Source organism: Anabas testudineus, chromosome 17 (assembly GCF_900324465.2).
Source record: "Anabas testudineus chromosome 17, fAnaTes1.2, whole genome shotgun sequence".
Lineage (NCBI taxonomy): Eukaryota > Metazoa > Chordata > Actinopteri > Anabantiformes > Anabantidae > Anabas > Anabas testudineus.
Window position 1 is genome coordinate 9,430,240 of NC_046626.1, and position 141,219 is coordinate 9,571,458.

General features: G+C 41.3%; 11 protein-coding genes across 17 annotated transcripts in view; 3 read left to right on the forward strand and 8 right to left on the reverse strand.

Annotated features, from left to right (window-relative positions):
• Positions 1–1,286: 1,286 nt before the first annotated feature.
• On the reverse strand, positions 1,287–8,152 carry LOC113172360 (cyclic AMP-responsive element-binding protein 3-like protein 3-A). Its single transcript, XM_026375295.1, has 10 exons — positions 8,132–8,152; positions 7,722–7,820; positions 7,170–7,419; positions 6,431–6,561; positions 6,014–6,124; positions 5,704–5,810; positions 3,392–3,460; positions 2,177–2,261; positions 1,781–1,874; positions 1,287–1,643 (listed from the first exon to the last, which is right to left on the reverse strand). Exons 1-10 carry the CDS (start codon positions 8,150–8,152, stop codon positions 1,450–1,452), a joined length of 1,161 nt encoding a protein of 386 aa, XP_026231080.1. The 3' UTR covers positions 1,287–1,449.
• A 6,133-nt stretch (positions 8,153–14,285) lies between these two features.
• LOC113172175 (elongation factor 2) lies at positions 14,286–20,725 on the forward strand. Its single transcript, XM_026375028.1, has 14 exons — positions 14,286–14,424; positions 15,652–15,866; positions 16,100–16,281; positions 16,370–16,581; positions 16,681–16,859; positions 17,218–17,323; positions 17,448–17,700; positions 17,822–18,017; positions 18,150–18,273; positions 18,413–18,655; positions 18,884–19,237; positions 19,371–19,553; positions 19,638–19,770; positions 20,044–20,725. The coding sequence occupies exons 1-14, from the start codon at positions 14,422–14,424 to the stop codon at positions 20,235–20,237; spliced, it is 2,577 nt and encodes an 858-aa protein (XP_026230813.1). The 5' UTR covers positions 14,286–14,421; the 3' UTR covers positions 20,238–20,725.
• Positions 20,726–21,256: 531 nt separating this feature from the next.
• On the reverse strand, positions 21,257–25,097 carry LOC113172389 (BTB/POZ domain-containing protein 2). The gene is made up of 9 exons (XM_026375335.1): positions 24,541–25,097; positions 24,343–24,462; positions 23,895–24,051; positions 23,507–23,612; positions 23,205–23,402; positions 22,874–23,066; positions 22,697–22,784; positions 22,448–22,594; positions 21,257–22,315 (listed from the first exon to the last, which is right to left on the reverse strand). Exons 1-9 carry the CDS (start codon positions 25,095–25,097, stop codon positions 22,154–22,156), a joined length of 1,728 nt encoding a protein of 575 aa, XP_026231120.1. The 3' UTR covers positions 21,257–22,153.
• A 2,256-nt stretch (positions 25,098–27,353) lies between these two features.
• On the forward strand, positions 27,354–53,629 carry LOC113171334 (protein unc-13 homolog A-like). The gene is made up of 42 exons (XM_026373624.1): positions 27,354–27,606; positions 30,875–30,904; positions 31,153–31,252; positions 32,582–32,699; positions 32,872–32,995; positions 33,626–33,696; positions 33,863–33,917; positions 34,303–34,332; positions 35,963–36,176; positions 37,312–38,397; positions 38,512–38,614; positions 39,765–39,808; positions 40,404–40,482; positions 40,813–40,818; positions 40,908–40,982; positions 41,089–41,308; positions 41,959–42,186; positions 42,343–42,484; positions 42,947–43,116; positions 43,292–43,407; positions 43,715–43,878; positions 44,039–44,192; positions 44,463–44,531; positions 44,755–44,844; positions 45,438–45,572; positions 45,705–45,832; positions 46,168–46,253; positions 46,338–46,464; positions 46,565–46,661; positions 47,524–47,667; positions 47,792–47,869; positions 48,297–48,374; positions 48,455–48,543; positions 48,635–48,778; positions 48,910–49,033; positions 49,602–49,658; positions 49,782–49,862; positions 50,164–50,311; positions 50,723–50,779; positions 51,429–51,515; positions 51,631–51,787; positions 51,947–53,629. Exons 1-42 carry the CDS (start codon positions 27,585–27,587, stop codon positions 52,233–52,235), a joined length of 5,616 nt encoding a protein of 1,871 aa, XP_026229409.1. The 5' UTR covers positions 27,354–27,584; the 3' UTR covers positions 52,236–53,629.
• Positions 53,630–56,288: 2,659 nt separating this feature from the next.
• Positions 56,289–64,636, reverse strand: LOC113172157 (RNA-binding protein MEX3B). Of its 2 annotated transcripts, XM_026375002.1 has the most exons (5): positions 64,328–64,636; positions 64,032–64,161; positions 62,970–63,533; positions 61,161–61,402; positions 59,835–61,046 (listed from the first exon to the last, which is right to left on the reverse strand). In XM_026375002.1, the coding sequence occupies exons 3-5, from the start codon at positions 63,466–63,468 to the stop codon at positions 59,835–59,837; spliced, it is 1,953 nt and encodes a 650-aa protein (XP_026230787.1). In that variant the 5' UTR covers positions 63,469–63,533; positions 64,032–64,161; positions 64,328–64,636. The 2 variants fall into 2 exon arrangements, with proteins under 2 accessions (XP_026230788.1, XP_026230787.1); XM_026375003.2 differs by having other exon boundaries at positions 56,289–61,046; positions 64,032–64,634.
• Positions 64,637–65,341: 705 nt separating this feature from the next.
• Positions 65,342–69,763, reverse strand: mbd3a (methyl-CpG binding domain protein 3a). 2 transcript variants are annotated; one of them, XM_026375424.1, is made up of 7 exons: positions 69,611–69,763; positions 68,684–68,849; positions 67,469–67,606; positions 67,096–67,186; positions 66,827–67,004; positions 66,246–66,401; positions 65,342–66,112 (listed from the first exon to the last, which is right to left on the reverse strand). In XM_026375424.1, exons 1-6 carry the CDS (start codon positions 69,622–69,624, stop codon positions 66,251–66,253), a joined length of 738 nt encoding a protein of 245 aa, XP_026231209.1. In that variant the 5' UTR covers positions 69,625–69,763; the 3' UTR covers positions 65,342–66,112; positions 66,246–66,250. The 2 variants fall into 2 exon arrangements, with proteins under 2 accessions (XP_026231209.1, XP_026231207.1); XM_026375422.1 differs by having other exon boundaries at positions 65,342–66,401.
• An 893-nt stretch (positions 69,764–70,656) lies between these two features.
• LOC113172528 (cytochrome b-c1 complex subunit 10) lies at positions 70,657–73,196 on the reverse strand. Of its 2 annotated transcripts, none has more exons than XM_026375529.1 (3): positions 73,068–73,196; positions 72,335–72,465; positions 70,657–70,973 (listed from the first exon to the last, which is right to left on the reverse strand). In XM_026375529.1, exons 1-2 carry the CDS (start codon positions 73,115–73,117, stop codon positions 72,345–72,347), a joined length of 171 nt encoding a protein of 56 aa, XP_026231314.1. In that variant the 5' UTR covers positions 73,118–73,196; the 3' UTR covers positions 70,657–70,973; positions 72,335–72,344. The 2 variants fall into 2 exon arrangements, with proteins under 2 accessions (XP_026231314.1, XP_026231315.1); XM_026375530.1 differs by having other exon boundaries at positions 70,657–70,976.
• A 484-nt stretch (positions 73,197–73,680) lies between these two features.
• Positions 73,681–95,784, reverse strand: tcf3a (transcription factor 3a). Of its 3 annotated transcripts, none has more exons than XM_026374312.2 (20): positions 95,239–95,784; positions 92,130–92,226; positions 91,685–91,757; positions 86,629–86,702; positions 86,142–86,217; positions 85,486–85,526; positions 85,209–85,344; positions 84,777–84,826; positions 83,349–83,448; positions 82,880–83,016; positions 82,592–82,742; positions 82,406–82,464; positions 82,208–82,286; positions 80,276–80,352; positions 80,014–80,187; positions 79,752–79,863; positions 79,303–79,432; positions 77,077–77,318; positions 76,515–76,658; positions 73,681–76,211 (listed from the first exon to the last, which is right to left on the reverse strand). In XM_026374312.2, exons 2-19 carry the CDS (start codon positions 92,181–92,183, stop codon positions 76,522–76,524), a joined length of 1,902 nt encoding a protein of 633 aa, XP_026230097.1. In that variant the 5' UTR covers positions 92,184–92,226; positions 95,239–95,784; the 3' UTR covers positions 73,681–76,211; positions 76,515–76,521. The 3 variants fall into 3 exon arrangements, with proteins under 3 accessions (XP_026230097.1, XP_026230098.1, XP_026230099.1); XM_026374313.2 differs by lacking the exon at positions 77,077–77,318 and adding an exon at positions 78,743–78,981 and having other exon boundaries at positions 95,239–95,782; XM_026374314.2 differs by lacking the exon at positions 92,130–92,226.
• Positions 95,785–100,009: 4,225 nt separating this feature from the next.
• On the reverse strand, positions 100,010–105,915 carry map2k2b (mitogen-activated protein kinase kinase 2b). The gene is made up of 11 exons (XM_026375338.2): positions 104,993–105,915; positions 104,662–104,872; positions 104,380–104,526; positions 104,066–104,143; positions 102,999–103,050; positions 102,381–102,505; positions 101,814–102,027; positions 101,632–101,684; positions 101,441–101,502; positions 101,220–101,265; positions 100,010–101,043 (listed from the first exon to the last, which is right to left on the reverse strand). Exons 1-11 carry the CDS (start codon positions 105,085–105,087, stop codon positions 100,933–100,935), a joined length of 1,194 nt encoding a protein of 397 aa, XP_026231123.1. The 5' UTR covers positions 105,088–105,915; the 3' UTR covers positions 100,010–100,932.
• Positions 105,916–118,583: 12,668 nt separating this feature from the next.
• onecut3b (one cut homeobox 3b) lies at positions 118,584–127,722 on the forward strand. 2 transcript variants are annotated; one of them, XM_026375113.1, is made up of 3 exons: positions 118,584–119,664; positions 127,358–127,595; positions 127,665–127,722. In XM_026375113.1, the coding sequence occupies exons 1-3, from the start codon at positions 118,584–118,586 to the stop codon at positions 127,720–127,722; spliced, it is 1,377 nt and encodes a 458-aa protein (XP_026230898.1). The 2 variants fall into 2 exon arrangements, with proteins under 2 accessions (XP_026230898.1, XP_026230897.1); XM_026375112.1 differs by having other exon boundaries at positions 127,358–127,722.
• A 5,794-nt stretch (positions 127,723–133,516) lies between these two features.
• The window catches only part of LOC113172318 (leucine-rich repeat and immunoglobulin-like domain-containing nogo receptor-interacting protein 3), a 33,436-nt gene continuing 25,733 nt past the window's right edge, over positions 133,517–141,219 (reverse strand). The window contains exons 3-4 of the mRNA XM_026375239.1: positions 141,148–141,219; positions 133,517–140,988 (exon numbers count right to left, since the gene is read on the reverse strand). The exon at positions 141,148–141,219 is cut by the window's right edge and continues 672 nt beyond it. Coding sequence (XP_026231024.1) covers positions 140,419–140,988; positions 141,148–141,219 — 642 coding nt within the window. The 3' untranslated portion in view covers positions 133,517–140,418. The remainder of the gene's footprint in view (positions 140,989–141,147) is intronic.

The following is a 141,219-nucleotide window of genomic DNA, read 5'->3' on the forward strand; positions in this document are numbered from 1 at the left end:
TATTTTTGGTTCAGGTTTGCTGACTTCACTCTGTTTTCAAATTGTACTTTAGTCTATCTCCTCAGTTCTTTTTTACAGCAGTGCTCAGCAAAGTCTGTTGAATATGAATTATACCGGTATTCAAAACAATGCTGTAGCTGGATTTCTCCTCCTCTGGATGAATTATAACATTTACCTTCTAAATCTATCTGTGTTTATGTGTGTAGCTGTTTAGCGTTAGCTCTTCTACGTGTCATTGTACTGTTAAATTTTTGAAACAGCACTATCAAATGTTAAATTTCATCACCTCTTGTGGGACTAGTCTGTGCTGAGTTCACTTTATGACTCTCAGCAGAGACTGTTTGGCTGTTCAAAAATAAATATGACCTCAATGTTGCCCCCATTCTTTGGCTGTGAAGGCACCGTGCTAATAACATATGGTGAACTTCATATAGAGATTGTTGCCAGAGATTAACATTTCACCTCCTGTGAGGACAATCCTGTAAAACAGATATTTATTATATATACATTTGCTTATTTTTGGAAGAGACTATGGGACAGAGACAGTTACGTCAGTTGCTGCATCGGTGACAAGAAGTTACAGGGAAGTGTTATTGTTTAATGGATGTAGCAGATGTCAGCTTTTGTCTCTCTGAAGCATTTGATGGCAGTGATTGTCCCTCAAATGGTAGGCAACCATGAAAATGCACTTCACACACATTCATCAGCAGCTGATAATTATGTTTTTAAAACTGACGCCCAGTTTCCCAGATTGCCAGTTGGCATGAAAGTGAAGCTTATTAGGAGTGGGTTTTTGTTGTTGTGTGTTTTTTTTTTTTTTTTTGTGAGAAGTCATCCAACAACTTTCTTTTTTTTTTTTTTTTTTTTTTTTGTAGAGAAAATTATCTGGAGAGCAGCAAATCATTTCTGCTTTTTAAAATACTGCCTCATTATATTTTGGATGCCAATCGTTTCCAAACTGGACACATGGAAGAAACAAAACAATTCAAACGCTGCCAAAATTGAGAGTAAAGATTTTTAATGCTCTTGTGCTTTGTCGGCATTGACTGAGCAATTACAAAATAAAACAACAATTATTCTTGATTAGGCATATAAATTGAACTAAATAATAAATACACCAGTGAATACACAGTATATCTGTGTTGTTATGGATATGCAGGAGAGCATCAGGAATAAATTACAAAACCATCAGCTCCCTTAGGCTCTGTTCTTCCAAAGCAAAATAACAGACTTCATCTGCGTGGACGACCTCCTCACTGACCTCCATCCAAGTGAGTGAAAAAATCTTTAATGTAGCTGTTTGTATGTTGGAGTGGATAGCACACACAGCACCTCGCTCAGTCTCAGCAGTGATCAATAGATGCTGAAAAGCTGCTCATTTGGATGCTGCACCTGCGAGCGAGCCTACGCTCTTTTGGTATTCCTTTCTTTCTCAAAGTCCCAACGATATCAATGATCATCCTGATGCCTGTGATACTTGTGGTGAGAGGAAGGGTATTCTACCATGGAGGGAACTTTGCCGGGCCAGAGTTTCTCTGTCAGGCTGCGTAGAGCCTCATATCCCCTGGAGACAGTGAGGATAGGAAGGGAAGCAGGAGGAACATCTTGCCCTTCATCCATCGACTGCAGGGAGCGGGACGGCTCTAAAGGAGGAGGTAAAGTGGAGAGATGCAAATGTGTTTTTGTGTGTGTCAGAGAGAGGGAATGGGTAAGTGTGTGTGTGTGTGTGTGTGTGTGTGTGTGTGTGTGTGTGTGTGTGTGTGTGTGCATGGTTACAGACCTTTGGTTTTTGTATACCCTCTACGGCTGACTTGGCTGTAAGGGTCTGGCTGAAGATGTGAGGAAATCAGCAAGGAGAAGGAGAGGAGCAAAACCTGGACATTGATGCAGACAACAGGACAAAAACAGGCCAAGCGTGGAGGACAGAGACCAGAGGGAAGTGACAGAGAGCACGGGGAAAAGAAAGAAATGTAGGGATTATAGATAACCTACATTGAATTTTGCACAAAAGGGCGCAGGTGCTTTTATATATTTGACTCTAATAAAATCTTAAGTGTTAACACAGCAGTAGTCAACAGAGGAACACACGCAGCAATTTTCAAACATACTGTATGTACCTTTATCTATTGTGTAGTTGTTGTAGATTAAAGCAGTTGTGTTATAAAGAAAATCTCACCAGGATGCAGGTCCCTTTGTGTCTTGTTTTGCTGGAGCTTTTAGGAAGGAGAGCCTGCAGCCGGCTTAGCTGCTCCAACAGAGCGCTGCAATACAAATACAGACAGCGGGGTGAAAGGAAGTGGACTAAAATTCACGAGGGGCTACAGGTTTCTTAAAAAATAGGCATCATTGTTTTCAGTGTCTGTGATCATTGACGGATAAAACAACAAAAAGACGAGCAGCGCGAGGCAGGGAAGTGCACACGTGCAGCCAAATGAGACTGCATGGATGAAGAGGAAGAGGAGAGCAAAGTCACCACGTAAGGTATTAAAATTGGATGAGATTTGTATTCTACTAAATTTATATTGAACCTTGTCAGAGTGGCCTTATTTTAAACAAGTGGAAAGTTTTCTTAACTAGGCTGTGAGCATCTTTAGCAGCAGGGGCTGGACACAAACTCAATATAGATCAATGAAGCACTGACAGACAGTCGGATACACAACAAAGGCACAAAAGAGGAGTGAGACATGACTCAGAAAAAAATTAGTCACATGAAAAGATATCAGTAAATGTAGTCAGTGCAGGTTTTTTTCTTTATTTCCAATGTTTGACATGATGCCCACAAACAGAAGCTGCAAAGACTGAATAAACTGACACTGAGGGGAATTTGTGGTACAGTTTTGTCCAATTATAGATTAGCCACCATGACTAGGCATGACTGTAAAGCCTTGGTTTTCTCCATGTTAAAGAGACACATTCGGAGAAGATGCTTTAGCTACTTCCAAAATCAAAAAACACATCAGCTAAATCTACTTAACAGTTTGTTATTAAAATAAAAAAGCTTTCATGGCTAACTAGCCCTGTTGTTGTCATAATTATCATAAACCGAGTCTGTGCTGTGTGAGAATGAAATGCTGAATAAACATAGTGACAGTAGCCAAATAAAGGAGGTGATGATTAATGAATTAATCAATTATTATATCATAGTATTATTAATTCAAATCATTTATTATTAGATGCAATATGAACGTGATTCCAAAAATTTAAATTACTATAAATTATACTATAAATTATGTCTTTTTAGATGTTAGTTGGCAAAAGGAGCTATTTAAGGATGACTGCTTGGGGTTTAAGAAATTGTGATGTGAGCATTTTTCTCTTTTAAACCAATCACTAGAATTAATAGAGACTATATTATTTAGTTGCAGCCCTTGTCGTTTCGTAGAGGACTCACTTGTTGGTCTCCTCCAGCCGCTGGATCTTTCTCTGCAGCTCGAGGTTGTGAGCACTACATGCAGACATCCTGCAGAAGGAAACAGAGAACAAGAAAGAGAAAGAGAGAGCGAAGGCGAAATTACGTGTCAACTAATACCACGTTATGATGCTACATTGTCTTCCATTCATTCCTGCCAATATCCGTCTGCTGGGTGTTATCTCTCTGCTATTCTGTCATCCAGTGACTCCGTCCTCCAACCTCCCCTTTCTTCATCTACTGTTGGTCTTGTTTCCTTTAGTCACTGTGAGTCACCCTCTATTATGGCCCTCTGACTGATAATGATACCGGGCTGACACGCTCCACTTGCAGCTGGGTTCATTATCAACAAATGCTGACTCAGTTCAATGGAACTGACAATCTCACCCTCATCATGGAACTTTTGTCATCTAGAGGCAACAAGATGCGCTTGAATGAGACGTTGATACTCTAGCACACTTTTAGATATTTGAAGCTCTTATTAGATAATTAAGGATTTTGGTATACACGGCACAAATGCTGAGGCCCTGTTGTGAGCACTTAATCAATTTTCCATTAATTTTTGACGGAAGGTAGAAATGCACAGCTTGTTCTCAGATTTAAAGTGTAATTAAAATCCATGTTTATTCATTCAGGTGGAAAACACCTGAATGGTTTGGTTTATAGATCAACCACACAGCAGGTCCGTCTTTGGAGCCCAAACTCTCTACTCTCACTTTCATTTATCTATTCCCTCTGTATCCTTTGATTTCAGATTTAACAGTGGTCTCCTCCACATTGTCTCAAACGACTCCTCTACGCTGAGATCAATCGTTGGCACTATGTCGTAGTCCAGTGGTGTAAGGAGAAGCATTTAGAAGCTCAGCATCAGTAACACCAAGTAATCCTATACAAACACCCCATTGTGAGCTTATGAACAAATATATTGTCGCGATCTGACAAAACTGTCTTTCATCATGTGCATCAAACGGTAAGCTCTGCCTTGCCTCATTGTTTGTAGAGGTGCAATGTCAGGGAGGCAGGTAGGATTAGTACATTTGGTTACAAAGAGACTGGCGGGCTGTGTGGAAGAGCTCATTCTGTGCAGTCTAGAAGTAGAGAACAGGTGGAGGAGGAAAACTAAACCGAGCTCCCGTTTGGCAAACCGCCTCTCAGTGGTGAGATGCTACATATTTCATTGCATCGTCAGATCCTGCCTGATCCTCCCTCCAGCTGCAGCACAGTTTAGTTGCTCTTTTGCGCTGCTGGCAATCACACTATAGCATGTTTTCTGTCCAAGTGACCCCGGAGCAGACACAGACAGCTACATTGTTTATTTAAATTATTCACTGTACAGTAAATCCTTCACATTCGGAGACTCTTCATTTATTATATGATGCATTTTATGAAATGTATGTGTGTAAATATATATGTTAATCTACATGACTGGAACATTGCATTATGTTGAACCTTGTATTGGTCTAAATCTAATAGTTGCATGTACAGATATACACAATAAAAGGCCGTGTGTGTGATTGGTTATATACAGATTATGTTATCTAGACAAATCATCAGGTTACCATTTGTGGTCTCAGCAATTGTTACTAACCATACATGTGTGCATGTGTCTGCTCTGTGGAAACAGTCATGAGTACAAGCATTTTGCAGTATCCTTTATACGGATATAGTAATTTGATAAGGTGTCTGAAGTTGAGTATACTGTAGCTTTTAGTTGTTCACATCTTTCACACGTCATATGTGAAGTGTCTGTTGAACATATTAATTATCAGAGAATTTATATAATTTATATAAATCCAGTCATCTACAAAGCTTGTGTATTTTCAGTGGCAACTTTCTGTTATTTCTGTGCTGCTTTGGCACCGACTTCCTCAGAAGTCAATTTTTCTTTGTGTCTAGCTCTGTGAAGCTTTTTCCTCTGACAAAAGTTTCTAAAAGCATCTCATCTGTGTTTGTTTGCTCAGCCATAACGGCTACTGCTGCTCCACTCCAAACAAACCACTGTTACTGTGAATTTGTTCAGCTGGAGCTTTTTTTTTTTTCAAGGAAGGTCCAGATAAACAGCAGGTATGCTCAAATTAAAAAAAAAAAGTTTCATGATTTCTAGTCTGTCAACAATGATGAATGTCTAATTGGTTGTTTAGGTGTAGCCTTGTTTCCTCCACACTTTATTCAAGGTAATTAAATGTGCTTCAGAGTACAACAAATTACTGCAGATAAAAGTTTAATTTTCTAGGCAAAGGTTTGCAGCGATAATGATGCAGAGAGTGAGGAAGCTGAGTGCAGCTGGCGCTTACCTTCCCTCCAGGCTATCAACATATTCCCTCTTCTTCTTCCGACTTTCTTGAGCCGAGCGCTTGTTGCGGATTTTCCGCCGGATCTTCTTCAAAACCCTCTCTTCAAACTTGTCAGGGAGATGAAACACATGAGAGGATAGAGACAAGAAGGAATGAGGAAGAAAACGCTAAGTGAGGGGAAACTGGGTTGGAGTGAAAGGCAACAGACAGAGGTTGTGTAACTGGGGATACAGATTTAGATGCATCAGTGTGTAAGTGGGTGTGTGTAGTGTGTGTGTTTCTGCCCTACATACGTGTCTTGCTCATGTACCTTGGACAGGGGCAGTTTGCTGGGCAAGTTTACCCCTTCTTTAGTCAGGAGCTTCTTCTCATCTTCATTCAGTAACAGCTCCTGCAGGGCATCCTGGGGGAATTGTTGCGACTATGAACCAGATGGACAGAATATTTCAGTTAAAGTGACTCTCTGTGCAGCACAGCCAAATAGGGCAGTGGAGTGAACCAGCAGTTCATAAAACCCTGTGTACTTGGCACAAAGGATGCTTTCTTGCTCTCAGAGTGTGACGGGTTGATACAAAAAGGCTTTGGGTCTCAAATTGTACACAGTAGCACTGAACTGTGTAGTTAATTCAACTTAAAATACTGAATTATTTCATAAAATACGAACACTGGTTACAAAGTTGACTGCATTTCTTTGACTGAAATGTTCCTCTCACTCTCCATGTCTTACCTTCTGTCCCAGGTTTGACAACAGCAGGTCTTTCACTGTGAGTGTCTGACTGGAATATAATGGGTAGCTTTGGTTTGTGGTGACGTAGTAAGCAAACCCAAGCTGCTCCTGGATGTCATCAGAGTCCCAGCCTTTAAATTGAACCAGGAAAAGAGCGGATGATTCACAAACCTACCACCACGTGTCATTCCAACAAAGCACAAATGTGTCTTAAATAAAATTTCGGTGACTGCCACCCCCTGCTGTTCTTTACAAAACACAATTCAAAATGTGTGCCACATTTTTCTCTGAGTCCAATATTTTGTGTTGGTGCAGTTAGTTTTTATTCGGTCAATCTGAAGATATCTTTCAGTGCTAAAAGGTCAAGAATCAGCTTTGTGGAAAGAGACTATTCTTCAAAAGAGCTACCCCCTAAATGCTCAGAAATTGGGAAACCAAATTATTTACTATTTGAGAGCTGTCCTTATCTCTCAGAGGCTCCGGCTATAGCTCTCATTATTCTGAAACAGAAAGTGCAAATTCAAAAGACAAATCTCACATTCAGATCTGTATTTCATACCAGTCTGTTCAGTTCCCTGGTTCACCTTGTTCCTCAGTTTTTTGTGCCCCTTTACGTGACATTTATGCTCGTTATTAAGCAGTCTGCTCACACTGCAGCTCCCAGTCCCACATGTTTCTTTTCTTTCTAAAATGTCAGTGTTTTACATCATTTTCCTCTGAACTTTAAATGTAGTTTTACCTAGATCAATGGAAACATCAGGCTTTGGTGGCAGCTGATTGTCCAGAGGTGGACTCTGAAGGAAAGCCTGTGAAGCTGAGCAGGTGGGTGGGTAAAGGCTGCATGTGGGATCTGTCAGGTGGTTTTCAGTGATACTGCTGTCGATGGTGCAGGGTGACCACAGGGGAGATGCCGTAGCTGAGGATGTGTCGCTCGCAGTCAGCAGGGCGTCCAGGAAGTCCTCAGCAGCACTTTCCTCAGGGCTCCCGGTCTGAAGAGGAGGTTATGTAGTTATGACCATATGACACCATCACTGCTAATCTGGTGATCATATTCCCACACAGAAGCATGGACAAGAACCAAAACACAACTATCTTGAGCTCTTTTGGCTGTGACTTTTCACCTCATCACTGTCAGTAGCAGTGATGAGGTGAAACGGTAAATTGAGTCCTAAACATGATAAAATTCAGGTCAGTGACACATTATTGAGAAGACAGATCGCAGTTCAGTGATTTTGTGGTTTGTGATTATGTTGTCCCCTGAGTGACTGTGCAAACTGACCACCGTACTCACATCATGAACTCTGATTGTCCACGGCTGGTTGCTGTGGCAACCTGAGGTTTCATCTGTGTTGCTGAGCAGGAGGTCAATGAGATCCATCCCACTGTGCACCTGAAATGAATAACTACTCTGAGTGAGGGGTTGAAAGGCAAAATGTTCCTTAGTTCCTGAGAGGCAAAGCTGCAAGACCAGCCTGTGTGCTCGTACTGATTGATTTCAGAGAACGTGGCTTAAATCTTCAGTAAGGTTGTTTCAAACTGTAGGTGCTAAATCACACACTGGCCTTTGGAAAAGACTCATTGACTACACATCTGCTTTTATCATCTTTAAAACACTTTCTTCTTTAAGAATAGACGGTTAAAGGTGAATTATTCACTAATGTACAAATCAGCGGATGTAATCCAAATACAAATGTGTCTTACCTTGTCTGTAGTCAGTGCCATAGCTCCAACATAAATGCACCTGTTCTAAAATAAATACTCGATACACGACCAGATCAATAGGTTCCTATGTGAGGAATGGCTGAGTGTCTTTCAAGGGACAAAGTTGAAATACTATATCATGCATATGACGTAACTGTTTTGCAACCCAGCTGATGACTGTCCAATCCAGTGTGGAGAAGACAGCTGAGAGAGCCAACCTCTCCTGATTACAGATTAATTAGTCAAAGTTGCTCCTGGGTACTTTTTAGTGACCTTTAATGTGATCCTGGCATATCAGGTTTAAGCCACTGTGTGATTTCATATTCAGTTTTAGTTGGATACAAATTAATTTGCAGCTTATTTTTATTGCTTTCATAAACTTTATTACTGTTAGTAGATTCTTTCTATTTGAATAGATTTTTTACCCAAACAACATGATAAGTTACAGCTCAATTTCCACTGATTTCCGTGTTTAGGGTTGAAATTTAACTGATCATTGTGTTTAAGATTGAAATCAAACTCGATATAATTCATCATTCTAATGAATATAAATAAATAAACATATTTTTTCTATATTCCAGTCTATCCCTTAGCGCAATCATTTACAATTCACAGACTCCATTAAGGTGATGATGAGATGACTAATAAACTAGGACAAAAACATTATGCTCCACATAGTTCTGCTTATTTTTATGGGAATGTATCAGTCCAGATGTCAGTGCCAGTGTCTGTCATGAGTCCGCCACAGACTGAAATATGTCCACTGCGATAGGTGACCATAAAATTCAGCTACAGTAGTAGCAGTAGTTCCACTATGAGGACACACGTCTACCAGTCACATGTTTCAATACTTTTGTTCACTTAAAATTTGGGTCATCTTGTTCTATTGTTTTTTGTTCCTTGGTTTAAAAAACATCAAACAAGTGCTGAACTTTCATCTCTTTCAACTTTCATCATCTGTAACCCAAATATCTTCAGTGTGCACAAATGAAATAGGCTCCATGTTCTTATACTTTTGTCTTATCATTCATATTAGTCTAATAGTGACCTTCTTCTATTATTTCCTGTTTTACTGCTTAATAATTTGTAAATTCAACCTCTTCTGATCCAGAATATAGATCACAGTTTGGTCAGCTGGTCACAATTACTGATGAAAGGCCGCCAGTAGACTTCGCCATGTTTCAAAGGGACACAAACACAAAAAGCTGGGAACATCTATCACACTTGAAAGACTGTCAAACACATCCAAAGCACCTTCACTCTACATTAACTTCAGATTTTCTCGCAATTGCTCAAAGTGGACTTTTTGGAAAAACTTTTCCTTCGTGTTTCTCAAACACTTGTTTGGTTTCTAAGAAAACTGAACAATGAAAACGTTCACTTGCTTTTGTATAGCATAATGACCTCACCGCCCGCCATCACTCCTTATCTTTATTGCTGTAATTAGGAGCATCTGTTATGTTGTGTTATTTTCAAGCAACACAGACCATAAAGCAAAAAGGAATTATGTAATATGTTCCCTGAGCAGGAACATAAGAGGAACGTGCACACTTGCAAAAAACATTGTCACATTATCAGAAAAAGCAGAATCAACAGCAAGTTTCCAGAATGAAAATCGTCAACACAATCTCCTCATTCGCTGCCTCGACTTCAAAGCATAGTTACACCTCTGAGGAGAGCGAATCAGTTGTAAGTTCAAATAATGGAAAGCCATTTTCTTTCTCTTCTGAAGATTTCTTTTGACATTTTCATCTTTATCAGACAGTTCAAAGCTGACTGAATCATTTTTGAAGTAAGTCTCTTTCTCTGGAACATTGTTGACTTTAATAAAGTGTGGAAGGACATGAATAGAAAGACAGAAGGGATTAACTTGTGATACAGAGATCCCAAGTAAAACTCAGAACAAGGGTTTATGTGGCGCACAGTGGCGACCAGAGAGACTACTTTCCTGTATAAATAATAAAGTTGCACGTCCTTCACGTTTTTTATGGTTCTGTGTCGTGTCACATAATGAGAATAAATCAAACTCTCCAAAGCAGCTCTGGAGGGTTTGTTTTCAACCCTTTGTGGTGATGACATTAAATTTACAGTTTGTGTGGGCTGTCTTCACGAAATAAAAATACCAGCAGAATTTCTTTTCTAAAATGCTTCACTTACAACCATGAAATCAGTCAAGAAAAAGTTCACGATTATTTAAATGAATTTTTTCTTCTTTGGGCATTTGCCTCTTAAAGGTATTAGTTGTATTTAATTCAACTTATCTGTAGGGAGAGTACTATCAGTACTGTGTAATGCACCTAATTGCATGGCAGCGGATTCTGCTATCTTTATTGTTATTCTATCATCATCAGATTACACAGTTTCAAAGTACATGGAAGTGTTATCCAACCAGGACATGTCTAACCAGGGCATTTTAAGCACATCTCTGGATGCTAAGAGGAGGCACCTAAGTAAAGATAAAAGTAGGGACATTACACATGATACCACACTGTGAATCCACATGTCCACTTAAAAGGATGTTAATGAAAGATAGTGTTATAGAGTTATAACTACTCGACCACACACTATGCTTCAGATGAAAGAAAATAATACTGTGTTGCTGAAAGGAAGGCACCAAATAACATGTAATGTACCATGAAATCACAGACTATCAGCCGAATACCTTTCAATTACTTTATTACACATGCACATACTATATATGTATAAGTGCAACTCAAGTCCGACATAAATGATCTCAAAGTCCACACAGTCGAATTTTCCTGACAAGGAGGCATGAAATTGAAAATAAGGCCGGCTCAGAAAACTGAAAGGAGGCCTGGTGGGTAAAGAAAGCTACTGAGATGAGCTCAGATACGCTTTTTTCATCCGCAGAAGAGTCGAGAAGCAGAGAACATGCTCAAAGCTCACACTCCACCAGCCGTGAAATGCATGTTGGATGGCTCTAATCTGGACCTCAGCGGTAACTGATGTGCGCAAAATGATTCAATACCTGCAGCTTGCGGGAAATTCCCAGTGTGCCACAAATACGAGAAAAGAAAGCAATTCTGTGTGTAGTAGGTTGGTCATGTTTTGCTCGCACGTTAACCGGTAGAATCCTTGAATTCAGCTTTGGGGATGGAAGATAATACACATATCTGCAGGTGCTGGTATAACATGATCGCAGCTCTGCACCTGGTTTCATTTAGCATAATTCCCTAAGCTCATAAATAAGAGCCACAGCCTCTGAGTGAGATGAGAGCAGTTTATATATTGTTTATGTCTTATACAGTTGGGTCCATAAATAACGGAAGAATGCTTTTGGGCATTGTCCTCTATGCACCACCACATTAAAGTTGAAATGAAACACTGAAGATGTGAGTAAAGTCAAGACTTTCAGCTTTATTTCCGTGGGTTTGACAAATGTGTGGCATTACCCATTCAGGAATTACAGCCTCTTTCATACACATCCCCATTCTTTGGGATCATAAATATTGGGAAAACGGCTGACAAGCAGTTGCGTGGCCAGGTGTGAACTTGTCTTCCCATTACTCCATGAATAATCAAGCAGATTAAAGGCCTGGAGGTGTTTCTGAGTGTTACATTTGCATTTGGTAGCTGTTCTCTGGAACTGTCTACATGAGGTCCTGAGAGGTCTGTGAAAATGAAGGAGGCCATCATTAGGCTAAAAAAACACGGGAGAAAGCAAATACATTAGGGGTGAAAAGAAGGAATTAACTGTGAAACAGCAAAAGACCTGGAAGACCACAGAACACAACTAAAGTGGATGACTTAAGAGGCACAGAGACAGTCAAACCACCCTAACCAGCAATCAGCTATTCTTCAACAGCACAACATGGTAATTCAGTCAAATGCTGCGAAACTGATAGAATGCTGCCTAATATTGCAGAAGGATAATGACCCAAAACATTCAGTGAAATCTTAGAGTTTCTCAGTGCAAAGAAATGATCTGATTTCAGTCACTAAAGCTTTTGCTGAGCGGATGATCTGCAGTGACCCCATTGCTCTAGATCTAGTCTAGATTCAGGTCAGTCTCTGCAGGAGCAAAGGACACAATTTATATCACTTGGAAAAGAATAAATTGGAAATGAATAAACTGGAAATGTATCAATGGCATTACTACATGTTGTAGGGTAATAAATGATGAAACGTTTCACATTCAGAACCTATAGTTTAGATGATTTTAATGACTTTGTACTAATCTGATCTTCTCTCTGTTTGTTAATTTTAGGAGCCACTCTGTAAAGTATTTTAAATTCCTCTTCTTTTGATGTTTACCCAGGCTTGTTTATTCTTGCGGCAGCAGAATGATATCCAACATCCTCAGAGGGAAGTGTCAAAGAAACACCAGCTGTAAATGCAGAAAAAAAATGTGTTTATAAATTTTTTATATGATATATTTTAAACGTGCACTGATCTGTTATCATCTCACTGAGAGGCTGCAGACACCTGCAAACAGATTGAATCTCCTCCAAGCATCCCTGTAGTCCCTGTAGTAGGTCAGATCCACTGCTGGAAACGTGACAAACTGCATGATGGTATTGCAATAAAAAGAAAAACATCAAATCAGCAACAAATTTATTATTTCACTTCCGCCAGAAACTTTCTCATTTCTTTCTCCCCTTGTGTTCACATTGTAATTTTCTAAGTCTCATATGTGTTTGTTTATTCTAACTTAACTTTGTAGACTAAAATCAGACAATGATGACATTCTTGTTCTATATACAGGGTTCTAATGAATGTTTTTCATGGCGACAAAATTAGTTCATACTTGACAGGTCAGTTAGAAAAGCGTGTTATATCTGTACACAGACATTTTTCAAAGTGTATTGAGAGATAAGTCACTCACAGTTTGCAACATCGGCTTTTGTGACTTCCTCCCCTTGGTATAATTAAGTTTTGCCAATTGTTGTTAAAAAAATGAAAACAATGCTCTGTTACAATCCACCATCGTGTCAGGTGTACGTCCAGCCTCATGAGGGCCCATTATGTGCCTGTAATTGTACATCCGTGAAGAATAAATTTGCAGCACACAGCTGTATCTCTCCACTTGGGGACCTACTTAACTCTGCTTTTCCGCAGTCCATTCCCAGTTCTCAACCTCTCTGAGATGCTTAGTCCTGCTCTGCCCTCAGCTGGTAAACGACTGCCACAGCATCCTGATACAGAGGCTATTCATTTACAAAAAATAATTAATTTATAATGTGCTGCCTTCCCCTTGTAGAGGGTTGTCTTTAAATTTCACTTTGAAGTTTTACACAAAGCCAAATAAAAGAGTAGTTGGAAAGGAATGGATCCCTCCAGACATCTCTCTGATGTATAGGCCTACTTGATTAGTATCCTTCTGCCAAAGTCACTGTGCACTGTGTTTGATGACACACTGGTGTTGGAAGACTTTTGAATATCGTCGCTGTGTGACTTGTTACGTCTGATCAGTACTGAGCAGCTGTTTTCTGCAAGCAGAGCAAAATTGGTGTTAGTTTCCTTCCAAATCTAGAAAGAAAATACAAATCTACTTGCAACCGTAGAAGAAACACTTGACAACTTCAGACCAGATAGATTCAGGTGTAAACTGCTCTTAATATAATTTGGCTCCAAGGGCTAGACGCTTTATGTTGGTCACACTGCAAAGCTCCCTGAGGAAAATGTGTGATTTCTACTTAGTTAAATCTACTCAACTTGAAAATAACAATATTTTTTTTATCAAAACTGGTTCATAGTCAGCTGGGAAAGTGTGCACATCCAGTGCTGACTTAAAGTGATATCAACAATGTAACACAAAAATCAACCATAGGTGTTCAGCTGGACTGAGATTTAGTGACTGAGGCATATATAGTAGATAGAATATAGTAATAATATAGTATAATATTCACTAAAATAGATCTGAATGCAGACGTGACAGTCACTGTTTGCACTGAAACACCGTCCAGCTGAGCAGCGTGTGTCACTGATGCTGCTGCATTCATTACATCATGTCAACTCATGTATTCAGGTTTTATCCTTTAGATTTAGTCAGACCACCAAGAAAAGGGCAGCAGGTTCCCCAATTCCAAACAGGACACTAAAAACAGCTCAACTAATCCTGCTGAACAGGCAACCAGCCAGATTAGGGTCGTATGCGCAGCAGCAGCGCCCCCTGCCGCAGCAGCCTCTGTCCTACACCTCTACACGGCGGCAGCAGCAGCAGCAGCAGCAGCAGCGTCTCTCCTGTCACCACCGGGACTGCCCGTCCTCACAGGCAGTGTTTACAGCAATAACCCGTCACACACGAAGACCGACGACCTGCGGACAAAATGGTGAGTCAGTACTGGGGTTGTACGTCTTGATGTTTGTGACTTTAATGTATTTGTAAGAGGCGAGAAGCGGACTGTCCGCGCTCCGCCAAATAACCTTCATGTACTCTGTGGACATAACGGTGCAAAGGAGCCGCTCAGGTGTGTGTGTGTCTATGTGTGTGTGTGTGTGTGTGTGAAATGGATGCCGATGCTGGTGGGGTTGGGAAAATGCTCCATGTCTTATCTGCTGTAACATACGCAGCAGCCGGCTGATAAAACAGGGCTGTGGCCTGGAGTGCGCGGCCCGCTCAGCCTCAGCGTGACGCGCACCGCAAACGCTGCTGTAGCGCGTCTGCACAAATATCCTGTGTTAACGGGACACAGAGGGACGACCGATTCCTAGTGTTTGTGGAGATTTCCCCAGTTCCAGTAGATTGTAAGAGCTAGTTGCGTCACTGTCTCACGAGAGAGACGACACAAATATATTATTACATAGGCCGACAGTAATACGTCACCGACGGAGCGCTACGGTGGAGTTCATGGGAACACCTGCAGTACCGCACAGCACACTGTGTGTAGTACTTGGTCCACACTTGTTAGTTGGTAATTTCATAATAGAAGCACTGAAACCTGCATAGATCTATAATGATATTTAATATCTCCCCTAACTCTAACTACCTATTGATTTACTGCCACATCCTATTTATTATTTTACAGTTGTATCTGTTTTATCAGTTAATTTATTCCAGATTTTAAATAATGTGTTATTTTACATATATTTATATGAAATAATGCTATAAAAGATTCTGATGAAATCCTGTGAGCCTTAAGGAAAGAGCAGCTTGAGTAACCTATAGGATAGTTCTAATTTTGCATTTGTTACTGAGGAAATTAATATATTCTCATTTATTAAATAGTCATTTAAAGTAAATTAAAGTGTACATTTAAAACCCTCTGTTCCCTTGATATTGTGAAATGGTTCGTCTTGGCCCATTCAGCTCCAGCATGTGAATAATGACTCAGTAATTCCTGATTTCGTTGCTTCATTCGAAAGCAGAAGGTAAAGTCTTCATGCGGTGCCCACACTCCTCCTGGTCAAGCTGATGGTTTCAATTTCAAACATGTCTTTCTTTTTATAACTCTGTTTGCTATGGCTGCTGATCTGGTAGTGGACATAAATAAATAGACACATATCATGAATAAAATTAACCTCTGCCTCGATGAATACCCCCCCACCACCACCACCAGGTGAACTTCACTGTGGATCAGATCCGTGCCATCATGGACAAGAAGTCCAACATCAGGAACATGTCTGTGATTGCCCACGTGGATCATGGGAAGTCCACACTGACTGACTCGCTGGTCTCCAAGGCGGGGATCATTGCTTCATCCCGTGCTGGAGAGACCCGCTTCACAGACACGCGCAAAGACGAGCAGGAGCGCTGCATCACCATCAAATCGACGTATGTGCTTCAGAGGAGTGGGTTTAGAAACTGCTCTGTGTTTATGTGCAGCTTATTAAAGTCTTGTATCCATGAAGTATTTAATTACGAAAATAGGCAACAGTAAATAAGAAGTATTATTTATTAAAGATTTATAAAGAATCTCCTTCATCAGGACTGTGGGTATGGTTTAGGTTACAAGAGATTAGTGACTATGCCCCCGGGTTTTTTACTGTTCCCTGTCTGTTACCCAGGGCCATCTCCATGTACTATGAGCTTGGAGAAAATGACTTGGCATTTATCAAGCAGTGCAAAGATGGAAACGGCTTCCTCATCAACCTGATTGATTCTCCGGGTCACGTTGACTTCTCCTCTGAGGTCACAGCTGCCCTCAGGGTAACTGATGGAGCACTTGTGGTTGTGGACTGTGTCTCAGGTAATCCTATAACGTGTCAACGACACCCGCGCTTCCTTACCCCACACACGTCCTCTCTCACTTTTCACCTGTTGGCTTTCTGTGACAGGTGTGTGTGTGCAGACTGAGACTGTGCTCCGGCAGGCCATCGCTGAGCGCATCAAGCCAGTTCTGATGATGAACAAGATGGACCGGGCCCTGCTGGAGCTGCAGCTGGAGCCAGACGAGCTCTTCCAGACTTTCCAGCGTATTGTGGAAAATGTCAATGTCATTATCTCCACCTATGGAGAGGATGAAGGGGGACCCATGGGAAACATCATGGTACAGCATATGCACCACAAACACCCACTTATTAAGGAAATGTTGGCACACATATAATGTACCTCTTTTCATAATCAACACCGGACATCTCTTCCTCAGGTTGACCCTGTTGTCGGCACAGTCGGGTTTGGCTCTGGCCTCCACGGCTGGGCGTTCACCCTGAAGCAGTTTGCTGAGATGTATGTGGCCAAGTTTACTGCTAAAGGCGACGCTCAGCTGGGACCAGCAGAGAGGTGTAAGAAAGTGGAGGACATGATGAAGAAACTGTGGGGAGAGAGGTGAACATTAGTACTTAAAAATGTGCATGTACTTATACTTACCGCATGTACTTGACATAAAATACCAGGCTGGAATGCAGAGTTTCACTTGCTCTGGTTTCAAGTGTGTTGCAACAGCGGACAGGGACAGAAATATACTGTGTTGCACCTAATAACACAATGGTGATGTGACTGTGTACAGACCACACCCTGGAGCCAGATGTAAAACCACCAGAGGGCAGTAAAACCATTATTTTAAACTGGTGTTAACTTACAGTGTCAAATTTTATTGCACCTGTTAGAAAATGATTATACATTTATAAAACCAAACAGAACTAAAAAAAAATCATATTCAATACCAACAGCATTTTTCTTTCAGATATTTTGATCCAAGTGCTGGCAAATTCAGTAAGACTGCCACTGGTCCTGATGGTCAGAAGTTTCCTCGCACCTTTAGCCAGCTCGTTTTGGACCCCATCTTTAAGGTAACTAAAAAATAAATACACTATAAAAATACACTTTAAATCTCTCTTATTGAAAATGGATTGATTCAAATTCTGAACTCTGAATTTGAAACCCTCCCTCCCCCCCGCTTCACTGTCCTCTTAGGTGTTTGATGCCATCATGAATTTCAAAAAGGAGGAGACAGCCAAACTAATTGAGAAGCTGGACGTCAAACTGGACTCGGAGGATAAGGAGAAGGAGGGGAAGCCCCTGCTGAAGGCTGTAATGCGGCGCTGGCTGCCTGCTGGAGAGGCCCTGCTCCAGATGATCACCATCCACCTCCCTTCACCTGTTACTGCACAGAAATACCGCTGCGAGCTGCTCTATGAAGGGCCTGGAGATGACGAGGCTGCCATGGGTCAGCAAAACATTTTCACAGCACCACACACCCTCAGGATGTGATTCACGGCATTTTGATTATAATGATGGGGACATTTTGTCCTGACTGCCAGCGCTTACTGTTCAAACTCTCTTCTCAGGTATTAAGAACTGCGATCCCAAGGCTCCCCTCATGATGTACATTTCCAAAATGGTGCCAACCAGTGACAAGGGTCGCTTCTATGCTTTTGGTCGAGTGTTCTCTGGATGCGTGTCCACAGGCCTGAAGGTGCGCATCATGGGGCCGAACTTCACCCCTGGCAAGAAAGAGGACCTCTACATCAAACCCATCCAGAGGTGAGTGTGTTTATGTACAAACAGGGAGTAGGAGGAGAAAGAAAAGCAGCCCCCACTCATGCTTCTCTTTGCAGTTAGTTTTAATATGTTGTTGGCGATTTTTTTATCACCACCCTCTCTTCTTCCATCCAGGACCATTCTGATGATGGGCCGCTATGTGGAGCCTATTGAGGATGTCCCTTGTGGCAACATTGTGGGTCTTGTTGGAGTAGACCAGTTCCTGGTTAAGACAGGAACCATCACCACTTTTGAACAAGTATCGTATTTCTTTGTTTCTCCTCTATTGACGTGTAGTGTACAACAAATCTTTAGTCGTAGATATTGCTTGCTGTTGGCCCTTTATTCCTGTTACAGCAATAAAAACAGCTCTTTAAGCTCAGTTGCTCTGTCCACAGGCCCACAACATGAGGGTCATGAAGTTCAGTGTCAGCCCCGTGGTCAGAGTAGCTGTGGAGGCCAAGAACCCCGCTGATCTGCCCAAGCTGGTGGAGGGCCTGAAGCGTCTGGCCAAGTCTGACCCTATGGTTCAGTGCATCATTGAGGAGTCTGGGGAGCACATCATCGCTGGAGCGGGAGAGCTTCACCTGGAGATCTGCCTGAAAGACCTGGAGGAGGACCACGCCTGCATTCCACTGAAGGTCAGGCAGCCACAACAGAGCAACAGAGATTTTTCTATTTGATGCTGAAATTACAAACTGAGCCTCTGCAGATCTGCTAGTTATTATAAATATTTGTAGGAAGACACGATACAGCTGATATGAATAAAAATAATGATGAGAAGTGATTCACAAAATAAGAACATGAATTCCCAACACACTGAAGCATTAGTATTATACCATTCACATACACATACTTCTTCCTTACAGAAATCAGACCCAGTCGTGTCTTACAGAGAGACAGTGACAGAAGAGTCCGATCAAATGTGTTTGTCCAAGTCCCCCAACAAGCACAACCGTCTCTTCATGAAGTCCCGTCCTTTCCCCGATGGTCTGGCTGAAGATATCGAGAAGGGCGAAGTCACTGCTCGGCAGGAGCTCAAGGCTCGTGCACGTTACCTCGCCGACAAGTATGAATGGGAGGTGACAGAAGCCAGGAAGATCTGGTGCTTCGGTCCAGATGGAACCGGGCCCAACTTGCTGATAGACATGACAAAGGGAGTCCAGTACCTCAACGAGATCAAGGACAGTGTTGTGGCTGGGTTCCAGTGGGCAACCAAAGAGGTGTGATTCATTTTGACTCCAGTTATATTATAAATTAATGAATAATGAATTTGTGATGTTGCACACAGTGTAGCTAATTAAACAGGCTTGTTTCTCATGCGCCGCTGAGACTAATGTTGCAGTCGTCCTGCAGGGTGCTCTGTGTGAGGAGAACATGCGTTCAATTCGCTTTGACATTCACGACGTGACACTGCACGCAGACGCCATCCACCGTGGCGGAGGACAGATTATTCCCACAGCTCGTAGGGTCCTGTATGCCTGCCAGCTCACTGCTCAGCCACGCCTCATGGAGCCCGTCTACCTGGTGGAGATACAGGTATGTATGGAGGCGTATTATGTCCAAAACATTTATTCTACAAAGTTTACAAGTCTCCAATGATTGTAACTGTTCACTGTGCAGTGCCCGGAGCAGGTGGTCGGTGGGATCTATGGTGTGTTGAACAGGAAACGAGGTCACGTGTTTGAGGAATCCCAAGTAATGGGCACTCCCATGTTTGTGGTGAAAGCTTATCTGCCTGTCAATGAGTCCTTCGGTGAGTGCGGGTTTCAGTCTATGCTACACACACCTCTGTCTGTTGTGGTGTTCGAACTCCTTCTCCTGTAGTTTGGTGATAAACACTGTATGAATCTATCAGAGGCTGAGTCATTCAAAAAGCTTTGACAGAAGGTGTGAACTATAATAGCGTTATATTGCATCTTTGAAGAAGTATTTTATACATGCTGAGATTCATGAATTCCTTTGTGACTTTTCAGCAAATAGATATTTGCAAGTAACCACAAGTATTTGAAATGTTTACTGCCCCCAGGGTTCACCGCCGACCTGCGCAGTAACACTGGAGGCCAGGCCTTTCCTCAGTGTGTGTTTGACCACTGGCAGATCCTCCAGGGAGACCCCAGCGACGCTGCCAGCAGACCCTTCCAAGTTGTTGCTGAAATTAGGAAACGCAAAGGTCTGAAAGAGGGCATCCCCGCCCTCGACAACTACTTGGACAAACTGTAAACACTGAGTCCGGATTATAAAAATACCAAATCAGTCTTTAAACCCTACCCCGTGGGCACTTTAAAATCTTTGCACAGGCTTAAAGATACATCGCACAAATTGTTTTGACTTTGAGTCTGGAGCAGAAACAAAGCTTAAGCTTCTGTTGTAGGCTAGTGGAAGCAGTGATGCTTTTTTCATTTCACAGCTACAGTACACCAAGTGCCTAGGGCGAGGGTTTTGGGGAACAATTGGATAAAAGCAGTCGCATTATCAATTCCTTGTTTCTTCTATTCCTCCACATTATCCCCTTTTCACCCCTCTCATCTGCCAGGATGGGCCTGTACAGTGCACTGTGATACTGCTGCAATAATGCATATTTAAATGGATCATGGCCAGATAAAACCATGGAAATCACAATAAAGTATTACAGAAGTCAAACTCCATGGATTGGACATTTGTTCAGTGGATGTAATGAATAAAACATTAAACTCCCGATGAAAATGTGACTCCTGGAACTCTGTTATTGCGCTATTTCGATTGTAGAGATAGAAGGAATACATTTTTTAGCTATATGCCTTTTGATGTTATGACATTCAGAAAACAAACAGTACACTAGAAAATTATTACAAGAAAATCTATTAGCAACAATTAATAATTTAAATTATTTTTGAACCAAATGAGCAAAAATTCACTGGTTCCGGCTTCTTATTTGTGATTATTTGCTGGTATCCCAGTAGAGAAAAATAAGCCCTTCATCATACTTTATTTCTTGCAAAAAAAAAAAAAAAAAAAACAGCTAAAAAGTTTCCGATTTGATTCACATATCTTTGAGCTTTCCAGCCATCATAATCAGCCAAGCTGCTCAGTCTTAATTATTGCTAAACTAAGCTAACCATCCACTAGGTTCAGCCCAGGCTTTTATTCAGAGGACATGCCTCAGAGCATTGCATTCTTCTCATTTAACACAAATTCTCAAGCGTGTTTACCAAAATGTGTTACCTCTGAATATGGATTTATTAAAAAAAAGTAAACTCCTAGACTCTTTAATCACTCTTTAATGAATAATTATTTCAAGTTACATATATAATGTTAATAAATGCCACTTTAATATACAACCGTTTACTCTGCACCATGAGGGAAAAAGCTCTTCCGGTCACACTTCTTAAAACAAAGCTAAAAGAAACATATCTGAAGAGTTAGTGTGCATCCATAGAATAATCCAATGAACATATGCAACGCAGAGAAGTGCAAAGTATTTTGGGTATAGGAAACTACCAAGCAAGGACACAAGATATCACAGATTGTACTGTATGTAGAAACTGAAAAATTGCTTATCATTATCATATTGTTAAGATTAATATGAAGTTTGCTTCAAATTTGTCAAGAGTTCATTAAGCCTATGAGGCCTGTGAGTTCATGGAAGTTAGAACGGATGTGGCATTAAGTGAAATGCTGGTCTCTACTGAACAATAATGAGGCAGAACTGTACATTCATACAGTTACGATTCTCCTTTGCACCAACAATGTGGAGTGCAGGAAGGGGAACCGTACAGCTTAAGTAAAATTCAGTGTCAAACCTTATGCCGTCAATCCAAAGCAGTGACATGGATACTTTCTGAGAGGCTTTTCCTTCTCTTCTTCCCTTGTTGAGTCAGTTACAGTCATGTCCATTTCAGAGGTTGGCATTACTACAACATGAAAAGAAGTTGCCGGAAAGCGAGAGACAGCATCTTAAATGACAAGCTATGCCCCATGTAGTGACCTACATCGCCTCACAGCTATGCGTCTTCTCATGCGGCCAACAGTAGTGCACTATATGGAGGGAACAGTATGATGTCTGACAGATCAGTCCCCAGTACGGCTGCGGAGGTGTGGCCCCGTGCTGGTGTCAGGTTGTCACATTTGATGGAAGATTGTTATGATGTCAGGGGTGACTATGTGTAGAAGATGACCTCAGGAATCTGTCCGTCCTCTACAGAAGTGCCATTGTTGTTGCCCGCCGCATAGCAGAAGGTGAAACAGGTCTTTGTGCCAGTGGATGATGACTCATGCGTCACTTTCCGCATTCCTTTAGTCCCGTAATGAGAATCTGGACCCTGCAAGAAAGATAGCCGGTTCAATTCACACTGAATAGGTGCAACTAAGATGATTAAACATTAACATTATGTAGAAAAACACACAGTTGTAGTAAGTTTTGTGTTTTGCATTACTTCCACCTCTCGACAGACCTTAAGTGTAGCACAGGCAGTGTAGTTGACGTTTGGTAGTATCTCCACTGGTTCTTTGAACATTACTCTGAAGGTGTTGGCCGACCCATCGCAGCTGAAGCCTGTGTCGTTCTGACCCAGCACAGTATTACTGTCTGTGTGAATTATCTGTACGAAGAGGGAACAGACACAAACAACAAAACTCAATAAACAGCATGGCTACAACCAGTGAAAGCACACGCATGACTTCTGCAGTGTTAGGGTTTATACCTGTATGTTAACTTGGTAGTCAGTGGGTCCATGTATGGAGCCATAGAGGCCAAACCCAACCACAAATATCCTTCTGTTTACAGAGAACCTGAGAGAGGAAAAATATGGAGCGTGACTAAGCGAGACTAAGACACGGGTACAACAGCTACATTGTTAAATGTTCTGCTCTCCACTCACCTTATGCGGTCACTTGTCCCGCTGTAGCCCCAGCGGCTCTCCACCTGTCCAAAACGTGTGATGCTGCACTCCTTCCCGCGGAGACAACAGCGAGGCCGGTCAATGAAATCTACACGAGGCTTTGGGTTCACTGTGAAATGGAGGAAGAGGCTCACCACCTCTCTGTCAGTGAGGATACTGGACTGGGCTGGACCTGAAGGAAACACGACATGACCAAAAGGCAAAGATCAGATGGTGGTCGCATGGTCTGCGCCTGTATCCTGGGAGGGAGAGGAGGAGCAGAGCACGAGAAGCATGAAAGTAAAGAAACTGTCACTGTTTTCTTAGTTACCTGCAGCAAACTCCTCAATGGTCATGAGAGGGAAGCGGATGAGCGTGAGAGCTTTTCCCAGGACTTTGCGTTTGTTCTCAGGTGTCGGTTGTAACTGCTGCCTGTGAGCCTCAGCCTCAGCCCAACGCACTGCAGCTCCAAACAAGCGCACCTCCCTCACCCCAAGAGTGTCCCTTTCCAGGACTGCTACCAATGTGTCTGAAGAAGTAAGAGACAAAAGTTAGTGGGGAGTAAATCTGAATTAAAATAAATGACAAATACAAGTCTTTAAATTAATGTCAAATTCACAGAACACCAATTACCCAAGTCGATGTCTGTAAAGCCTTCTGCAGCAAGAGCATCTCCAGTGTTCTTATCGATGTTCTCTAAACAGAGACTGGCTAGCTGGGGCTCATCAAACAACCGTGCCTGACATAAAATAAAGAGTTAAAATCATATTTGGAAGACAGTCGTGTATACACAGCAAAACGAAACGTTCAAGTGCTGTTTTTGTTTCAGCAACCACATTCAGGGTTAGAGAACAACAAGCTTCCATGTGTTTGTGTCTGTGTTGATGAAACCAGGCTGTTGCACTAACATCAGTTTAGCTGCGTTGTCATTAAACTGAGGCAAACCCAGGACCTTCTTCAACAATCTACTGCAGTAACACACAGCAAATCTGGCTGACAACAAGAACGCAGGGAGGCTGACCTGCGTTAACAGCATGAAGGCATTGTCTGCTCTCAGGTTCTTCTTGAGGAACTCCACACAGTGAGCCTCCAGGGCCGGCACTGCATACTTCTTAGCTGTATAGAGTGTGGTCATCACCGTCTCGGGCCCGATTTGAACTTCATCAGAGTACAGAAACCTGGAGGAGATCCAGAAATCACGCAGAGCATTTTAATTTCATTGATGTAGATCTGTCTTAACCTGCCAGACAGTACCCACAATGACCTCAACAATAACATACAGGGGAATCATCACCTTTCTGACAGTTTCAACACACACACAGAAATTATAACCTTGTTAAAGTAGAAATCAAAGCAGAGCTGCTGTAGTAGATTGGATTGAGTTGTACAGGTGTACCTAATAAAGTGGACAGTGTGCGTGCTCTTGTTTTTCCCCTCCTTCCAGTACATTTCTTTTTAAAGGTGCTTACTTTAGTAAGGCCAGAAAAGCAGCTGGCTCCACATCTGGAAGCTCAATTTCCGTTGAGGTCGTCGCCATCCCTCCGTTGAACATGGCATCAAACACCGCGCTCCCCACAGCCAAAACAAACCTGTCAGCGGGCAGCAATGATCAACACAGGGCTTTACGCACCGAGAGGCAGCTAATGCACAATAATAAATCCTCCTACCTGTGTGCAGGTATCCTCTGGACTCCCATGCCTTTGCCCACTAGAAAATGCACGTCACTGAGCACCTCGTTGTTGAAGAGGAAGGCAAACCTCTCCTTGACGGTGCTCTTCGTCGCCTGCCAGTTGTACACGGGCTCTCGGTACACCAGCACGGACGCGGCGGCCGGTGTGGCGGTCGGTGCAGCCGCCAGGGACGCGTTTGACGCTGCGGTGGATGCCATGTTGGACGCCGGAGTGGCCATGGCTCCGGCTGCCGCAGCACCTGCCGCAGCGGACTGCTGCAGGGAGTTCTGCGCAGTCGGCGGAGCTCCGGTCGAAACACCGTTGTTGTCTCCGGCGCCAGGCCCCAACTGCGGGTTGGGACGCCTCGCTGTTCCCGGCGCGCCCCCAGCTGCGCCGACGGCTCCGCCGTTGGATGCCGGCATGGAGAAGACGCTGTTGCTGGGCTGGCTGTTTCCCAAAGGACCCGGACCGGAGAAGTTAAGGCAAGGAGGCCTGCCGCTGTTGTCTCCAGCAGCCATCTTCAACCTAGCGTAGGCGTAAACAACGCACTTCATCGCTTTGTGTATTTCTAGTTGTCTCAACAGGCATGTCTGCCTTTTGCTGCCCCCTGGAGTCTGGCAATGGTACCTACTAGGACCATGTGTCAGAGTAGTTCAGTAAAAATCCGACTGACTGGAAATAAAATTCAAAGTAATAAGTGTTTTAAAACCAGTTTCTGTCCCCCAAATTTCAGTTTTCTGTCCTGCTGTATAAGGACAACTTGCTAACTTTAACATCTGACCCATCAATACATTATCCAGCATAACTTTCTCATTACTGATTGTAAATTATTTGTATATCAGAACTATTGTGGTGTTGTATCTGCATCTATTATTTATATTGATATTTGAGTTGATTACTTGAATAGGTGGAATAATAAATAAAATGAAGCAAGTCGACATAGAGGACAAATTATTATTATTATTATTTATTTATTTAACTGTACAAGCGTACATGACAGTTTTACATATGCAGCTGTTTTGTTTTTATTATGATATTTATCACACAAAAACTTAAATTGTAAAAAAGTAAACACATTATGCTTTGTATGGGTACCTTTGGTGATTATGAGAAAGAGGATAATGATAATATTATACAACAAACAGTTATGAGCTGCTGTTCGGATTCACAGCAATGTTTTGTCATGTTGTTAATATGCTTTGCAGCTTATATGCATAATCACCTTATGTTTTATCGTCACATTTTGCTTTGAAACTAATTTGTTGGAACTGAGTCTTTTCTGTTTTTGATTCTACATCATACTTGCACCATCTTTCTTGTCATCCTCTGACAGAGTCAGCACTTATAGGATTCATGTTTGACAGCCCCATTCCTCAGAAGAGCTTTTTTCCCCCTGCAGCTTGGATTTGGTGAAACTGACAGAAAGATATGTTCACATTGCCCACACACTGACTCAGAGTGGAGCTATTGTGGGATATTATCATCCCGAGTCTATGATACTGTGGGTTTACTCATGTCTTTGAGCCTGTATAATAAGTACTGTAAGCTGCTGATGAAATACATGATCTGAGCACAATGTACAACATGCCTTTCAGATCATCAGCTTCCCAAATGCAAACCAAACATTGGGAATCAGCAAGTAATGTATGTGCAGCAAAGAGCTGGAGAAGCCTCCTGATGATTTTATACTTGCCCAATGTTTGACCAGTAACTTTATCTGTTCTGTTTATCTCTACAAGACAATGTCAAAGTATTATATTAATGTAATAACGTGGGAGCCCATTTACGTTGTAGCCTGCTGCTTTAGTGGTGCATGCTCCATTGATCAAATGATTAAAGGCAATATACTCAACAACAGCTGCATTCAAACTTCAACTTAAAGTAATGGTCTGTTTCAGAGTGTTATATAAATGACAGCGTTTCCAGGTGCTCATATAAATCCCAGCATATATGTGTGGGTTAATAAATAAAAAATTTAATTGAATTTCAAATCATCATCTGAAAAGTAACTACTGAAAATAAATAAATGTAGTGCAGTGAGTAGTACCAGTTTACCAGTCTTTTCCATTCGACTGTTCTCTTTCAGGGAGAACCACAGCGAATCGTCTGCCTCCATTTAACCCTGTCCTCTGCATCCTCTTCTCTCACACCAGCTAACTTCACGTCCTCTCTCACTACATCCATAAATCTCCTCTTTGGTCCTTCCTCTCGACCTCCTGCCCGGCAGCTCCAACCTCAGCATCCGTTTACAGATATGTTCACAATCTCTCCTCTGATCATGTCTAAACCACCTCGATCTGACCTCTGATTTTATTTCCCAAACATCTAACATGGGCTGTCCCTCTGATGGATTCATTCCTGATCCTGTCCATCCTCCTCCCTCCCAAAGAAAACCTCAGCATCAAGCTCTGCTACCTGCAGCTCATAAAGCAGAATAAAAAGGAAGTGCTCGAGTAGCCTACAAGTACCTGAAACATGTACTAAGATACAGCTCTTGAGTAAAGAGTTACTTTCCATCCCTATAATAAAAGCCTGCAGCTTCTTCCCTTCCCCTCTGTGACTAACCAACCCTGGATATTTATATATAAATCAAATGACTTTCAGCGTTGAAAACAATGAATGAGATTCCTCGTCGTCATATTGTTCATTGAGTGCACTACACCGATCTGAATCCACCCACATAATGGACCCCCCTCCTCTCTCCACCTGCTACTCATCAACCGTGACGTCAGGGCGGCGCGGTGGAGCTGTCCACCGCGGAGGGTGCTGCTGAAACAAGATGGCTGTGCGCGCAGGAGGAGCAGCGGAGGTGAGCTGAGGCAATGCAGAGGAGGAAGAAGAGGGGGGCGAGGAATTCACTCCTGTGTGTCTTGTCCTGCCGACAGAGCAACAGCTCCGCAGAGGAGACGGACCAGGGCTGGTGAAGTGATGCGGGCTTGAGTTGTGTTATTGTTCAGTAACCAGGAGACAAACGGACGGACCAAACAAATCACGGAGCACTCAGCAGAGGACAGCCGGGGACGCTCACGCCGCTATCAGAGATGTCCCTGCTCTGTGTGGGAGGTAAGGGAGCACACCAAAGAGGGGATGTGTGGGATCACTTGCTCACGGTGTAGCTGCACCAGCTGTCGGACAGAGGCAGAGCCTGCGCTCCGTCGGCTCCGTAGAAAAGTGTGTGCAGCCGGAGGAGCGCAGGGTTTGTGCTGAATAGTCACGAAACGACACAGCTGCGCGTTATTCTCGGTGCGGGATGCCGCTGGGATACTTCCCACGGCACTGCTGCTGAATGACATGTGAGCTTAAATCACCGCCAGAGTAAGGATGCATTGTATGAATGATTTCTAAAAGAGGGAAACATGTCACAGACTGTAAGTGCAAGCTTTACACGGGCGGAGTTTCTGCAGGAGGTTTCTGCACGGAGGAGGTGAACCGCCGTGTCCTCCCCTGCCGGGTGCTGTTGCAGTTTCTCTGTGTTGTATGTGTCATTCACTCTGTTCATTCATGCGTGGGCAGTCAGAGGGAGGAGGAGGAGGAAGAGGAGGAAAAGCCCCTGCCGCTGCCGCTGCCGCTGCCGCTGCCGCACCGCCTGCCGCCTCCGCCTGTGCCGCGCTGCTGGAGTCGTGAGGGAATACTCGGTGGAGGTGCGCGTCATCTCTCAACGTTTTCCCCGAAGCGATGCGTCACCTCCTCCACCCAGACTCCCTGAAAGCACCTGATGCTGACACTGTTGCTGCTCATGAAGCAACATCACTTCCAGGATCACATCTACAGGGAGGAGTGATCAGGAGAGAGAGGACCACTGTGAAATGCATTAGGGTTGGACAGATCAGCAAAATGAATTCTTATTTATTATCTGTCATTTTGGTGTTAACTCAGGTCAACTTGGTTTGATAATAAGTAATGAGTAATTAATATTTTCAGCTCTAATTTGATTGACCACTGGTCAGTAATCAGTGTGTGGAGGTGTTTCTGAGCTGTAGACGGTTGTCATACATGGAGTAATTACAATATGGGAACTAAGACAAAGTTAAGGGGCTTTCAAAGTCACCTTTCATACGTCAGGCCCTTTTTGGATGCTACCCCACCTCATCCTGTCCCGTCAGGTCCACCCACTGACTGTGCCTGCTCTGAGTCAGTCCCAGATGTCATTAAGACCCTGAGCGTTACTCATTCATAAACACTGGCTGCGGCTGTCAGTGTCATTAGACTACGAGACTTGGCAGAGAGCTTCCTTTCTGTTCTTGTTACATCATTCATGCTTACCTGACTGGAGCTATTTTTGGACTCCACAGTACTTTACTTTCTTCTTCTTTGGAGAATATGCCAACAAAGCAGAATTCAAACACCGGTACAGATTAACTCTGAAAAACCTGTCTTCTTCCCTGTAGATAAATTACAGACTTTTAAGTCCAGTGATTTTGGACACAGCTGTGTTCATTTGAGCATAGAAACAGGTAGTGAAACATCTGTGTCCGCATCGCCAAGAACTACTGCAGATTTGCAGAAATACAGTATCTGTCAGAACAAGGCAATGTCTCCCTGAATCTCATCAGCCTCATTTTGTCATTGGATGACTGAACGCAGCCCATCCAACCCCTATTTTACATTCCCTGACAGTTCAAGTTGATAGCTTTGCCAGATTCCTGTTTTCTTGGCAATCTGCTTGGCTCCCTGAAGTCTGAGTCTGCTGTGTCAGGGGTACTTCCTGAATGAAGTCTCTGCTAAAAGGAGATGGGATTGCACAGAATGTACTGTGGGTTCTTACAGATTGTGTTGTGTATCCCCTGATTAAAGAATAAAAAGACAATCACACTTCACAGATTTGTAGATATCTATTAACAGAATTCTGTTTTTGTATATACAGAGAGAGAGAGAGAGATGTGATCTTGCGGACATTTGTTATTGTAACTCAACTTGTCAGAGAGATTTATGATTGTGTGCTATTATTAAGCTTCAGCTTTCCACAGTCGAAAATCCAATTCCTCTTCTATTGATCCTCATCATGTACTGATACATTTCCCGGGCTGTTTTTGTGATGACGTTAGCAAGAAACAGGCTCTGATGTGGTCAATGGAAAGGACTGTTGACAACGTGCAAACACAGAGCATGAGTGTTGTGGTGTGTGTCGTTACTGGAGTATGAATGGAAGCAGAGATTAATATTTTTATCATAGCTGCAGATGTATTTGAGTGAGTCACTGCAGTTGTGTGTGTGTGTCTGAGTGTGTGTGTGTGTGTATGAGTGTGTGCGCCTGCTGGTACAACAGCACAGCACTTAAGCTGCAGATTTAGCCAGGGTGTGTTGCATGAAAGAAATATATAAAGTAAAAAGAGTGAGGACTAGAAACAAAAAAGTCCCTTGCTGACTCAGGGCAATTTTGCATCAACTTTTCATTTTGTGGTGGTTCCTATGGTGACTCGTTCTGGTGCGGATGGTCTGTGAAGAGTATTGCGAGATAAGTCACGAATTAGTGTTCTTGACGCTTTCCATCAGGGGGTGATACCCGGGTGCAGGTTTGCTTGCATAACATGTTCGGCTTGCATTTGCAATTTATTAGTATTAAGCTGTGTGTGTGATGTGTGAGGGAGCTTATGGAGTGTGCCTGAGCGGGGGAGAGGTAGTAGAGCATTAAAAATGTATGTGTAGCTTAAGTCAAAGCTGGTAAAAAAAGTGCTGCAGAGAGAGCACCTGAGCTTTAACACTGAAAATCCACCGGACACACTGTGTGTGATAAAGGTCCCCATTGAATGATTGTATAATAAACATGTTACAAACATTAAAAGATGAGTCAGGTCCTTATATGTGGATGTGTTTAGTTATAAAATCTTTAATAATGAAATGTTTAACAATTGAATAATGTTAAAATATATCTACTCTTAATTATAGACTGTTGCAATTTTCTGTACAATTGCAATCGCATGTAGGTACTTTCTTTTTTTTTTTTGTTTCTGCACACCCACATGGGAGAAACACACAGGCACAGGTGGCCATGTTTTTGCAGCACACACTGCAACACACTGTGTTTCTGTTGTGCCGCTGCAGTCAGTGCCAACATGTGTCAACCTTATGGCAAATAAGGTAAAGCAAATCTGCATACATAGATTTAACACTTGCGTTGGTTTTGTGTGTATCACTCAGCAATGATATAATGAAATAAATGTCTCATATGTCAAGTTTATCATCCTTTTTTTCCATTTCCATACATTATATGCAAGATACATTTTAGTAAAATTCACATACTCTCTTTGTATAAAACGCAGAACAGGGGGCACAGAAGTGAAAACAGATGGTCTTTCTGTGTGTGACTTTGTCCCTCTCTGTGTTTCCACAGTAAAGAAAGCCAAGCTGGATGGACCCCAAGGTAAGACCTGGGATCCTGGAAATAGAAAGAGGCAGATCTCACAGAGGGAGAGACTTGCTCTAATGTGATATCGTTATTAAGCCAACTGAGGACTCGTTAAATGCTGCTGGAAATGAAGGGATGGGTAGTCTGATAATGCACAGAATACAGTGCCACAGTTTGTCAGTGTTGGCAGGGCTGACCAGGATTACATTAGCACGCTTGAACACAGATGTGTTTCATTTTAACATCATCCCTCTCCTTCACAGAGAAGTTCAACACTTATGTGACACTGAAGGTGCAAAATGTGAAGAGCACAACCATCGCTGTCAGAGGCAACTCGCCCAGCTGGGAGCAAGACTTCATGTTGTGAGTCTTTCATCATCTGCTCTCAGAACTCTCCTCTGGTACTGTACCCTGCTCTCCTTCACTCTTGCCTCGGCTCTCTCCTTTCATCCTCACCTCACTGTCTACTTCAGCTGCTTTAGTTCCCTCTCCTTTCCCTCCTCCATCAGAAGGAGCCCCTTATCCCTGTGCTGGTTCACAAAGCTCTTGTCTTGTCAACCATACCTCTGGCTCCAACAGCTGCCCCACCCTCGCTTTTATGTGCGTTCCTTCGGCACTTCTTCCCCTCTTGTCTTTATTCTCATCCTTGGCTCTGTCCCATTTCCTCTCCTCTGTCACTTTCCCCAAACCCAGCTCCTTGATCTTCATCTGCACCTCCTACTTCTCTCCTGAATGCAAATGTAATCCCCCCCCCCCACCCACCCACCCCCACACATGCTCTCATCCTGTTTCAGCTCTCTAGGCAGTAGCAGCAATTTGTTTAAGCCTGTGTGTGTATGCAGAGTGATCCAGTATGGTACTGAAGGTGTAGAAGCATATGGGTGATAAATGGTGTGGATCATTTAGTATGTGGGATGCAGCAGGGAGGCTGACTGCAGAGTCCTGTGCATTTGTATGATGTTAGGAGGCGTTAAGCATTGTGCTGGAGTTGCATCAATGAAATTGTGTTATGTAATGTTTGGGCTGCAAAGAGAGCCTCATCCCCTCCCTCAAACTGTCTATAAATGACTGTGCCCCCTCAGTCACTTCCATGAATCAAACAGGCACTTTTCTTAAAAGGAGTCATCAGTGAGTCGGGAAATCTAGTCCCCCTATTTCTTAATTAAAGTTCCCACATTCTCCCTCCAGGCATGCGATACAATCACCTCCTCCACTGCCTTCATCACACTCTTCTCCTCCCTCGCCTCATTCATCCTTCTCTCTCCCTGCCTCTTTCTTTCTGTCCTGCTTCCTGCTGTCTTGTAAATGCTTTATGTTAGATCCTCTCAGGCTTGTTCCCACCGAGACATGTCTCCTATTTGTCACAGTGCAACAGTCTGCAAGCAATTACTGTGCATCTTGTGTGTTTATGAGTTTGTTAGCATTTATCTTTAAAATGTAGTGAAAGAAGTAGTTATTTACTTCTTTATTTACTCAAGTACAGGTATCAGTCTAACAGTATAAAGACCACAATTAGCAGTGAAATATAGGGTACTAATGTCATAGTATTCATCATACAACATATATATATATATATGGATATATATGTACATTTCTGGAGGCGAAATGTACTTAGGATTAGTAATTTATGATCTACTTAGTAATACTTCCTCTCTTGATTTTTCACTTTTCTACCTTTGTTTCTCTTTGTAGTGAAATTAACCGGCTGGACCTGGGTCTGACAGTGGAGATGTGGAACAAAGGGTTAATCTGGGACACGATGGTTGGCACCGTGTGGATTCCACTCAGTAGCATACGACAGTCAAATGAGGTTTGCCACTCAGCAAAGGCTGTAGTTAAACACATCATGCTCAGTTGTGCTAAAGTAACTCACATTATTTTTATTTATACAGTATTTCTAGTTGGACCTGTGCCCGTCATGCTCATCTACCTTTACAGTGATTTGTTTCTGTGTCAGCTGCAAAATGTCTTTTTGTGTGCAGGAAGGTCCAGGGGAGTGGCTCACACTGGACTCTCAGGTCATCATGACTGATAATGAGATCTGTGGCACCAAAGATCCTACTCTCCACCTGGTACTTCTCGACACACGCTTTGAACTGCCTCTCGGTAAGAAATCAATACTCACTTCTAAATCCGAAATTTTGAAACTACAGGAAATAATCATCCCAAGAGGGAAGGGGGGAAAAGACATGAATAAATGAACAGTAATATATGGAAACCAATATTGTCTGACTGATTCATTTGCCTGACCTATTTTTCAGTTATATGTTATCAGGGCTGTGTGTGTGTGAGTGTCAGGGAGAAGAGTGTTTGTGTCCTTTCCTTCCCAGTGATCAAGCTGTGTCTCTCTTAGCATTGATTAGGTGTCATTTTCATACTGTTTCCCCTTCCTCTAATCAATATAGTACACCTGACTCCTCAGTTTGTGCATTTCACCTATTTATAGAGTTTGGCACTAGGACTGTAAGTGAACAGACCAATTCTTAGTGTCTCGATGTTCTGGCCAGACATAAGTATCTTCAGGTCTAGACATGTTGGTAAAAATGTACAGAACGGACAGATCTGGGTCAAATAATATTTATAAATAAGTTCTTTTCTCTTACTTTGTCATCATTTGGCTGAAGTTTGCAGAAGAACAAAACTCTTGTAGGCAGAAACTATTTTAAGAGCCCACGTAGGTGGAGCTCCATTGTGGCTGGTTTTGCTGCCTGAGTTTGTCTGGCTTGTTGTTTTCAGATATCCCAGAGGACGAGGCACGGTACTGGGCCAAAAAACTGGAGCAGCTCAACGCAATGAGGGACCAAGATGTGAGCCATCACCATGTTTGATTTAATACCCCACAATATGCTCACATTTTAGGAACATGTCCACATGATTCATTTAGGGAATAACCATGGCTTACATTACAAGATGACATCCATCCGGTATATAGGCAAAACTTTTAAGATCTTCCCTGTTCATCTCCTCCCCCAGTACTCATGCCAGGAGGAGCAGGAACGCCCTCTGCGTGTACCAGGAACCCAGTGTTGTAAGTGGCCAATCTCTATTTGTACAAACTCATTTGTATGTGCTTAACTAGATAATTATCTGTTAAACTGTAGATTGCTTTTGCTCAGCATGTGCATTAAGCGTGTAACCACACGATAGTTGCGTGTTAGCGATGAAGAGGGCCTGAATGTAAGGGATCGATAGTGGTATCAGATATCCGGAGACGAGCTCCTCCAAGGATACTGCTGTGTTTCACTTATTGGCCCAGTCTGCTGAGCCAGCTGTCTGAGGCAGGTGGAAAGACTCGGAGGCTCAGCACTCCCTCTGTGCTCTCTTTCCATTGCATTATTAGAATGAAAATATGTTTATGTTTAGACACCAGTGCTATTCATATTCAATACCGACATCCTCCTGTTTCATTGCAGGTAACTGGAGTCTGTGGGGAGACCAACAAAGTAAGTGTTCATACAGTGTCATTTTAATTGTTTCGGCTACGCGATCCATCACGTTAGATTTCGAATGTGACATAAAGTGTTAACTTTCAGCTTTGAGCATTGGTAAAATCAGAGTAATGATAAAGTAAATAAGTAAACAAGAGTCAAACTGTTTACCTCAAACACCTTTAGAGCTGACTATTAATTTAATATGGCCCTTTCACTTCCCCCTAGTGGTATCTAGTGTTCCAGATTCATTGGTATTTGCCAAGGTTGATCCCTTTATGTGATTGCTATCCAAACAATGAAGGCAAATTCAATGTGATGTTTCTTACAACATTTAATATATGATTTATAGAATTAAGCCACAACATGACCATCCAGAAATAGTATCCTATCCTCAGTGAAGGTCTCAGTAAAAGCAGCTTTAGTAGCTACAATGATGAAAAATAATTATTCTTTTATTCATTATTCTCCTGTACTGAGCCACAATAATGAAAAATGGTCGTGGACTGCTAAATGCATTCATATGTATGCAACATAAAAACTCAATGCATACATTATGCTAATGCACTCACATGCTGATAAACATGCTATACACTTACTAGCCTATTAGGTAGGTCAGAAAGGTACTGCAGTGAGACTCCACCACACTATGATGATGCTCATATAGTAGCACATGGTCACCTAACTATAGGCTATTTAGATACACCAGTTAACCCTGACATAACCTAACCCCAGCTGCATGTCTTTGGACTGTGGAAGGAAGCTGGAGTACCTGGAGGAAAGTGGATTTGATGCCAGGTTCTCTAGCTGTGAGGCAACAGTGCAAACGACCAGAGCCATCCTGCCATCTGTAGCTACATATATGTGAACGCTGTCTATGTCGGACTCACCCACACAACAGCAGTGATTTATCTCAGTTCACTCAGTGGAAAAAGTGTGTGTGTGTGTGTGTGTGTGTGTGTGTGTGTGTGTGTGTGTGTGTGCATGTGTGTTTATGTGTGGGCGGGGGGTAGACAGTGAGCCTATAAAGTGAGTGAGACAGAAAGGGAGACAAAGCGAGAGAGAGAGACGTGGGAGCGTGGATGAGGGTGGGTGAGAAACAAAGCGTAATGCTTTTAATTAGTGTTTACCCGCCCACACAAATTAAATTTAAGGTGTAAGTGCTGCCTGCTTCTTCAGAGTGTAAGACAATGATAGATAATGATGAATGATTAATAGATGGTGGTTTAACTTTTTACTGATTCAGCACTGTTAAAGTGTCTCATCACTTTCCTCCGGGATATTAATCTCTGATCTATGCACACCACAGAAAAATAAAGCATCTCCTCAGTGGAGATTTATGTTCAGTTTTGAGGATGAGAATCAGTGGAAAATGTGTTCACATATGGATGTGCACTGTATAACCTTTACGGGTGTGATAGGGTTTCACTCATCTGTAATTAGCATGGTACTACACGGTTGTTTCAGTGTTCATTACCACCTCTTATGTCTTTGCCACATGACAGTTCTCAATTGGGATCATCACTTTTATGATGCTCTTTTGTCATTTTCTAAAAATATTAAGTTAATATTAAGTTTCTCTGACATACAGTAAATATACAGATAATTCTTTTCTTCTGCCATTTCTTCATGTGTCTCTGTTTAGATGAGGATCCAGACAGCGCTGTGGACGACCGGGACAGTGATTATCGCAGTGAAACCAGTACCAGCATCCCCCCTCCCTACTATAGCACATCTCAGCCCAACGCTTCTGTGCACCAGTATCCCATCAGCCACCAGCACCGCAACTCCAGAAGCTTCTCTTACCCACGCTCGGGAAATAGCCATGAACTCGACTATCACCATCAGAGGACTGTCAGGTGTGTGTCAGAGTAATCAGTGCTCAAATAATGGTTTGTTTGAATTAATGTTCATTAGCAGTTCATCTAATCTTATCTCAAAACGGCAGATTCTTTCACATTTGTGCTAAAGCCTGTAAATGGTGAATGTAAGTGCACTACAGCTAAATTTAGTACACTCAGAAGTAGATAGATTGCACCACAGCTTGCTGTATATGGGTCTGCGTAGCTGCAGGCTGGTTTGACTGTCCTGTCCACCACAACATTAAAACCACCATGTGGTGGTGGTATTAATTTAATGAATGAATATAGTCAGTGAAACTCCTCCATGCAATGTGTACGTATGTAAGTCCCTTCTTGACCAAAAGCGATTTTTCTTTCAGAGTTGTTTACAATACTGTTACATTTCTCAGCATTTATTGACATATCTCTGACAGACTGAGAATGAAACCATGCATCCCTCCACCTCTTGCTTTATGAATTATTCAACTGGCAATCTGATGGTCAATACTGCACATAAGATTAGCTGCTTGTGTGAGTGTATTGGACAGAATAACTTGCTCACACCCCTGCCCATTCTTCTTCATCTCCTCGTCTCAGCTATCCGTGCTCCCTTCCTCCCTGCCCTCTCGCCTTATATTTTGACTCTCTACTCACCACTCCCTTTCTGTCTTCACTATCTCCCTCTCCCCTCATCCATTCCTCTCTGGGCCTCTATTCTGTTTTTAATAGCCCCATTCATCTAGGAGTATAAATAGTTTTTCCCTATTTGTTGCATTTCTGGATGCTTGTTCTTTTACTGTTGTCAGCTTTCTGAAGGTCTGTTCTGTTCTTTATTCTCACTGCTTGTCTGCTACTCTTGTATCTCCAGTGCTTTTCATCAATGAGCATTATTCCTAGCCACGCGAAGACATGCAGAAAAGGTTTTAGTAAAGCTATCTGATAGTAATGGCCATGAAGTGCTCTAGTAAAGTGCTCTGTAAGCAGTTTTGAGATTATAGTTCATAAAGGATAGGTTAAATCTTTAATATTACACATGTGTACGTGTTAATTAGCATGCATGTAATAACAACCTCGATGGAAGATGTGTTCATCTTTAGTACTTTAATAATTAGTCTCTCTTGGGCAAATTGTGTTCTTGCTCTTCTCCCTCCAGTCCCACGGGGAGCTACGCCTCGTCTGCAGAGCTAAGTCGGTGTAGCAGTCAGCTGAGCGAGGAGGACTACGGCGGTGAGTATGGAGAAAGGGACCCTTACGATGAGAACGACTCCTACCACTCCTGCCACTCCTCAGTTAGTTACAGTAAAGGCTCTCCAGATTGGGACCCTGATGAGACCCAGGGGGCATACAGCGATGAGGGTGGCTACAGCAAAGACGGAGGAGAGGAGAGAGCTCTGTATGAGGAGGATGACGGAGGACTGTATGAGGGAGAAGAGGAGGGCCTGTATGAGGATGAGGAGATGATGTATGATGATGAAGATTTGTACAATTTGGACGGGACCCTCAGTGAAGACATGGAGCCTCCGTTCACCCCCACCCCAACGTCAACTGCCCCCCCTAATCTTGATGTACCCATCTCCAGACCTCCTTTAGAGAAACAACCCTGCTTAAACCAACAGCAGCCTCCTACTCAACCCCCTAACCAGGCTCTTGCTCCTGGCATGACCCCAACAACACAGCCCCCATCTGGTCAAACAACAGCTCAACCACCTAAACAGCCCCATCCCCAAACACAGCCTCAGCCACAGCCAGCCCCATCTGCCACTTCCTTCTTCTCAATGGCAAAACCTCTAACAGCTGCTGTCACGGGCTTGGCCTCTACTTTCCTCTCTTCAGTTCCCACTGCCCAGCCTGCACAGTCTCATCCTCCAGCCTCAGCCGTATCTCAACAACAACATTCTGCTGCAGCCAACTCTGTCCCTCCATCCCATCCGGCCACCATGGCTAACTCAATCTCCCAGCCCCCCTCCACTTCTACACGTCCATCCTCCCAACAGACCCCGTCCTCTGCACAGCCCCAGTCCCAACTCAACGGCCCTACCACACAGTCAGCCGCCCCTGAGGAGCAGGCTTTCCAAGTGGAAGAAGATCCTTGGCTAGAGGAGGAAATGATGTTGGAGAACGAGGCCATTACACCTCCTGCAGAGCCAGAGGAAAAGCTCTCCACAGAGGAGAAGGAGGAGAATTTTGCCGAGGCCAGACTGCCAACGCCAACAGAGGAAAAGGAGATGCCTCCTGAGAGGTATGAATGAAGGGAATGAGATCAATGAAAACAAAAATAGACTGGAAAAGAAACAGTTTTAATACATAAATGTCCCCAATCTTAGAAAAGCATATATTTTGTTTTTTCTTTCAGTGCTCCAGTCATAGAGGAGCCTAAAGAGCCAGTAGATCCAGCTGTCAGAGCCAAAGAGAACTGGCTAAGGATCTACAACAAGGTCTTAGAGCAGGTTCGAGAGGTAAGTCACAAGTTTATCCCAGTATCAACCCTGGTTTGAACTCCAGTCTAGTCCCCCACAACAATCAAGTTCAAACCCAGAGCTATAGGCCTCATTCAGTTCCACCCTGTAGTCTAAAAGATATACCTGAGTTCAAGAGGCTCTAAAAGTGTCTACCAAGCCTTTGAAATATGTATGTGTAGTGCATTATTTATGTGCAAAGACAGGGTACATACGGTAAGTTCTCGAGTTCTATTTTGATCATGTTTTTTGCCGGACACCAGAAGCAGACTTGTGTTTTATATTCTATAATTTATGCCTTTTGGTTCTTAAAATAAAAATATTGCATAAAGAGCAAACCTTTTATTTCAGTTTGTGTGCAGCAGCACACCACTTCTTCACCAAGATTTCTTGATTTAGTTTAGTACACATTAAGTTTTGCTTGGTCAATTTGCACTTCTGTTCATATATTATGTTGCTATTCATTATGTTTGAATTTAGTTGTGCAGACAATTAATCACTTGCTTTGCTGTTTATGTTGATGTGTGTCGCGTTGCGTTTTTGTGCACTTGGCTTCCCTTTGTTTTTTGTCTTTTTTTTGTTTGTTTGTGCCAACCCACGTTTTCTTTCCAGTTTCATGTCATTGCCATAGCGACACTCACATGCACTATGCTCGGCCATCATTGGAGCATGCTGACAGGTAGGTGCAACCTCACTGGGTGCTTGTAAGACAGAAGGAAATGTTTGCAACAGACGTCTTGTTGAACTCATCACTGTGTATAAACAGGCACCTTCCCTCTGTTCATTCATTTTCACATCATGCTGTACTGTTGTGCTACAGTGTGGTTATATAGTGTGGCCCTGCTGTTTCTCATATTTGATGTCGACCTTTATCCAAAGCATTTTGCATATTTACATAACCGGTTTATATACTTTCTAACATAATAAATATGGATAACACATACAGAGTAACATCTTTCACTTTAGATCAGATTTATACATTGGTCTTTGCAAATTTCATCAGTTTCATTTCACAGTGATCCAGTTGAGTGATACAGTAACACACTAATGGGATGGGATTTTAGGTGTGAAGGGCCCGATAAAGTAGTTTCAAACTTACTGTAAGGTAGCCTGTTTCGTCATCTGATGTCCCCTCTTTCTCCTCTCTCAGGCTCGTGGAGAGACCTCCAGCTCGCTGTGGTTTGGTAAAGGAGGGTGAGTGACGGTTCCTCAAGTGGTGCACATTCTCTTGAAATCCTCAAACACACACGGTGTATAGGGGAAATTAATACAAGTACTCTAATTAACTCATTTAAAATTATCCTCAGATTATCTTCATCATGGAAACTTTGCTGCTTTAGGAAATGTCCTTAAGTCTGGGAATCCTCTGTTCGGTTTTATTCTAAGTTCTATGAGCTCATGGCATTTGGCCAGTCTGTATTGAACAGTGGTGGGCTGCCCTGACTTGGCTGGCAGGCCATTTGTAGATGAGGCAGACCTCAGAGTGGATCTGGGGATGCATACTGAATAAGTGCAAAGATAGCCAAATAGAAACCCAGCCATTATACCCAGATGCGTGGCGTGTCATTCCCACAGTTTGAGATGAGGCAGCCTGTGTAATTAAACTCTCTGGTGAAGTCCTCGAGAGGTCCTTGACTAGAGCAGCAGTAAACACACTCAAATCGCTCCCACAGCAACAAAACACATTTTCATAGTAAGAAATCTTGACAAATGGAGTCATTTTACCACCAGTAAATATTAATGAGCATACTGTACTTATATGAATGTATAATGTTCTTGTCTTATTCAGAATGGGAGGTGCCCTCTACAGTATTGACAGCATGCCTGACCTTCGCAAGAGGAAAGCCATTCCTCTTGTCAGAGATCTGGTGAGAAGCCAACACACACACACTGTACACAATATGCCAATCTAGTGGGGTACCCTGGAGTATTTTTGGTTGCAGACATTAAGCTTTTATGCTCACAGTCATTCCATAGCTGTGTCAAATGGTTGATTTGGTGGTAAATACAAAGCTTATCTGCAGTTTAAAAGTCATAAAATCTATTAATCAAGTTAGTGGCACCTCTTCCAGAGATAGCATACCTGTCAGATGCATAGGGGCACACGTGTAGCATCATGCAGATTTGTACAGCTCATTAAAACTTCTACATTTTTCTTCTACTCTTGCTTTCCGTTTGGCACTGCCTGGGCCCTTTAGGCAATGGTGAGTACATGTTTATCCCCTTCAAAAATAAAAATTAAATGTGAACCCACCACTTTCAAACCCTCTTCTCTTTTCTCACTCATTCACAGTCTCTAGTGCAGAACTCTCGTAAGGCTGGAATCACATCAGCCATGGCTTCCACCACTCTTGGCAATGAAGAGCTGGTGAGCCTCCTCCTCCTCTGCTCTTTCTCACAGTTCTCTTCAGGTTTTTCCAACATCTAACCACAGCTGGTATCACACTTTCGTGTCTTTTCTGTGTCGCCTACAGAAAAGTCATGTCTATAAAAAGACCCTGCAGGCTCTGATCTACCCCATCTCCTCCACCACGCCACACAATTTTGAGGTGTGGACAGCCACCACCCCCACCTACTGTTACGAATGTGAGGGGCTGCTGTGGGGTATTGCCCGACAAGGCATGCGCTGCTCTGAGTGCGGCGTGAAATGCCACGAAAAGTGCCAGGACCTGCTAAATGCCGACTGTCTGCAGAGTAAGGACACACACATGTTTTTGTCCACATGCATGCACATTTGATCATATTCTATTCTATTTTTACTCAAGTGTACACACCCACCTCTCCCCACAAACCTGAACTTATTTAGCTTCTCCCCTGTATCCTTCTGCCCGATTGACATCCCATTATTCTTGCCCTCTATCCACTCTCACATTCTCCTCCCCCTTCCTTTCCAATTTATCTCATGAGTAATGTGCTGTCATACTCCTGCCGTTCTCCTCTCTCTCTTCTACCCATAGCCTTTGCATCCATACTCCTTTGTCTAATTCAGCTCCACAAGGGGTGACTTATCCTATTCCCATACTGATTTTGGAGTCAATCTATGCAATGCATAATTCATTGCTCTCCTGAGTTTTGAACAGTCTTGTAAGATCATGGTGCCAAAACATCTTCTGGTCTTTTACCCTCTGACTATCTACTTTTTTCTGATTATAGTAGTGTTAAAGTGGATACAGTTTCAGCCTTGATATTGAGAGGTTTGGGGCGTGATCCCTAGCCAGGAAATGTTAAACACTTTCACTTTTGATCTGATGTTATCTTAAGCTGGAACTGTGGCCTTCATGGCAATTAAAATTTTACAATATCACCTACTCTTCCTGCATTTCTCCCTGCATTAATTTAATTAGGAGCTGCAGAGAAGAGCTCCAAGCATGGGGCGGAGGACCGAACTCAGAACATCATCATGGTCCTAAAGGACCGCATGAAGATCAGAGAGAGGAACAAACCTGAGATCTTTGAGCTGATACAGGAAGTGTTTGGGCTTGACAAAGCAACACATGCCACACACATGAAACAGATCAAGCAGAGTGTGCTTGACGGGACATCCAAATGGTCAGCAAAGATCAGCATCACTGGTTAGTTTTTTATTATCTGAATTGAGGATCTGATATAGAAATGACGTATGTTTACACTGTACAGGATATACAGACTGTATATAACACTACATAATTATTAAAAAGAGATTGGAGTTGAAAGATAGAGAATATCTTATGTATATGTCTTGTTTTCAGTTGTATGTGCTCAGGGCCTCCAGGCTAAAGATAAAACAGGCTCCAGTGACCCATATGTCACTGTTCAAGTTGGAAAGACCAAAAAAAGGACCAAGACCATCTATGGAAACCTCAACCCTGTCTGGGAGGAAAGTTTTCACTTGTAAGTAAACGGGCAGCTTATTGGTAACGGTTCCCAGTGGGATGAGAGTAACAGCGCTAATATGTAATATTTTGTGTTACTATAATAGATTATAGATAAATAGATTTTTACACAGGCCTACCAGGCACAGGTCATGGGCCCAAAAAAGGTCAGGGCGCCCATGGCCTAAAGCCTCTGAAGTAATAATTAATAAGTAAAAAAATACAAAATAATACATACAAAACAGACAAAAAGTCATCAACACAGAAACAATCTGTCTAAACGTAGACATTAAATTACTAAAACCAGATGTAGAGTACCAAAAAACACAATAAAATACCACAAGCAGGATAAAAACACAAAAAAGGGTGGGGCCTGCTTATATACAGCTTTTTATGTTATACTTGTAAATAAGTGTATTTTCCATTTCTCCACCATTTTGAGTCGTTGTTTGTTTCTATTTTCTACCTCTGCCTCACCCAGCGAATGCCACAACTCATCTGACCGCATCAAGGTTCGTGTGTGGGACGAGGACGACGACATCAAGTCTCGTGTAAAACAGAGGTTCAAGCGTGAGAGTGATGACTTCCTGGGTCAAACCATTATTGAAGTGCGCACTCTGAGCGGAGAGATGGACGTTTGGTACAACCTGGGTGAGCTTTTCGAGATAAGGGAGAAGGCGGATGAAAGTTAAAGATGGATGAAATGAGCAGAAAGCCACGCAGAGATAACAGAACAAGAAACACATAATTGAAGTGCTTCTCTCTTGTAGATAAAGCCTATTTCAGCCAACTAAGGAAGCATGTAAATCTTACTTTAATCTAACAGATAAGAGAACAGATAAGTCTGCTGTGTCTGGGGCCATCCGGATGCACATAAGTGTGGAGATCAAAGGAGAAGAGACGGTAGCTCCTTATCATGTCCAGTACACTTGTCTACATGAGGTGAGTCTGACTGAGCATCTGGTAGAAATTTGTCAAATGTTGTTGTGATTGTTTGAATTTGAAATAAATCATTAAATATACTACTACACTATACTACTATACTACTATACTATATTACTAAAGCACTGGGAAACAGCTCCGTCAGTCAGTTGTGTTCACAGCCTGAATTTGTGTAGCATTGTGTTATCGTAATCTCTCTGAGATCATGTAACTCCTGTGTAGCTTCTCCTTTGCAGTGTAACAAATGCCTTCAGCTGTCAAACGACTACTACTGACATATGTTTACCTGTCCTTTCTTCGTGTTAAGCATCTTTTCCAGTACACCACTGAAGAGCAGAATGGTGGCGTAGTGAAGATCCCTGATGCCAAAGGGGATGATGCCTGGAAGGTGTACTTTGACGAGACGGCCCAGGAGATAGTGGACGAGTTTGCCATGAGATACGGAGTAGAATCCATCTACCAGGCCATGACGTCAGTCTCTCTAACATTACACTGAATGTTGAATGTCTAGAGTTAGAGTTATTGATTTAAAATAGATAGATTGTGCTTATATGTACATTTAGATAATGACAAGATATAGCCAGGAGCCAGCAAATGTACTAAATGTTTGTCTTTCACCTCCAACCCACAGCCACTTTGCCTGTTTGTCGTCCAAGTACATGTGCCCAGGAGTGCCAGCAGTGATGAGCACCCTGTTGGCTAACATCAATGCTTACTACGCCCACACCACCCAGTCCTCCAACAATGTTTCTGCCTCTGACAGATTTGCCGCATCAAACTTTGGCGTAAGTCTCTGAGAAATTCCTATTTTTCCCCTCTCTAAATATGTTACTACTGTACTCTAATATTCAAACTGGAAAATGTTACTGTATACTTGGTATATATGACTCTATAGCTGTTGGTCCCTCTGGGCCTGTAGATGAGAGGCAGTTTAGTGGAGCCCTACCTACTTCCAAACGTCCAATCAGCCGTGCCTCATCAAATATGGCCTCGGGTTTGTGTAGTCAGTGTTGTGTTTCTGAGCGGTTTGTTCTTTTGTGTCTTTTCCTGTTTAGAAGGAGAGGTTTGTCAAACTGCTGGATCAGCTGCACAACTCCTTGAGGATTGACCTGTCTATGTACCGGGTACTGACTGCTTCTCTTTATTTTGTGTGTAAACGTCTTACTGCTGTTATTGCCTCGATTGCTGTTCTCATTTAGGCCACATCTGCTACTTTTGTGTGTGCATGTGTGGAAGTCTAGTCTCCGTGTTCGTACTGAGATTAAGCAGTAACATTACTCTTTACTACCAGTAGAACGAGTACACATTAGTGCTGTTTCAAATGATGACTGTGTTTGTGACTTTCAGAATAATTTCCCTGCCAGCAGTCCTGAAAGACTTCAAGACCTTAAGTCCACTGTTGATCTCCTGACTAGTATAACATTCTTCAGGATGAAGGTAATGAATCAAAGTCTTTTCTTTTCTTTTCTTTTCTTTTCTTTTCTTTTCTTTTCTTTTCTTTTCTTTTCTTTTCTTTTCTTTTCTTTTCTTTTCTTTTCACATCGGCACTTAACTAAAAAAGAAACACATAACACATTTCCAGCTCTTTCTGGAAGGTAGCCTGGGGCACAAACTGAGAATCAGCTTAACATTACCCTATTCAAACTGAAGCTATCATCATTAAACCCTGTGTGTGTGGGTGTGTGTGTGTGTGTGTGTGTGTGTGTGTGTGTGTGTGTGTGTGTGTGTCTATCATTGTGAGGACCAGCATGACTTTTGAGGTGGTTAGGTTTAGGGTAAGGCAGTACATGTGATACATTAAAAATTACAGTAGAGGGCTAGGTCATGAATTATGTCAATGAGTGTCCTCACACTGACTACAAAAATGTGTGTGTGTGTGTCAGGGTGGTAATGTATGTTAGTCTCATTTGTGCAGCTCAGTGACTTTATAGTTAAATTTGATAACCCCCTGCCGAGAATGTGTTCCCGTCTGCCAGACAATTTGAGATGTTTTTCGACTCAACCATATGTTGTGTAACATTTGTGTTCAGGTCCAAGAGCTGCAAAGTCCCCCCAGGGCGAGCCAGGTGGTGAAGGACTGTGTGAAAGCCTGTCTTAACTCCACCTATGAGTACATTTTCAATAACTGCCACGACCTCTACAACAGGGAATATCAGACAGACCCTGTAAGTCTGTGTGTGTATGTGGTCATTGCAGTATCCTAATTGTTTAACCCTGCTCTCGATGTGCTAATACAAAGTAATTATTTATTGATAAAGCTGATAACATAGAAACCTCTAAACTCCTTCTGTCTTCAGTCAAAGGCGGTCCCTCCAGATGAGCAGGGTCCCAGCATCAAAAACCTGGACTTCTGGTCCAAACTCATCACTCTCATTGTCTCCATCATAGAGGAGGATAAGAACTCCTACACTCCTTGCCTTAATCAGTGAGTCTCGAGTTCCCCTATAGAAGTCCCCTGTTCAGTATAATTCATGTTCAAGGCCGGATTCTAGGTGGACCTAAGGCTTTATGAGGGAACAGCTTTATGAGGATTTTATAAAACCATAGAATATGAGGAGGCATCAGATCAAATTTACTGAAACTATTTAAGAATGTTGGGGATAGTTCAGTTTTTTGTATCCCACTCCATTTTTTTAAATTACTAATTTAATACTTACTTACTTATTTAAATTAACGAATTGTCTGAGTGTTGGGAGATTGCATATTTTCTCTTGTACTGTCTGTAGAGCTGTATTTAAGCCTGAGTGCTGCCTCTTGTAGGTTTCCCCAGGAACTGAATGTGGGCAAGATCAGCGCAGAGGTCATGTGGAATATGTTTGCACAAGATATGAAGTATGCCATGGAGGGTACGTCCTTTTTTTCTTGTCATCATCAGTTTGTGTTGTGAGTGTTTTTTCTGTGTAACTACAAACCTCCTCTTTGATACACAGAGCACGAGAAGCACCGCTTGTGTAAAAGTGCAGACTATATGAACTTGCACTTCAAGGTGAAGTGGCTTTATAATGAGTATTGCAAGGAGCTTCCCACTTTCCAGAAGCATGTACCTGATTACCCAGCGTAAGTAAAGATACAGATATGCTGTTTTTTTTTTTTTTTATATACATTTCCTGCTGTTGCACTAAGACTTGTGTTGCCTCTTCTCATCTTTGCTCTGCAGCTGGTTTGAACCATTTGTCATTATGTGGTTGGATGAAAATGAAGAAGTGTCCAGAGACTTTCTCCATGGAGCCCTGGAGAGGGACAAAAAGGATGGGGTAACTGTTTTTACCTGTGTGAACTATACCTATAACAAACAATGCCGGCTTTCTACAACAAAGTCTGCAGAAAGAATGTGGAGCAAAGAAACAGAGCACAATTACAAGATAGTAAAGTTTTACTAAAATTCAATAATCAAATCCTGCTGAGATAGCAATAAAACATAGCTTGAACACTTGCATTTGCCCCTCCCCCTCCCACACACACACACATACAATAAAAAATCATCAGACACTTCTCATGCTAATTCAAAGGGTTCACATTGTCTCTCCTGACTCAGCACATTCCAGGCTAAGAAGAGCATTTTGAAGGCCTCAAGGCAATCAATAATGACTCAATACCAAAGGCAAATGGAAAAAAACTTGCAGAAAAGAGCAGATGCTACAGCACAAGTCAATGTACACACACACACACACACACCACTCAGCGACTCACACTCTTAGTCTTGCTCACGCCTACATATCCACATAGCAATAAGGTCGATACAGAGCAGCTGAAGACTCTCCCAACTCATATGTCAGAGATCCTTTGGGTCCAATTACTGTCACCTGGGGCTGCTTCTGCTTTCCCGTATCAGCGAAACAGCATTCCCCAGGTCCAGTCTCATGTCATAACACCACTCACTTCTGGACTAATGGCCGAACTGTTAATGAGGGACCAGCTTCTCATCATAACCCTGTGATCACCTCTGTCACTCTCATACAAACACTTGCATCACAGGAATTGCTTCACAGATATTTTGACTGAGTCTCATGCTCAGTTCCACTTTCAGAGATCTGATCGCTGTGCTGCAGAATCAGCATCACGTAACAGCTTCTCATACTTTTCCCTGTGGTCCTGTTCTTTCTTCTCATTTTCCAGTTCCAGGTCACATCGGAGCACGCTTTGTTCTCCTGCTCAGTGGTGGATGTGTTCTCTCAACTCAATCAGAGCTTTGAGATCATCCGCAAACTGGAGTGTCCCGACCCTCAGATCGTTGGCAATTACATGAAGAGATTTGCCAAGGTGACTTTTACCTACTCATGCTCACACTGAGCTTCTTTGCCTCAACAGTCACTTAACTGCAATATATATATTTAAGTGTAATTTCTCTGGTGCACTTATTCCTTTCTTTTGTTTTTTCTCTTAGACTATCGGCAATGTCCTGTTGTCTTATGCTGACATCATAGCAAAGGACTTTCCAAATCATGTCAAGAAGGAGAAAGTGGTAGGTGTTTGAGATGTTTGACTAGAATACAGATTTAATTATTTCATTTGAGCTCCATCAAGACGTTTTAAGTTGTACTCAGTTTGGTGTACGAGGTCTGGTTGATTCATTTCAGCATGATAAACCACTCTTCAATGTAATAGCCCTGCATCAAGACGGTGTAATTAGCTGTATGTGGTGCAGGCATGAGGAAATGTGGGCTCACTCCCAGAGAGACCAGGAACCCCCAGAAGAGCAGTAATAATGGGAAGAACCCCTGCTTCTCCTACCCTGCTTAACCAAGAGTGTTTTCGCCAATGAAGCAATAAAAAAACGAGGCAGACTATCGTTGATAGATTACAATAAAAAGTTGGGGAACAGATGGAGGAAAGAGAGAAAAGTGCATGTGTATGTGTGCGCGTAATGATTTCTCTCTTTTTCCCCTCAGCCATGTATCATCATCAATAACATCCAGCAGCTCAGAGTTCAGTTGGAGAAGATGTTTGAGGCCATGGGAGGCAAAGATGTAAGTCTCCCTAGATGCTGTTAATGTTGTGATAATAATATGAAAGGATGCTTGTATGAATCTCATTAATCCTCTTCCAGCTCAATGTGGAGGCCAGCGACTTCCTCAAGGAGCTGCAGAATAAGCTCAACAGCGTCATGGACGACCTCAGCCACATCTTTGCAGTCAGGTGGGTGTGTTGATTGAATTTTAACGTGGGGCTAATGGTCGTGGCAACCAGTTCCTCTGTTTGTTCATGTTGTTTGTGTTTGTTGTTGTAGCTTCCAGCCTCAGATCGAGGACAACGTGAGGCAAATGGGAGACATTTTAGCTCAAGTCAAAGGACAGACTGTCCCAGCAAACGGCAGCGTGGTTCAAGAGGCTGACAACGTCCTGCAGCCCATCATGGATTTCCTGGACAGCAAGTGAGTCCAGCTTAATTTTAAACATCAGCACAGAATGAGCTGAAATGTCAATGGGTCCGATTTTTAGTCTTAGTTACTGTTTCTTAGATATTTAGGTTAATAATCTGAAAAACTGTCTGTGTGTGTTTCAGCCTGTCACTTTTTGCTAAGATCTGCGAGAAGACTGTTCTGAAGAGAGTGCTGAAGGAGCTGTGGAAACTGGTGATGAACACGATGGAAAAAACTATTGTGCTTCCAACACTTACTGACCAGACGGTGTGTAAGAAAAAATGACATTCACCATCTAATTCAGCTCTTTCTTCTTGTCTGCTTCTGAGTTCTGGTGCTTTTCATTGCGGTGTTTCATTGTGACTGTACATTAACATGTCTATCCTGCCATTATCCCATTTTCTCTGCTGACCTTCTTTCCTTAGGTTATTGTAAGTATGTGTGTGTGTTTGTGTGCAGCCTTTCTAAGCATGAAGAAACACTATTCTTACCAGGCGCATTAACACGATCCTCTGCAGCCTTTGTCACAGTTTTTTACAATTCTTCCTCCTCCCTGTGAATCAAATGGCAACACGGTGTTCAAGAGATGACACCTGCCTATGAGTCCTTGCAGTACCGACTGACTGTACACGCAGATCACTTAAACCTTCTCTCTGTCCTGAGATGTATGATTTTTTTTTATGTAAAAGAGAATTTCACAAAGTTTCCCCACTGGTCTACATTATGACAATACGAAAACCAAAACTCACCTCTCACTTTACGAATCACCTGCTGGTGTCTTAAAGACCATAGTTTGTCCACTGCATTTACTGTTGTGTCTGTCTCTTTGTACCAGGGCACCCAGATGATCTTCAATGCTGCTAAGGAGTTGGGTCAGCTTTCTAAACTCAAGGTGATGAAAATAAAGGGCTGTAACAGTGCAGAATACCTAACAATTGCATGTCGCTTAAATATAAGCTGTGTGTTATCTGCAGCTGTGGTGTCGACTGACGCCTCAGTTTCATCTGTCTTGTAGGAGCACATGGGTCGAGAGGAGGCCAAAGCTCTGACTCCTAAACAGTGTGCAGTGATAGAGCTGGCACTGGACACTATTAAGGTATTGTACTGTGTGCTGTACACAAACAGAACTCCTGTCAGGGAAAGTGTTTCCTCTTCACTTCACTTTCAGTGTCTTCTCTCCGACTTTAGCTTTTTTTTTTTTTTTTTTGCTTGAATATAATTGCTGCACTGCACATTACACTACAGCAGCTGCCTATTTTGCAGGGCAGGTTTAGAGGCAGAGGTTGTTTCAGACTAAAAAGCAGTTTTATCACATTTGTACAATTTCCCCCTCAGAGCTCCTTGTGTCCTACCCTTTGTCTTCCTGCTACAAATTGTGTGTCATGTCTCTTACACAGCAATACTTCCACGCTGGTGGCGTCGGCCTGAAGAAAACCTTCTTGGAAAAGAGTCCGGACCTGCAATCTCTGCGCTACGCCTTGTCTCTGTACACGCAGGCCACAGACAAACTCATCAGGAAGTTTGTTCTCTCCCAGAACGCTCAGAGTACGACTTCAAAAAACACACACACACACACACATTGTGTCACTCAGCATGTTCAAACAATTTCACACAAACATGTATTAATTCAAAGAGCTCCACCGGTTATTACTGTTACTTCAGTTTATGGGATTAAATAGAATAACTTGCATACAGTGACTTACGGAGGTAATACAAGCAGAGCTCTGGTGTTAGTTATATCAAGTGTGTAACTTCAAATGCTCACAGATGGACTTCAGATCAGCAGGAAGTGGAAAATAGGACACAGCTGTTGTCCAGATATTCAAACCAAGAAAGTAGCTGTGACCGTGTCTTTAACAAGCAGTAATAAAAAGGTTGCATTCATGCTTTCTACATTCTGTGCTAATAAATCTATTTCCTACCTTTTGATACTGATTTTCATTTGTCTCCTCTCAGTCCACGGGGGGAAAGGGATCAGATGCACTGCAAATGAAGACACACCACCAGAGAAAGGTTTGTCTCAGCAGTTATAAAACAGTGAGCAGTGTCAGCCCTAAACTCTGCCTTTGGTTCTTCCTGCTTCTTTTTATTTCCCTGTTTGCACTCCTTTGAATCAACTAAGAGATATAACTTAACACTATTTGTTGTAGATGAAGCTTGTGATGTATGGATGTATGTAAAGCTACCTGCAGGTACTGGACATCAAGGTGGTAGGATGTGCAATAGGAAAAACTGATTGTGTCAGCTAATGGAAGCTCTTCAGAAACTTGTGCTGCAGTTCAGACTCCTCCAGTTTCATCTACTTTTCCTTTTTCCTCCAGTGTCAATAGACAGTCAAGAATGAATTACCAGCTATTACTGCATTACAGTTTGTTATTTGCTCAGCATTAGAACTGGCACAAAAGCTGCTTTACCCAGCCAAGTCCGACCCATTGGATTATAGCAGAAAACCTGTTTGCATGTGTGTGTGTGTGTGTGTGTGTGTGTGTGTGTAGTTTTTACCTGCTGATGTATCCCAATTGTAAGTCATATATCTCAGTTGTGCTACGTCTTGGTTTTTCTCTGCAAAAAACATCAGTGATGGCTACAGACAAAAATACACTCGCACACTCTCTCTCTCTCTAATGCATCAGTCCACCACTAACTGAGTGTGTCTTTACAGCATCTGGAGTGGATGCAGTTGGTGAGGTGGTCATGAATGTGGATATCTTACCCCAGCCTAACGGAGAACACAAGATCAGTGTCAAAGGTAGAGCGAGCACACAGCTTCACTGTCCGAAGTCTCTATAGTTTACCTGTGTTATCTTCTTCTTGTTTTTCTTACCTTCCTTCTTTGCTTAACATAACCTTCTTTCTAAATCCAGTGGTTGCTGCGAATGACCTGAAATGGAAGGCGCAGGGCTTCAGACCTTTCGTTGAAGTCTACATCATCGGCCCTCACCTCAGCGACAAGAAGAGGAAGTTTGCCACCAAGTCCAAGAACAACGCCTGGTCACCCAAGTTCAATGAGAGCTTCCAGTAGTGAGTATCTGCTTTACCTGCATCATTTCATTGTCTTGTATCTCACACAACTTTGTACCAGGTGAGCCATTCCTGCAATAATCGTATACTGATGTTGATATATCCTCTGATAAAAAAGGGATTCATTATAAAGAATCCTCCTGTTTTTCCCCTGTTCAGCTCCCTGGGCACTGAGGTGGGTCCAGAGAGCTACGAGCTGCAGGTGTGTGTGAAGGACTACTGCTTTGCCAGAGAGGATCGTACTGTGGGCATGGCCGTGCTGCAGGTGAAGGACATAGCCAACAAGAGCAGTGTCACCTGCTGGCTGCCACTGGGGAGGCGTGTCCACATGGATGAGACGGGCCTGACGGTGCTGCGCATCCTCTCTCAGCGTAATAACGATGATGTGGCAAAAGAGTTCGTGAAGCTTAAGTCGGACCAGCGCTCAGCTGAAGAGGGGCACAGCTGAGGGAGGACGATTCCAGAGACACACCTGACAGACATAGTATTATGCACACATATATTACTCACACCTACACAGATAGACAACCATGTGCAATACACAAGCACACCTATAAAAACGCTCTATTTTACTTACATGTGCATACATTCTGCAATATTTCAATTGCAGTGTTACCAATGCAAACATGAAGGAATATGTTTATATACAATCCTACTTCATTTTGAATATTTCAAACAGTTTAGGTTTAGCCCGACATTAGCCGCCACTTCATCTCTATCAGTCACTCACTCTTTCTTATTAGACATTACACCTTTTATATGCTGTACATTTAGATGTGAAATAATGCAACGCAGAACAACACAACCATGTGAATAGTTTGAGAATGACCACTTTGCACTTTTTGCTTCTCTGTGTCTTCAGGAGAACAGTCCTTGCCTAGCTATGCTATGTCTGTCCATCTGTCTGTCCGCTTGCCTGCCTGACTGTGTGTCGTTCTTCCAGTCCGTCCGCCATTCTTTCGCTCCCTCCTGTCCCTCGTTTCTTTTGCATACTTTAGTCTTCCCTTTGCCGTGACGTGTTGTGTAAGTTGGAATTCAGGCACAGATCTAAGATCAGCTTCCTGATGCCCACAAATCTAAATAATAAAATAATAAAAAAAAAAACACCTTACACTGACCTTAGATCAGTGTCCAGGGGCAACATCTCTGCTACTCTGTCCTGTAATGTACTAACGTCCTGCATGTTGACCCCAGGAACACTGTGATTCACTTGCTATAACCAACCATTCCCCTCATAGATAAAAGATGGGTGCCTCCAATATGTTACTTGTGTGAGCATGGTACATATAACACTGATACAATAAGGTTTTATAAATATATGACCCAGCTAATCGTCATTATCATGGAGAAAACCCACCCAGTGTGGCACAATCCTGAGAGTGATATGTGTTGTTTTAGTAGAGACAACATTGTGCATTTTCAAACGGAGCAATACCCCACCGTCTAACACATCCACACCTCCATAGTGCACATTAATTCCAAAAAAGGGCTACAGGTTCAGTGGAGTGGGACGTCAGTTTACATACTGATCATGCTTCTGTGGGTAAATTGACAAAGTTTCCCCAACTGCTCTGCCATAGAAACACCACCACTCTGCACACACGTTATTCAGCAAGTCTTTTATGAGCGACACTGTGGAGGGACTTGAAAATAAATCCACATAAAGCATAAAAGGACCAGGTGATGCGCTTTCCCCCGTGATCGCTGGCACACATATCTTAATCCATCTCTTTAAGGCAATAGTGGTTTGTATGTTCACTGGACTTCATGGTTGTTATGAAAGAACAAACCCTCTGTGAACACTGCTGTGTCTTTTTGTTAATGCCTGTGTATGTGTGTGAAGGTGTGCATGAGTATGTGTGTGTGTGTGTGCTGTGAGGAGGGGGGGGGGGGGGGGGGGGTTGTGAGCAATATATTGCACCTACACACCGAAAACATATGCGCTGTCAGTATAACTGCAGGAGTACCAACTGCAATATCCAGATCCAAGGAATGGAAAACTTATGATTCTTGTTTTAATTTGTAAATCTCAAACATATTTTATTCATGGACTCATAAAATGCCCATTCCCGTTGGATATGCGTACACGTCACATATTCTGAATGAGAGAAATGGAAGTTGTTTTCTTAATTACTGCTTGCCTTTAGTGAGACCAAATTTGCACGAACCAGAGTTCATGTTTTCCTTTGTGCTCGTTTTTCGAAGAAAAAAGCCATCGGAGTCACCGCCAAGCATTTAGGGTGTTCAGATATTAGTTTAGTCATGTGCGTTGCTGAACACCTCGACCTGTGAGCGAACACTCACATATTCCAGCTCGTCTTATAGTCTCTTTGTGAAACTAGATGATGTCAGTGACGGCGGGTAAACGCTGTAGGGAGTTTTTCCTGTCGATGCTGTACATCACTGCTGGCATGTCACGTGTTGTCTTTTAATGAATACTGTTGAATGCTACCAAAAACAAATGTTCTGAATGTTAGTTATCCTCAGCAGAGCCTTCTTTCTACTGTCAAAGGGATTTTTAATCCAAAACACCAAGTAATGCCTTTCATTGAGGCCTGCATATTTCACTTAAATAATGGATCATGTGTTGAGTCATGCTTTATTTTAGGGTGAACGAGTCTTCACCCCCACTTTTGTGACATATAACACGCAGTGGAGTCACACTTTACATTTGACTTTGTGTCGCGTGTAAGTAATCCCAGGGCTCAAGCCAAAACTTGTGTGTCAGGTTGTAGTTGAAAAAGCAACAAAAAACAGTAACAGAAGTGATCGTCCAGCTTGGAGCTCTGCATCATCTGTGTTTGCATACAGACGCCACTGTACACATGCACACCCCCTCACACACACACACACACACACATCTACACACCGATCTCTGCTCAAGCACAAAAGGGCACAGGGCAGTAAGATGACACACATGCATGCATGCACGCCGACACAACTCTGTGGAGACCATCGATGCCCACCCTGTGAATAGAACCAACTTACAATTGCATGATGGGAAACTTTATTGTGCCAGCACGTGTCTCTTTGATGTTACTTGGCTTTTTATTTTCCTTGTTTTTAATTCACAGTTATGTAATGATAACTCATCAATGTCTTTTTGCTTTTCAAAAAGGTTTGTGAATAAGTCTTCTGTAACCAATAGGAATGTAGTGTGAACACAGAACTCGCATGAGAGAATTATTTTCTACTAAGGATGTTTCTAATTTGTTTCTTATCATTATTAATTGTTCTTTAATGAGGATTAAGTTGAACTGGAATGCAGCCTGATTGTGATCTGCTTCCTATTAAAAGGACATTTGTGTCACAATTTACCGTCTCCTTTATTCTTCTTCTTGAGCTACCTGAGCATCACATCACGGCACTTTGTGTGTGAGAGTCTGTTTTTATTCGCTATTTATATATAAAAGAATCACAATAACTAATATCAGTTTTTACTGCAACACGTTTTATAGGCCTACATATTAAAAAAAAGTCTCTCAGGTGAAGGCAGCAGGTTATATGTGTTGTATTAACACAACGTTTCAACTGAACCTACCAGCTTACACACCAGTGAGTGCTCAGTCTGTTCTTGATGTGACCTCTGACCTTTGTGTGGAGGTCACAGGTAACATGACTTCCACTTTTAAAAATTTGAACCAGATGTTTCTATCTCTCTCTTCTTACCAGTCCAGTGGAGTGGAGAGAAATACCACTAATTTGGATCAAAATTCTGTTTAACATTAGCGTGAAGATACAATTATCATGTTACCAACTGGTAGCTTATTATGTCTTATTGTTAAAACTTAAGTATCTTGGTGCTGAGTTGTGTACTTTCAAATACACTCCCTGTCCAATACAAAAAGTCACACTCTAATATTTAGTTAGACTGCCTTTAGCTGTGGCATTGTTTCAATAACCTTCTGAAATGTCATGACAGGGTAAATCTGGACTCATCAAACCACATGACCTTCTTCCATTGGACAGTTCTTAACCCAGTTTTAGTAGTTTCATCAATCTCCTTAGATGTTATTTGATGCATGTCAATAATTTGACCCTTCTGAAACAGATAAACATCTCTTCCACAACCACAGGATGTGTCTTCCAACAAGGTTGTTTGAGAAATGAGAAGCTGCTCACTGCATCAGTTAAATAACTTGTTGCCAGCTGAAACATAATCATCCATGCAGTAATTATCCAATGGGAGTCTCTTAACTATTTGTTTAGTTAAATCAAGGTGATGTCTTTTTTTGGATGGGCAGTGCATATATTGAACAGCACAAAAAGGAATTAATTTAGTCCTCTGCTCACATACTTTTAGGTGCAGACACATCACATCCCACTGCTGTTGGTGGTTATATCTGCAGCATGCGTGTCTCCAGTGCCACCATGTGGTAAAGATGCTGCTGCACATTTCCAATCTGCACGGTGCAGAAATAAAGACAACAGACACAAGATCTTATTTTACAGTAAAAAAATGAAACCAAAAAACAAGACTTTATTAAAGAAGCATAAAAAATAAAACTCTTGATACATTTCTCATAACCGTCAAGTCAGCTCAAATTATATGATTATACAATTTTCCCGGCTCACGGTTAAAAGGTCCATAAACTTTCAAATAAAATATATTTCAATTTTAAAATTTCTTCAATAATTTTCTCATTTTGTTATAAATTGCCTATATGTAGTACACAGGAAATAAGGAAAATAAAAAAATGGAAAATAAAAATAAATTTGAAGTAATAAAAAGGGTCACATTATTGTCTGGGATACATAGGTAAGCAAAGAAATTGTAAAAAATAAAATGTGTAAAAAGTTTTTTTTTTTTTCACCTTAAAAATTATTAGCTAATGCCAGGTGGCTTGAAGACATGCAGATGATTAACTTACAAATAATGATACATGTTCTTTAGAAACTACACTTATCTTCAATTATGTCGTTTTGCTTTTGAAAACAAGATCCCAATGATTGTATTCAGGGTATTTACACACAGGTCAGGCCTGAAACCTAGTTTGCCGACATTTTACATTTTGGTTCTGCATACAAAGACAATTAAAGCAAAAATAGGAGAGCGGAGGCATGAGGGGAGTCCGTCACCCCTTATTGGCGTCGCTCTCTTCGCACCCCCCCTTCTCTAATCACAAAAAAGGTCAGAGGTCACTGGCTAGCAAGCCTCAGGAAACCCTGTTTTCAAACCTTTAGGGAAGGACATGGGGGAGGGGGTCAGTCTGGCAAATTATAGAAAAATCAGCAGTCAATCCAAAAAAAAGTAGAAGAAAACAAATTGTACCTTTTTAACAATTAAACTACTGTACATTTAACCCTAACATTCTCTCATTGGCCAAAAACACCCCAGTTTAATGCCAGGATTTACATTACACCCATCTGGCAAATACAGCACATTTTATTTCTTTCACACATCAAGTTGGACAGTTTGAAGAAGGGCTTCAAGATTGGCCTCAACAGACTCGCACAACAGTCACGACTAATCTGTTCATTCAGACACTTCCACAACCCTGCATCTGTTCTGAGCGTGCACGGGGAAGGGACAAAATGTGACGCTTCGACATCAGAGCCCGACGAGGGGATGGGTTACCAGAGAATGAGAACAGGGTTGTCAGGTCTGCAGTGCACTGCAGAAGTTTAGTCAAAGAACCAAACAGCCTCCCACTACCAGCTGGGTTTGTTCATCACCGTGTTTCAGTAGGGAGTCACACCAAAGCACCATGAGATAATCGTCATTAAGACTACCAGTTCAGCTCGTGGGAAACACATTTCCTAAGCGTGTGGACCCACGAATCAGTGCACTGCTGCGCTCAACCAGGACAGCTTCTTATTAGATTCCTACTGTCATCATCTCCTAAGTAGCAAACGAACAGTCCGACAGCAAATAAGTTTAAAATTTTACTGGCTGGAGCACCAAAGCACAGCAGCAGCAACTGCACATTTTCGCCAATCAGAGCCACCTTTACCCTCCCCCCTCCCCCCTTAGTATTAAAATCTCACAACTCCTCGACCACTACACTCTCCTAACAGGATCCGAATGTGATGACTGTGTAGGGAGAATTACAAAATAATTAGAAACAACAAACAAAACATTCTGCAGCTGCTGGGATTTAAACACAAAAGCGTGTCTGGAAGCCCTGGATGACCTAGCTACTAGCTGCCGTAAAGGAGAAGTTGATTCTTTCATACTGTGTGAGCCTGAAAAATGTGATCATGTGTCTGTGAGTTCAGAGGAAGCCCTTGAGAATTAGGTGTGTGTCATTTTACTTCAGTTGTCATGGCTTGTCCCATTCTATGAGCTGATTCCATGTCATTTTCAAAACAGCAACTGTGTGCCATCACACCGCCATTGCCCAAATCACACGTACAGTATTAACACTATAGGAGGCAGTTACTGCAGACTCTTTAAAAAAAGAACAAACACAAAACAAGATGTAACCGCCTCATCCAGAATTCCTCAGTAATGCTATGAAACACAGGACAAATCTCAAACTACTAACCATATAGTGCACTACATTTGACTGGGCGTTCAGCGCTATATGGATACGACGGCGTGACATCTGAGAGAGTGCCATACAGCTTGGCTGTGAGAATGGGGTGGAAGACCAAAACATAAAAAAAAGTCAGTAAGAGCTGTTTGTTTTGTTTTGTTTTTTTGTTTGTTTTTTTGTTTTTTTACTTTTTAGAGGGGCTGGGGGTTACAGTGCATGAAAAAAATGGTTTGATCGAGCCCCTTGTTATCGTTCATGTGGCAGCTGTATCTCCTTATTGGACAAAACATTCACATGTGACACCAGAAAAGCCCTATCTTATCCTAGAGTTCAAAATATGTCTGTTTGCCACATACCTGACAGTCAAAAGTCAAAAACTAATAGAAAACACTAAATGGGTCAACCAAACTGTAACAGACAGAGGATGCGAGAGGGAAAAGTCCTGGAGTGGATGGGTCCGAGCACGGCCTTCCTATAAGACTGAGCGTGAAGTGAAGGAGAAGGGCACCAGAGCAGAAACCAGACCTTCTCGTGTTCATGATGCCAAAATGAAGAACAGCAACAGTGGGTAGTACTTTCTCTCACACAAACACACACAAACGCACATACAAAGATGTAAAGGGATTGTCAGGCAGCCCAAATGTACAGACTTCAGAAACATTCCTTCAGTATCACTAATGGTGTTTCTCACTTATTACATCAGTGGAGCAGCCAGTGTAAATGTGGACTCATCTAAACTCCTCCAACATGTTATTGAGTTTTGAAGAATTGCAAAAGGTCTATTAATAGCATTCATTTGGCATTACTGATGGCTAATTTTTGTGTGGCAACAAGAAACAGAAAATCATCCTTAAGGAGGTCTCTTGGGTGTATTGTTCTGCTAGGTGCCTGACTACATGCCGACCTTTAAAAAAGTTCCAAGCTTACAGAAAAATAGCAATCCCATCGCTTCGTGTCACAATCAACAGCATGTGTGAGAGCAGAAGAGAAAGCAAAGGGTTTGTTGGAACAGTTTGCGTCCTGTCAAGAACATTAAAATAAGGAGTAGAAAAGTGCAGGCCTCATAGACAGCTTCATCGAAAAATATTTGTTAAGTACAAAAGTGTCAAAAGGAAAGGCTGTGAAAGAGAAAGCAGGCAGAGATCTGAAGAAGCCACAATGAAGAAATGTTGAAACAGACCAGCGACCAGCAGCGCATGCTGCTCCGGGTCAAAATGAAGGCCTAAAGAGAGATAAGACACTAGTTTCCTTCCATATGTTCTCCACCGAGAGACACAGTCTTAGCCACAACCGTCTGCAGACTAGTTTCACTTAACTTCACTCTAAGCAAGTCATTGTCATTATTATTATTATTATTGTTATTATTAATAATCTTGACAGTTATCAGCAATAAATCAACATCCGTATAGTATCATCATCTCTATTAATGCATTTATTATGGTCCATTGTGTGTTTAGGTTTTTAGTGTGAATCCTTTCATCACCTCCGCCACAGCTGGTGCCCCACTCCAGTCTTCTTCCTGCCCTCTCCTTATGTGTACCCTCTGCCCCACCCCCTTGCCTGAGGCATTAGGAGAAGATGCGGATGCACTGTGTAGTGGGGGTGTGGCAGACGGGGCACTCTGGCTCAGCTGACTGGCAGATTTGCCCGGCGCACTCCATGCAGAACAGGTTGTGGCCACAAGGCACCAGGGCTGCTGTCACCTCACTCTCAAAACACACAAAGCAGTCCCTGTTGGCACCAGAGCCAACGCCGACCAGACCAGCCACTCCAGGGCCGGAGCTGCCTTTCAGCCGGCTCAGCATCCCAGAGTTGAGGCCCACGCCGCTGCTGCCTCCTTCTGAGTCAGTGGGAGAGCCGCCGGGCAGGGAGGAGGCAGAGCAGGAGGAGTAACCCGTTGATGAGCCGCCGGAACTGGAGCTAGACGCTCCAGAGAAAGAGCCGCTTCCTGCGCTGCTGGACTGTAGCCAGGAAAGAGTGCTGAGGGGGTCGCTCTGTGCACGACGGGCTAGTGGATGATCCAGGGGGCCTGTGTCCTGAGGCAGAGTTGGAGACAATCGTGGAGTGATGGCACCGCCACTGAGGCCGCTGCTGTTGCGACGGAGAGGCTGCTGCTGGGAGGAGCCGGTCGTCTTATTGCCTGTTCCACCGTTGATGAAAGGCGCCCAGATGTTGGAAGCACTGAACTCAAAGCCCAGTTCATCTGAGGATGCCAACCCTGGGGTGGAGTCGCCCCCGAAAGTGAATCCTGCTCCAGCACTGCTGGAGCCTGTGCTAAATGGGCTGGTGGGGCTGCCTCCCTCGTTGGCCTTGCGGGTGGTGCTGTAGCTGTCGGAACTCATCCCACCATTGTGCGTGTGATAGGCCACTGAAGAGGACATCTTGCGGCTGGAGGAGTGGTGCATTGACATGGGAATAGGAGGAGGAGGAGATGGTGGTGGAGGAGGAGGGGCAGAATGGTGGCTGGTAGCCCTGGACCACAGAGATGCCCCCAGCCCTCCGCTCAGGGAGCCCAGGCCTTCCAGACTAACGTCAGTGCCGTTGGTGTGGAAGTCGTTGTCTCCCTGCAGATCTACAAAAGTTCCAGTTCGCAGGGTGATGTGGGTCTCGATCTCCTCTCTTGCTCGATCCACGTTTTCTGGCATCCCGGTCACCTCGAACACCGGGTCTTTTTCTCGACTCGGTGTCACAATGTAGGTGTGAGTCTGCTGCTGGATGCGCTTGATAGTTGCTCCCTTTGGTCCAACAACTAAACCAACTACTCTATAGGGCACCCTCACCTGGATCAGTGATGACAGAAACATGTTTTGAAAACCACTGACATTCAACACAACACCTGGCTAAGAGCAAAACAAAAACACAGCACAACAAATAAACCACAGGAGTGTCTGTACCTGTATGGTGGTCTGTCCAGGTAGGTGTGGTGGTCCGGGGAGAGAGCCGCTTCCTCCAGGTCCTCCAGCTTTGCAGCGAGATGCCCGGATCATAGAGAAATGCTCGGCTGCAGAGACAATTTCACGTTTGGCCATCTCCACGTCCTCTCTTCGTCCCGTCACAATGAACACGGGATCCTCACCCCTCACTGGAGTCTTTATATAGGTGTTTGTTTTGGCACGCAAGGCCTTGATCTTACAACCTGGAAGAGACATGAACACACACGTCATTTGTTTTGCAACATAAAATTATGGAAAAAATAAATAAATAAAAACACATCAAATACACTTAGTTGGTAGTACTTTGTTAGATACAACTAATGCAGTCGAACTCAACAGTTCTGCTATACAGCCTCCTTCAGAAAGGTGATGATGTTCAGCTTTTGTTCAATACTTTTAGAAAGACGTTGATCCAAGTGTATGTTCATTTTCAACGTTGTGATTTGTGCTGATGTTATATCAGAAGCACCTCTCACTATAAAGCAACAGCACCGGCAACAGCAATAAAGCTGTACTGCCACGTGTCTAAACAACAAAAAGACTGTTGTGAAAACAATTTGTTAGAGGACTGTTGTATTACCCTGGTTGTTTAACTTTATGTGCATAAAAATATGTGTAATTATGTTACATAAATAAGTACAGAAAACAGGTCCAATTTATATGTAAATATACAGACAAATAATTAATCATACTTAACTGAATTGTGCAATAATTAAATAATTTATTATTAATATTTAGAAATGTTTGTCTTTCACTATATTAAAAATATATCTTTAATACAGACAAAGACAAACATTTCAGATGCATTCACATCTAGCCACCAGTGCAAGCAAAAGCAGCATGTGTGCAGGATATTCATGAAGACCCTGTCTGCCTAAATAAACCGTCGATGACTGCTGCACTGCTTGTGTAAACTCGTGTTGCTCCACCAGCATCAACTGTGCTCTGTTTCTTTAAATATGGACGGTTCAGTCCTGGCGACCAATAGGGCGCAAAGTGTGTGATGTCATTCTGGGAAGCAGAAAGCATGGCTTTTTCAAACAAAGAGAACAATGCCATAACGCTGCGACGGGCAGCCCAAACCCACGACATGCGTCTAGGTATAGTGCACGGCACAGGTGGGCAAAAACGAGAAAAAGATATAATAACTGGATCACATATAGAGGCCATGCGCTAGCAGCGGCTTCGGCAGACAGAGCTGGGTGCAGGGCGTAACACCGCCCAGTGCTGTGTTTGTGCGTCTGCTGCCCCGCTTCAGCCTCAAATCTGCTCCGCTGAGACAATAACAGTCTGGAAAAAAACCTACATGGGGGCTAGGCTCATGATCCAGTGGTAAAATCCGCCATATGGAATCAGTGATATATAAAATGAGCACATTTCGGTGTGTTCCTTTGTTTGGTGCAGGCTGCTAGACATGTCCAGACTCCCGACAATCTGCCGCTTTGTCTGACCCTCTCCCACCCCTCCCCCTCCCTCCTACTCATCAGCCACACTCTCTTGACAAGGCATTGTCTAAATACTGTTAAATCGGCCATGTAAACTCAAAAAGGTGTGGTGTTTTCATGGAGTGTCCGCACTATTACAGGCATTAAAAGATCAACACGGTGAGTGCAGGGCGCCCAGAGGAGAAGTTCAGGGACCCTCCTCTCCCCAGGCAGTCACCCAAACAAAGAACAACAAGGCTGCATGCTGCCTCCACAAACTCTCCGCAAACATCAACAACAAATAAATCCTCACTAAGCGCCGCAGCACACGCACTCCAGCTCCTACCTTGTCTCCCCACTATCTCGGCCACATGCTCGGAGCTGGGCACAGGCACACACTCGGTCATGTTGACACTTCTTTTCCTGTTGCAGAGGACGGAGCTTTGTTCCCCGTGGAGCATGGAGTGCGAACCGGCCATGTGGTACCCGCCCGAGCCGTAGTACTCCGGGGATGGAGAGCAGGATGACGGCGAGTCTCGAGACCCGCTGGGGTGCTCCAGCATCTGTAGGTCCACATAGCCCCCTCCACCCACGCCGTTGCAGCTCTCAGAGCCCGGACCCTGAGTCCCATCTAGAGTGTCGACCAGCCCGCCGCCGCCGCCGCCACAGTCCACCTTCTCCAGGGCCATGAGTGACAGCTGGTCCAGGGCGAAGCGGAGAGCCTCCTGGTGGTCCTCATCCCGGCTCTCCTGGTCTGTATCTCGGGGCAGACCGACCCCGTTGTGCTGGCTGCTGATCACCACGTCGTGGTCCATAATCTCGGGGTGGAATAAAGGGCTAGGCATAGTCTCTCCGTGAATCTCACATCAGATCACGGATGCCTGTTTGTTGGGAGTGATCTCACCCGCTTCTGAAATAAAAAATGAAAAAAGAAGCTGTTTGTTATTAAAAACCAGGCTGGAGACGAGCGGCGGGGATCATCCCTGAACCATAATAGTGTTGCTTTGGGCGCCTTGCTTTGTCTGTTGTTGCTCCTTGTCTGACAACTGAAACCATCCAGGCTGCTTGTTTTGTGAGGATAAAGCATGTCTGCTGAAACACAAGTCAACTAAGTGTTTACCTGCACACATGACAAGAACCTCCACGGTCCTAACCTGAGCTACTCTTTTATAAACAAATCGCACATTAAATGTGGATAAAATAAGGAGTATTAGCTGTTGTTAGCTCCTACAGCCAAGCTAACAGGCTAGCTCCACATAGTCGGCACTCAGTCACGTTGTCGACCCCTTTGTTTGGGAGCACCGCAGCTAGCTGGTTAGCAGCTCTGACAGTCGAACTTGTGCTCAGTCTCTAAGGCAGCCGTGTTGATTTTTAAAATTAAACAAGTGTGGAAATTGCATGAACTTACTTTGTCTCCGCTTTGTCGACGAGCTCCTCTCTTCACTTGTCGCCCAGCTCTGGGAGGAAAGATGAGAAGCAGCCAGGAGGAGGAGGAGGAGGAGACCAGTCCTGTGCTAGCGCGTTAGCCTACTAGCACGCTAAATAGGGGGCGTAGGAGAAAAAAAAACGCTTAAAAACGTCTTCGGGAGCACTGTTGTTTCTTCTCTGTGTGGAGAGTCAAAGCATGATCCTGGGAGTGTCACTGGGTCCTCATTGTGCGTCTCGTCAGGGAGATGACACCTGAAAGCCAAGGTTAGCAGTCACCTTTTAGTTAAAAACAGTGATCCTCGGCTCTGTGCTGCTGCTGCCTGACCCCGGACGGTCCGCCGCCTTTGTCTCGCCAGGCGCACGCCGCTCCGTCTCCCGCACACGGCACTGACGTCACCCGCGACACAACAATGGGTTCAAAGGCCACATGCAGAAAGCAAGGGGGAGAGCACCAAGCGTCAATACAAAGCCACTGCTGCTGTCACTGCCATTGTCTGCCAGTCTACACGGCACTGTTTTATTTTTCTCTTCTATGCGTGTTGCACCCCGACTGTTATCGTATTCACGCATGTATTTTTTTTTATTTTTTTTTTAAGTGGTCATAGTTGGGTGTGTTCATCATGGCTACCAATGAGGTGCTTTGGGTTGGTCCAACAGCACTGGATAATGTTCATGCTTTTTTTGTTGTTGTTAATTTAAAAAATAACACCATAAAATTAACGGAGGGATAATAGGTCTATTTCAGAGCATGAGCTTTCTTCAGTTAACATATTAAAGGCATCATCTTTTAATACTGTAGGTTGAAAGAATTAAAAACAGCTTTCCATTCTTTTCAGTCTTAAATATCTTGTGAAAATACTCAAATGCACATATTATATGTACTTGGACATGTATGATTATTCCATCTATCCATACCAGCTGCATGAAGATCCCTTCCTAAAGTGGTTGTTTTTAAAACCAAATTCCCTCTTTGTGTTTCCCCGCTGAGCTGTGGTGGAGCCATACTGACAAAAGGAGGGAGTTGTGGAAGATGCCTCCCGAGTTAGCCTCCGTTTAGCTGTGACTGAATGACAATGACAAGAATTTGTCCCCAATCTCTTACAAATAAATTGCTTTTGGAAGGGATCATAACGTGAATATAGGCATGAGCATTGTTTCATTAAACACAAAGCTATCCTTTAAGGAAGAAAGCACAACAGCTTTTAATTTAAAAAAAATGTAAGAACATGTCTATCTGTCACAACATAAAGTATAAGAAACATAACGGAAGAAAAAGAAACTACACAATCATAAAAAAGCTGCATTTATTTGACAGTGACACAGTGTTACAGAGACAAATAATGAATCTTGTACAGTACATCAGGCTATGAGGTACATGAGCATCGCACCAGTTTTTGTATTTTTTAAGGGTACACACCTTTTCTTTTTTATTTTTCAACTCAAATGTAGCTGGAAAAAAATACTGAATTATTTTGTCAATAAAGATAATATGAGTTAAACTTTAAAGCCATGTAAACTCTGGTTGTTGTGAAACATAACACTACTTTGAAGTGTAAAACTTTTAATCACAAAAACCACACAAGTACTGTGTGCATGTAAACATACTGCAACCTTTCTATGCTCTAACAACTACATACAGTGCCAGGGTAAAATATAAAAAGAGCAATGTGTTCATGTAAAATAGTAAAAAGAAACACACTCACAGGTTCTCATCATAAACTTATACATTATAACACACACACGCACTTACACACCAGGTTTTTGTTTTTAACTTTGAGCTTTAACAGCTGTTAACTAAAAGTAACACAGCACTGTACAGAGCACCATACACAACTGCCATTCATTAGTAGAGGTAAAAATGAACAGAAAATTGAAACTCAAGAACACTGAGGATTACAGCGTCACATGTGAAACGTAACAAAGGTTAGCAAAATCTGCAGAATGTCTGCATTTAGGGTCTATTTCAGTTCAAAGAGTAAAAAAAAGTCTTAATGGAGCCAATTATTTGCAAATAAAAAAAAAGGAAATAACAGTTTACAGCAAACTCCATATCAAACAAACCTGTGGAAAAGATGAAGAAGGGTACATGTTAGGCACTCTACTGGAGTCCTTACATCATGATAGAATTAAAGTGTGGGAAAGGACGGAGCAATAAAAAAAGGAAGTCAGCAACACACCAATCATTACTGTGTACCTTGGCTATAATTCCTCCTTGTCCACCTTCTCAACCTTCTCTTCAACTTTGTTGGCTGCTGTGTCTGCAGCCCTGTCCTCTATATGAGCCAACATATCAGCCATAAGGGCTTCCTCAAGCCGCCTCCTCACATTCTGCACCAAGTCCTCCTGCTTCCTGGAGGACAAAAACAAGGACACAAGATAAAAGTAGCACTAATGACCAGAAGTCTGTCATGGCACAGCAGGTTAAAACAAACCTTTTTTCAATATCTTTACACAAAGAAATCTGTAGAACATGTGTACAGCTGTTTGAGATTTTTACAAATCATAGATCATCTGGTGGCCATTAATATATAAAGCACCAATAATTATGTTCTGTCCATTTACTGTAGTTATGTAACTTTGCAGGACTACACAAAACTAAACCAACAGGCCTAACATCTTACACCGTCTTGCCACAATAAAAAAAACTGTTTACTTGATTTAAATAACCTGATTAAAAAGAAGACACCAGCAAGGATCTGAACTCTTGTCGATCTCCAACCTATTCATTATAGCTGTGTAAAAAAGGTAAGACTGTGCTGTGTGTGATCATATCACCTGATGTCATCATCAGTCACTAAAAAGGCTTTGCAAAGAGGCTGTGATGTGTTGAGCCAGACTCCAGGATTTTTCTCCACAGCAGTGGTGAGCTGTCCAGTGACAGGTGAGGGGCTCGTGTGCAGGGCACTGGCAATCGCAGAAAGCAATGTTTTATCTGAACAGGAGGGCCCAACACCTAATGAGAGGAAAAAAAAGGCATCGTTTAAGCATACAGAAAAAGTTTAATTTATATGGTAGCTCTGTGTTTAGGTATAGGTTACTCTCACCCTGTAGGCCTTTGGGAAGTTCCATTGTTTTTACCAGCTCCTCTGCAATATCAAATGCATTTAACCCACTCAACTTCTTCTCCCAGAACAGCTGAAGCAAACAAAATACAACATATTATACACACATATTTAAGTTCTGAGCACATTTTTCCCCAAATTGAAAATATGCATAATTGCCAAAAGTCAAATAATACGTCAAGACAAACCACTAAGAAACCATGCTTTACACTGGTCAACTGTGTAGAATAACCTTACAAAACATTTCTTTAATTCTCTTGCCTTTTTACATAATTAATAGCTGAATGATTTAAATTTCTACTGACAAAGTTAGAAGAGGTTGCTAGTGACAAGACCACTCTGCTGTCTCACTCACTTGTTTTGGTTGGTCCACAGCCTTCTGCGGGTCCGTCTTCACCTTGTTGTTGGGATGATTTGTTACCTTGGTCACTGGCTGTTTGAAGATGGATGCCGTCTGTCGTACTGGTAGTGTTGTGTTTAAATCGGGCTTGGCCTTTAACACAGACAACAACACCATTGCCCAAAACTCTGGTAAAAGAGCTTTTAATCATCGCGACAAAATAAAACATGTTAGAATAAAGTTACTTAGTGTCAGTAGCACACAGGAGCAGTGTTGTATTAATTCTAGTGGGAAGGGACCATGGAAACACTGCAATGAACTTAATATGAAGTTCACTCATTAAGTCATAATGCAGGGGCTGCAATATTGAAATTTTAAGACGAATATTTAATTTGATGAAATCATCTAGTACTGGCTACCTATTACATTATACGTAATGTCACACTATAAAATTTGTATATTAGCAAATTAAGTCAAAATGTAGCTAAAATAAATGACTACATGTTTATTATGGCATATAGATTATGGTGAAGGATCACATACCATCATATTCCGTTAAATATTATTACACAATATTTATGTAGCGTGACAAGATGATAGTAAATGTTCTTGTATCCTGTAACTGTTTACACAACAACTGCTGCAAGGGTGATTTATCAGTTGCAGCTTTAGGGCAGAATGGAAAAAAACTAATAAAAAAGTCTCATGACATCTTAACTACAGTTTGTGAGAAGGCTTGCAGTAGAATATAAAGAGGAAGATGATTGTATGAATGGTCTGATGATTTTGTGGCTTTAATTCCAAAATAAACAACACTGGGTGTGAGCTGGAGTGGATAAGTCAGCGGAGAACTTAATTAATCCAGAATTTGTAGCAGCTCTGTGTGCAACTTAACAGAGTTTGAGCAGGTTTTCAGAAAAGACCAATTAGGAAATGCATTATCTAGGTATACAGAGCCGATTCAGTCTGTTGCACACAGAAACAAGGCTGACAGGACTGCTAGAGTGTTCACTTAGTTTCTCTTTTACATTAAAGACTTTTTCTCTGTTGGTTATTGTCAAAAGGCCTAATTAAAACTACTCTTATTCAATGACATAAAACTTTACTATGAAGAAGTCAGGAGGTCACAGTTTTAAGTTCATCATATACTAGTTTTATTGTGTCCAGATAATTCTATTTTTAGGATATATTTTCTCAACAGTCATTAGTGTCTCAACCAAACAGACTCACCTTCATGTGATAGTTGGTGTTGTACAGATGTTTGTTTCTGCTGTGATGCACTTTGGTCGGAAGTAATCGTCCAGCCCGGGAGTGGCTGGAATTCACATCTGTGTGGAGGTTGCTTCCTAAACCTCGTACTATTTGAGGCTTGTTGAGAATATGCTTGACAGGTACACTAGAGAAACAAAATCATCACCACATGATTGATTATTGAAAAGCCATTATAGCCCTAGTCACACATGCACACTCGCGGTGTTGATCTTGTAACAAGATGAAGTTAGACTTAGTTTTCTTGGCTCACCTACGTGTATTATATAAGATATATATGTTAAGAAGTAAATGTTTCTCCATGGCATGTGCAGTGACAAGGTCCCACCCACACGATGTTTAAAAGAGATGTAAGTATTCGCACTAAGTGAAAACACCTGTGCGAGTCGTGTTTACGCTGCAGATATTAACGGCTGCAGGTTTGTTGTTGTAATAACAGACTGGCTGCTTGTTCCTGTTGAGGGTGGGCATCTTCACGTAAGCTGCAAACAGATACATCGTTATCTTCATTTCAACGAGCCCCCTGTGCTGTCGCGGAAACTTTCCTAGCGTGTTTCAGTAGTGGCGGACTGAGCCACCGGGCCCAGCGCAAGTCATGCGTGTGTAAACAATGAAACTTAGCTAGCTAATCAAGCTAGCAGCACCGGGAACGTCAACGTACCAGCAACCAGCGTCTAAATTACTTATGTTCAAAGTTTAGCGTTTGCTAACGTAGTAGGCGCAAATTACTTTCTAGATAGAGTTTTAGAAACAGTTTAAATACATGTCAGACTTTTTCATTTGCTTCCGAGTGTTGCTCAAATGCACAACGCATGTATGCATGCGTGCGTTTCCTGCAGAGAAACTTTCATTTTAACAACTCCTTCTAATACAAATTTAAAGTCCCACCTATTTCTTTCCATTGTCCCGGTTGTCTCGATTCGCCTCCCTGTGGTGCCGGCTTATAAAAGACTAGAAGCCTGATGGCTGCCTATCTTTACAGTCATGAATTTGTGGAGTCTGGTTTGTTATCGATCCCCGCTGTCGCTCTCCCGTCAAGACCTTTACGACTGTAGATCACTCCGCTGACCTCGGAACGCAACATAATGAGCACTGTAAATCCATCCGCCGCACTTCTTTCTGCGAACTAGTCCGGGGAAAAAAAGTTCCCGCCGTGGAAAGTAACCAAAGTTTAACTGTGTATAAATCTGAGGAACTTAAATGAACCTCATTCGAGTATTTCAATGTGGTTTCATTTTATATTGTACTTTTGAGCAAAGTATTTTTTTTATTGTTGCATTAACTTTAGTACACACTGAACACATGATAATCTCAGACATTACATTTAAACAAACTTTTACTTAAAAATAAAGTAGCTTATAGACATAGAACCCGCAGGACTGGCTATATTACAAATAAAGCAATGTCTTTAAGGCCCATACTGAATAAGTATTTTTACTTACACATGCTTGTAGATGTTTCTCATATATTTTTAGTAGACTGATAATTCAACCATCTTCTACTGTTGGTTTTGAATGAGTCTTCCATAATTACACTATGCCCCTGTGTACCCACCACCTTTAGTTATATTTAAACAAACAAGAAACACTATATAATATAAAAAGTAACATGAACTTGAACATTGAACGGCAAAGTACAGAACTTGAAATTGGCATCACTCCCAAACTGGCTAGTCCTGTAGTGCGATATGCATTATGTGTCAACACATTACTAAAACAAATATTTTGAGACATAATGCTGATTTTAATCATTTAGTTAACTATTAACGTTGACGTGATCATTTAAAAGTTTTCACTAAAACATAGTTGATATCCATCCTGTATGAGCCAAAAAACTTAAAATCACAGGCACATTTCATGCATGTGTGCATTTCCTGCAGAGAAACACTCAAAAATCATTTGACATGTAAGTGTAATAATCACACAAACACAATGTAAGATAAATTTCCCATACTTTAATTCTCTTCAAAACAATTACAGCATGACATGAGGAGATGTTAAATCTAGGGTAGTAAGTCCATGTATCATCATATTTCTTCCATTTGCAGTTTGACTGGTGGAGGAATGTTGAAATGCCAAACCCTGGTGCATTTCAAAGGATGTTGATAGTGAACAGTTCAATGCTGACTGAGTTGCAGGATCATGATGACAGTGTCTAGTGGCCAGGCATGCAGGTGGACCAAAGTGCAAGGTACCAGCTGCAGTTCATGTTCATTATGAAAGTTTTTAGAGGGGTAAAAAACAGCACCGACCTGCTAGAAGAAAACAAAAAAGTCATTAGATTATACAAGTACAGTAAAACATGGTCTAGCTGTGAAAGACAAAGATTAAAACTGGATGGAAAGTCAACATCTGCCTCAGAGGAGAAAAATGTTCTAGTCACGTTTTAGAGTAAAGGCATTCACATAAAAACTTATTCAACATCCAACATTGTTTTAGCCTTTAAAAGTTAAACAAAGTCTAAGCACTAAACACTTCCAGCAGTTAAAGGCTTTCTAGGCATTCCTGTCTTTTTAGATGCTGCAATATACAGAGTAGTGTTAAAATAGGCCAGTGTCCTCGATTCTGGTCTCCTGACACTAAAACTGGCTTACTGTCCCTGAATTTCAATTTTCTTTAGTCCTTACAGTTTTCTAGTCCCTGCTGATGGGAGGTATCATACAAGTATCATACCACAACAAAGATGCTTATGTCATGCAGCTATTTTTTCCCCCAACTTGGCAGTCATGCAGAAGCTTTTTGAACTGCTGGTGCATAATGAGATCCTGGAAGATTTTTGCTGTAGTTCTGTATGCTTAGCCCAGTGTTTACATAAAAACAAGTAAAACAACCTGAATAAAGGCAAAACGACAACATACAGTTATGATTTTATTTGACTGTCAAGGCTACCAATGAATGTAGAAGTAACACATTTTTTCCTGAGCAATAAGTCATGACTTTAAGTCACTGAATTGCAGTTCTGGAGCTGCTCTAGAATAAACACCACTTACTACTGAAATAAAAAAATATGTCACCTAATGCAGCAATTTGGCTCTTTGATAAATAGTTCTCAAACAATGTAGTTCTATTAGATGGTGGACTATGGTTTTGGGTTTTGCTATACAGACAATGTTTGTTAACAGGACGCAAATGTCCAACCAGTTCTTCCTCTTGCCTCTGGATAGATGTCTTCCCTTCTAAGAGTGCAACCATCATATAAAGAGGGAAATAAATCTATTTCCTAAAACCCTGTAATATGTGAACAGACTGAACACAGAACTTCTCTGCAAGGAGGAACAAACTCAATAGTAAAACAAACATTACAGTATTTACAGGCAGGTTGGTGTGTGCCAAATTTAAACATTTATTCTGTAATAATCATGTCTTGTGTGTGGTGATACAACCAGAAAGTAACAATACAAAAACACTATAGTGTAAATAAAAGGTTTTTAACTCAGTCTGAAGCCAACAGGCTGACTTACTGTAGTTTTAGAAATAATGATGCTGTGATAATGATGATGTCTAAAGATAATATTATATTTCTTCAACTGTGAAGTCTCCTTTTCCCGCACGTGCAATCACATTTCCTCTACTTTAATTCTACTCTTATGTCTTTCTCATTCATTAAACTGACCTGACGGCCATTACTCATTCTTCTTGAATTTGCCATTGATGTAAGGAACATAATCCAAGATCAGTCGCCAGTCTGTGAAGTGGACCAGAGCAACCCCTCCGGCTGTGCCCCATACAGCCATAGTTGGGATCCTGTCAAGGGCAAGACATATTTAAGATTTGGAAATAAAAAAAAGAGATGCAAGTAATTTAAGGAAACAAAACACAAATTCTAAAACTATTAGGTTAAGCTAAAGAGTCTACAATAAATGTGACTACCCAAGCAACAAAAGCCAGGTCTGTAAGTAGAGTTGCGTGTTCTTTCTTCTTTCTCACATCAACTAGCTTGTCCTGTCAAACTTCACATTTAATGGGGCCATTCTCTTGATACTACACCTGACCTTGGGCCTGATCAATGCACTCATTTTCTGATGAACTGACTAAAATTACAACGTATCTAGGCTTCTGGTGAGTCAGTCGGTCACCTAGCTGGTTATTTAAAGTCAACAAAGTCAACAGACATTCATATTTTTTTCAGCTCAGTTCAGAAAAAGGTAACGTTAGACTGACGTTTTTTTAACACAACAACAACAGATTTGTCCTGAGTTTAGCTGACTGCTCGGTAAAACTAGCACGTCTCCACAGCAATGACCTCGGCTAGGCTAGGCTAGCAGCTAAGGACATATAGACACTTCTAGCCGTAGGTACGACTTCTTCCGGTTATAACGACAAGTTCGGCATTTAAAAAATCTTACCATGATTTGGCAATAGACACATATTTCTGACCAACGACTTTCGTGAGCATTTTGGCTGAAACAAACCCCAACCCTAACGTGCTGCTTGAAAAGCTGAGAACTTCCGATTGCGACTGGCTTACTATACCTAACGCGCATGTGCGTAGAGTACTTCCGGTAACTCTAAAAATAAAAGCCCATTAAAACCAGTAACAGCTGGAGAAAACTGAGAAGCTGCTCGTGTCGAAATTTACATTAATTCGTTATTATGCTGAATGAATTAAGGTACATGGTTCATATTTAAATGTCTAATTATCCAAATTAACTAAGGCACAGGAGTAGCCTACATGTTTCCGTTTATTGGGCTTTGTACAAAGTCTAACATGCATGCAACATAGTACAGTGTACTTTATTTTGTGAAGTAAGCGCCTCAGTTCTGCACCCTAGTGGAAAAATCCAGGTATGGTAACTACTACTGCATCAGTGCCTGCTGGTGTGAAGTCAACTTCAAAAATAAAATATTAAGTATCTTAGCGAGATTCTATTTCACTTCATCATTTATTGCAGAAAGGAAAATAAAAATGAGTGCTTTTCAATGTATCTGTTAAAAAAAAGACATTGGAAAAAAGTGGGGTATGTTATTAAAAATGGCACATTTATTGCTACATTACTGTTATATACACAACAGTTCTCAATAACTACTTTATATATAAAAAATAGGAAACTGGAGGCACTTTGAGGACATAGCCTACATAGATGTTGTCCCCAAACATGAATGAAGACAGAAATCTGTAGCAGGTCATGTGTTGTGGAGGACAGAAATGGTTTGTTCACAAAGAATATCAGGTACATGTTTTGATACTTGGATACTTTAGACATACCTTTCACGTAAAGAAAAAAAAAAGTCTTCAGATGCAATTTTCCATATACAAACAAGACTGTGGTTTTCTGCAGGAAGGCTAGATGAACTGACAAAGAAAGTAATGCTTGGGTCTAGTCCATTGGGCAATTGTGACAAAACGACAGGCAGAGATAAATCAAATACTGTTAAGTATGCCAATCAACTTACAATGATAAAGCTGATATGGACATATTATACAGCTGTTCATACATATAGATGCACATGCCAGTCAGGGACAAAATTATATTTAACAGAATCCGTACACAGAAGGTGAGACATTTTAAGTCATTGTCAGTGTCAAAGTTGTAGACTAGGTATTAGTCAACTTGTATCTAATGACAGACACTGTAGCAGTCGATGTTTTGAAACACTGTCAGATGCTACTGAAGTATATATGTTTTTATATATCTGTATATAAAAAAATGTTACAACCTACAACCTAGCAGAGAAGTTTTCAGGCACTGGTGAGTAACCATTATCAAAACTCCCAAAGTCAGGGAAATGACTAAAGCCACCCTTTTTGATTCTTTTTATGCTTAATATTATGACAATTTTGTTGCAGATTGTGCAGACCACCCCTACTGCCCCTTGTTCAAATTATTCAATCAAGACAGCTAAGGAAAAATCATTATCATTAAAAAAAAGAAGAAAAAACCTGTTGCAAACACTAGAAAGATTCAATTAATTACAACTGGCCTGACAGGTTGGTGCTTAAAGAGGGATTTTTAAAAAAAGAGTAATATCACAACATGTGATGTTACAGCCAAATAATTTTGTCACTTCTAACATTTCTTAGCCCCTGGCCCAAAGAAAACATCTCACCTTCCTGGAATCTAAATTGACTCAACTTACATTTCAACAATGTAAACAAAAAAGAGACCCTTCCAAATCATAAAACACGTACAACTATCTTACAAAGTAAAAAATAAAATAGAAAACAAAACAAAACAAACCTACAAACAAAAACATGAAAAATCAATTCTACAAAAGGAAGATCCTTACAACAGGCTTTGCAATTGTTCAAAAAGGGAAAAAGTAAACAAACACACCAAATGCTAAATACATAGCAAGCAACAACCAAAACAAGTCAGTCAATGGTGAAGGTAGCAGTAACACTCATGATCCCTTTCAATACTCAATTATTTCTATGAAAACAAACGTTGTTTACCACAATACAAATTGCTCTGAGATTTGCATTAAGACAGTTCACCAAGCTGTAACAGTGTCTGTCTATGTATGATCTGATGTGGGCAGACCGATGTGGCATGGGCTTCATCCGAGTCAGAGGGTTTGTAACAACCACACGGCTGAGAGAGACTGACTTCCTGATGGTTAAAGATGTGTGGATGCCTATTCCCGGAGGGAACATTGGTATGTCAGTGTGATAATCTGATTCAATATCGCTGTGGAGCCTGCATTTGTAAAGCGTCTTTGCTTGCGTTTGTGTTGGTGGCTGGTCTTTCTCCGGCAGTCGTTCCGTTCCACTTGCATGGCAGTGACAATACCTTTTTCAGGAGTTCAAGAGATAAGACTCAGATCTGTGGTTAAAAAGAAATTAACTTTTCCCACAACATGTAAGTCAGCGAATGTGGCACCTTTTCACTAAACAAGAAATGAAAAAAAGAAAATACAGCCAGAATTACCAGCATACCAAAATGACTCAGCTCTCTGATTGCCATAGGCGGTGGCTGGATATCTCCAAGCCTATCTCAGTCATTACTTGAGAGATTAACAATAATGGCTATTTTTACCTAAACCTAAAACTATGCACTGGGCCTGTTTCAGGCTTGTTTTAACAGGTTTTGTTCAATCTTATAAAATCCCTCTGTTTGTGAAGAATCTAAGACGTCCTTTTCAGATGGGAATGCTAATAATCATCCAACGATGCAAATGCCAACTTTGCTCACATGAGCAATTGATCCAAAAGTTTTATTTGATCCAAACAAGGTTTGCTCCCCAACATGTAAGCAACTTTTTCAAAATGTCTTAGACAAACATGATCGTAACATTGTCCTTATGTCCGATTTCCACTGTCTCCAACCAGTGTCCTTGGTTCAAAGTCTTGTCATGTAAAGATTAATGAATCTTTTTCAGTATGAGTGTGCTTGTTACTTCTGTATTCATAGTCAGGAATGTGGCCACCTGCTTTGTCAGTAATGAGGTTTGTGCATGTGTGCTTTCCAAAAGTTGATGAACACACACTGAGATGCATGACAATAATAGATTAAGGCCACGTCTTGTAAGGGCTGTACAATCAACAGGAACTGAAAGAGAAAGAAGAAACATAAATTATTATTTCACCACAAAACATGTTCAGAATACGCAAAGAATACAAGGCTGCATTCTTGTTAGTTTGACTAGTCATCCAAGTAGCTTCTTTAGTCTGATTGAAAAAGTTACTTGGATGAGTAGTGAAATGTTTCGACCTAACAAGAAGAAAGTCAAGTTGCCATGACTCAACTTCCAGATAAATTCATCTCTGATGACCAACAAAGAAAACCAGGTATTGTTTGTTACCTTAAATGTCAAGCAATCCAATTCCCACAGCAGAAAAACTGAGGACTTACCTGAGAATTACATATGGCTCACAGGGTTGTGTCCATCACCTAGACCAGGATGACCTCCACCCAGTTGTATCTGGGGGTCCACGCCTGACACTTTCTCCTCCTCTCTCCTTTTAAGGCAGGCAGCCTTTGGGTTCAAATTACGCTCTTAAAAAAAAAAATTACACCAATTAAAACCCACTAACAAGCAAAATGCTTAATCCTTTTAAAACCGATCGATTATGTTATTGTAAAGGAGTTCTAATTTCAACATATATAAAATAGACAGAGGGAAAACATAAAGAGGAAAGGCAAGACAGGAAATCGAGAGGTAGGATGAGAATTGCAGATGTTTGGCAGAGCAGCAAGGGTGTACTTCCTCCAATATTCTCCCTTTCTCCTCTTGTCGTTTTGTCTATTCTAAAATGATGCTGGCAGATAGCAAAGAGAGAGCTAAAGTCGATGTTGCATATCTGGTGAGGAAATCTTAAGACGAGACTTTCCTAGAGGTGAACTAATGTTTTTTGTGGTAAGAGATGGTTGGTTGTCTTGGTGGATCAAGTCTTCTCTTCATTGGCTGACCTACCTCGCACCTGCTTCTCCAAGCCCAGGATGACCTGCACTGCTTGTTGCAGGATGACAAGCTTGGTCTGGGCCTTGTCGCTCTGCAGGTGGACCTGACACATCCTGCCCAGCTCTCTGAAGGCTTCGTTAATGTCACGAACACGCACCCTCTCCCTAGCGTTGTTAGCTAGGCGGCGCTCACGCTCCCTCTGCTCCTTCTCCTCGACAGTCAAGTTCTCATCAGTCACCGAGACAACACTGCAGCTGGACAAGGGAGGTGTTGGGGGTTGGTTAACAAACCCAAATCTCAACCCTCACTGAACCCTACATGCTAGACTCTATGCTAAATTGCAATTACTAGGTAAAATCCACAGTATAATATTAAATTTGTGTAGTCTGTGTTCTATAACTGAGATCATTATAGCTTTTCAGAATGTCTAAGAGTAAGCTAATTTCAAGCTCTTAGCTTGAGACGAGACAAACAAAACTGCTGAAGAAGACCCCAGTGGAGTTAAACTGTGTTGCGCGAGAGAAAATGGAGGGGTAGAAATCTTGTTTTGTTTTTAAAATACAATATGTAAAGGTTAATTAAGTGTAATAAATCTGTGAAAATGAATGACTGATTCTCAGTCAATCCAACTTTCAGTGTCGTGGGTTGAGCAAGCTTGACAATGGTTTCAAGCCAAGAACAAATATATTTGAGATCAATACAATGTTAGCCAGAAAGATCATGTCTGATAAATTTGTCTAACCAACCAACTTTAGTTTTTTGGTCATTGGGGTCCAGGATGGAAGTTGAGGGGATATAGTGACTGTCCAGCATAATGAGCAACATTATGAGAAGGTAAACGGAAAGGGAGAGAGAGAGGAAGCAACACCCTTTGCTGAGTGCAGCACAGACAGAGCCACAGAGAAAAAGCACAGGGGAGCAATTGGAGGCATCATGTTAAATACATCAGCAGTAGGAGATGTATTTATCTGAATGTGAGGAATAGGTGGTCACTGTTGCCATCTGTGAAAGGAAAATGGAAGGGGATGGGGAGGAGAATGGAAAAATAGAAAGGTTTGTATAGGGAAAAAAAGGTGGCAAAAGTGTTAATGCTTGAAAGACAAGGACGTGCAGCACAGACACTGCAACAAAGCTAAAGACATGTTAATACACAGAACATACAGCTCTATTTTCATGCTGAATAGTACACTATAAATAGAATACAAAACTAATGAATACAAGATGTTAAAGCGTGAGACAGAGAGACATGGAAGCATTTTCACAGTGGAAACAGACAGACAGCTGTAAGACAGTGCAAACATAGTGCATCAGAACAAACAGCAGTCCTATATGTGTTACCAGAGAACAAAAACCTTAGGAGATGAACTGGAGAATGGGCATGTGTTTAAAACAGTCACTCAGCTTCACTTCTTTTACCCCATGTCCTCACTTTCTGATCACTCGAAGAGTGGACAGCAATATGTATGATGCTTAAATTCACTTCTCTAAGCAGGGATTATTTGTCAAATAGTCTACAGATATAAGGAGAGAAAAATTAACTAGCACAAGTAATTTAAAAAAAAAGATAATATATAGCTAACAGGACATGATGGGGCTCCGGAAGTGAAGCCATTTGGAAGCTTTCTTTTGTGAAGAGGCAGTTCCCCTCCTCTTCCTTCTTGCCTGGACACCCACTGACCTCGGACTTGCTGCTCCAGGTTGAGTATAACGTTAACGGCCTGTTGCAGTATGATCAATTTGGTCTGCGGTTTCTCATTGCTCAGATGGAGCTGACACATGCGGCCCAGCTCCTTAAAAGCCTCGTTGATGTCCCGCACACGCAGCCGCTCGCGAGTGTTGTTTGCCATCCTCCGCACTTTCTCCCGCTCCACCTTAATCTCCACTGGCAGATCTTCATCGTCATCCTCATCATCCAAACTAATGAAGAGCCAATGGCAGATGAGGAGGGAAGGAAACAACAGTTTGCGTACAATTCACTAAATCATTACTGTTTTTCTAAGCAATAAGTTTCCTACAAATGTCAGCACCTATGAACAAACACTACTACAAAGAAAGTTACATTACATCCTCGCAGTCTGACCTTTTTGACTAAATTGTTCCAGGAACAATGAAATCCCAAAAACAAAACGAATAACTAAAAGAAAAAAAACACATACTACCACGACTGGATTATTTGCTATGAAATCTCTTGCACTGACAGATGAGTAATAATGTTATGGGAAAAGAATATTTAGGCACCTTGTCCGAAGATGAGTTTTCACGTCTTTTTTCTCATCCTCTGACTTGCTGGTAAGAGAGCAGTTCTCATCGTCGTCCTTCTCTCGTTTGATATCAGCACCAGTGGAACGATTTAGGCTACCAGATAGGCCTATACATGGAGTTGGGACACAAAGGTATTGAACACAGACATGTATAACACACAACATATTACTTGGCAGTCCAATTATGGCAAAGTAAGAATTATTTTATTTATACAGCACTTATCAAATAAGGTACAAAGTGCTGTGCAATAAAAACAGAACAGAAATTACATTGGTTAAAATCAAACATATATAAATAAATTAAAAAAACTATACCAAGGCAAATTTGTCATATAGAATGTGAAATGGCAAATAGAAAAAAAACGTGTCCTTGTTTATTCAGACGTGAAAAATATATAAAGAGTAGAGAACAACTGAAAATCTCACCAGTAAAACTTTCAGGCTGGGAGCCTGCCTGGACAGATGTAGTGCCATGGTGACTGTGCAGAAGTCCTCCACTAGAGGGCAGGCCAACAGTGTCCTCGTGGTTACTGGGCACCTTAAGGCAACAATTAAACAATTTCTCAATTACCTATTTCTGCTGTAGTAACAAAATAGTGATACAATTCTTACTTTGTGCCTACTTTCATTTTAATAATTCAAAGTCATTTGTGAATATATTTCCTTTACTACAATTCACTGATCTCACCAGTCCAGACATGCGACTGGCAAGTCCAAGTGCTGCACTGTTGAAACCTGGAGGTAGCCCTAAACCAGACGAGAGCAGACTGTGCATTTCAGAGAGTCCTGTCCCTCCTTGCCCACTGGCATGACGCTGGAGAACAATAATGGCTTCATCTAGACGATCCTCCAGTTTGCTTGGCTAAAACAAACAAACAAACAATGAGAAACCGGAAGATAACACATGACTGTAGCATCTTGTATTAATGTGAAAAGACACATTGACTCACCATGGACTGAATTCCACCCTCAAAGTTAGGTGAAGGTGTGGCCTGGCCAGAGGACCGAGTCCACTGGGATGCAGAGCCTGGGAAAAAATGAATAAATAAATAAATCAGAAATCAAGTTAATTCAGACGTTTATGCTCCAATTTTTGATTGATACCCATTTATTCAAATCAGGAGACTGGGATCACATTGATTTGTGTGGAATGTGTCAATGCATCACATTCTCTACAATCATCCTGAATTATGGCAGCTCAACTCCATGGCATACTCAAAATGCTAAAGGCCAAAGTGTATCATCAAAAGTGTGGGAAATCTAGAGTAAAAAAAAAATGGTGCTCTGTGATTTGTAAAACTGAAAAGACCACCGGAATACAACTATGGATGAGCATTTCACAAAAAACATCCTGGGGCTACCTGAGCTCAAAATGACGAGACAACAGCAACAGTTTTTATTCAAGCGAGTTCTGTCTGATTGTTTGTTGAAATCAGTGCCTGAGAGCACTCATTCCAGGCTTATCTGTTATATTTCAGACAAAACGTCAATGAAAGACTCCCTTGAGCAGATAATGACTTGCATGGCAACAGCGTCTGCTTTGGTTATGCATGTACAGGCCTATAAAACAAAACAATGTTGATTCCTATTAAAGCTGCGCCGTTCATAAATGTAAAGAACATTTTGCAGATAATCACCATTAGCAAATTTCTGACTAAAATAAGCACAAGCCACATTAACATTAGTGTTAGCAGCCTCTCATTGCCACATGTTTGGTGCAATCAGGCACAGTACAGCGTGTAGGTAATCTGAGTTTCAGAAACAGATTCCAAATTACATCTCCAATAGCAGAATACAATAAACAACACCTTTCCTTACTGGGCTTAGCATGCCTAAGTCTCAACTTTCATGCTGAATAGTAAGCTAGTAAGATTTACTATTCTGCATTTATAGACTTTAAAAAGTGATAAATTCCCAAGATTTTCTGACAGAGGTTACTAACCAAATTATTAATAAACTAATCAAAAAAAATGAATAACCAATAGATTCAAAGAAAAACTGTTAGATTAACTGAATGAAATTAAAAAAAGATTTAAAAAAAGCTACACTGAGCTGCATGGGTGTAGTTTCTTATGCTATATATAATGAATTATGTGAGCTTATTCTTTAATTCAATATAACATATTATGTTACATTACACGTTGAAGCATGAATCAAGTTGAATCCCAGTAAAGTATTTTATCATTTTATATATTTTTGGGTTAACCACTATACATTTTTTCCCTCCAATATTGAGCCAGTATATAATGTGTGATGTGTGTGATAAGACAAATAGGGAAGTGACCCCACCTCTTTTTATTTTTACTGCATTTTCCCTTCCTCTCTCATGTATTATTTTTGGGTGGTACGTGTATGTGTTTTTGAAAGATCAAATGAAGTCTAAACGGTAGATTTAGAAACTTGTTTCAAGAGATATATTTAAAAACTGAACAGAGAAGAATGCCCTAATGAATGCTATTTTCAAAATTGCTGAAAGGGTGGTAAGTAAAAGAAAGCTTTTGGGTTTCTGTGACATTGTAAAACTCACTCACTGTTGAAGAAGATGTGCTAAAGCTCATGTTTAATATTAATACAAGCATTTGCAGCAATATACTGTCATACATGTTGTTACGGTCTTCATCTATTATGCTTCACTGACAACACTGATAATGAAATTTGCACAAGGCCCCTACAAGAAGTTCTAGCATGTTATTTTTCCATTTTTACACCAATAGATGGAACTGCATTGTCACAATGGCGTAATTAAAATGAAAACAATCCATTTTTTAAAGATTTTATCATCTCCATTCAAAACAGGAAAGACTCTGTCTTGAACAAACAAAACAACCACAGCCACCTGACCTTGAGGCCTCAGGAAAAAATGACTGCAGCAACTCACTCACCTGACACAGCCTGAGGAGAGCCAGAGGGAGTGGACGGGGATGGAGGGAAGGCGTTACTGTTTGGGTCTGAAGGGTAGATCTGAACATAGAGGGTTATGTTTTTAATTTCATAAACATATTGTACTCTTTCACATTTATTAAACAGAATATAGAACATTTAAAATTTTAAGTGACAACCTTACATGCATTACTACTTACAGACGCCAGAGCCTTTCCAATTTCATCACCTGAACTCCCAGGAACTGCTCCCCGATTGGCTTGAGGGGTGGAAGCACACAAATCATTTTAATCAGAACCTTGAGTAGGCTCCTTAATGATTTATTTATGTCCCAATACAGCATGAAAACATTAAGAGCACATCTGACAAAGAAAACAGCAGTTTACCCATTATGGTCTCAGTGCCAGCAATAGGTGGCGTGTGGTTGTGTACCCCAAAGCTACTGGAGCTGGAGTGGAAACCTGCAGTATGAGCCCCATTGACTTCACTGCCATGTAGGGGATAGTTTTGCGGAGAGAGCGGAAGTGGTTGCCGTTTCTTGGAAGGAGAGAAATCCGGTGTTTTAAATGCACAACCAAATCAAAACTTTCAACGATACATAAGTCAAAACATGGCAAGGACCTCATTCTATCTTCATAGACAAATAAATGTGAGGATGTGAGAGCAGAGCTCACCAGTCTGTCTTGGGGGTTGATGGCAGTGAAGGGAGCATGTTGGCTCATATGGGGAGAGTTGCCCATCATGGGAGAATAACCAGGCTGAGCCATCGACCCGGCAGAACCCCATGGATCGGAGGGTGGGTGGAGGCCTTCTGTCATGGGGCAGCCAGTGGAGGAAGGGGGAGCAAGAAGGACGAGGGATAACCAGCCACGGGGGATAAAAACACAATGAAGGCCACATATGAGATCTGTCACATTACTGTAATGACTTAATTCAACCGTGATGCAGCATTCAGCACCCAGGCAGCACAAGGTGTTTACTGAGACATGACTATAGAAGGTGCAGTAGGTTCTTCAGGGCTTCCATAAGTATATCATGAGAAACTTATTTCACAACTATACTGACTTTAAAAAAGGTTATTTTTATGAATGCAGATGTTTACATACACAAACTAAGGCAATAAGCCAAAATATTTCAAGTAACCTTGCATGTAGAAAGGTGATGGGTAGATGTTTCCTGCCTTGGAGGCTGCGTAGCCAGCATTGTCCCTGTTAAAATCTTCTCCTGAGGCAGATGCATAAACCTGCAGTAGACATACAGAAAAACTGGAGTCAAGCTGTTCAGTCAAACTACTTTCTTTAAACAAGTTATTTTGTGTTTCTAACTTGTTGCATGAATGACATGCAGTACACATACGGACGAAGTTCCCCAAAAATAATTTGTCTGCAGAAATAGTATCTCAACCTCAGTAAAGTAAGATATGTGCACTGAATAACAGTTTTTGAAACTTAAGAGATCCTTTCTAAGCTGCAATATATTTTTACTACTTTCCACTGCATTCAACAGACAGGATTTTGCAATATAACATTTTTGCAGAATTGGAGACTTGAGCATTATGTGTTGAATGTGGAGTGACATGAATTTATTGTACTCTGTCTACCATTTTAGTAAGGCTTATCCATAGTATACTACTAAATAAAAGCATACTGAGAATGGTTTACAGATACATAATTTACCCCCTTTAATGAACTGTGATATTTGACCATGTAATGGAAGCTACAGGAAGATTTGGTTATAATGAGTATAAAGGCACCAACGTTCTGAACAATCATATGCTTCTCAATCAAGACTGTGCTAGCTGAAAATCAAGAAAAACTCAAATCCAAATCCACTGAAGTTTTCTTCTGTAATTTGATTAAACAGAGAGAAAAGGGGAAAAGAGGGGAGAGGAGAAGAGGAGAAGAGGGACTGGAGAGATGCACTCCTAATTACTGAACCATCTGCCGAATCCTGGACAGCAGCCAACATTACTGGCAGCTGGGATAGAGGCATGGGGGAGGGAGAGTGAAAGGGGAGGGCAATTGTTCGTGGTGGTGGATGGGGGGGTATGGGGTAGAGAGGAGCATAGTTGGAGGGGGTGTGGGTGTGTAGGGAGTGGGGGTAGAAAGGAAGAAACAGAGAAGAGGAGGAAATAGGGTGCCCAGAGAGAGAGAGAGTGTGGGAGGGAAAAAATGAGGTGGAGTAGGAACCACCAAACCCCAGAATGAATTCCCTCCAGTGATCTAACGAGTTTACTTGGCAGAGGGGAAGAAATGTGGCCATAAAGTAAAGGGCCTGCAAATACAACACACTATAAATACATGCTGCAAATGAGTGACTGGGTGAATGAGCAGCTTTTTTCTCCTGTTTTCTTTTATATGCTTCTGGAGCAGATAGACAGCTGTAATAGCTGTATGTCTCTGTATGTCTTGTATTACAGTTGCCCTTCTGCTCAACAAGCCATGGAGAGGTGTACAATGCCAAATAGAATGCAAAAGAGGTATAAAACATGAACCCATGGGCTCCCATAAACCCACTGCAAGGGGGATGATATAGTTAATGGCTACAGCATTTCTGAATGTTAGTACTCACTGAGGAGGGCAGGCCAGGGGGCACCTTCCTGATCTTTTTTGGCTGAGATTCTGAGGAAAGAGAGACAGAGTGGAATTCACATAAGTGTGCATGCCCAAAACAAAGATCTTAACTTTTTGCAGACGTGACACTACAACAACCAATGAAGGCATTCATTAATACAGCCCCCTTCGTCTAAAGTCATGCTGAAGCAATCTCCCCAACTGTCTTTGCGACTAGTCATTGCTGCTTCATCAAATGATATGTAGTTTTTTTTCTGACTTACCTCATTAAGAACTCAATGATTTCACTGTCTCTTTGTAAGAAGAATTAAGAGTTCTCAAATACTTTCTAAATCCTCAGTAAGAGAAGTGAAATTTAAATATAAATCAGAACAAAGAGAACTTTTTTCTGAAATGAAACCTATCATAAAAGATTTTTCTTTACTCCTACCGATGGGGTCCTGTGACTGTCTCCTGCGAGGATTGCTCCCTTCATAGGTGGAATAGAACTGTGAGTTGGACTTCAGGCCAGACGGAGAGAGGGCATCAGGGCTAGGCAGAGGTATCTCATTGGGCATGAAGCCAGGCTAAAGACATTGTAAAATGAAGCACAATCTTATGTAGTACAACAGGAAAGTTATGAATACAAAAGTACATAAATAAATTATTAGCAATATATAAACGGAAAAAAGAGAAGGGGTGAACAGGAAGAAAAACAGCTGATTTACCTGTGTTGTGAACAATGGGTACGGCCCTCGCTCAGCCTTTCCTGTTAGAAGAATATAAAACCAGGTCAACACTGGGAAAACTGGGCTTTTATGCCAATATTAAATCCCAATCTCCATTTGGATGCCTCCCATCTGCTGTGTGAGTGTATATGATGATATAAGGTATTTATGGCTGCGGACAGCAAAACAACAACAAATTAGCCCCATTATGAATGGTTGAGGGGCAATTTTGCTGAACCTCTGTCCCCTCTCCTGACAGTTAAACAGAGGAGAGCTATAGGGTGCTGTAGTCCCAAGAGAGACCCTTGTTTGTGCATGGGTGCCCTTTACACCTCCCAGACCCACTGTGTGCTGAACAAACCCCTCCTCCATATCCTCCCTGATTACCCAGCTCCCTTCATCCATTGTCACCGAACCATAAATATGGTTTGCCCTGAAGTAGTACATTACTGTCTAACCTGTGAATGGCTGCTCTTACAAACAAACAGCTCATTGTTTTAGTTCAGTCACACAGACCATTTATATAAATGTGTGTAAGTCCTATTATTAGAAACACTGGCCTCAAAGTCCCCAAATTGACCGAGGCTTTGAACAAGAAGACATGAAAGTTACAGTGTCTGTACTTCAACAGCTTAATTTAATTTAAACCTTCTTACCAACAATCCCTGATCCAAATAGTGGAGCAGATGCCATACCCTCTTGCTCACTGTAAAGGCCATCTTCTCCATAGCCCTAAAGGAAAGACCACAAAGGCATTATATATTATATAAATATATTTATACTGTATATGACTATATCTAATAATTAACACCCTAAATTAACAACCTTTCACACCACAATTACAACATAATACACCGAACTGTTATTTATTGGTCAATACAAATTATTCATGTTGGCTAGAGATCTTGTGATTCTTCAGGTTTATTATAGAAATCTATCAATCACATGTAATGATTCTTATTTCACATCACCAAATAAAAAATGTTTTGTGTGTAAAAGTATATGTATACATAAAAAGTGTACACAGACAAGTGTACACAGCGAAAAACGACATGATCAGTCTAATTGTCTAACTCAAGCAGAGAAGCATGACATGCAGTCTACTTGGCTACGTTAGGTGTAGTAAGTAGGGATAAACCATACCCTTCCCTGGTTGAACGATGGACTGTTCTGCTCTCCTGGCCCCCAGGGACTGGATCCACTCCTCTCATCTATACCTGGAAGACAAAGAATTGGGTTAGGCCTATAAACCACTAAAAGGCAGACACACTCTTTTCAGGGATTTATGCTTTAGAAAACTAAGTCTAACTTCAGAGAATGATGACCTGCTTTAAGACAAGTTTTCCAGGCTGTTTAAAGTAACCTCTGTTGAAGAGCTTCACTTCACAGCTCACACAGAGACAGAATAGTGACGGCGCTGTCACATAGTGTGGATGTGAGCTGTAGGAAGTTTGAATAATTAACACCCAGTATGAGACTCCCAGAATCATCCTTCATTCTCCAACTCTACTCCTTTACATTTTCCATGGCAACAGTCGTTTATTGCCCAACTATTCTCCCACATTTGATCTACACCTTCGCCTAAGCACAGACTCAAGGTCTCTGTCTTATATAGCTGACACACATTAGCCCTGGCCAGAGCACTACAGCTTGTAGAGTGGTGAATGTGTTTGAAAAAGGGAATGATTTTAAAGACTGGTGAAGCAGAAATTCCTGCCCATCCCCTTTCTCTCAATCTCATCTCATACTGCAATACAGCATCTCTGGGGGAGAGCTGAAGCTTAATTGCGTACTAATTTGCATAATTGTGCATATTAATGAAGCTCGCTCTATGAATATTCATATTTTTGTTTTGTTGTCTAATTAAAAAGCGAAGAAGGGAGAGGGAATGGGGGGTAGAGGCGGGTTAGAATCATGACAGGATCAGCAGCAGAACAGAGTGATGGGTCCACAGCGCTGAGAGCTGCTAGATTGCTGTGACAACTGTGATCTATACACACGACACCAGCAGAATAAGAGATGAAGGAGACAATGTTTTGTCCCCTCTCTATGACTGATTTGTCACTTTCCACGTCAATCAAAGATGACAAAGAAAATGCATAAACTATACGTTTCTGCTGTAAATCGTCAGTATCATAACTTCAGGCAAGAAAAGTCTATTTAGTGCATGTGTTACACATTTTTATACTATACATTTAAAAAGTCTAATTGACTTAAGCAATAATTACAATCTAAACTGAACTAACCCAGTTACACTGTCAGTATTCTCAAATAAAATGTACATGAAACAGCCAGTAGGCGTTGTAGTTTTTTGGACTACTGCAAAAAAGTGGATGTTTTACTTGGCCACACACCTGCATTATTACCATGTATTTAGAACCATGTAGCACTTCATAACTGTGCAGCTAATTAGTGAGACATGAACATTATTTTACCCCCCTCTCTGGGAACACTGATGATTGTAAATCACTAGAAAAACAAACGTGAACTGTCACCATTGATTCCTCAAATGCTTACTCACTAACTCCACAGCCTTCCTGTATAAGAATATGTTTCTCCAGGCAGGTGATGTAGCATTAACAGGTGTCATGCATGAAATGGGAAACATTAATGAATGACACTGTAGTGTAAATAGATAATAATAACAGAATAAATATAGAATAAGAATAAATACCAATTAACCCACGTGTCCTGCTGTACCTGCTGCTCCTGTACTGCTCTGATGATGACAACAAGTGAGAGGGAATTTCAGCACGTTTTAAGAAATGCCTTTTTGACCTTTTTCCATTAAGAGCACATAGGTTCTTTCAGAAATGGAACTGTTCCCTCTTACTCAATCAGTTCATCTACATGCACTTAAGTAACCAGAATACAGTTGGCTTTCCTGAGTGAACCAATTCCTTAACCATCAAGTAAACAGGAAATCTGGGAAGGCTGGTTAAAAGGGTAGACACAGGTTTTTGTTGCTTTTGACTAAATATGTTTTTGTTACTAGTTTTTCTTTGAGACTTTTTTAGGTAGTGTGTTGTTTTCTTTATCACAACATTGCTCCATTTTATTCACACTGGTTCTACTTTTTCACACCTTGGTATGGGAGTAAGTGACGAGATATAACCCAAAATTGTATTTAAATGGGAGTTCTACAGAGGTACCAAATTAAATCACATTTACACAAATGCTGTATTTTACAGATAAACTTCATAAGCAGTGGCTAGCTGCTGGATAGTGTAGCAGTAAGATCGCCGCCATGCAGGAGACTTCGTATCCCGGATGTGGCATACCTCCAGTAGGGGGGCCTTAGACAAGACCTCCTTACGCTTACCCTGTCTTTGCCTTGTACCTTGTATCTCACTTGCAAGTTGTATTTAATAAAAGTAAATGCAATGTAATGTAAGCACTCACAGTAAGGGAGAGAAAACAATGAGTGGTGAAGTACTCAGACAGACTACCAGGATTGGTAAGGGAAAAATAAAGAAAAGGGTGAGTAACATCCGACAAATTCTCTGGTGAACCCCAATGCACTTCTCCTCCCAGCACGCAACGCCCCTTTAAGCATGGCTAGTCTATAATTACACAGGAAGAAATGCTGGAAACAGACAGCCAGCCTGAGTCATCGGCTTCATGAGCAAATCTCCAGCACATACATTGACCAAACTTGCAGACATGTCTTTGCTTTTACAGGAACACTGCCCGAGGCACCTATAACTAAGTGTGCCGTTTTGTCTACATACCTTCTTCCTTCCCTTGACAAAGTGACTCACAGAGACACAAAGCATGATGTCAGATTAAATCTCAAGAGAGGGAACACTGTTAATGAAATACTGAACATTGTACAATAACACAGGTCTGGCTGTTTTGATCTGAGTCACTTTTCTAATACAACACTTTGCATCCTTACCCACTCATAAAGTATACTGCACATTTCAATGTCTGTGTTCTTACACTGGGAAATTATATAAATTTTAACAATTTGAACAACAAAAATTACTTTAACAGTCTTTTTATGTGATTTACTGACACATCTGCATTTGATAAATGGAACATTTCATGCAAATTTGAAAGTTCTCCCCTGCTGCATTTCAGGCCATACCAAAGTTTAAAAATACATTTTAGGATTCTCGGTTTCCAGTGACCAAAAAATGAAAGTGCACTGGAAATTACTTTAACTGACTAGTGAAAGGGACTGAACCAGCATATAAGCCCAGACCAGAGATATAACATCTCTGAAGGCTCTACCAGTGAGGTTCCCCAGAACCACATATCTTAAATCTCCACAAACCCAAAACTTTAATCATTCTGACTCTATACAGAAAACACATGGCAGCTGCTCCACAAAAAGCAGGAATTCAGTTCGACCAAGGAAGTCTTTGAAACCAATATATGGGAGCACAGTTTCAAGCAACCAGAAAAACATACAAATTTACATGGCATTTACACCCAGAATCTCTGCCTAAAGTATGTTTTTTACATCCTGTCAATGAGCACAGGTTTTAGTACACATCTCTGAACAGGGCTGATTGTATCAAACTAAGCAACATTTTTGTGAAGAAGAAATCACAAACTGATTACAGCTAATCAAAGAAAGTTACAGCATGTAACTATTCCTGAAAGTACAAATTGCCATTTCACATTTATGCTTGAACAGGTGCTGGAAGCCATATTTTGAACTAGGAAAATACTCTGAGCTGCCCTTGCTTTCAGTCTTGATGCTAAGCTAACACAATTGTCTCTATTTCTTTATAGTGATACTCCACCTAAAATAATTCAATACACAATACAATAAATTATCCTGGTGTTCCTAAACCCTAAAGAAACTTTTCATACCACTCCCACACCATAATCTGACCATACAGGGTCTGTACGTATTAAGCGCACTCAAAGTGTTAACACGAGTAGGGAAGTGAATCTTGAAACAGAAGTGATTGACAAGTTGCTGATGTCTAACACCTAACATTTTACATAAATGGGGTGAGTGGCTGATACTTAATGGGTATATTTTGGGTTTGAGTTTAATTTTAAGGCCGAGGACAATGCCATATGCAGCCATTGGATTGCAAACATTTATGTGTCTCTTTTGTAAGCACACACCTAGCCTTGACAAAAGCATATGCAAGTGGCCCTCAAGAGAATGGAAGAAATAGAGCCCCTACACTCCACCCTGCTGTTGCCTGCCTTACCTTTTATCTTGGCTTCAATATCCTGTTTCATTTCGATTGCCAGCCAAAAGACCTACTGCACTATAGATACAAGGGTGACAGAGAGAGGTTTGTGTAGGGCTAGCAGATTAGCTACCACATAAATACTGATGAAAAGTAGTAAGCATTTCTAAATGCTAACTAGGTTTTGCATATTAAAGCAAAAGTAAACGGCCCAGAAACCACAAAATGAAGGAAACAGTCTATGTATGTTTGTTTATAGCAAGCTGCACACTTGTTTTAAAACTGTCTGTAAGGGCTTGGCTGGTAAAGTTGCTGATAAGGATGGATAATAACTCTAGGTCAAAATGAGTTATGTGAAGAGAAAAAGTAGGGTGCCAGATTACAGGACAAGTACACTTTTTCACAAAGTAAGCAGAGGAGATTAATTGGGCTGTACCCATCACCCCCCACCCTATGTCTTTGTTCTTAAGTGATTGAATGGCAACAGCTGAGAAGGTGAGGGAAAAGACACCTGCAAGGCGAGTGTGAGGAAGCGTAGAGGAGATAGCACTTGATCTACATAACATAAAATAAGCTTGTCTGAGCTTCTTTCCATCAACTTGTGTAATGCAATTCGTGAGAAGAACAGTTTAAAAGAATTCCCTTTTCTATTACCATTGAAAATACAACTAGTGTGTAGTAGTGTAGGTAGAGTAGAGACTGGAAGAAGCCCATCACTGCCATAGTTTACAGTCAAGAGATGTACTATGGAGCATTACAAACCAATGAGGACACTATTTTAGTATAGGCGAGTTAAAAGAAACATAAATTTTATATTTTCTATATTTCTATTTTTATATTTGCTTAGGATATTAGATCCATATTATTCTATTGAAAAGTCAAAGAAATAAAATGTCAGAAACACAAAGAAAGACAGCAAGAAAAAAAATCTGAAAAAAGGAAGAACAAATTATGTCAATTATGTAATTGTTAAAAGACAGGTACTTTAACCATAGGGCTCATGGGGACATAATGTCTAAAAATGTTTGTTTTTGTCTTACCTGAACCTCCAAACTGACTGCTAGAGAGAGTAGTTGGCCGGTTCTTGCCATTTGAAACTGGAGGCTCAAACATCTGAAATGAGAGGAATGAAACTTTAAACAAACCAGTGCAAGTCCATGTAAATCTTTGCTGAGTCATATGCGCTTCACTTGTGCAAAGGTTGGTTATGTGGAATATTCAAACTATTCTTTATCCTATCCTATTTAGCCAAAAGCTACGGTTGTATAGCAGTCTACAACAACATAGTTGGCTGATGTTCGCAGAGCCATATTAGAAACCCTGAGCGACTGACCCATTGGTGGAAGCCATGATATGCATTGTCATTTCAACCTACTTGACAAGATTTATTGTAAAACCTAAAGTAATTTCTCATTCTGCAAGCATAGAACAAATTTTATAAGATACAAACTTGACAAAGTCAAGCAATCTTCATAAAGATCTTACCGCACTAAAATCCAGCAAGTCGCTGAGCTCCTTGTCTGTTTCCACTGCAGCCATTCTCTGCTGCTGTTCACTTGGCCCTTTCAGTCTCAGCAAGCAACTACAAGCAGAGGTAAGGAGAACATGAATATGTTTTGCCCATTTGTAAGATGGTAAACTAGTCTAATGAGCAATGGTGTAAAGCAGAAGAGCTAGATTTTTCCAAAATTAAGCATATACATGTTTAATTCCTTAACTCTGATAATGTAAAGATTTAAGGTATGACCACTGCTGCCTTCTAAGATATCTAATCAAAGTAAAGTATGGTAAAATGGTCTGAGAATGTAGAGGTAGATCCACTGTATAATCCACTCAACTGGACGATTGTAATCATGATACAGGAAATGTTGTCATTCCACTGAAGCAAATATAAAGTTTTTTTAATGTTATAAATCAGGTCTCATTGTCCTCTTTTTATCCAAAGCTCACATTGGTTAAGACAAAATTTATTCACCAGCAAATGGTCACAGCTATTTCTGAGATGTATGGATACAAAAGCACTGTCAGGCAGCTTCTGTCTAAATGTATTATCCACACAGGCAATCAGACTTAGGTTTACACAAGTCCAATCTATCATGTTATCTTTAGCAAAGTGTTATCATAACCAATACAAATAAAAACCAACACTATCAAAGGCAATACCACCTTCCACCTAATGTTATGATAAACACACAAAATATCTTACAATGCCTTACAATGCCAGTGTAGTATTGATCATTCACAGCCTTACACTCTAAATGATTTTTCAAGCAGATAAAGAATCAGAAATATTCAGTTTGTGCAATAAGACAAAGTAAAAAGTCAACTAAACAACATGTTAAGAAGGCCAACATACTGCACATAACCTACAACTTAATTCAGTCTGCTTTTCAGGGAGTATTATGCAAGCTCAGGACATCTATCTGACAATGACACAAATAAGAATTACTAATGCTTATATCGTAAGTTGGAACTCACTCATTCAAGTAACACGTCTTTGCCTGAGACCATCAGGTTATTGACCAAGTAATGAGTTTCCCTGGTAGCCCACATCTAACATGTGTGACCACAGTTCAGCCACAGGCCACACTAGAGTCATTAGTCAGTGCCTGGGCTCAGGCTGATTCCTCTACTTTAAAAACCAACCTGCTTCAAAAGATCTTTTTAAAAACTTACAGAATAAATATGTGACTCTCATTGGCACAACATAATGGAAGATCAGCATGTATAAAAAAAAAGGATGTTTTTTTTCCTCCTATAAAAGTACTATTGTTAGTGCAAGGTAAACAATTTACTATCCATACCAAAAATATTGTCATAGTTTCTGGTGAATCAAAAATAAATAAATAAAAAATGTAAATCTGTATTGTAAACAAAACAAAACTATAAACCAAATTTAACAATTGTAAGCTAATATTAGCGTAACCTATTGAGTTGTGACATTTTCTTAAATTGTACCCATTAGCAGTTTCACTAGTGAATAAAGAAACAAATGACCATAAAAACAAATGCTACAATAGTAATATATCTTTGACAACTTAAACAATTAGGTATGGGATGTAGATTTTTCTGAGTCATAACCATCATGAGAGGTCATGAGAAGTACATTTGTGAGATATCACTGAGATGAAATCACTCCTACCACTAGAATATCTCAGTATCATGTTCAGGGAATGACTGAAGATTCATTTTTACAATAAAACACAGTAAACACACAAAGGATAGATGCAGTTCTTTGAGACAATCACGGCAGTTACAAAAGCATCACCTTAAAATCTATTAAATTTTTAGCTTTTAATTAATAATACTCTTATAATCAAGTCATACCAGAACAAAGACAGCACCAAAGAAATCAACAAGCTGTCTTAACTGCTTACTCACAAAACAAAATAACAACGGTATTTGATTGTGATGGTGAGAGGATGCAACCATTAACCTAGATGAAGTCTAACGGTAAAGCCATGTAAATAGCAGTACAATGGCGAACAACAACACAATTAAACACTAAGGAGTAATAACAAATGTGCTATTATCTAAGAACAAATCCAAATATTTTGACACTACATGATCTAGTAATTTCTGTCCCCAAGTGAGCTGAGGTCAAAATGGGGGATGAGCGTTTAGCCCCTCCTAACAAATGGAAGTTGCATACGCTTGTCTTGAGCACCCCCACCTTCGGCCTGCCCATTTGGAGAAAAGTTTAAAGGCAGATATAGCTATACAACATCTCATACCTGCTGCCAGGTGGGAGACAGTGTTTAATAAACAGTGTGAGTCTTCATGTCTCTTTTAAAACGTTTAAAAGGACCAAAAGAACCTGTTGCCTGCCCCCACGTCGAGCAGGAGAATGAAACCCAGATGGACACAAAGAGCCGGGCCACCACCGTTTAAACACGACAAAATGAGAAGAAATGGCAGATTTATTTTAGAGCATTGATCAAAAATGCATTTTAAATCTTGCATGATGGAGAAAAATAAGGCTTTAGCTGCGGTTTCGTTGCTTGTTGCAGCGCTAGTTTGTTGTTGGTAGAAGTGGAGGGGGGTAAAAATAATACCCCCAAGTTATACTTTTCGCTGGGATGTCATTATCACTGCACAATTGTGCGGTTTATGTAGTTCACAGTGATCTAGCCTAGATAAGTGAACCTCTACAATCTCGATAGCAAGAGGAAAAGATTTCAGCCACAACCATGACTGTTATAAAACAACCCGTCTGCCCATGTTAGCTGCTAACTAACGTCGTGCACTCGTCTGTAGAGCTAACACTAGTTAGTAGTTACCACAGACAGCTAAATCCCGAGGGGAGCTAACTCTGTCTGGCAAAATGCTAATATGCTGTAACGTTTATAGTCCAACTCATATGAACAAATAAGTATTTTTAACCGTACACAAGCTACTAATACTCAGTAATAACACCGCAAGCTCGCTCAGGCCGAATGGTCGAAAATCCAAGACCCCGCTTTTCCCGGCTGAAGCACTCCCAACTTGAACGTTGCGCTTAAAACTTCATTATTACTCCGCTAACGACGTGACAGACAACTTCAATTTGACATGCATATGCTTATTATGAACATGTATTTATCTACACATTTACCTGGATTCAACAATGTGGCATCCAACGGGGAGAAATGAACGTCTGGAGTAGAGAGAAAAACAAAGTTAGGGATAGGATCCTTCAGCCGCGGTCCGGACTGTGGGCTTGATGAAGATGAGGAAAGACAATATGAACCACTCCTCCGCCGAGTCGTCACGTTGTAGTCTTCGTCACGAAACTGAAAACACCTCTCTAAAACGAACCATAACTCTTGTGCTAGTCCGTTTCCCCGGTGTTAGAGGTATTATAACCATTTCATTTTCCAAGTAGACATTTTAACAGCCTCCACATTGTCGGTTCCAACGGCGTATCCCTCCGCAGCAGAGCCCACTGGGAGGACATGGACGTTGAAACATCAGCGGTGTCCAATTTCAACTAAAACGAAGTAACAAAACGAAGCAGGTTTCGACAGTCTTTGTTTCGGGGCTCTGGCTGTGTTGAGTACTTCAAAATGTCACGATTTAGCGGCTGCGAACGAAACACGAAACGATCGGAGGACCAATTCGCGGGGATCTATGTCGACCGGCGGATGGTGACAGCGGAAAGCCCAACAGAGTCTAGCGGTAGAAGATGGAATGATAATATCGGAGGGAGGACCAATGGGATACGACGAAAATGTGATTGGCAGGTGGGACGTCAAATCACGTGTCGATATTAACCTTTAGGGCCGTGTCCATTCGCCTATGGGTTCGCTTGTATTTTAATATTGTCCTCGAACAGTGAAATGAAATGTCCATATGAGTGAGAATAGAGTTGATCATGAGTAGATAAGAGGTGTGTGTAAGACTAGGACTGTAAAAAAGAAAGAAAAAAGTTTCAAATGGAAATAATTGCTTTTGCGATTGAAGTTCATGTCCGAAGACAACAGATTAAGCAGATAAAAGGGTGACCTTGCTATGAATAAATCTCCGTAAAATCCCATGGCAATGATCTATATGTATAATAACACTTTAGAAAAATCATGCACAGATAAAATAGTGTCTGTTCTGTATTGTGTAGAGACATATTGTTTTTATTTCCTTTATTTATTATTTTTAGTTGTTGGGCTAATGGCTATCATGTTAATATACACACCGATCTACACAGTTTGTACATCCATGCTTATTAATATATGTGCTGCTTCTTTGCACACTTTTAGTTTCATTATGACTATGTATGTACGCAGTCCATCGCGGCTACACTGAATCTGCCACTGTCCTGTTCATGTCCACGTCAAGCCTTGGCCTATTATTATTATTATGTTCATTATTATTGTGGTTTGATGTTTCTGTTAGACTTTCTAGTAACACATCACCACACTGAATTATTGCCTTTGTTACCTGGCAAATGATACTGACCATGCAATATTAAATACCACAACATTCACAAGTGACTTTTTGCTCAATGGCTTTTAGTCTTGCATTACACCTATCCCATGGTAATACTATGAACACATCACTGAGAAACAGTGAAAGTAATTACAGTGCCCTAGATGGTGTGTGTAATCATTTTAAAACGTCTTATCATGTATTTGCAATACGCTCTTTATCCAGTAGTTTTTGTTAAGTCCTGTGTGAGGAGAATAAAGATCTTTCAATATATCATTAGGCCTTTGTTTTCACAATTTGTTTTCACATAGTGTTTGGGGAGGGGGAAAAACCATCTGCAACATGCTCTGGCATGTTGAGTGCAAAAGTGAGCTCACAGTGGAGCTACTTCCTTTACTTGAACTGGAATCAAAAGTGTGGGTTTACAACATGACCCAGCATCGAGCTCACAAAAAATGGCCCAGGTTGTGTTTTTCATGAGCTTTTCATTGGTGGTTATGTAAACAAGGCTGCAGTTAATGTCAGCGTTTGTTTTGAGACTTTGTAGAGAAAACCTCAACTGGTTTGAGGGGAAACAACCTCAATAACATCTGTGCTGGCCTTTACGAGAAAACTCAGCCATCCACTTTGTGGTTCACAAACATGCACACACGCATGCTCAGCATGCATTGCACACATGCAACCCACACCTGAATGCCATTAACAAGGGAACTAACAACTGGTTGTCGTGTTATTCTTGCAGAGGTAAATAAATGTGAAAACTTGCCCTACAGAATATTCAGCTACAGAAACATGATGCATGCTGAGAAAGACAGCTTTGAGTTTTCTTGAGTAAGAAAGTCTAAGAAGCTCTACACATTGCATTTGCAAAAGGATAAAGAACATTAAGTCAGTGGGAACACATCAGCCCCATTATGACAAAACTCATGCCCCATGTCACAGATTCACTCGTGAAGCTCCTATGATACACCTGGGGAAAGACGGCGCATGCATTTGTCATGGAAGTGATCATATCACTTCTCTGCACAAAACATCAAACAGTGTTTGGTTTGCTCCTTTTAAAAAGTAGGACAAACGGCATGGAGGCAAAAACAATATTGAGGTTTTAAGGTAAGTGCAAGACACACACTAAAAAGCTATATTTAGAGTGGAACTCCATTTTCCTAACCCCAAAAGTGTGTACCCTTCTCTCCACCCACGCTTTCCTGGGTTCTCTCTTCTTCTTCTAGACAAAAACTATAGCTTTGTAAATGGGTTACCCCCATGCAGCCACCCACGCATCAGGTACAGTATCAAAACCTGGGGCATCCTGTTATGACTTCTGGTTTCCTGTTTCCTGTGAAAAATACAGCCCCCCTCATCCCCCAGTCATACACTCATACACACATACACACAAATACACTCATGTACTCCACCGTTTGTCACACACCAAACAGAGCAGAGCTGGGGGGGTGTTAGCAGCTCTCGAAGTTCAGAGTGTTCATGCAAACAATCCTGGTGAAAGGTGCTGTGTTAAATATAATTATACTCCTACTTGGATTCGAGATTTGATCCAGTGTGTTTGTGTATTTTTGACTGTGTATCACAGTCAGTAACAGTGTTATTGTGTCCAGTGTTCAGCCCTGTGAAACATACAAAGCTGCAGCGGTGTGGGGAAGTCATTATGCTATAAGGTGACATGAGCAGCTGTTTTGCCCCATTCTTCACACCATTTAATTTGTTTTTATTTCATGTATGCGTCTTCTCATTTCACCTGCCAGAGGAGGAAGATGTAGAAGTATCAAGGGACCACTGAAACAGCAATAACAGCCGTGTGTGCTCGTGTGTGAACTGGAGACCCCTGTTTGCCAAAAATATCAGAACAACACTGTCTGTGACACGCAATATGCTGCCACTGCACACACCCTGCCAAGATACCTGAGCATCTCTCTCAACAGGGGTCGGCCACATCACTCTTAATGAGCAGAAACCTCTCTACCTTCCTGCAGAGGTTCTGGCCTGCCGTGCTGAATGCTCAGTGATCCTGTGCATGGGTTAATTGCCATGGCTGAATCTCATGTCCCCCTTCGCCCTTATTTATGTTGTGGTTTTTTGCTGGTGCTGAAAAACTATTTTAACACACTTGTGTGGAGCATTTTTCATATGGGATTTTTGTTTGGGCACTGTCACCTTGTTTATGTTTGATGTGAGTCTATATTCAGTATTTTTGTGAAAATCAAAGCATCAGTTCTTCTTTTCAATCAGGCCTTTACATCCTATCCAGGTTTAACTCCCTTCATTTTCATGTTTTAACAATAAAATTAGAAAAGACACAATAGCATCCTGTTCTTTTTCGAGTTTTCAGCTCATCATCCCTTCCCCCTTTCTTGCAGATTGGAATTCATTAGCAATCAAAGAGCCACTGACAAACGCCCAATTTTAATTACCCTTTCATTTGCATATTTGCATATTAATGACTGCCGATTTTGCTGTTTTTCTGCTGCACTAGTCCCCCTTCCATGAACGTTGCTCAAACTTAGCCCCACCACATAGTGCAACACTTGGTGGTGCACTGCTCTGAGCTGTCAGATTGAAGTTGACAGACATTCAAGGGAAAAGATTTCATTATGTCTTCCTATCCATCCAAACATTAGCCAAACAGACGACCACTGTATTTCAGCAGTGCTTTAGTTCACTGCCCTCAACTTGATTTATTGAACACACAATACTCCACTCAAACAGGACATATTTTTATATCTTTTGGCAGTAGTACTATAGTGTTAGTAATTGTACTATAAGCCCTGTGTTTTGAAATATATGGTGCCCCCTTGTGGTGGAATAAAGGTAGGACAGACAAAACATGTCCTGCCAAATGAAGACACCATGTTCACAATTTCTAACATAAACAATTTATCAACCATTATAACTCCATTAAGATGCTGTTTTTGATCATTTTTTCATTAAAGGGGCTTATTTTTATATTTTTAAACCATTACTGAAAGGAGAAAGCACAAAAATAAGCACAATATGGCAAAATATCAAAATCCTGGACAACACAGGATGCAAAAAATCAGTGTCCTGTTGTTTACATCATAGCACACACCAAGAAATTACAATTTGTTTAAGCCAAAATTGCTCAGTGTGTCATGATGCAGCTTGTTCAGAAAATAGTAAATAAAGTCTTACTATATTTGGTACTGTCCAGGGTTGAATCTGTAGTAGGCAAAGTCTAAAATGGTAGATGGTAATGACTGCAACACAGGGTGGCCAGCTGTGGCTCGGAAGGTGGTGCGATTCCTGGCTCCTCCTGTCACATACCGAAGTGTTCTTGGGACCCTGGTGACTCAGGTCAGCTGCATAGCAGCTCTGACATCGGTATGTGAGTGTGTATGCCAATGGGTGAATGAGACGCAGGGTAAAAGCGCTTTGGGTACCAGTTAGGTAGAAAAGTGCAGACCATTTACACGGATGGAGCCGAGAGTGCATTTAAAGTTGCAACTTTTTTATTTTTGGCTTTTACATGAGGATCATGCTAAAATGTTTTTCCAACATTGCGATCACCTCAAGACATCTTATAATTTATAGAAACCTGTCACGCACACGTGGAAGAAACTTACTAGATCTCTTGCTAACACAATACACATAACCAAACATAATCAATAAAATAATCATATTCTTACATTTCTCAATGTGTTTGCATATTAGATATAAAACAAATTCATATATGTATCTCTCTCTACACTCATGCTGCCAGCCTCAGAACATTTTTGATAATATCAGAAGAAGTAATAAAAACAAAGTTAAGCATAACTATTATATTTGTTTTCTTTTAAGAGGTATCTTTTCCAGCTTGGACACAGTATGAACAGTCTATGATTGCAGAGTGTGGGTGTAGTAACAAAAGCCTGATAGACAGCCACACATAAAGAAAAATAAAAATACTCATGTCGAGCTGAACAAGAGGCATGGTTGTTATAACAGTGACAAGGTTTAATGCAGAGCTAGAATTCAGAAATGAATTCCAATCTATGAGCTATAGGTCTGGACTTCAATAAGAGATTTAACAGACCAAATCCTGAAATAAACCTTTTGATTTGATTCTTGCCATACTTTATTGATCCCGATGAGGAAACTGTTAACATAGATTATAATGTTCTCCGTGCTGGTAAGCATTCAGAGGACTCATTTTGTAACTTCTTTTAAGAAGATGTTTGTTGAGAACAGAATCCTAGCATGTGATCAACTGCCTTAAATGTCAGCGTTGCTTTCAAAGCTGGAACCTTTAGCGGGTTCACCTGAGGGAGGATGTGGGAAACAAAATGTGCTTTGTATGTGTTTGTATGGTTTTAGGCAGTAGCTTCTCCATGTTTTTAGATACTGTGTTCTTGAGTGTTTGCAGATTGTGTGTTTAGTCTGCAGTGCGTGTGGGAGTGCTTGGCTGATTCAGCTCCATGGTTTTACAGAGCCAGCCAGCAAAATCTACCTCCTCTGCCTCGGACCGCTTGATAAACGTATGGTTCTGCAACAATATAATCACATATAAATAAGAGACTGAAGAGAACACTTAGAGACTTAAGATACTTTGTGACTGAAATGAGCAGAGTTTGTGCATGTGTTACCAGTACAACAGGCCAAAAGAGACAAGTGAAAACTGAATTTAAGTTCAAACTTGTGTCACAGTCTGAGGTCACTTACCATCAACATTTTCAAGTCTGCCCTGTCTGCTGGATTCTTGATGAGACTGAAAATAACAGAAGAGAGAGGAATCTTTTAGAGCTCTTCATCCATCAACTCTGTCATAACAAACTGAATCTCATTTTTTTGATTACTTTACACACTGACAGACAAAAATGTTGTATGTTTGGTGTATATAAGAAAGGAGTGAGCCATGTTATTTGGCTAAAATACTGTCTTACCACTTTGTCACAAAGTCCTGGAAATCAGAGGTGAACACACCATTTGGTAGTTTAGGAGGGGGCTGAAAGTTCAAAAAACATTTTGTCATTTCACTAATAGGAAAGAGTGACACCATTCTTATTTAGCAGTGAGTAGACATTACATGGAAGCTGAAGGCAAATTTTAGTGTCTAGACGACTATTTTTTTTACCTCATTTACTATGTAGTCCAGAAGTTCAAAGATGGCCATTGCAGGGCCATGACCTGGAAAAGGAGCCAAGATAAACTTTTTACCTTCAACATGTTAATAAAACTGTTTTCTTTCAACATAATTACACAGTGGAACCTTTTACTGTGATATTGTTTAACTGTGTATGTGTTTGATTTGCTCACCGCTGACAGGTCTACCCGGTGGTCTGGTTCTGGGTGAAGTGCTGTGCATTTCTCCCTGACTACTGTCCAAAATTGGGCGTCTGAATATGGCCTCCAGTTCTTTAGCATCTGGTGGAGGGATGGGGTAGCGTCCGATTGACAGCTCCACAAGGGACAACCCCATGCTCCACACATCTGATTGCACAGAGTAGTGGGTTCCCTGCAGTCTCTCAGGCTACATAACAAATATACAGTAACCATTCCACAATAAATTCAGTTAAATACAATAAAACAGCTGAAGCATTAAATATCTGAAATCAATTAGCAAAGTTATTTAAGTAAGTAAGTTCTGGTGTTACATCTGTTCAGAATTGCCATCAGTTTAGGCTATCACTTCAGGTTTACATTAAAAAATTTACTTGATATTTTTCATTTAAATTGAGGGTTATTAATGTTTTCATGGACGTTCGTGCTCTGTGTAGAAAGATGTAAGATGGGACTGTTTCAGAAACTATTTGGGCAATAGTGCAGTGTGGAGGAATGAAACTCAAGTTTGTCTTTTCATGGCATAATTCAGAGAGACCGTACCGACATATAGGATCTTGTTCCAACAAAGGAATTGGCCATAGAGTCTATAAGCTGCCCGCTCACACCAAAGTCGCACAACTTGATTTCTCCTCGCGAGTTAACCAGTATGTTTGAAGGCTTCACATCTGAGGGAAAAAAGGATGTTATAAAAATCTCACCTGCATCTATAATAATACACAGCTCAAAAAAATAAATTAATCAGGAAACACAATTAAACCAAAACCATCAACCAGGGCTGTATTCCAAATCACACTGAAAATCTAAGTGAAATTTTCAAATCGTAGGCTCTTTCAAGCAATGGAAATTTCATCACACCAACTCATAATGTAACACATGCTTGAAACACCGGTTATACTGAGATGCCTAATCCTAATTTTTAAGAGGTTTATTTTCAGTGTATATGGTCAAAATGACTATATTTACTAAAACAGTCCCATTAGTCACATAAAATTACATTAATTTTTTGTATTATTAAATGTAAAAAGGTAAAAACAGTGGTTTTACTAAAAGTTTCAAATTTTTGTACAGTGCATTATGGTCACAGATGAAATTCCATAATTTTCAATAAAAGCAAGAAATAATGAATAGTCAATAATCACTAGAATAAGAAACTGGTACCTCTATGCATGATTTGGTGTTTTTCTCTTAGGTAGGCAAGACCTCTCAAAACCTGTGTCAAAAAGTGAAAAAGATTACATGTCATTGATAGTAATAAACTTTTTGAACTCAATACAGTACATTGAAAGAGTGTTAGTAAAATAATAACAAATATTATGACTGCAGCCATCTTTTATTTTAGTTATCAAGAGTTCCATTGATTATTCCAGCGTTTAATTAAGTAATCAAGTTATAATTCTGCTTTATTAAAGAGCAGAAGTAAATATACAAAATTAACTAATTCTCTTAGAATGAAGTAACTGGTTTACTTTTTAAAAAAATCTATTTTTGTTACTTAAATTGAAGACAATACTGTCTGTCAAAATTTAACCCATTTAGGGCATTTAAGGATCAATTTACATTCCAGATAAAAAAACAAAACAAAACAAAAAACTAAAATGGAAATAATATACACAAATACGCACATGTAATGCATTTGAATTGTGCAAGTTTCAATCTAACTACAGCATGGCAGCAGGCATAATGTCAAAATGACAGAAATATCTTCCTGGTGGCTCTGTGGCTTTTATTGGAGGCAAAAATTAGTGTACAGGAAGGTCCAGTTGTTGTTTATGGAGGCAAAGTGACACAGAGGAAACAGATTCTGCACTAATCATCTGCTCACATATCCAAACTCCCAGCTGCTGTCAGTCAACTACATTCTCCATCATTATTATTATGTCATATAATTACGTTAGCTTAAAAAAAGATGTCTTTATTTTCATTGCTCTTTTCTGTTTTCATTCACATCTTTATCTGGTTCACTATTTGCCAGCATTTTGTTCATTCTTAACCATGCATATACACACACACAGGCAACCTGTCACATAGTTTTGCAGGTAACTTGCAGAATAACCGACCATGTGGAGAACTCACACAATTTCACTGTTTTTCTCCAAAGTGCTTTTTACAAGCATGACATGAAATGAAAGTTATTCATGAGAATGCACCTCCTTTACATAAAAAGCTGACCTTATTTTCTTATGTGTTGTTTCACCAATGTTACAGAAAATTTACCATACACTTACAGCAATGCTGACTTTGCCGAGAATCTCTTCAGGGATCCTCTTTGCTTCTTTCAGTACCTGATCCAGAGACCCACCATCCTGTACATCGATAGGAGACAACAAACATTACAGCAGGTCTTGATAGAAACTTCAAAAAGTACAGTATGGAAATAGGTAAAACGAGATCAGCCTGGCCTCGAGCTAAATAAATAAGCTAATACATTTTTAAAATAAAATCTTTCCTGCAGTGACGAATGGATAAATTTAACAAGACATTCATCTTAAAATCTTTTACAGCTAAACACACACACACACACCGCCTCCAACTCTCTCACCATGTGTTCCATGCAGATGCTGATCTCTCCATCGTTGTAAAAAGCTCCATAGAAGCCCACAATATAGGGAGAATTACACTCGTGCAGCACCTGAAGCTCTCTGATGATCTGGTTTCTGATTGCAGGTTTAATTTCAAGATGAATGAGCTGAACAGGAAAAATTATTGAGGGAGAAAAAGGTTTCTGGGACGAATGGTGGTTATATGATGAATGTTGTATTCAGAATGACTTTTCTAAACACTACATTCATTTCATTAGGGTAATAGTCTATGTGTAGCTGACCTTTCTGGCCATGATTATTCCTGATGGTTTGTGACACTCCCTATTGACGACTCCTCCATTGCCTGCACCCAACTCACAGATACGGTGGAAGTCGTCGTCTTTCAACTCGCCCACCTTGGCCTTCTGGGTGAGGAAAGCTTCTAAGCGTTTTTTCTGCTGTTCATCCAGATCCAGTTCCTCCAAGATTTTCTTAAGTGCTTCTAAATTGGCTCTGAGAAAATAGATGGAAAATACAAATTACTGTAAGCATCTTACAGACTGCACGAATTACATTTCCAGCTTCTACTGTCTACAATGTGAAAATATTCATTTGGTCAGTAAAATAACTTACTCAGATGCCACATCTGTGTTGGTAGAGGTGGATAATCCATCGCCCACAGGAGCAATGTTTAGGGGAACAGGTCTCTTTTTGGGTGCCATGCTCATATACTGATAATCTGTGAGCTTGGCTTCAGTGACACTGACTCCAGGCTCCAAATTATTCTTTACCAACTACACTCTCTCTACAGAAAAGTTTGTGACTGGGAAATTAACTGGTTTAAAGTACGTTTACTTGTGGTCTGTATAAAATTACGCCAGTTGTCTGAAAGTTAGTTATTATCTTGTCGATACCATCTGAACTAACAGGTCATTCATAAACTTGACCTATGTTGTCATTTATTAACTGCAACTTAAGACAATTAGTTATTTCTACGCAAATACCACCTAACTTGAGCATCGAGTTGACTTTACATGTGTTTGGACTAATTATTACAAGTATGTGTTACTATGATACTGTTAGCTAGCAGGCTAATGTCAGGTTAACGTTAGCTACGTTAGTTGTTTAAACTGATGAGACGCAACAGTACTGAAACTTGTTGACAGGGTAGCTAGCATTATGATCACCACACTAACGTGATACAAGTCATTTTTTAAATTATTCTAAGCTGAACTAGCTGCAACGTAACGGCAAACAGAATATTTTCCGATCCTGAGCCATCACTAGCTGCACCTCACGTTAGCTAGCTGGCTAACTTCATCTGCTAGCTGTGGCGCGATAGTACCACATTTAACAACAGCTGACAGCAAGCGACTGGTTCAACGTTACAGTACTTCCAGTGCCGTTTGCCCAATGACTTGTTTAAGGTAGAAAAAAAAAAACAATTTAACGAGGCTGTGGAGTCGGTTGGTTGATCCGTGCCCCTGCTTTCAGCCGGCATATGCGAGGCAGCTGCAGACAGACACCGGGTCCCAGGATGAGCAGCAGACACGGGGGCGCGGCGCCGTCAGGACACGCACCCAGCAGCACCGCACGCTGCGCTGCGACTGTCGCGATATTTCAGATGTTCGCTGTCAGCTGTGAACCGCATGCAATATATTATAACACCTTTATAAACTGCACTGCAACACTATTTGATTTAAAAGCACTTATTTTTAGTTTTTACAGAGGTGTTGATTCAGCTATAATTTTTGGGGCTGTCGTTTTGTGCTGCTGCTGAACTAATTTGCGTTTGTAGTGATGTTTTGGTAATTTAGTCCATCTTCATTGAATGTAAAAGTAAGAAGAGACCACAGGCACCTGTCAGCACAACACATTACAAAACAATACGACAAACAGCAGATCATACAGTTAAATCAAGACCTCTTCAAAAACTGAACATTCAAAATTTCATGAAGGTAGGATCAACTGTTTTACTGTATTAGTTTTAGAAAGCTTTATACAATAAACCATGTATGCATATTTGTGTACTTAGAGTAAAGCTTTGTTGCTGGCTTCTACTGACAGACCCCACTGGGGTCCCAGAAAAACCTGTTGTGTACATCTGATCCTCTGAGTGATACCACCTGCAGGAAGCAGAATTGAGGCATTCAGTTTTCATCACCTTAAAACATTAAAACTTCATAAAAGAGTATTGCTTCAAGTCCCTGGACTACCTGTATAAAACACCCTTTCTGGGTTTGAGTCTGCTTGGCTTGCTTTTCGTCCAGTAGTACGTACACAGAAAAATAATATTAAAATCACTTCAAATGACATTTTTGTTTCAAAAATAAATCAGACCACTGTGGAACCCTTTTAATTGTTATTTTAGACATTATCATGAAGTTGTGACATGTTTATAAAATTGTAAGGTAAGTTAAGTTTGTAAAGTTAAGAATATACACTTTTAGTTCCATTTTGTTTACACATCAGCATAACATGGAAAAAACAACACTGTTGAACATTCCTTTAAAAAGCCTGTGGAAAAAAAATCCTATATCCATACAAAACATATATGTTTTCCGTGGCCTATGGCCTCACTTTTAACCAAAACAAGTAAAAAAAAAGTCATATAAGCTATATCCTGCTAACAAAGAAAACAAATAAACAGGATCAAAAACATGGCACACAACCTTTTCACCTCCACTATATAAATGATATAAATGTAAATTATATTACAAATTCAGTTTAAAAAGGTGTGAGCACTGCATGTCAAAGCAAAGCAATACTGTGTATTTATTTTCAAAGGCTTTTGTCTGTAATCATTCAGTGCTTTCTGTGTGGTTTTCTTACAGTAGGGGGCACTTTTTCTCATTTCTTTGCAGCCCCTAGCTGTATCTGAGTGGCCTGTGGTGTTTCATTTTACAGCAGCAGTTTTGCAAAGGAGAAAGACATAGAAAAGCACATTATTTAAACTAACATTGTCACAAACATAGAACTAAAACTGTCCTTCTGTTTGCTCTTTTTGTTCCATTTTTGTTTCTTTATGTTCATAGACATGATGAATTTACATTTGTACAGATCTAGATCTGCGCTTGATGTAGTAACAGTTACGCAAAACCCTGCAAAATCTATCAATGTTGCACATTTTACTGTCTAAAAAGCTGCTAATAATAGACCAGAAATTTGATATAATTGTCAGCACCAGGGCATTAAAAAGAAAATCTGATTCATTGGCCTCTCTCACAGGTCTCTGATAATTTGTCTTTTTTTGTTACATCAGGAAAAGCATAACATTAACATGGCTCCACTGCAGTATTACAGTTAATATATGATGGATAACTCATTTTTCCCTGATTCTAATACGCCAAAGTAATGCATAATATCTTAGTTTACTAGAGTCAAGGAGGATTATTATTTAGGATGAAAACAAAAAGCTGTACACACGTCTCAGTAGCCTTAGAAAAATACACACATCAAAAACAACATAATAAATATAAATAAAATAAAACCAACCCAATAAATAGAAATAAAAATCTACCTAAAATATAAATAATAAATATAAAATATATAAGAATAAATATACATGAGCATAGACGTGAATATATGGGGGTACATGCTGAAGGAGTGCAGCAGTGCAATTATTTTAGAGAGAGCAGCTGGTGAGGAACAGTATTTATCATGTGAATAACACCCGGGTAGAAGCTGTTCTTCCGGCTCTTAGTCCTTGCCCGGATGCTGCGCAGTCTCCTGTCCAAAGGGAGAGGGATAAATAGTTTGTGTGCAGGGTGAGCGATGTCTCTCATGATGCAGAGAGACTTTGCATCATCTCTGCATCTGTTGGTGTAAATGTCTGAAAAGTATTGGTAATGTGCAGCCGACTATTTTACCTGCTGACTTCAACATGTGCTGCAGTGCTCGCTTTTCCTCCACTGTGCAGCTAGTGTACCACCAGTCAAAGAGGGCTGGTTTGGCAAAATATAACTAGAAGTTTTTATTCTTGTAAGTATCCCATATTTAAACAAAGTTTTAATATTCATTGAGTTTTATTCTAGTTATTGGCCCAAACAAACACCCAATCAACCAGGTTGAAATGAGGGTTGTGTGTGGATTTCCATTAAGGTACCAAGCTGCCTCCAGATGGTCTTACAGCCTTTAACATTTTTGTCTATCATTATTATTATTTTTTTCTAATCTTGTGAGACAACTAGTTTTCTGAGGTCAAAATGAGTTAGGTCTTGTTTATACTATACTGTATTTGTTCAATTATGATTAGTGATTCATTTTAAATATAATTTTGCTAAATATGCTAATTGATTTGAAGCAAATGTAATTCAACAGCAAGTTCTAAGAATAAGATCTGTTTTTTTTATGTTTTTATAACTGAGAATATTCTAAATACAACAAAATCCTTTTTTCTTAATTAAGTGATTCTGTATTCACCCACATTCTTGTGTTTCAGTCCCATGTGTTTCTGCATAATTCTCTAGTTTGTTTATTCTATGTTCAGCCACTAGATGCCCCTAGACTTTCTCTCTATTTCCATATATTAAATTCCAGTCTTACCTATTTAATTTCCTAAGCAGATCAAAGTATGTATAAAGACTCATTTCTGTATGCATCTTATCTTGTTATACAGTTCCTAATCTTCATTACATTTACATTTACATTGTTGCGCTGTTCATCATGCACTTTGCAAATAGTTAAACAGCGAGTTAAATATACGAGTTACCCAGTCTGTGAGAATAAATGAATAAATACTATTTTAGGATATAGCTATAGTTCTAACAATAAACTAAAACAGTTGTGTTCAAACATCAATAGATGGTGCAACATAACATGAGATCAGTTATGTGCTGGTACAAAAGGTAATTCTTCTGCCCAAATATACAATGACAGTGTATACACCTAACTAAGAAAATCACTGCAAAAAATCCTCCCTTCATGAGAGTAAGAATGTTCAGTTATTGTAGAAACTGTAGAGATGTTGAGTCGACTCTATGATGATTTTGAAGTCTGTAGTGCTGTGTTGGTTTTGCATTACATAGTGCTTTTTACATTATTTAGTGCACTCCATTTGTATCAATGAGACTAAGATAGCATAAATAACCTCTCTTTCTGTCTATAAATGTTTTTATAGTATCAACAGCAACCGGTCTGCAGAAAGAAAGCCTTCGTGACTAATATACTATCTGCTATACACTGGCAAGAAAAAGGTTGGAAACACCTACACACTTATGTATTCTTATAATCTTTTGTTGGTTTTATTCACTCAAATGGATTTAAAAGGATCACGAAACCTAAAAAAAAAAATTAATTAATCATATTTTATAAGTATGGTCAATTCAGTTTCTCCCAAACCAGCTCGCTGGGGTTCACAAAGGAGTATTTCAGCAGCTACGTTCTTCTCCAAATAATTCTTACAACCGGGAAGTACAGTATGCCTGGTTGTGTAATGTGTTGATGCAAAATGAAGTTATTGTCAATCAGTTGGTGCCCAAAGAGAACGGCTGCCTATCTCTTGAGACTTCAGCATGCACCTTTTAAGTACAGACTGACAAGTGGAAAGTTGTTTTTTTAGTTCTAATTTACACTAAAAATGACAGTTCACAAAGAATAACCTTTGATCATATTAAAAATTTAATTTCTCCTAATGAGAACACAATTTTAAGCTAGAATTTAGCTTCTTATTATTTAATTTAGCTTTATCTTTGCACAGTGAATTTCCTAAAAACCTTTAACTGTCCTGTATCATTAATGTGTTTTAGATTGTGGCCTTGGGAAGGTTTCTGATACTGGTAAGATCACTTTGAAGGGTATTTATCAGCTGCCACTGTGTGCAGCTTGAACAGGTCGAGTTAAATCACATCGCTGCTCAGTCCATCCGTGGTGGCCATTTTTTTTCCTGAATTCCACACCTTGCCAGTGGCGTTACTATAGCAATGCCCTCTGACCCCCACAGAGGAAACCTTTGGCCTGAGGGTCATCAAACAGGGTCAGAGGGTCACCTTTGGCTAGAAGACAGTAAAAGCACTTCACTGATTGGTTATAATTTGCCCTTTCCATACCTTCATCTATGTAATTGGCATATTGACCAACTGACCCCATTCCACACTGTTAGCAGCACCTCACTGAGTTTATATAGTGCAAAGTTTAACATCGAAGTTGCTGTTCATGACTCTTTCAAAGGTGCACTAAACCGGAGAGGGTTTCTCTATTTTTGCCTCCACTGGGGCACTTGTAAAATTCACAAAGGAGGAGACAAATACTTTTTAGATTTTTGAGGTTCCTTAAAAAGCCATTATAGCTGCTTGGTAATGACAGGGAAATCCCTCCATCTACAAGGAGCATTTGGCCTGGCCTCATCCCAGCCTGCTTCTCCTCTCCCTCCTGATGATCTACGCATCCCATCACTTGTCAATATCTCTATATTAATTTGAGAGACTGCATGGCAGCAGAGACACTCTGTGGGGGCAGGGCTCTCTGAGCAGAGCAGGTACTAAGGGAGGTGTGAGGGGGGAGCAGTGGCACACAGAAGACAAGGACATGAGAAGGAGAAATACAGGCGGAGGGGGAGAAATGAGAGGAAAATGAGGAAAAGGAGGCAGGATGAAGGATGGGAGAGTGAAGCGTGGGTGAGAATGAGAGACAAAGGGTGTGTTTTTCCCATAAACCATTCTTATATATGGTTTCTCTCAAATATCAAAAGCCCGCTCCATTTGTCCAAATGAGCCCTGAAGTCAGCAGGATCTGTAATGATAATGGCTGTTTGAGCGCTGAGTCCCAATGTGAGGAGAATCCATCATTCTCCATCATCAAACCTCCAAGCCTCTGCAAAGAGAAAGCAGAGGACAACTGTTCTTCATGACAGGAACTCAGCCGTGTTTTCATCTTGATGTGCACATATCACACACCTGATGGAAAAAAAAACTTCCAGGATATGGGACTGACAATAAAAATGATGGCTTGTTCAATAACCATCCTCGCTTCTATTAATCTGACATCCATCCTCTCGGCTCTGTGGTATTTTCCAAGACAAAGTGACCCTTCACCTCTCACCCCTCAACTCTGACCCCATCCTGCATAGTCCAAATGACACCAGGGAGCAATAAACCTTGTAAGATCATGACCTGTTTTCTGTCCCACAGAAATATAAGCACACATTGTCATCTTTCTGTGTCAACTGATTTCATTAGCTCGGCCCTAATTTTCTCTCCTTATTCATTTTTCAGACTCTAATTACCACTGGTGTTGGCCGTTAGGAGCTCCGGTGGGCTGTTTATCATCATCTCATTATTTTCACTTGTATAATTTTGCTAATAAAGTGCTCTAAAGAAAGAATTATCACTAATACCATAGGCAGAGATGCAACATATTTATCTTTTCTTGCTTAAATTGCTTAAAAAATTAAGCCACAATAGTCAACTTTGTTTCTCTTCTGCATTTGTTTGCGCTCAAATGTGTCACCTATTTCTAACAGATTTATTGCAGAACATTTTAAAAGGCTTCAGGGTGAGTATCGAGTGCGACTTGCTTCAGTGAATATTTCAACCTAGAGGAATTCTTTGAAGTAATGGTCTGCTAAGTAACTTCACTGCATTGAGCTCAATAGTTCCTCCACACTACTTGCAGAAATGATTTTCTTTTGCATGCAGCCATAGATCGTCCGTCTCTTGCAGACAAATCGTCTGTACCACGCTTATTTGAAATTGAGAAATATTTGCAACATTCAGCAAACGCACAGGGATTCCTGTAAGTGTGTGTGCAGCAGGAAGGATTTCCAGATTTTCCAGTTCTCCTGCAGTCTAATGGGTTATTTGTCATCTGCAGAGTAAAGGATTTTTAAAAGTCAAGCCAGGGCCGACTCCCTCCCCATCCTTTCTCTCACCCTCCCTCTCTTTCCCACTACCCCCCTGACACTTGCAATGGGAGATCGATAGGTTATTGATCAACTCTCTCTATCGCCAACCCACCAGACTAATCACCTTAACACCAGCCCAACTCTCGCTCTCGCTCTTCTTCTTCCCTGTTGCTCTCTGTTTCAGTCTCCTGCTCCGTTGCTCTGTGTCACCCTTACTCGCAGAGTAAACACTGCTTTTTCTACCTTACAAGCTCAAAAAAAACAACCCCACTCCGCTTGCCGTGTGTTTTCCTCCACTCAAGTCAACACACACACAACATTGAAATAATTCCAATATTAAATTCACACGCTGGTATTTAATTTTCTCGTTTCCAGATAGAAATTATGTAGATGTGCGTTAGGTAAAACAAGAAAATGTACCCGTGTGGCAAGTGTTCTTCATCTATCTCTCATTTGTCTCCTCCTTCCCTCCTTCCTTCTCCTCTGCCTCCATCTCTCTCCGTCTTTGTTCGGGGGCAAAATCGATGGAGTGTATGAAACCAGCATATTTCTCTGCCTGCTGCTCGAGGAGACCTGAGGGAAACAGACACGGAGAAGGTAGTTTGCTGTAAATCTGCATTTTTCTACTTATCTTTGCCTTTTTTGGGTTGAATTCATTTTTAAGCAATGGGAGCTGGAAGTAATGGCTGAAGCTCTCAGACTAAAGATCTCATATTTTCATGGGGAAATTACAGATCTGAGAGAGATGTGTTTTTACATAGAGGGACTTGTCTATAGACTTTGACGTCCACTTCACATTTTTCTCAGCGAACTGTTCCCTGACATAAACCAAAGACCAGGTCAAAGTTAATATTCTATGTTTAAATAGAGGACAAACAAGAGAGCCCTCCTCCTCTCTTATTATTTGTACAAAGCACAGACATTTCAGGCAATGCCAGGTGATCTATAAGATAAAATCCAGAGCAACTTTGTAGGACCCATTAAAGGACCTTTATTACATGCCATTTATCTATCAGGTGTCTTTCTGTTTTTTGTAAGCACGCACGGCCAGAATCTCTGGAAACACATGAATAATATCACACAATGTAAAATCCTTGTTTAAACCCAAAAGAATCCAAAAACACTCCCTTGTAGTAACCTGTTTTCTCTGTCCGTCCTCTGTCAGGGAACTTGAACAAACTCAGTGTCCATGTAACACAAAACATTATATGGCCACATGCCGTGAAAGGCTGGCAACAGGAGACTTCTCCATTCTTTTGATTCCTGAACATTTACATTCACATATGCAAGTTTTCAAGGTATATATTATATTATCAATATAATGTTCACTACATGGGAGTTTATGTAAATACACAAAAAGAGGAGTTGCATGTTGTTTTCTCTTTTACCTAAACAGCATTTGTACTGAGTGTATTGTTAACAACACGGATGCTATCAAGCAAATTTTCTTTTATCCTTTTATCATTGTTTTGTGTGGAAACACACAAAATAACCCTTTGTTCTATTGAATCAATTATCAAACACAGATTTTTAAATCTATATTTGATGATTTGTATTTTAAGAAACAACTGTATTACAATGATTATGTTGAATTTCACAGTTGACCCATTTAACAGTACCCTCACACAAAGCACAGCAAACTGTTCCACAGGCGCCGCGGTGTTTGGTGCTGTTGTTGATCTGGGTATGGGAATCAAGTCCAATGCATCCCTTTCGGGTACAGGCAGCACAAGGTTTTCCAGTGGCCCAGCTGTCTAATAATCTGTTGCTTTGCCCCTGTATAGTGAAGATAAGAGTTTCCCCCTATGAGCCTCTAACTGCACTGTGATGTGATAGAAAGCAGATAATCCCTGGAGGAGAATCCAAGTGACCTATGACCTTTGGTTTTAAAATAACAGAACGTGACGATGTTCTGAATATTAAGTGCATATTGAAATGACAGGTATGTGGAACTGGAATTTGTGAGGGATTTATATTATGTCCAACTTACATTCACTTTAAGTTCCTTCATTAACTTAAATACATATATTCTTCAAACCGGCCTGCACAGTGAACTCCACTGCAGAAACAATATGACCGTGTTAAACACCAAGCACAAACACACACAGGAGAATTGATTGACTATTGTGTCTCAATACATCTCTCCTTCTGTTACTTAGCAACCGCCGCCTGAGAGGACATGGATGCTGGAGAAGTTGCACTGTGCATTTTCAGCTGATAAAGATATGATTCATGAAAATGTCACCATTCCTACAGTGTGTTGTGAAGTGCAGAAAATGTTTAAACCATACCTTTCGATTCTTGATTTCAAGTCCATGATAACTGTGGGAGAGCTACAATCCATGATACAATGTCCTAATTTGCACCTGTTGGGTGGGTATGTTACATTTCTGTGATTTTAATTAATAGTTGTTGTTTTTTTTTTGGTTGTTTACCATGTGGTATGCATCAACATGCTGTTGTTAACCTAATTGTTGTTGCTAAAACTTACATAAAAGCCCAAATTTCATTTCAAATGTCTTTTAATTTAAAAAAACTATTTTAAATGTATTATTATTATACAAACACCATTGATATTATTAATATTCTCTCTGTAGTATAATGTGATTACAGCTGAATTACCTTTTTACTGTAATGCGAGCAATCTGTGTCCTTTGTTTGGTTTGAAAAAAGCAAATTATAAACTTTATTTATTTCCTTTATATTTATTATGATAATCCCCCCACACACTCAATTGTAAACATATATATATATATATATATATATATACACACACATATATATATATATATATGTGTGTGTGTGTGTGTGTGTGTGTGTGTGTGTGTGTGTTGTGTGTGTGTGTATACATATCATTGCATCAAGGTTCAACAACACTTAAAATAATATGATAATTGTGACGATACAATGTTGGAAAAGACATTTCGTAGTTTAAATGACCTCTAGTAAAATGTCCCCATATGCTGGACAGCTCATGACATAACCTCTGGGAGATACCTCCAATATGTGTTCACTGGCCACTTTATTAGGTACTGACTCCACCACCCACGATGTTAATAATAAACTTTTTGAATTCTGACAGATAATCATCATAGAAACTGAGAAATTTAATGACAGAGCTGTTGTATTGGATTATAGATAAGATTGTACAGGTGTACCTAATAAATTGGCCGGTGAGTGTACGCGCAAATACTCTCACGGTAACTATTCAATATTTAGGTGATGTTTTATACTTTTGGTGGGAAAAAGAAATATTAAAATATCACACAGCTGTTTGTAAATCTGTAGAAGTGAAACAGACCCGATCAAATGGAATAATAAACAACATAAGGCAGCAATGTGGAAAAACTCCTTTTCTTTTACTGCTTTACTGCTAAAGAGTTGATCTATTGAGCAGGGAAGGTCGTGGTACCTATTTCTAGGTACTATGATCAATTCTTTGGTGTTTCTCAAATGGTAAAACAGTTGTAATGACGTTAGTTATACCGCAGATTTTAATTTCTAACGGAGATATTGAAATTCTATGTTCTCCCTTTTCTATTTTGTCTTCCCTCCTCTCCCTGCATTAGGTGTGTCTATTCAAACATCTCACTGTCTGTCTCGGGCCTTTTTGTGAGCACATGACTTTATTTTTAGAACCATTCCAGAGAAACAGAACTCCAACCCAGTCCTGTCCCGTTTACATACAACTACAGCGCACGCTTTGAGAGCAGTAGGCCTATTATGAACACGCACACGCGGACGCGCCGTTAACAGACGCAATAAACCATGAATAGTTTTTAATACTTCACGTGTATAGACACTGATTTCATTCGGACTATCGGAAAACGATGACATGTGCAATTAAATATACTCATTTTAAGACAAAAACAGCAGGATAACAAGTTGGCGACTATGTTTGGTGAACAGATCTTAAGGAGATCTCTCTCCAGTTTATTCGATAAAATAAATAAATAAATGTTTTGTTTGGTTTCTCATAATCGAAATAGCTTCTTGCCTGTAAACCACATCAATGCAAGAAGCTAAATTACAGGCCATCCCGGATATCATTTTTAACCTTATTGAACAGCAGAGGAAGGGTACGTTTTAAATTGCTTTTTTTTGCTCAATGAATAATAAGTTGAACACGGCTGACATTTATTTTCTCAACATGTTTCTGGTGCCAGTCAAACATGTGCCACAGGTCAAAGCCACTGAACCACTGAAACGATCTCACACAAATGCCTCGCCGAATGAGACTGAACTGATCGATGATCAATATATCGAAAGTGGGGATCAATTGTTGATCCTGAGAGGGGGAAACTCTTTAAGCACAGGGCAGTATGATATCCGGAAATAACAGCTGGTCTAAACAGACTTTCACGTTTTCTTTTCATGGGCTCTGCATGTCTAAAATTAGTTTGACACGTAGTGCTTTTAAATTTTATTTCTGTTTGAATTTTGGCAAATAAAAGCAGAAAGTAAAAGAAAAAAAAAAAAAAAAAAGGAATGAAACAAATAATCTTTAGCTGTTGTTGTGTGGGTGTGTTTCGTGTAGGAGGAGACGAGGCCTGTAGCTCACAGCCAAATACATTTACTCCGAGAGGTGTGTGTGAGTGTTTCATTCCTATTAACCTACTAATTATGATTTCTGTTGTTTTATCTATTATTTAAAGTTTAGGGTTTTAAATATTAGAGCCTTTTGCAGCACAGTTCAACCCCCCTAACTATAAAATAAAACGTTTAATTAATTTGTTCACCCTATAATTATGTCGAGTTATTGGCTGCAAAACATCAATTTTAAAGCTCTATATTGCTTTATTTTCTTCTTTGAACTGAACCTGTGTTTCTCTCTTTAAGTAGCCTATTTTATGTTTAATGAACAAACTTAATAATAGTGTTGGAAATATCTATAAATACCCTTTTTTGTCGATTGATCATTTCTCATTTTTTCCCTGTACAGTGTAAATCCATTAGAATTAAAAAGACAGACTATTGACAAAACAAATTGATACAACTGTCTTAAAGCTTCTCAGATTGTCTCACTAAACAGCTCACGGTTTAGTTGCACACACACACACACACACACACACACACGAACAGTCAGATAAAACGGGAAGGATCTGAATATCGGCCGGACTTGAAGAAGCGGATGGTTCAAGCATCAATCACCGGCGCAGAGCCCGGTGCCGATCTGCTGCTGGAGCTGAGAGCAGACTGATGACAGGGAGGCAACACGGTGAAAAACATATGTAGTTTATGATATAAAATACTAAATGTGTTTATTATTAGTAGTATTATTGGCTGTAGTATATTTCTTTTGCATTACTATATTTATTTTGAATATATAGTCAGACGGGAGCCAACTGCCAAGTCAAAAACACTGTATGTGTATTATTTATGTATATTTTGTATTTAAGTTCAAATCGTTCTCCATGTTATGACTGTCCACAGTTCTGTGTCGAATGGATAAATACAACTAACTGGATATTATGTCATGTAAAAATACACAAAAATAAATAAATCTAATAAATTAAATCCTGAACTTTATGTCTGGACTCTGTGAACTTCGCACAAACCAAACCAAGGCCGTCCCCTTATTGGTCTGCAGCACTAGGATCCTAACTTACTTTGTGACCTCCTTCACCCCCTCCCAGCCCCCGAACCGGCCTGGACCACGTCATTAATCTCTGTCAATCAATACTTCGATCAGGTTTATCACTAAGCGCATAAATGCAAAACCATACAGTCCGTGGGAAAACAAAGTTTACCTATAAGGAACTCTTGTGTCCGGAAACTGACACTGATTCATTTTACACATATTGCACATCAGGCCGTCACCTGTCTGACTTTGGCACATACACAGGTAGGAGACACGTCTGACATAAGTTGCTCAGCTTGAATGTTTCCATCTTCTCAAACGCTGGTGATACCTGCGGGTCTAACATCTGCACCCCTGTTCCAGCTCCTCTTGTTTTCATCCCAGTGACGAAGGCTATTAAGAAATCTCTGCTCGTGCCCGCCCCACGTTTTAAATACACAGAGGCGCGCTCCCATCTATCTGACACGCGGCTCAGCCTGCACTTATTGGAAGCGCTGTTGGACCAGAGATGAGATATCGCCCTGGAGAGCTCCCATCCACATGAACGCGTAAAGCGCTGCGACTCCGCAGACTCGTTCGGTGTGTACCCGTCTCGGAACATCAGAACTTATCTAGACCACAGAGGATTGATCGGTGAATTTTAATCAATGGATTGGCGTTAAACAGGTTTGGTCATTTTATCGCTCCAGGAGGGCTACGGGGTAGGAGGGAGAACACGCGTCCCTGAGTGAGAGACAGGAGCGAGAGGGAGAGACGGGAGAGGGTGGGGAGGGTGGGACAGGTAAACATTTATGCTTTCAGCTATGGAGCTCACCATGGAGAACCTCCACAGCGTCTCATCGCACTCCCAGGCGGGGGACCTCATGAACTCTCCGCACGCACGGCCGTCCCCGTCCCCCAGCTCCACTCCCCGGAGTTTGGTGTCTCACACTCCCGGCGCGCGGTCAGCCATGGTGTCCGGCATGGCTTCACTCCTGGAGGGCTCCGGCGGGGACTACCGGACAGACCCGTCTGCGCTGTCCGGACACCTGCATCCGTCCATCACCATGTGCGAGACCGGGATGAGCCTTAGCAACACCTATACCACCCTGACCCCCCTGCAGCATCTACCTCCGATATCCACCGTCTCGGATAAGTTTCACCATCCTCACTCACACCACCATGCTGCCGCTCATCAGCGACTCTCCGCCGGGAATGTCAGCGGCAGCTTCACGCTAATGCGGGATGACCACCGGGGGCTCGCCTCCATGGGCAATCTGTACAGTCACTACCCCAAAGAGATGTCCGTGTCTGGTATGGGCCACGGCTCGCTATCCCCACTGTCCAGCGGGCTGGGCTCTTTGCACAACTCCCAGCAGCCGCTCTCAGCCTATGGTCCGAGTGCGCACCTCTCTACCGACGCTAAGATGCTCTCTCCGGTGTCAGGGTTTGAATCTCACGCCTCTATGCTGTCCCGAAGTGACCAAGAACACCTGGCAAGGAGTTTAGGGGGTCACGGCCACGGCATGATCTCTAACCTCAATGGCATGCACCACCACCCGCACAGTCACCTCCACTCCCAGGCGAACGGCGCGGTGATGCTGGGGGACCGGGAGAGACACGGCCACGCAGCCGGACAGGGAGTAGCAGGGTCAGGCATCCAGGCAGAGGAAATCAACACAAAGGAAGTGGCTCAGAGGATAACGGCCGAGTTGAAGCGGTACTCCATCCCGCAGGCCATTTTCGCCCAAAGGATCTTGAGCCGGTCGCAGGGAACCCTCTCGGACCTGCTACGGAATCCCAAACCCTGGAGTAAGCTCAAGTCAGGCCGGGAGACATTCAGGAGGATGTGGAAGTGGCTGCAGGAGCCCGAGTTTCAGCGGATGTCTGCACTTCGACTGGCCGGTAAGATACTGCCATTACAGTGGTAATATTTACCATGAGAAGTCTTTAGTAACAGGCCGGTCACCTTCCACTTTCTTATCGTCAAATCATAAACAGACATAACCTAAGGTGCCTTCAGGTGGCCTTCAGCACCACGGACAGTTCAACTAGAGCAAAACGGTGTCATCACCGAAATGAACTGCATCACGAACCTGAACCAAATACAAGACTGTTCATTGAAAGAGAGCACGTCTGGTTGTTGTTAATTTAGATGTCTCCAAACCAAAGGTATTAATAATTGCTTTGGGCGTGCACATTTGTGTTTACGCGGGCGGTTGTAGGCTAAATTTGTAGGTCTATATTTTTGATCGGCACATAGCAAATCGCCATTGATTCACAATAAACCTCGAAATAGTTGCCCTCCCCCGACGCGTTCTCCCTCTCTGTGTGTCCGACTATAAACACACAGCGGTGGTGGAGAGGCTACTGGGCCAACTATTTGCGCGGGAGAAGCGGGGTGACCCCAGGCTCCCTAATCAATACGCCAGTTCCCACTCTCCCTTTTAAATGTGGCACACGGATCAATACTCGTATCGGAGCTGAAAGATGCAATAACCGCACGGTCTCTCCGGCTTTTCATTTAGTACTCTGTAGTAAAAGCTCTAAATTTAGAGCCTAGACAGGTATGATCGCTCACACTCATCACTGGTGAGCGGAGTCAGGTGGGCAACATGCAAAACGTGAATGTAATCATGATTTCATTTGAATAAACACTATTCACCAAACACACGCACCATAGACATCCTATAATATCATGTTAACAAAGTTTAAAGATACAGGCTGTACTGTTGGGAGTCAGATCTATTTCAAACCAGCCCTGAGTTGGGAAATGGTGACAGACTGTTTCAACACTGAGGGATAAAACTACAAAAACATCACTTTTATGCATAATGTGCATATTGTTTCAATAACAACAGCTAGTGTGTAATTGTTCTATAGTAAAAAACATTACAGTCATACCTACCTCATACTCTTTCAACCACACAACAGTTGATTTTAGATAGATAGATAGATAGATGGATAGATGGATAGATAGACAGATAGATAGATAGATAGATAGATGGATAGGGATTAGTCGCTGAAGCTGTGAGTGTCATTAATAGTGTAGTTCTGTCCTTTCAGTGTTTGCCTGGCTTTGCACATAGGAGATCAATAAGGCCATTTCCCCTTCCCAACCCCCTCTTCTCCCACTCCCTGGTGCTCTCCATCTCTATTTTCTTTCTCTTTCTCTTCCCTCTCTGCAGCATATGTAAATAATATCACTAATCTTTCACTGGTTAACCTGGCAACGGGCAGGCAGGCTGTTTGGGTTCAGGAGATCGGCGCCACAGAAGAAAACAAAAAACAAAACAAGGCAAAAAAAAAAAAAAAATCATTGACAGGAAGATGAGGAGAGGCTGAATCAGAGCATGTCTCATAAAGTCAAACCATGCACACAGCCATTTTCCATCCTCCCTTACCAGACCCATCCTTTAATGCCCATCAAACGTGCTTGTGCCATGAAAGATTAATATCACTTTGATGTTTCTCATATTTTCTGAAGAATCCAAATGGACCAAATTGGGATGTACAAAACTTCAGTCGGTCCAGCTTAAGTGCAAAGGCGAGAAAAGCAAAACTGACATGTGGAAAAAGAGCTGGAAGAGGTAGGAGATGCCATTGATTGAGTGAGGGCAGGCTGGTTTGGGCTTTGTGAACAGCCAGATAGAGGCTGGGTAGTGAAAGGATCAATACCAACCTTAATAATTGATAAGTATAAGGGAGACGAAGGAGAGAAGGGAAGAAAGAGAGAGAGGCAGAATGTGGTGGTGTTAGAGCTTGTAACAGCATCTTCTAGGTAAGCAAAGTCAAATCTGTGGTTAACAGCTAAGGACCACACACTAGTCTCACTGCACAGGGCGTGTAAGTGGTTTTGAAGAACGCTGTTTACACCCCGAACATCCTGTGAAATATCAATAACACAGATCTGACACCAACCAGGATGGAGAAGACTTCCAGTCCCGAAACCTCAGCTTCAAACAAAAGGAGCCTCTCGGACATTTTGCAAAAGAGACTGCAAGTGAAATCAGGACAGAGCGTCCGATATTTTACACACAAACACGAAGCGATCGTAAGAGATGAGCATGTTACAGGAGACAAAAAGCATCAGAGCATCAGTTGCCCATCGAATTGTAGTAATGAGTCCTTTCTGCTCATGTCAGCAAATCCTCAAAGCAATCCAAGGTTGTGATGTCATTTGAATTTAAAGGTTGTATGCTTTATGGGGTTTGTAATGCATCCTTATGGAGGCATGCAAGCACGTTTCACCTAGTGTGTACGTATGTGTGCATGCACGAGTGCATCTGTGTAGTTCTTCCACATGCACATGAGTGTGTGTGTGACTGGCTTATAGAGTGTGTCTGCACTATACATTGTTCAGGCTTATCTGACTCACTCTGAATCGGTATTGATTTCCTCTCTTCTGCTCTCTTCGGCTCCCTCATTCTCTCTCTCCCTCTCTCCTTCCCTCCTCCTGCCTCCCCCACCCCTCCTTTCTCTGCTCTGGCCCTGTACCAGCATCAGCAAAGCAGATCCCTTTTCTTCCACCCTTATTTCATTTCTGCTCTCTGGTCATCTCCCCCTGTAACACACAGAACTCGTTTTGCATGGCCAATATACGGATGTTTCAACACTCAGTATGAATGAGAGTTAATGTGTGGTGACCTGTAAAAGCTATTAAAACATACTGTATGAGGACGAGATATGTGTGGCAGTGTTAGTAAGTATTAGTGAACTAATAACTGATAATTATTTCAACTTAACCAAACAAGCTGATAAGATTTGCGCCCATGATTTAGGACTTTAAAATTTGAGGTCAGTAATAAGATTAGATGCTACCAGCTCATTTCTATTTACCTGCTATTTTGCCTTAAGGTGTAATAAATAGAAATATAATAATGAAGATGAACGCGTACACAGCAGCAACAACAATGCTGTTGATTTAATGTCTCTCTATAAATCAAGCTCTTACATTCCCAGCACAGCTTTACTTTGTTTTGGTAAACCTTCAGTAATTGCTTCATGTCACTTTGGCAAAGGCCTCCTGGTGCTGAAGGGACAGTTCCCTCCCTGAGCAGTAATTTAGTGTTGAAACACAGTCGAATTCCCACTTTCTTTCAAATTAATGTCCGCATATATTCATTTATAACACGTAAGCTTGTTCCAGTATTATACTGGGTGTCGCTCTGCTTTGGCGTGTGAGAGAGTCGTGTGGGTTTGTGTTTGCCCATTTTAACAGAGCCTCATCTTAACGTCCTATATAATTTCCTATTTAGCCATTTGCATGTGTTAAAATGTCAGAACAGCCACAATAATAATAATGAATTGATTTTCAATTAAATTATTGTTTTCATCTAACCCAGATTTATTTTAAATAATTTTCCCTTCAGTTATTATTATTATTATTTGTACTTTTGCACATTAGGCACTCTTTAAAACCAGCATTGCTGCTACAGGCGGCACATTTCTTAATATTTCAGGCAAAAATTGGTCTTTGTTGTTGTTGCCAAAGCTTGAAATGATACATTTCCTGAAAATAAATTAAAGATATACGTGTACATAAGACATTACGCACACGATCTAAAAGCAAAAACCCCGAGCATTAAACATCTTTTCTATCTGTTTAGAACCAAATCGACCAGAAAAGAGACATCTGTCTGTTATGATAAGATTTTGATAAATACTTCTCAGCCTTTCAGGAAATATTTCTGAACGCTGTCTGTCTCTTCTTTCTTACACTCGATGGCTCATTTTCCCCGTTTGCATCGAAAACCTTGTTTTATTTTATTTTAGAAAAGCAGCGACATATGCTTGCGGGAAGGCTGTGCTCTCTCTCGGGCGGATTTTTCTTATATTTCGACTTGTTTTGGAGTAAATAAAGTACTCAGCTTGCTTATGATAAACGGAGAGGCATTAAAAGCGCGCTTAAGACTTAATAGACTGGAAGCTGATAGGTTATCTGATAGGCTGTAAAGCTGCCGATCACTCTCTCAACAGCGCAACACAGGCTTTACACTGACATAAACCGAAGCTTTCAAATAATCTAATGCTAATCAACTAAGAGTATTTTCAGGATGAAGGCAGAGCTGTTGTCACCGCCGCTGTGTGTTGTTACGCATGTGGGTGATGGTCAATGGGGCTGGGTGGAGTGTGGGAGGGGGCTCGGGCGTTTTATTTCCCAGCAATGAAAAGGCCTATAGTATGATCACTATAATCAATAACCGTACATCTGGGAGGTGTGACAGAAAGTGATTGACGCCAAACTGTTTCTCGCCTGCAGTAGTCCGTCCAGGGCGGGAGAGGGCCCGTCTCACCGCACACAAAGCCCGATCTCATCCGTCCGTCCAGGCGTCGACTAGCAGCAGCACGGTGCGGTTAGTTCACCGTCTGCCCCCACCACCCCCCTCTCTCCCCTTCTTCTCTCCCCCCATCCATCCACCCATCCATCCATCCACACACACACACACACACGCACACACACACACACACACACACACACACACACACACACACACACACACACACACACACACACTTAAAGTTAGTGTTAAGTGAAGAAACACACACACACCTTGCTTACCATTGCTTATTCATTGCTTTTTGTTTATGCTTGTGTTTCTTTGTATTTGGAGGATTTAAACTATAGTAAACCTCATCATATCACCACATTACAGAATAGACATAGACGGTGTGTGACTCCCATTCACTTATGAGCTTTTCAGAATGTCTCAAAACAAAAATCCTATTGTTGCTGACAGAGTTTGAAATCAGTCTGATTATCTGATTGAAGCAGGTGAAATCACACTCTTTTAAGTAAATGTTGCATCTAATTATTTTGTATTTAAACATGTCAGAAAGGGATTTGTTAGCCAGCGCACTTTTTAGTTGTAAATTCCCCTCAGACAATCAAAGTCAACCAACGTCCTCCTACTTCATATATAGAAACAACATCAAGCCACTTAAATGATGAAGCAGAGCAGCTCTTAAAGAAGACACAAGTGCAGCTTAATATGCTGCACAGCAAGAAGCTGAGATTAAGCAAAGTGACAGTGGCCGGATACCTTTAGCATCACTGACACCAGGACATATGAAAGAGATGACATGAGCAAGTGCCACTTGAGACTGCTGAGTGTCACTACTTGTCTCTTCAGAAAAACCCATTTAGTAATGAGGCAACCAAAGATAGCCTCTAATGGTTTGGTTCTCGTCTCAGGAGAGGGCACTTTAATGAGCAGCTCCTTCATTTCCTTGCCTGTGGTTGTCTTCATTGCTGTGGAGGGGGAATGTTCAGAAGTCCAGTGGAGTCTCATATCTGTAATATGCATTGATCATGCAGACCCTGGCTTTGTGCTAACTCTGTGGTTTTCACTCGGTTAGGATGGTAACTGTGCTGCTCTGCAAGCCTGCGAGCTGCATTTGAACTGATGGAGGGGAACCAGACTGGTGTTGGCATTGTGAAATGGCCGGTAGCACAAGTTGTTCGAAAACAGGCATTACATATTAAATTATCACTATATTAGCACTAACATTCAGTCATTACATTAGGGAGTATTGAGTTTGGTTTGAGACAGCACTTAGAGAGCCGCGAGGAGATTCTGGCATGGCTGGGCCTGAACCAATTGAATAAACGTTCCATGAAATGGTTCTGAAGTGCGGATCAATCAATATGGGGGCTATCAATCTGAGGGCAAATTAAAACAATTGAGAAAAACAACAAGAGGAAAACAGTTGAAGAAGTGGAGGAAAGATGGAGTGATGTATCTCCGGAGGTCTAATGAGGGGACAAACTCATGACACACATCCTGCGGAGGAAAAATACCTTATAATTATGCTTTGCTTGCAGTAACAGGCATGAACAATGGCCGTTCAAACGCATGCACGCTCACACACAGACATGCATACATGTGCACATTCATATTGATCCCCCACCCCACCACCACCTCCCAGTCAGATCTGTTTACTGCTGTTGTCTAAACCTGCTCTAAAGTCATCAATCATTTGCATACACTACCTCCACACTGCAGCCAGCTTTATCCCCTCTCTCCCTCCTCTCCCTTCTCCCTCATCCCCTCCTCTTTCACTCCCTTCCTCCCCCACACATGTGCACAGACACTTCAGGGTTGCAGATAAATATCATTCCACTTTGTTTCTTTCTTTCTTTCACTCAGCCCAGTAGACACCCCCCCCACCCACCACCACCACCACCACCTCCCCATCTCGTGCACGCGCGCGGGCGGGCACTTCTTTAAAAAGAAGAAAATCATCTTTGACACATGGGAGAGTCATTCCTCCAGACTGGATGACTGCCACGCTTTTTTTCTTTCCGCCACATCTCCTTTGTTCTCTCACAGATAAACAATTTCTTCTGCGTCTGTCTGTCACAAAGCGCGCTCCCGAGTCACACTCCCCAACGAGAACAGTGCACGAGCTCACACACACACACACTCACTCACACACACACACACCTCAGTCTCTCGGATCGATGGGGATCGATCGGGTGGGGAAGGGAGCCCTGATTACTGGACCACGTGTTCGGGAGAAAACCGCGGAAAATCGATCATTGCAGCTTTTTAGGGCAGCAGAACAGAACAGACTCCCTCCAGTCTCCACAGCCAGAGCCGAGCCTACTGACGGTGCATCCAGGCACGACAGGCCGCTTCTTTGTCAGCATTTCACATCACGCTCCTCCGGTTTCATCACAGACGCACAGAGCCACAATGAAAACAATTTGTCCACTACAAAGTGTTTCTCTAAAGAGGAGTTGACCATGAGACACGGAGACTGGAATTAAAGTCACTTAGTTAAAACAGAATAATCAGCAATTTCAAATAACCTCGCTGGACTATAATCCACAAGCTTTACATGACTGATCATCATTTTACAAGTATCTAAATGAACAATGAATCTGTCCGGTGTCTGTCTTTAATGTCACTGTCATGTCCTGCTGCAGCTGCAACTATAGGAAACACTACACAGAAACCATTCGAGGCCAGGTCCACATTTCATCCGCTGTGTGTCTGAAATGCACTTTCTGCATCCACCAGTTTATTATGATAAGAAAAAAAACATAAATGTTCGCGGTGGATTTTAAACATTTCAATTCTACATATGGTATAATATTAGAAATCCAACATTATATTATAATAAAGGCTTCACTGTACTGATCATTAAAGGCTGGTGTGACTCCCCGCTTGCTTTGAAATTGATTTAGGTTTAATGTGTGAATCATGCTCAGATATGTAAGTTCTGACCAGAATAGGAGAGATGCTTCAATCTGATTCATCAGCCCCACAGTCACCAGATCTCTCCTCTAACCATCAGGCCACCGCTCTCACACACCCCAGCATCGCCTTATGGCCTCCCCTTCTACCTTCCCTCCCCTCCCACTCGGTTTTGTTGTGTTCATATTCTGCTGATACTACATGTGCATGTTATAATTTTTTATTTATATACTGTCACTGTATAATTATTATTACTACTATATTTATCTTAGCCTGATTTCTTTGATTATTTGTTTCTGCCTATCTAGTTTTGTATTTTGCATGCTGTAAATCCTCATGATGTGCAGGTGGAAATAAAATCACATCTGTTCTGCCTCCCCTTTCTCTCTTTCCAGCATGTAAACGCAAGGAGGAGGATAGAGGAAGAGAGCGGAGCCAGCTGCCAAAGAAGCAGCGACTGGTCTTCACCGACCTGCAGCGTCGCACCTTGGTAGCCATCTTCAGAGAGAACCGCCGGCCCTCCAAGGAGATGCAGCTCACCATCTCTCAGCAGCTGGGCTTGGAGCTCTCCACCGTCTCCAACTTCTTCATGAACTCACGCCGCCGCTGTCCGGACCGCTGGGACACGGAGGAGCACACTCACGGGGTGCACGGCCACGGCCATGGCCATGTGCACACTCCACACGGAAGTAGCAACAACAGCAGCGCCTCACCTCACCAACCCGGTACCTCCTCTGCAACCACGTTCTCCAAGGCCTGACGGATCGTTGAACACACGCGTGGAGGAGGAGGAGGTGGTGGTGGTGGTGGTGGTGGTGGTGGTGGTCTCAGATCCATCAGATCCTGCAGAGCTACAGGGTGTGTAGCGTCAGATCACTCATCTAATTCATCTGCTCAAAGTGCTGAGGACTTGTGCAGATGAATCAGATCTTCTTAGTGCTCCACGCGTTTTCATTTAATCTGAACGTCACTCTTTGGGCCCAGCGTACATTTACAATCTGTGGCCCATCAAACCAAAGATCCAGTAGCTTTAAGAGAGCTGCGCTGCAACAACCACATGTGGCTTTTATCAAATCCACCTGAAAACCAAAGAAAATGCATCCGCCACACTGTGGGCGTGCGTCAAGGCGCTGAACAGGGAGGGCTTTGCTCTAGAAACCTCTGCTTTGCCTGTTGTCAGTTTGCAAACACACCAAACAGGGAACAGACAGCTGGACGCGTTGAGCAGACACATTCACACAGTAAACAGCAGATGACACTACCGAGGCGTCTGTGAAATATGTCCATTGACCCGCTACCTGCGTTAACCAGGCCTTCGTGTAGTGTGCACATGCTGGGTGCAATTCCTCTGCAGTGACTCGACCCGCTCAGAGTAACAGCGCCACCTGCTGTCCATGTAAAACACATCAGAACATGTTTATAGCATGTTGGTGCAGGTCTACTGGAACACTGAAGCTTGTAGTGTAGATTTTTTATTGGGATGCAGAAACCATTAGCTGCTCTGTATAAGCTTAAGTGTAGCCCTGCAAACACTGATCATACAGAGACACATTAATCATCCAAACACCCTTTGATACATATTTGAATGTTTGCTTCTTGAGACTTGGTTTATGACTACATGGCCGTAGACCGTGTAGCCACTTGAGAGGTTATTTTCAGGTTACAAAAGGAGAACAATCAAACAGGGACGATGGTAGGCAGTGTCATCCCTGAGAGTAGGGAGGGTGGGAGGGGTCTGCTCTGTTCTAGTGGCCAAATGCAGAGGTCAAATGTCACAATATAGGATCCCGAGTGCCAATGATGTTTGCCTCTTTATGATAATCAGAGAACAGGTGCAGCCTGCTCCGTCGCCATGTGCCCCACTATGTCTGGTCTGTGTCATTACAAACGTCCAACTGCGAGCACTAAACGGGCATGTTGCCTATTCCATACCTCAGAAAAACATTGATGTGATTGACATATAACACAATGAAAATGAAAATGTAAATATTCTTTAAGTTAATCTCTCTTCCTCTTTCTGTCTTATTTAGTCTCTATTTATCTCTCTTGCTACTCCCCCTGTTGTGTCTTTCCTTTCTTTTTCCCTCCTTACTATTGATGCGGGTAATAATAGTACCATAGACACATGGTTCCTCTCTCGTGACTATTGTGCTATGTTGTGCTGAACCTATATGTAAAGAAGCACCTTGTCAACAAAGTGTAAAAACTTAAAGATAGAAAAGAACAAGAATCAACATGTCAAAGACTGATCCTATGCACATACAAGGAAGGGATACCACAAGTGACAAACTGTGCATATTTGTTAATACCTGTGTGCTGGAATTGACAGACTGTCTGGACATAAAGGACTCTCTGAACTTTGACCCCTTTGAACTTGACTGTCGCTGCATTCCTCTGCTGATGGTGTATTTTGGTTACCATGAGAACCGCCTAATTTCTTTGTGTCTTTTATTTATTTATTTATTTTTTTGTGTGCAAAGCCACTTGTTGTGTAGCATCTTCTAGCGGGAGATAATCACATTAGAGAGGATACAGAGGCAGGAGGAAGCAGGGTGCTGCAGGGGCGGCAGGGGAGCATCGGAGGCCCATTATCAGACTGGTAGGAAACATGGAAGTGACATTCCTCCGCACTTTGGGTTCTGGTTGTTACATAGTGCACTAAAACAGATTCCTGGTTGGTGATGCCATTTAGGACTTCCTCTAAAGTTCAGAGGGAAAAAAAAAAAAAGATTTTGTAGGATTTTAGTGCCAATGCTTGAAGTTCAGACCCAAAGCAGACAGTGATGGAAACAGTTATGTGTGTGGCTACCTCACAGAATAAAGTGGACTGTGACATAGCCATCGATACCAAAGATACTTCAAGCCTGCCCTGTTCACACTAGACCTGGGACGCACACATACACATACACATACACATACACATACACATACACATACACATACACATACACATACACATACACATACACATACACATACACATACACATACACACATGCAGGTTCACTGATGGATGCACATATGCTTTTAAGTGAACATACAGAGCAGTCGTGCTGCATGACAAACACACGGTGGTGTTTGTCATGTGGGAAGAGTTGAGTGCCTTTTTCCTTCAACCTGGGGTTGGACTGCTCTCAACACACAGACACACACACACACACACACACACACACACACACACACACACACACACACACACACACACACACACACACACACACACACACACACACACACACACACACACACAGATGAACACAAAAAAGCTAAGGAGGGCACACACTGGGTGAAAGGGGGCAACACTGGAGGTATCCTCATGAAAATGCTAGCACAAAAGCTACAGATGTGACAAATTCAAAAAGCACTTTTTTTCATAGAATAAGAGGAAAAAAATATTAAGGCCACAATTCTTTCTTTGAGTTTTGCGTTTTTTAAAGTGCTGGTGAGACAATCTCACTGAGTCCTCTCTGTGATACACACATACATACACACACACTCCCATCAGAGATATTTTTGTGCTATTTGTAATCTGAGTGTTGGTGTGTGTGTGTGTGTCTATATGACTGTTTACAAATCCCTCTCTCATTGGCTCACATCTAAACTTGACAACCAATGACTGACTGACCAAACAGTACAGGAATTATTGGATCTTTCATATCCTTTAAGACATATGCTACTTGCCGGCGACCCCCGTCCACCCAAACCCTCTTTGCTGGTCCCTCTGTCCATGGTCACAGCGATGCAGGCATGTATAGACAATTCATCTTGATATACCTCAGATCTATATTGTAAAGGTTATGTAGTGAAACAATAATGACAATGTTTAGCAATGAGAGTGAAATTAAAATCACAGCAAAATGATTGTTCTGTTTTATATTTCTTTAAAGGAGCGTGTGAAGTATGAGCTATCTTATGGTTTGACATCTTTCGAAATATTGTTTGTAGGTTTGCACGTTGTCCTTGTTGCGCTTCAGAGAGACACTTAAAGGAAGAAGACAGCGTAGGGAACAAATGAGCAGGTCTACAAAGGCTGTGAGTAAGAAAACTGTTTAGTAAAGTCAATGATGACACAAAAGGACTCACCAAGTTCTGTTTTGCATCTCTTTTTGACTTATTTCGTGTCTGAAGATTGTCTCCTACATGTGTGTTAAAGTGATTCCCATATTAAAAAAGAGATCCAACCAAATCACCTCCATCCTTCATAAGGGGTGGGATGAGGGATTCTTTTATGCATGGATACTATATAAGTGTAAATAAACTGCAGGATGAACTGTACCTCTACAGGTGGAGGAGAGGGGGAGAAACAAGGAAAAAACAACTGGGTTTTGGTTTCCAAGTAAAATTTACATTCTTTTTGACTCTGTCTTTTATGTGCTGTTTGTATATTTGTATAAAATATGTGTATTTGTATGTGTATCAGCTTCATTACTGTGTCTTACCCCCATTGTTACACAGCTTTGTGAAGAAAACAGTCTCCACATTTCCATGTCTATATCTGTATGTGCTTTTTGTTTCATCACATAGGTATGAGTGTGTGTGTGAGTTTCTCTGTTTTGTTCCTGTATTTAAATTCAGTTGGCCTGAGTGTTTGTCTGCTTCAGAAGCCGACTGAAGCCTAAACCGACAGCCAGGAAGCTGAAATACGGTTTCTTCCAGTGCATCAAAATGGTGTAGTTTGCATTTTCCATCAGCTCAAGCTCTGGAAGCCCCAGTGTTGATGTTCTCTCCCTCTTCCCTTACCAACCAATCAATCAATCAATCAGAACCAAGTGTCTTTGTGATGGTAGAAGACAATCAATTTCAAATAGAGCTGAGACAAAAATAAGGAGGGAGGGAGAAGAAGAGCAATGGAGGAGGGCAGAGAAACTGACTGGACAGGAGAGATGGGAGGGAAGAGAGGAAGAATGGCTCTCACAGAGATCAATGTATGTGTGTGTGGTCACCTTTAACCTCTGCAGTGTGACCTTTATGGTGGAGGTCGAGGCACCAGGACCCTCTCTTGGTTACGAGGGAGGTGCTGGTGGGAGAATCTGACTTGTTAAGTGGACATCTAATCGAAGATGCTGATCAAATGCCTGCACCCATATGCAGGCACACACACACACACACACACACACACACACACACACACACACACACACACACACACACACACACACACACACACACACGCACACACACAGATCTGTCTTACAGAGAGTCTTTCTTCCGAGAGTCACCTCCCAGTTATACAGTGAGTCTGTCAGAGATGCTGGTCTGCCTTCAGCCTCTGCAACAAATAATACATCAAGTGAAAACCAGTATGGCAAAATAGTGTGTTTTGACTAAAACAAATAAAGAAACAAGACAATTGGCTGACTGTCTTTTCATTTTCTGTGTGATGGTTTCTTACTGTGGGAATATGTTGCCATCTGGTGGTACCAAATAAAACTACAAATATCTGCCTAAAGGTGCACAGAGGTATCAGGGTCTGGGAAATTAATTCTAGAGAATTACACACATACATACAAGTCTATATATAAAGTCACAAATGATATGACTAAAACTAAACTAGTGATTTATCACTATAACATCTGTGACTGCAGAAGCTGAATACTGTCTGTGCCATGAAACGATTAAAGACACATCACTGATCCTCACTGCGGCGCTGGGTGACATTTTGTAAAAGGTGAATCCAGATTATTTCTAACCCTCTGCAGCCCATGGACCTGCTGAAGAAAATAAAAGAACCCCAAGAGCTTCAAAGGCCAATGACTTTTTATGGTCTCTGGAATAGATTTCCACAAGAAAGAGTTAAATACAAAGTTATGATGTATTCTTTTGCTAAGAAAAAATAATTCAGTGACATTATTCAAGAGAAAGAAACATGTCACTCACTGCAGCAGTGTGCAGTCATTAGCATTTCATTTTATTCATAATTTTCAGTAATAATTTAAAAACCTCCTTCACACTGCCAAAAGGTTAATATACTCAAATATGTGTGTAGGAATTGATATATTACAGACAACAGCCACAGTCTCTGCCTTTCTTTACCTGAAAAACTTAAAAATGACTGTAAAACACACAGCTGTCTTTATCAGAGGGCTCAGTTTTGAAGCAGGGTGAAGAGGTAATAATGATTTAGTTTATACTTTCATGCATATTTAAATCCTACAATTTGTGGATTCTGGCTGCAGAGGAAACTTAGTGTTTCTGTGAAGACAACAATAACTTATAATCAACTTTTACAATGGGTGACTAATCCAATTACACATCCAGCAGTTACGGGGCCACATTAACTTTTTTCAGAAGTTGTGTTTGTGGCAACTTGATGAATGTTTGTGAGTGTATAATATTTATTCTTCTTTCAGCCCATACTTTGATAATTATCTCTGGTTTTGTCACTACAATCCCTTTCTTAGTTACATCATAATGTCTTTATTTAATATTGAGCATTTTTGGGTCTCATAATTGTGATTGATGCTTTATTTCTGGAGGAGCACAAATCCCTAACATCTAATATGTCACAATCAATCAACAATCAAGCAACAAGGAGAGACACAGGACACGTCAGACAGAGTCACATCATGCTTTTATGACAAAAAAAGGAGTTAATTTACAAGACTGACAGTATATAAAACATACATTGAAATAAAAAAAGAACTCATGTGTGTTTTATAGACAAGTACATTATTGTTTTATCCTTTACTTTGAGACCAAGCAGCCATGGGACTGAACAAAACAGAGGAGATCCTTGGAAAAAAGAAGCAGCGATTAAATCCTATATTACTATAGCTATACTATTTACAGTTAAACAGTCATTTTCCTCTGTCAGACATGGCAAAGAGGTCTACAGATTTGATGACATGATATGGCTAATAGATCTAATATGTACATTTTGTGTTCTTTAAATCCAAGGATCCGCATTGCGTTGCAAAAATGTGTTGTGTTATGATTCAGGTACAGTTTGTGTAGCCAGAGAAAAAAACTTTGTACTTACTTTGTTAATAATATGAGCTGATCATACTTTATAATCATTAATCATTTGACACCGTTCGAGCAGAACAGCTTGTCTTTATGTTAGCTCTGCATTTAATTGGAGCACTCAGCACCCATTCCTAGGTTTCAGAAGTCACTAACAACATGTCAAAGAGGAAATAAAATTCATTAGTGCTAAAACTATAAGTGATTGATGACAAAGGTTATGAACTGTTTAACGAGCTTGGCGCCAGGTTGATAGAGAGAGAGAGACAGAGAGAAGTAGACAGAGATAGAGAGAGAGAGACAGAGAGAGAGGAAGAGAAGTGTTTATTCCAGCCAAATTTGCAAGATACACTTGATATTTTCCATTAGAGGGCTCCAACAAATACAGAGCTATCCCAGTGACAGCTTCCTCTAAAGAGTGGGAGAAGGGAGAGAGCGCTACTTTGGCTCAGACCTGGAGAATAAAATGTCAAAATCTGGCACCATCTCGTTCTTAAAAGACGAAAAGTGAAATCGTCTTAAAGGAAATGTGGAAACCTAGGAATGAGTGCCAACCAGGTCTATTTGAGCTCTATACGCCTCCTCCTACTCCAGAGAGAGTCTGGGAGAGCGACAAGGTTCAAGATAGATCAATGGAAAGATGCCAATAATAATCCTATCCCCATACGGCATTGATCAGTCCCACCATCCTGCTTGGAATATAAATCGCTTTGCCTTCAGCTGATACATCTGAGCATCCTCAGTGTGTGGATACATATGTGTAAAAGTACAATCATCCCAAGTAAACAAGTGCTTCATTTGTAAGATGCAAACTTCTTTGTTACTGCAGGTTCAAGTGATTCTTTGCCTCTGGCTTTGATTTGTACCAGATTTAAAACATTTCAAAGGTCTCACGTGCTCTTACAGCGGTTTGTTTCAAGCAGTCCCATGGCCAGTAACTATGGCACCCTTAGCTCTCTGTACAAGTGTAGGTGACAGTTTGGCAAGACCAATCACTGTATACAAAAGGCATGCATAGATTAAACCTGCTAAGACCACAAGAAAGAAAGTTATTTCTCTAGAGAGGAGCTGACCATTTGCTGATCAGTTCTCAGTCATATACAGAGAAAGAATGATGCTGTGGCGTGTTATCATGGTTGGTTATTGTTTGCTATGTTGGTGGTTGGATTGGTGGGAGCATCAGAAAGTATTTGTCTAATCTACAGACTCCCAGCAGAGAGTCCCAGCAAACCAGGTCAGAGCTGTTGCTTTTGATTGAACGGAGGCCTGTCCAGACACTGCTTCTCTCACAGGTGTCTGCGAGCTAAACAACACCCCAAACGCCCAGATCGGAGATGAGGTCACACTATGGCTATAGGAAATTCAGTACAGAACTGACTTATGAAGCTAACAGTCAATTTTCTCTCTCTAGTTTTTCTCCGTATGAGACCCAGAACTGTTTGTTTTATTTTCCTGTGACACGCAAAACTGGCACCAGCATCAGCAGTATGGGCCCGTTTGTTGCTGTTACTTCTAATGACCACTGGGGGTCAGTATTGCCACGTAGAAAGGGGGGCATTTGCAACTGTCTTTTCAAGGTTAAGAAGACACTGATGTCTGGTCAAGGTGCTTTAAACAATCCTTCAGCAATGCTCTGCTACATGTCCAAATGCAGATGAATATTATATTGATATATTAGTGTAGGTAGTACTTCTATCTGACAGACACAATATGTATGGAGGTAAAATGACACCATGCGTTCTACCTCCAGGTATGCATGACACACTGTTCTGACTCATCTGCTATGGTAGTGAGACTAATAAAGCAAGTAATCACCCAATCAGCCAAGCTCATTTCCCCGTCATCCCATTACTGCTCCTCTCAGCTCTGATAATTCAGCTGAAGTCTAATCCAATCAAAACAGCAGCTGTAGGATCTGGAGTAAGAGACAGATTCATTTAGAGCTAATATGGAGTCAGACATGACAGAAGATGTAGGAATGTAGGATGTAGGAATGCAGTCTTAAAGGTGAGACGACAATTATTCTGTTGTGGCCAAAAATAAGAAAACAACCATGAAGACTGAAAGAAAAAGCCTCATACAGCTGAGAAATCATGTCAAACAAAACAAAAAAAGAATATTTCAAGCTTAGCTGGTCGCGGTGCCGTGATTATTGTTGTCTAAGGGTTTGTCTTATTTTGGTCTGCACCTTTTAAGAGTTCCCTAGTGGAAGATATCCTAACGGTGAGGGGGCTGCTACTGCTGCTGTAAATGGGGCGTCTAGACTGTGGTGCACCAACCCCAGGCAAGGGCGAATCGAAGTAGGGAGCAGGGGATAGCTCAGCCTACTTACTCAAGAATCACGACAGAGGAGATGAATCAGGCTCCGCTCCACTGGTATCAACAAATGCGGAGAGTCTGTCAGGCAGACTAAGACAATGGCTTCACAAACAACGCCATGTGTACGGACAACTTTACTTTGAGGAGTGCTGCTGAAGAATTGTTTGGCAGAGCTATACCATATAGAAAATGTTTAATAAACTTCCTAGCGCTTCAGATAATTAACCTCTTGGGGAAAATTTAGCATTCATCTTGAAGGAAAATTGGTTCTTTCAGCTGTTAAGGACTTGTGGGGCTTCAATAGATAGAAGAATGTATTTCTAACCGTCACCATCTTTGAAATGTCAGTGTTTAATGAATGGACAGCTTGCTAAAATGACTCAGTGTAGCAGAGTAGGCATAAAGTGAGTGTTGGCTCATAGTCACGGTTTTACAACAACTCCTAACCCCCCTTTCTACATTTATAAGTTGTAAGTGTGTCACTATATCAGCAGAGAAAACAGTCCAGTCCATGGGTTTTCATATCCAGACAAAGATCCCAGAGCAGCACTGTGCAGAGTGGGAGAGTTCCAGAAATGTTTTTCTCAGGAATCGGGCATGAAATGGGAACCAATGTTTTTTTTTTTAGGGAACCTGGGTCACCCCTTTTCATCTCTTGTCTCCACTGATCCAGTCACTGCTCCGTGTTCGATGGCATCGCGAGGAGCAACTAATCATACAAAACGACGACACCAACTCACCGACCACACAGAACACGTGTCTACTACCACACAACCATATTCCAGCCTAATACTGTGAACAGGGACAACGAGGGTTGGAAATGTTAAGAAGACACGGAACAAGAAGAGGGGAGGAGGACGGAAAAGAGAGGGAGAAGGAGAAGATTTAAAAAAAAAAGAAAACTCACCCTCATCTACACTTACATTTGTGATTGATGTCCACACAACAACACCATCGACAGTCACGACAGACATTCTCACTGTCTTCTAAACCTAGTTTCCACTGAGAAATAGCAGGGAATGGAAATACAAAAGGGTCGGCTCAGGGAGAGAAAATGTCCATGAAGGCAACAATGTCCTGTTCTCAACACCGTGTGAGCCAAGAAGGCCGCTGACGCCGTTGAAGGCAGTGTAAAAGACCAGTCTAATTTGTTCTCAATTCTCATTCGGCCTCATGAATCTTTAACAATTGTTCAGTTATTCATCCTGACACAGAAGTTTCATCATCCGCCACGAGGGACAAAAATGGAGTTTGGAAGATTTATTTGGAGCAAAAGTTTTGGAGAGTTTGAGGTTCTCTCTTACCTGGAGCAAAGCATTTCTAAACCAGGTCTTTGTCCAGATTTGTAGTTGTGTGTCTGCTTACAAGCCTTACTTAGTCATTTAATTGCTGAGATGATGTTTGGTAATATGTTCTTGTTTTTTAACCACCGGATAAGGTCTTGTTACTCCACAACTCTCCACCTTAAGATAAATATATTTAGGAGGATATTCTCAAGGATATTTGAAAAAAAAGTTACATATAAGCTTTAATTTCTACTGTGTCAACAGTGGCATCAGCTGTGTAAGTATGTAACTGCGGTACACAGGCACAAGAATGAGTGGAGAACATGTGTTTAACCATTTGGTCTTTATCATTAGTATAATACTTTGTAATCTGAGGTACAGTATGTTGTTTTGTTCAAATATAATGTCTAATTTATATGTGTATTAATGTTATAATTCGTGTTTTCTCTAGTCAGATATGCTACCATATAACCAAATATTAGTATTTAACAATTGGTTTAGAGTGTAAGTAATTAGTAAGAACTCATCTATACTTAATAACTAGTGTGTGTCGTGCAACCACTTATAATGTAGCGGTACTTAAAATTAATAAACGCTGATTTGTTAGCATCTTTAGCTAGATTATGGTTTACTGTGTAACTGGAGTTACAGTAAACTATTAACTATTTAACAAAGGAGGAACTTTAAAGTGAGATCTTTTTTTACTTTTTACTTTTTTATTCCTCTCTGGTGACACTTCCAAATTAATGTGCCACTAGGTTAATCATTATTTTAGATTATGTCTGCTCTTTGTTGATCAAAAATCTGCTCTGCCAGTGTCAAGTGTCTGTTCACTGTGCATGTGAACCTTTTAAAGTGTTGAGATCAGGACAAGCACACATGGAGGACAGGGAGTTGTCAAACGGTAAACGGCCAAAAGGTCACAGAGAACAACAACTGAGGAAATAAAGATGGAGGACAAACAAGAAGCAACAAAACACTTCAAATAAAGTTTTTTATCTTTTTTTTTTTGTTGTTGTTGTTTTCAAAACCACAGTACTACTCTCCACTATACGATGCACATGGTGTGGGTAGGGTTAACACGACTTCATTTACATTTGAATCCTCGGTCTCCAGCCAGGGACCCCTCCCAAAGGAGGACCCAGTGGGGGTGTGTGGGGGGGTGGGGGCAAAGCGGGGGGATGCACTGGGCTAGGGGGGCAGAGACATTCGCACACTGACCGTCTCAGAGACAGAGAGAGAGCAGTCAATATCACAGTTTCTGATGGCTGTGATGAGCTATTGATGTGTATGTTGACCTGTGATTGTTGTTCCTATAAATCCACAAAACCTTGATGGTAGTTCTGTGTGTGTGTGTGTGTGTGTGTGTGTGTGTGTGTGTGTTACGAGTTGCAACTTTATGCAAGCCCAGTTACAGCAGATGGTGTTGTGATCATCACGACAGCTTGTAAGATGGCAGTGGCAGTAATTATCATTATATAACTAAATCATGCACACACTACTGTATAAAAAACAACCTACACATACTATGGCTTTGTTCGTCACTCACAAATTCATCAGTTCCCTCTCGGAGAATGAGTGTTAGCTTTATGGCTCTACATACAGTATTGCTGGAATGTTATATTTTAACAGAGCAAGTATGTGTGGTTACATGCACTCTGTTGGCTAGTTATTCACTCTTCCTGAGAAAAGGTGCTATACATGTGTTTCTATGTGTGTTTTACACTTCTAAAATGAGTGCAGATGTGTTCATGTGCCCACCCTTATAGGACTACTGTGTGTCCTCTGTCTGCCTCTGAGTATTGCCCAACTCTCCGGGCTGCTCCCCCCTGGCAGCATTAGGAAGGTCAGGCATCTACCAACACAGCAGAGTGCGGGGACCGGGGATGGTGGTCAGTGGGCAGAGCATGATAATATAGAAGAGAGAAAGTAGAGGTCACACTGACTTCTTTCTTCCTTTCTCTTCTACCCAGCGATTCTCCAGTGGTCACCAGACCGGTCCCCATTTCCATCTTTTGTGTCGGTTGCTATAGTTACCGTGGCGGCCCATGTCTGGTGGACTTGACTTCCTAACCAAACCCTCCAGGCCACGGGCAGTCATGGCAGCTTACGGCCAGTGTGTTCGTCCCAAACTCACACAGCTAATGTCGCAAAATCCAACAAAGAGGAAAAGGCCAATTATGTTTCTTTTTCTGGATCCAAATCACCTTCTATTATCATTAAGGTTTATATAAAGGTTAATATAAATGACATGTTTGACCCTATGTAATCCTTCTCACTGTTCAGCTATGGTCAGAATAGACAAGAACTCACTTTTATATCTTCTATAGAAAGCATTTCAATTTTCCTTCCAAAGCCATGCATTTTATTCAGTGGTATAAATTTACAGCTCTCAAGTGCAGCTCCACATGCATCACACTTAACGAGGAGAGCTACAAACAGCAAAGCTATAAATTCTATAAATGGATAGTGCAGCAAATTTCTCTACATGAATGGAAATTTCAATAAAATAGAAAATATTTCTCATTTATTAATGTCATGATGACAGGAATACCAATATTCCACAGCTCACTAATCAAGCCAATTTTCAATTTATCTCTTTCATATCTATTATTACTGAAGTTCCTTGCCTTATCTTACAAACACTTTTTTATCACAAGCTGAATAAAACCTTAGAGAGATCAGGGTCATTATTTTTTCATTCACAAATCAAATCAAGTCATGGCTCCGGTTTTGCTGTGGGCACTCAATTTTGAATGGAGCCATAGACAGGAACTTATATTGTGTTTTCAAAGTTTGCGAGTTAGTGGCTGTGTGTGTTTGCGTGTCTTAAACACGTTTTTAGGACGTGCTCATGCCTCCCCCGAGGGACCCCTGGCTGCGTTGTTTCATATCATCTTCATATTGAACTTCCTGGTCCCTCCTGAGGAGCTTCCAGTGGTGGGTTCAGACTTCCGGAAAGAATACTCCACTGTGAAGTTGTTCTTGCGTTGGCCGCGTCCCCGGCTCCACACGAACAACAGCAGGAAACAGAAGAGAACAACCCCCAGGAACGTGATACAACCCATTGCTGTGGAGACCAAGATGGTGGTTAGGTCCAAGGTAAACTTTAGGAAAACACGTGTGCTGTTCAGATTTGTGTCATTGAAGAACTCGCTGCTATACAGTGAGCGGTTGAGAAAGAAGGCTGAGGCGGAGTCCAGTGGCTGGCCACGCACTGTGAGCGTGGCAAAGTAGGTGTCATTGCCTCCGGCGTTACTAGCGATGCAGATGTATGTTCCACTGTCAGTAAGCTGGGCATAGCGGATCTCCAGGGTGCCACTCGGGAGAACAGTAATGCGCCCTGAACTCTTGGATGTGATCCGTCTGCGCTGTGGGGAAATCCACATAATAACTGGTGTAGGTTCTCCTTCAGCTCGACACAGAAAACTCACTGACTGGCCTTCACGAGCAATCACCTGCAGAATGTGGGGAAAGGAAAAGATGTCAGAAAATACAATCTGGAAGTGTACAAAATGATTTTTGTACATCTAGAATTTATTATCATATTTCCAGTGATCACAGCAATAACATCTATTCATGCTTGTCTTAAATCTAACTTTAATTTTCTCCATTACCTGCTGCAGCTTACGGTTGCGTATCTTAGGTTTCTGGCATGTGAAATGATCAAAGAGTGCAGAATCGGTGAA

Bases quoted from the DNA above. Each gene is read 5' to 3' on its own strand.
- LOC113172360 (XM_026375295.1), bottom strand. From the start codon at position 8,152: ATGGCACTGACTACAGACAAG. The intron at 7,420-7,721 runs GTGAGTACGGTG...CCTCCTCTTCAG, and splicing joins GGACAATCAGAGTTCATGAT to ACCGGGAGCCCTGAGGAAAG. The intron at 1,875-2,176 runs GTGAGATTTTCT...ATCAATGTCCAG, and splicing joins ACAAAGGGACCTGCATCCTG to GTTTTGCTCCTCTCCTTCTC.
- LOC113172175 (XM_026375028.1), top strand. The intron at 16,582-16,680 runs GTACAGCATATG...TCTCTTCCTCAG, and splicing joins GACCCATGGGAAACATCATG to GTTGACCCTGTTGTCGGCAC. The intron at 17,701-17,821 runs GTCAGCAAAACA...CTCTCTTCTCAG, and splicing joins AGATGACGAGGCTGCCATGG to GTATTAAGAACTGCGATCCC.
- LOC113172389 (XM_026375335.1), bottom strand. From the start codon at position 25,097: ATGAAGTGCGTTGTTTACGCCTACGCTAGGTTGAAGATGGCTGCTGGA. The intron at 24,463-24,540 runs GTAGGAGGATTT...GCCCGCTGACAG, and splicing joins CAGAGGATACCTGCACACAG to GTTTGTTTTGGCTGTGGGGA. The intron at 23,613-23,894 runs GTCAGCCTCCCT...ATTTTATGTCAG, and splicing joins CCTTCATGCTGTTAACGCAG to GCACGGTTGTTTGATGAGCC.
- LOC113171334 (XM_026373624.1), top strand. From the start codon at position 27,585: ATGTCCCTGCTCTGTGTGGGAG. The intron at 38,615-39,764 runs GTAAGTCACAAG...CTCCTCTCTCAG, and splicing joins TCTTAGAGCAGGTTCGAGAG to GCTCGTGGAGAGACCTCCAG. The intron at 47,668-47,791 runs GTGACTTTTACC...TTTTTCTCTTAG, and splicing joins ACATGAAGAGATTTGCCAAG to ACTATCGGCAATGTCCTGTT.
- LOC113172157 (XM_026375003.2), bottom strand. From the start codon at position 63,468: ATGCCTAGCCCTTTATTCCACCCCGAGATTATGGACCACGACGTGGTG. The intron at 61,403-62,969 runs GTAGGAGCTGGA...TGTCTCTTCCAG, and splicing joins CGAGATAGTGGGGAGACAAG to GTTGTAAGATCAAGGCCTTG. The intron at 61,047-61,160 runs GTACAGACACTC...TCACTGATCCAG, and splicing joins CTGGACAGACCACCATACAG to GTGAGGGTGCCCTATAGAGT.
- mbd3a (XM_026375424.1), bottom strand. The intron at 67,187-67,468 runs GTGAGTGAGACA...TGTTTGCTTCAG, and splicing joins CTGTGGACCAACCAAAACAA to CTGTTCTGGGAGAAGAAGTT. The intron at 66,402-66,826 runs GTGATATGATCA...TTTGTCCTCCAG, and splicing joins GTGACTGATGATGACATCAG to GAAGCAGGAGGACTTGGTGC.
- LOC113172528 (XM_026375529.1), bottom strand. From the start codon at position 73,117: ATGCTCACGAAAGTCGTTGGTCAGAAATATGTGTCTATTGCCAAATCA. The intron at 72,466-73,067 runs GTAAGATTTTTT...TGCCCTTGACAG, and splicing joins GTGTCTATTGCCAAATCATG to GATCCCAACTATGGCTGTAT.
- tcf3a (XM_026374312.2), bottom strand. From the start codon at position 92,183: ATGGCTGCAGTGGAAACAGACAAGGAGCTCAGCGACTTGCTGGATTTT. The intron at 86,703-91,684 runs GTAAGACAAAAA...TTTGTCTTCCAG, and splicing joins CAGTCAGTTTGGAGGTTCAG to GTATAGATGAGAGGAGTGGA. The intron at 85,345-85,485 runs GTAAATCAGCTG...CAATGTCTTTAG, and splicing joins ACCCATTGTTCACAACACAG to CCTGGCTTCATGCCCAATGA.
- map2k2b (XM_026375338.2), bottom strand. From the start codon at position 105,087: ATGAGCATGGCACCCAAAAAGAGACCTGTTCCCCTAAACATTGCTCCT. The intron at 103,051-104,065 runs GTAAGTGTATGG...TTTTTGACACAG, and splicing joins TCGGCAAAGTCAGCATTGCT to GTTTTGAGAGGTCTTGCCTA. The intron at 101,685-101,813 runs GTGAGCAAATCA...CTCCTTTTCCAG, and splicing joins ACCGGGTAGACCTGTCAGCG to GTCATGGCCCTGCAATGGCC.
- onecut3b (XM_026375112.1), top strand. From the start codon at position 118,584: ATGGAGCTCACCATGGAGAACCTCCACAGCGTCTCATCGCACTCCCAG. The intron at 119,665-127,357 runs GTAAGATACTGC...CTCTCTTTCCAG, and splicing joins GTCTGCACTTCGACTGGCCG to CATGTAAACGCAAGGAGGAG.